The 144,179-nt window shown below is 49.8% G+C and overlaps 1 protein-coding gene and 1 long non-coding RNA gene across 2 annotated transcripts; both read left to right on the forward strand.

Annotated features, from left to right (window-relative positions):
* Positions 1-20,673: 20,673 nt before the first annotated feature.
* On the forward strand, positions 20,674-21,199 carry LOC309562074. Its single transcript, XR_014225620.1, has 3 exons — positions 20,674-20,768; positions 20,809-20,980; positions 21,166-21,199. It is a non-coding gene; the product is annotated as an uncharacterized lncRNA (long non-coding RNA).
* Positions 21,200-22,212: 1,013 nt separating this feature from the next.
* On the forward strand, positions 22,213-109,739 carry LOC309561993 (uncharacterized protein). Its single transcript, XM_082266088.1, has 10 exons — positions 22,213-22,638; positions 66,002-66,123; positions 73,542-73,590; positions 73,715-73,861; positions 75,873-75,955; positions 84,217-84,298; positions 84,968-85,051; positions 87,106-87,195; positions 95,992-96,124; positions 107,942-109,739. The coding sequence occupies exons 1-10, from the start codon at positions 22,456-22,458 to the stop codon at positions 109,546-109,548; spliced, it is 2,580 nt and encodes an 859-aa protein (XP_082122214.1). The 5' UTR covers positions 22,213-22,455; the 3' UTR covers positions 109,549-109,739.
* Positions 109,740-144,179: the final 34,440 nt, after the last annotated feature.

The raw sequence follows: 144,179 nt of genomic DNA on the forward strand, positions 1-144,179 counted from the left end.
TATTATATTATGTTATATTATATTACCTTACATTGTGTTATGTAATACCGTAATGATATTACATTGTATCACATTGTATTTATTATATTATATTATATTATATTATATTACATTGTATTGTGTAATACCATAATATATTATATTACATGGTATCACATTTGTATTGTATTATATTATATTACATTATATTATGTTATGTTATATAATATTATATTTTATACTTTATTTTATCTACAGCAGGGATCTGCTTCATTCTTGGAGACATGTTCAGTCACACTCTACATCCTCAATGTACTTCCTTTTTGGGATGTTTAAAGGAGTTGTGAAGTCAGAAGGTGCATTCTATGCATTGAGATAAAAAGCTTTCTGTGTGCAGCAGCCCCCCCCTAATACTTACTTGGGCCCCATCTACATCCAGGGATGTCCAGGAGTGCCTTGGCCACCCAGGACTCTTTCTCCTGATTGGCTGAGACACAGCAGTGCCGCCATTGGCTCCTTCTGCTGTCAGTCAAAGTTGGTTAGCCAATCAGGAGAGAGAGGGGGGCTGAGCCGAACGGCAGTTCCGTGTCTGGAGGGACACACAGTGCTGCGGCTCGGCTCAGGTGCCCCCCTAGAAAACTGCTCGCTGTGGGGGCACTAAACAGGATCTCCAGCCAGGGACCCAAGAGGAGAAGGATGGGGCTGCTCTGTGCAAAACCATTACACAGAGCGGGTAAGTGTAACATGTTTGTTATTTTAATTGGGAAAAAAAAAAAATAAGACTTTACAATCACTTTAAGAGCCCATTCACACTAGCGCGACTTGTCAGGCGACTTGTCAGCCTGACAAGTCGCGGTCGGTCGCGGTCCATTGAATAGTACAGGACCTGTTCTAATAGGAGCGACACAAGTCACTCCAACTTAGAAAAAGGGTCCTGTACTACTTTGGGGCGACCTCGGAGCGACTTGCATAGACTTCCATTATGTGAAGTCCCTGCAAGTCGCGCCGAAGTCGCGGTGCACAGCGGTGCACGCGACTTCACAGGTCGCCCCCCCGAAGTCGGATCGCCTCAATGTGAACCGGCTCTAAAGGAGCAAAAAGGAAGCAAATAAGAGGAGTTCCTTGTCGGGGTTTACAGAGACTCCCGGAAGCTGTGCCTGGAGGTGTTCTGAAGGCTACACGGGTCCCTCCTGGTTGTCTGTTCTGCTCTGTCACTTTAAATTCTGACTGGGGGGGTGGGGATGGGGGGGGGGGGTTCCAATACAATAAACAGATCCAGCAGAGCGGGGGGATCCCGGTCCCGTGATCAGGAAATTGCTAAACCCGGCTCAGAGAGCAGAACTTCTGTTTTTATTATTTATTAACAACAGAAATCAGCAAAATATAAAAATAATCAGCCGAGTTCTCTCCCAACATCCTCTTCTGTGGTTTCATCTTTTATTAAAAAGGAAATACAAAGAGGATGCAGAATGTGACTGAACATGTCTGCAAACTGACAAAGATCCCTGCCGTAGATAAAATAAAGTATAAAATATAATATTATACAACATAAATAATATAATGCAATATAATATAATATAATACAATGTGATCCCATGTAATATAATATAACATAACATAATATAATATAACACAATGTGATACAATGTAATATATAGTACAGTATAACACAAAACAATGTAATGTAAAGAATAAAACACAATATAACATAATATAATATAAACTTCTAGACTGTAAGCTCTATGGTGCAGGGCCCTCCAATTCCTCCTGTATTGAATTGTACTGTAACTGTATTGTCTTCCCTCACATTGTAAAGCACTGCGCAAACTGTTGGCGCTATATAAATCCTGTATAATACCGGTAATAATAATAATAATATAATATGTTACAATATAATGTGATACCATGTAATAAAATATATTACGGTATTACACTTACAATGTAAGGTAATATATTATAACATAACACAATATAATATAATATAATATAATACCATGTAATATTATATAGTACAGTATAACACAAAACAATGTAATGTATAGAGCAGGGGTGGGGAACCTTTTTTCTGCCAAGGGCCATTTGGATTTTTGTAACATCATTCGGGGGCCGTACAAAATGATCAACCCTAAAATGTGCCTGTTATATTTGACCACAGCGTGCCCCCTTCAATGCAGACTGACCACAGCGTGCCCCCTTACAATGCAGACTGACCACAGTGTGCCCCCATACAATGCAGACTGACCACAGCGTGCCCCCTTCAATGCAGACTGACCACAGCGTGCCCCCTTACAATGCAGACTGACCACAGTGTGCCCCCATACAATGCAGACTGACCACAGCGTGCCCCCTTCAATGCAGACTGACCACAATGCAGAGATCATCGTGCCCCCTTCAATGCAGACTGACCACAGCGTGCCCCCTTTCAATGCAGACTGACCACAGTGTGCCCCCTTCAATGCAGACTGACCACAGCGTGCCCCCTTTCAATGCAGACTGACCACAATGCAGAGATCATCGTGCCCCCTTCAATGCAGACTGACCACAATGCAGAGATCATCGTGCCCCCTTCAATGCAGACTGACCACAATGCAGAGATCATCGTGCCCCCTTCAATGCAGACTGACCACAATGCAGAGATCATCGTGCCCCCTTCAATGCAGACTGACCACAGCGTGCCCCCTTTCAATGCAAACTGACCACAGCGTGCCCCCTTTCAATGCAGACTGACCACAGCGTGCCCCCTTTCAATGCAGACTGACCACAGCGTGCCCTCTTCAATGCAGACTGACCACAATGCAGAGATCATCGTGCCCCCTTCAATGCAGACTGACCACAGCGTGCCCCCTTTCAATGCAGACTGATCACAGCGTGCCCTCTTACAATGCAGACTGACCACAGCGTGCCCCCTTTCAATGCAGACTGACCACAGCGTGCCCCCTTACAATGCAGACTGACCACAGCGTGCCCCCTTACAATGCAGACTAACCACAGCGTGCCCCCTTACAATGCAGACTGACCACAGCGTGCCCCCTTACAATGCAGACTAACCACAGCGTGCCCCCTTACAATGCAGACTAACCACAGCGTGCCCCCTTACAATGCAGACTGACCACAGCGTGCCCCCTTACAATGCAGACTAACCACAGTGTGCCCCCCTACAATGCAGACTGACCACTGCGTGCCCCCTTTCAATGCAGAGTGACCACAGCGTGCCCCCTTTCAATGCAGACTGACCACAGTGTGCCCCCTTACAATGCAGACTGACCACAGTGTGCCCCCATACAATGCAGACTGACCACAGTGTGCCCCCTTACAATGCAGACTGACCACAGCGTGCCCCCTTTCAATGCAGACTGACCACAGCGTGCCCTCTTACAATGCAGAGTGACCACAGCGTGCCCCCTTACAATGCAGACTGACCACAGCGTGCCCCCTTACAATGCAGACTGACCACAGCGTGCCCCCTTACAATGCAGACTGACCACAATGCAGAGATCATCGTGCCCCCTTACAGAGTGAACAGCGTGCCAAGCCCCCCAGACCAGTGCACTTGACTTACCTGTTGTAGCGGTGGCTTACTCTCTTCAGTCCCCGCATCTCTTCGAGTCCTCCGACGTCCCGCCTCCTCCTCGGCCAATGGCATTGGCCAAGGAGGAGGAGGATCCGTGAGACAATAGCGAATTTTCATTCACACAAATGGGCGGGCAGAGCAGTGCACCCCGGGTCCACCCTTTTCGGAGACTCACAGTTTCAGGACGGAGCCATCAGCTCCTTCTGACACAGCGGCACGGGGGGGGGTTTGGCGGTCGCAATGATAGTGTGCGGGCCGGACGTAACGGCCGCAGGTTCCCCACCCCTGGTATAGAATAAAACACAATATAATATAATATAACATAATATAATAACATGTAACATAATACAATACAATGTGATACAATGTAATATAATATATTACAGCCCAGGTCCTCAATTAGATCTGGACCGCCGCGATTCACTGCCTATTCCTTTTATCACTGGTTGCTAGATCACCGGCTGCCCGGCGGCTAGCAACCAGTGACGTCACACGCCCGCCCAGAGCCAATCCTGGGCGGCTGCAGTGAGAGAACGGAGCCGCTACATCCTTTATAGTTCCGGCTCACAGGCGGAGTGATATCAAATGCACTCCGCCTGTGAGAGGAGGAGCCGTAAAGAGGAAGCAGCGGCTTTGCTCTCTACTGAAGCCGCATGCTTTCTCTGTACGGCTCCTCCTCTCACAGGCGGAGTGCATTTGATATCACTCCGCCTGTGTGTCGGGACTATGGAGGAATTAGAGGCGCCGTTTTCAGTGACAGCCACAGCCCTTGGGATATCGCACAGGAGCCCAGCACCACAGAGCCAACACCAGCCAGCACCACAGAGCCAGCACCAGCCAGCACCAGCCAGCACCACAGAGCCAACACCAGACAGCACCACAGAGCCAACACCAGACAGCACCACAGAGCCAGCACCACAGAGCCAACACCAGCCAGCACCACAGAGCCAACACCAGACAGCACCACAGAGCCAACACCAGCCAGCACCACAGAGCCAGCACCATAGAGCCAACACCAGCCAGCGCCACAGAGCCAACACCAGCCAGCGCCATAGAGCCAACACCAGCCAGCACCACAGAGCCAGCACCATAGAGCCAACACCAGCCAGCGCCACAGAGCCAACACCAGACAGCACCACAGAGCCAACACCAGACAGCACCACAGAGCCAGCACCACAGAGCCAACACCAGCCAGCACCACAGAGCCAACACCAGCCAGCACCACAGAGCCAACACCAGCCAGCACCACAGAGCCAGCACCACAGAGCCAACACCAGCCAGCACCACAGAGCCAACACCAGCCAGCGCCACAGAGCCAACACCAGCCAGCACCACAGAGCCAGCACCATAGAGCCAACACCAGCCAGCGCCACAGAGCCAACACCAGCCAGCGCCATAGAGCCAACACCAGCCAGCACCACAGAGCCAACACCAGCCAGCACCACAGAGCCAGCACCAGCCAGCACCAACCAGCACCACAGAGCCAGCACCACATCACAGAGCCCAGCACCACAGAGCCAGCACCACCGGCACCACAGAGCCAACACCAGCCAGCACCACAGAGCCAGCACCAGCCAGCACCAGCCAGCACCACAGAGCCAACACCAGTCAGCACCACAGAGCCAACACCAGTTAGCACCACAGAGCCAACACCAGCCAGCATCACAGAGCCAGCACCAGCCAGCACCACAGAGCCAGCACCACAGAGCCAGCACCAGCCACCACCACAGAGCCAGCACCACAGAGCCAACACCAGCCAGCACCACAGAGCCATCACCAGCCAGTACCAAAGAGCCATCACCAGCCAGCACCACAGAGCCAGCACCAGCCAGCACCAGCCAGCACCACAGAGCCAACACCAGCCAGCACCACAGAGCCAGCACCAGCCAGCACCACAGAGCAAGCACCAGCCAGTACCACAGAGCCAGCACCACAGAACCAACACCAGCCAGCACCACAGAGCCAACACCAGCCAGCGCCACAGAGCCAACACCAGCCAGCACCACAGAGCCAACACCAGCCAGCACCACAGAGCAAGCACCATAGAGCCAACACCAGCCAGCGCCACAGAGCCAACACCAGCCAGCGCCACAGAGCCAACACCAGCCAGCACCACAGAGCCAGCACCACAGAGCAAGCACCAGCCAGTACCACAGAGCCAGCACCACAGAACCAACACCAGCCAGAACCACAGAGCCAGCACCACAGAGCCAACACCAGCCAGCGCCACAGAGCCAACACCAGCCAGCACCACAGAGCAAGCACCATAGAGCCAAAACCAGCCAGCGCCACAGAGCCAACACCAGCCAGCGCCACAGAGCCAACACCAGCCAGCACCACAGAGCCAGCACCAGCCAGCACCACAGAGCCAGCACCAACCAGCACCACAGAGCCAGCAGCACAGAGCCCAGCACCACAGAGCCAGCACCACCGGCACCACAGAGCCAACACCAGCCAGCACCACAGAGCCAGCACCACAGAGCCAACACCAGTTAGCACCACAGAGCCAACACCAGCCAGCATCACAGAGCCAGCACCAGCCAGCACCACAGAGCCAGCACCAGACAGCACCAGCCAGGACCACAGAGCCAGCATCACAGAGCCAACACCAGCCAGCACCACAGAGCCATTACCAGCCAGTACCAAAGAGCCATCACCAGCCAGCACCACAGAGCCAGCACCAGCCAGCACCACAGAGCCAGCACCACAGAGCCAACACCAGCCAGCACCACAGAGCCAGCACCAGCCAGCACCACAGAGCCAACACCAGCCAGCACCACAGAGCCAACACCAGCCAGCACCACAGAGCCAAAACCAGCCAGCACCACAGAGCAAGCACCAGCCAGTACCACAGAGCCAGCACCACAGAACCAACACCAGCCAGAACCACAGAGCCAACACCAGACAGCACCACAGAGCCAGCACCACAGAGCCAACACCAGCCAGCACCACAGAGCCAACACCAGACAGCACCACAGAGCCAACACCAGCCAGCAACACAGAGCCAGCACCACAGAGCCAACACCAGCCAGCACCACAGAGCCAACACCAGCCAGCGCCACAGAGCCAACACCAGCCAGCACCACAGAGCCAGCACCATAGAGCCAACACCAGCCAGCGCCACAGAGCCAACACCAGCCAGCGCCATAGAGCCAACACCAGCCAGCACCACAGAGCCAACACCAGCCAGCACCACAGAGCCAGCACCAGCCAGCACCAACCAGCACCACAGAGCCAGCACCACAGCACAGAGCCCAGCACCACAGAGCCAGCACCACCGGCACCACAGAGCCAACACCAGCCAGCACCACAGAGCCAGCACCAGCCAGCACCAGCCAGCACCACAGAGCCAACACCAGTCAGCACCACAGAGCCAACACCAGTTAGCACCACAGAGCCAACACCGCCAGCATCACAGAGCCAGCACCAGCCAGCACCACAGAGCCAGCACCACAGAGCCAGCACCAGCCACCACCACAGAGCCAGCACCACAGAGCCAACACCAGCCAGCACCACAGAGCCATCACCAGCCAGTACCAAAGAGCCATCACCAGCCAGCACCACAGAGCCAGCACCAGCCAGCACCAGCCAGCACCACAGAGCCAACACCAGCCAGCACCACAGAGCCAGCACCAGCCAGCACCACAGAGCAAGCACCAGCCAGTACCACAGAGCCAGCACCACAGAACCAACACCAGCCAGCACCACAGAGCCAGCACCACAGAGCCAACACCAGCCAGCGCCACAGAGCCAACACCAGCCAGCACCACAGAGCCAACACCAGCCAGCACCTCAGAGCAAGCACCATAGAGCCAACACCAGCCAGCGCCACAGAGCCAACACCAGCCAGCGCCACAGAGCCAACACCAGCCAGCACCACAGAGCCAGCACCAGCCAGCACCACAGAGCAAGCACCAGCCAGTACCACAGAGCCAGCACCACAGAACCAACACCAGCCAGAACCACAGAGCCAGCACCACAGAGCCAACACCAGCCAGCGCCACAGAGCCAACACCAGCCAGCACCACAGAGCCAACACCAGCCAGCACCACAGAGCCAGCACCATAGAGCCAACACCAGCCAGCGCCACAGAGCCAACACCAGCCAGCACCACAGAGCCAACACCAGCCAGCACCACAGAGCAAGCACCATAGAGCCAAAACCAGCCAGCGCCACAGAGCCAACACCAGCCAGCGCCACAGAGCCAACACCAGCCAGCACCACAGAGCCAGCACCAGCCAGCACCACAGAGCCAGCACCAGCCAGCACCAACCAGCACCACAGAGCCAGCAGCACAGAGCCCAGCACCACAGAGCCAGCACCACCGGCACCACAGAGCCAACACCAGCCAGCACCACAGAGCCAGCACCACAGAGCCAACACCAGTTAGCACCACAGAGCCAACACCAGCCAGCATCACAGAGCCAGCACCAGCCAGCACCACAGAGCCAGCACCAGACAGCACCAGCCAGCACCACAGAGCCAGCATCACAGAGCCAACACCAGCCAGCACCACAGAGCCATTACCAGCCAGTACCAAAGAGCCATCACCAGCCAGCACCACAGAGCCAGCACCAGCCAGCACCACAGAGCCAGCACCACAGAGCCAACACCAGCCAGCACCACAGAGCCAGCACCAGCCAGCACCACAGAGCCAACACCAGCCAGCACCACAGAGCCAACACCAGCCAGCACCACAGAGCCAAAACCAGCCAGCACCACAGAGCAAGCACCAGCCAGTACCACAGAGCCAGCACCACAGAACCAACACCAGCCAGAACCACAGAGCCAACACCAGACAGCACCACAGAGCCAGCACCACAGAGCCAACACCAGCCAGCACCACAGAGCCAACACCAGACAGCACCACAGAGCCAACACCAGCCAGCACCACAGAGCCAGCACCACAGAGCCAACACCAGCCAGCACCACAGAGCCAACACCAGCCAGCGCCACAGAGCCAACACCAGCCAGCACCACAGAGCCAGCACCATAGAGCCAACACCAGCCAGCGCCACAGAGCCAACACCAGCCAGCGCCATAGAGCCAACACCAGCCAGCACCACAGAGCCAACACCAGCCAGCACCACAGAGCCAGCACCAGCCAGCACCACCTGCATTAAAAGGGGGCACACTGGTCACTGTGCATTGAAAGGGGGCACGCTGGTCACTGTGCATTGAAAGGGGGGCACGCTGGTCACTGTGCATTGAAAGGGGGGCAGGCTGGTCACTGTGCATTGAAAGTGGGGCATGCTGGTCACTGTGCATTGAAAGGGGTCACGCTGGTCACTGTGCAATCGAAAGTGGGGCACACTGGTCACTGTGCATTGGAAGGGGGGCACGCTGGTCACTGTACATTGAAAGGGGGCACGCTGGTCTCTCTGGATTGAAAGGGGGCACGCTGGTCATTCTGCATTGAAAGGGGGCACGCTGGTCACTGTGCATTGAAAGGGGGCACGCTGGTCATTCTGCATTAAAAGGGGGCACACTGGTCACTGTGCATTGAAAGGGGGCACGCTGGTCACTGTGCATTGAAAGGGGGCACGCTGGTCACTGTGCATTGAAAGGGGGGCACGCTGGTCACTGTGCATTGAAAGGGGGGCAGGCTGGTCACTGTGCATTGAAAGTGGGGCATGCTGGTCACTGTGCATTGAAAGGGGTCACGCTGGTCACTGTGCATTGAAAGTGGGGCACGCTGGTCACTGTGCATTGGAAGGGGGGCACGCTGGTCACTGTACATTGAAAGGGGGCACGCTGGTCTCTCTGCATTGAAAGGGGGCATGCTGGTCATTCTGCATTGAAAGGGGGCACGGTGGTCACTGTGCATTGAAAGGGGGGCACGCTGGTCTCTCTGCATTGAAAGGGGGCACGCTGGTCATTCTGCATTGAAAGGGGGCACGCTGGTCACTGTGCATTGAAAGGGGGGCACGCTGGTCTCTCTGCATTGAAAGGGGGCACGCTGGTCATTCTGCATTGAAAGGGGGCACGCTGGTCACTGTGCATTGAAAGGGGGCACGCTGGTCATTCTGCATTGAAAGGGGGCACGCTGGTCACTGTGCATTGAAAGGGGGCATGCTGGTCATTCTGCATTGAAAGGGGGCACGCTGGTCACTGTGCATTGAAAGGGGGGCACGCTGGTCTCTCTGCATTGAAAGGGGGCACGCTGGTCATTCTGCATTGAAAGGGGGCACGCTGGTCACTGTGCATTGAAAGGGGGCACGCTGGTCATTCTGCATTAAAAGGGGGCACACTGGTCACTGTGCATTGAAAGGGGGCACGCTGGTCACTGTGCATTGAAAGGGGGCACGCTGGTCACTGTGCATTGAAAGGGGGGCACGCTGGTCACTGTGCATTGAAAGGGGGGCAGGCTGGTCACTGTGCATTGAAAGTGGGGCATGCTGGTCACTGTGCATTGAAAGTGGGGCACGCTGGTCACTGTGCATTGGAAGGGGGGCACGCTGGTCACTGTACATTGAAAGGGGGCACGCTGGTCTCTCTGCATTGAAAGGGGGCACGCTGGTCACTGTGCATTGAAAGGGGGGCACGCTGGTCTCTCTGCATTGAAAGGGGGCACGCTGGTCATTCTGCATTGAAAGGGGGCACACTGGTCACTGTGCATTGAAAGGGGGCACGCTGGTCATTCTGCTGGGAAAGTCAGAACTGGTTACTAACATTTTTGAATCCCACCACTGCCCCCATCCCTCCATAATTCCTCTCCTTCCCAATTCTCTCCCCCAATTCCCCCCTTATTACTCCCCCCAGCACAAATCCACCTTGCCTTAACTATACCTCCCCTCCCAGCACAAATCCACCTTGCCTTAACCATACCTCCCCTCCCAGCACAAATCCACCTTGCCTTAACCATACCTCCCCTCCCAGCACAAATCCTCCCCCTATTCCTCCTCCCAGCAAAACATCTCTGCCCCCCTTCTAGCACAAATTCCTTCCCAAATTCCCCTTTCTAGCAAGAAATCCCCCCAAAAACCCTCCTCACCCCATCCCAGCACAATTCCCCGCCCCACCCCCCTCCAAATCCCACTCCCAGCACAAATCTTCTTTTCCCCCCAATCCAATACCAGCAGCCAGACGGTAACCTTGGACTGAATGGAAAATTGGTAAGTGGACCTTTCAATTTTATATTTGAGTACCCCTGTATTACAGTATAACACCATGCGATGTAAGGTAATATAACATAACACAATATCATCTAATGTAATACAATGTGATACCATGTAATGTCATATAGTACAGTATAACACAAAACAATGTAATGTATAGAATAAAACACAATATAACATAATGTATAGCATAATATAATAGCATGCAATATAATAGAATACAATGTGATATAATGCAATACAGTAGAACACAATGCGATGTAAGGTAATATAATACATAATAACACAATAAAATATAATACAATACAATGTGATACAATGTAATACAGTATAATGCAGTATAACACAATACAATGTCATGTAATATAATAAAGAAAAATAAAAAATACCCAATCACTTGAAGTCCTGGATAGAGGTGGCCATCATCCCTTAAGGAAATAGTACAGAAGATACCCCCTTGGTGAATGGGACTATAAAGGCGACCGCTAGCCGAGTGCTGCCGAGTATATTCTAACCACATAGCGAGACATCTATCGATCTCTACATCTATCCTGACCTCCATCTCCCCAGGAATACTTCTATGTTCTATATATGGGACTCACAGGCACTACAGATAATTTATATGTTTAACAACCTTTGGGGCACCATCTATGTTTGAGGACCGTTGTTAGACCCCATGGGACTGTTGGGTAGCTGAGATGTCTCCACCATAAACCACCACATCGTACTGCCATCTTACCTTGCCATTTTCATCGTACAATCTCTTTTTGGTTTTTAACCACTTGCTGACCGCCCCACGCAGATTTTTTGCGGCAGGGCGGCTCGGCTATGTATAATCACGTAGATGTACAAGATTATGCGCATGCGGTTTCGGCAATGTGCGCGCACCGCCGGAGCCGTGCTCCCACTGTGATTAGACACAGCAGGAGTCAGACAGCGGGAGGAGGGGGCTCGATCGCAGCCGGCCTCCCGCGATCTTCGGAGAAACTGACAGGAGAGCCATCTGCCTATGTAAACAAAACAAAGCAGACGGCTCTCCTGTCAGACAGTCACGGTGAGATTGCGTGTCTCAGCTAAGCTCACCGATCTCTGTGTGCCTGTCACAGAGCCCTTCCCCCCCCCCAACAGTTAGTAAGCACAATTTAGGAGCACACTTAACCCCTTGATCACCCCCAGTATTAACCCCTTCCCTGTCAGGGTTATTTATACAGTAACAGTGCATATTATTTAGCACTAATCACTGTATTGGTGTCACTGGTCCCCAAAAAGTGTCACGGGGTGTCATATTTGTCCACCGCAATGACTAGATCAAATCCCCCCCAATCCCCCTCTCAGCAAAAATGTTCCCCCCACTTCTAGCTCAAATCCACCCTCCCCCCAACCCCCCCCCCCTCCTAGCATAAATCCTCTCCCCACTTCTAGCTGAAATCACCCTCAGGTACCCCCTTCCCAGCACAAATCCTCTTTTCCCTCAATCCACCCTCCCAACACAAATCTTCTCCCCACTTCTAGCTCAAATCCTCCCTCCTCCCAGCACAAATTCTCTTTTAATCACCAAATTCCCCCTCCCAGCACAACAACTCCCCCATCCCTCCATAATTCCTCTCCTTCCCAATTCTCTCCCCCAATTCCCCCCTCATTACTCCCCCCAGCACAAATCCACCTTGCCTTAACCATACCTCCCCTCCCAGGACAAATCCACCTTGCCCTAAGCCTACCTCCCCTCCCAGCACAAATCCTCCCCCTATTCCTCCTCCCAGCAAAACATCTCTGCCCCCCTTCTAGCAAAAATTCCTTCCCAAATTCCCCTTCTAGCACGAAATCCCCCCCAAAACCTTCCTCACCCCATCCCAGCACAATTCCCCTCCCCACCCCCCTCCAAATCCCACTCCCAGCACAAATCTTCTTTTCCCCCCAATCCAAACTTTCAGCACAAATCCCCCCCCCCCTCAGCACAAATCCCCCCCTCTCAGCACAAATCCTCTCCCCACTTCTAGCTCATACCCCCCAGCACAAAATCCTCTCCTTACGTCTAGCTCAAATCCCCCCAATCCTCCTCCCACTAAAAAATTCTTCTCCCCATTCTTGCTCAAATCTAACCTCCTGGCATAAATCCTCTCCCCACTTCTAGCTCAAACCACCCTCAAATACCCCCTCCCAGCACAAATCCTTTCCCCACTTCTAGCTCAGGTCCCCCCACACAGCACAAATCTTCTCCCCACTTCTAGCTCAAATCCCCCCTCCCCCAAATCTCCCTCCCAGCACAAATCCTCTCCCCCAACTCTAGCTCAAATCCCCCCTCCCAGCACAAATCCTCTCCCCACTTATAGCCTAAATCCCCCCTCCCAGCACAAATTCTTTCCCCACTTCTAGCTCAAATCCCCCCCCCCCCCTCCCAGTACAAAGCATCTTCCCACTTTTAGCTCAAATCCCCCCAAATCCCCCCTCCCAGCACAAATTCTCTTTTAACCCCCAAATCCCCCCTCCCAGCACAACAACCCCCCCCCCCCCCCATCCCTCCATAATTCCTCTCCTTCCCAATTCCAAACCACCAAATCCCCACCAGCACAAGTTATCCTTTTGCCAAATCCTCCCTCCCAAGACAAATCCTCTGGCCACTTCTAGCACAAATCCCCCCCAAATGCCCCCTCCCAGCACAAATCCTCTTCCACCTCCCAAATCCTCCCTCTCAGCACAACCATCCCAGAACAAATCCACTCTCCTCCTCATATCCCCCCAAACACAAATCCTTTTCCACCCTTCCCCCTGACCCCCCCCCCAATTTGTCCACCCAGCATAATCCCCCCCCCCCCAGGTTCCTCCCCTACAAACCACCGGCACAAATCCTCCTTTTCTCTTATCTCCCCTCTCAGCACAAATTATTTTCCACTTCCCCAGCACACCCATCCTATGCCAACACAAATCCTCACCACCTCCCCCCTCCAAATCCCTTACAGCATAAATCCCCCCCCCCCCCTCCAAACCACCCCTTCCAGCACAAATCCTCTTCCACCCCCATCCCCTCTCACAACATAAATCCCCTCCCCTCAAATCCCCCTCTTAGCACAAATACCCCCCCATCCCCTCTCCCAGCACAACCCCCCCCCCCATGCAGAAATCCTCCTTCCCCTCTATTCTCCCTCCACCCCAATTCCCCCCTCCATATCCTCCCAGGGGAAATCCTCCTTTCCCCGTACTCCCCTCCAATTACAAATCCCCCCACCCCCCATAATTTTTCCTTCCACCACAATCCCCCCCTCTCTTCCCCATCAATTCCCTTCCCAGCACAATCTCCCCATTCGAGAACAAATCCTCTTCCTCCACAGTCCATTTCACCCCTCCAAAAATCCCCCAATGTCCCCCACAGTCACACTATTATTATTATTATACATGTACTGTATATAGCTCTGACATACACCGCAGTGCTGTACAATCACACTATTATTATTATTATTATATTTATTATTATTATACATGTACTGTATATAGCTCTGACATACACCGCAGTGCTGTACAATCACACTATTATTATTATTATTATATTTATTATTATTATTATTATTATACATGTACTGTATATAGCTCTGACATATACCGCAGTGCTGTACAATCATACTATTATTATTATTATATTTATTATTATTATTATTATACATGTACTGTATATAGCTCTGACATATACCGCAGTGCTGTACAATCATACTATTATTATTATTATATTTATTATTATTATTATTATACATGTACTGTATATAGCTCTGACATACACCGCAGTGCTGTACAATCACACTATTATTATTATTATTATATTTATTATTATTATTATTATTATACATGTACTGTATATAGCTCTGACATAAACCGCAGTGCTGTACAATCATACTATTATTATTATTATTATATTTATTATTATTATTATTATTATTATACATGTACTGTATATAGCTCTGACATACACGCAGTGCTGTACAATCACACTATTATTATTATTATTATATTTATTATTATTATTATTATTATTATACATGTACTGTATATAGCTCTGACATAAACCGCAGTGCTGTACAATCACACTATTATTATTATTATATTTATTATTATTATTATTATACATGTACTGTATATAGCTCTGACATAAACCGCAGTGCTGTACAATCACACTATTATTATTATTATATTTATTATTATTATTATTATACATGTACTGTATATAGCTCTGACATAAACCGCAGTGCTGTACAATCATACTATTATTATTATTATATTTATTATTATTATTATTATACATGTACTGTATATAGCTCTGACATAAACCGCAGTGCTGTACAATCACACTATTATTATTATTATTATATTTATTATTATTATTATACATGTACTGTATATAGCTCTGACATATACCGCAGTGCTGTACAATCATACTATTATTATTATTATATTTATTATTATTATTATTATACATGTACTGTATATAGCTCTGACATATACCGCAGTGCTGTACAATCATACTATTATTATTATTATATTTATTATTATTATTATTATACATGTACTGTATATAGCTCTGACATACACTGCAGTGCTGTACAATCACACTATTATTATTATTATTATATTTATTATTATTATTATTATTATACATGTACTGTATATGGCTCTGACTATACAGAGCACCTGGAAAGTACTCACAGCGCTTCACTTTTTCCATATTTTGTTATGTTACAGCCTTATTCCAAAATGCAATAAATTCATTATTTTCCTCAAAATTCTACAAACAATCCCCCATAATGACAATGTGAGAGAAGTTTGTTTGAAATCTTTGCAAATTTATTAAAAATAAAAAACAAAAAAAAAAACCCATGTACAGAAGTATTCACACCCTTTGCTCAATACTTTGGTGAAGCTCCTTTAGCACCAATTACAGCCTCCAGTATTTCTGAGTATGATGCTACAAGCTTGGCACTCCTATTTTTGGGCAGTTTCTCCCATTCTTCTTTGCAGGACCTCTCAAGCTCCATCAGGTTGGATGGGGGAGGGTCGGTGCTCAGCCATTTTCAGATCTCTCCAGAGATGTTCAATCGGGTTCAAGTCTGGGCTCTGGCTGGGCCACTCAAAGACATTCACAGAGTTGTCCCATAGTCACTCCTTTGTTATCTTGGCTGTGTGCTTAGGGTCGTTGTCCTGTTGGAAGATGAACCTTCACCCCAGTCTGAGGTCCAGAGCGCTCTGGAGCAGGTTTTCATAAAGGATGTCTCTGTACATTGCTGCATTCATCTTTCCCTCCATCCTGACTAGTCTCCCAGTCGCTGAAAAACATCCCCACAGCATGAGGCTGCCACCACCATGCTTCACAGTAGGGATGGTATTAGCCAGGTGATGAGCGGTGCCTGGTTTCCTCCAGACATGACGCTTCCCATTCAGGCCAAAGAGTTCAATCTTTGTTTCATCAGAGCAGAGAATTTTGAGAGTCCTTCAGGTGCCTTTTGGGTGACTCCAGGCGGGCTGTCATGTGCCTTTTACTGAGGAGTGGCTTCCGTCTGGCCACTCCCATACAGGCCTGATTGGTGGAGTGCTGCAGAGATGGTTGTTCTTCTGGAAGGTTCTCCTCTCTCCACAGAGAAATGCTGGAACTCGGTCAGAGTGACCATCGGGTTCTTGGTCACCTCCCCGACTAAGGCCCTTCTCCCCGATCACTCAGTTTGTCTGGGCGGCCCGCTCTAGGAAGAGTCCTGGTGGTTCCAAACTTCTTCCATTTACAGATGATGGAGGCCACTGTGCTCAATGGGACCTTCAATGCTGCAGACATTTTCTGTACCCTTCCCCCGATCTGTGCCTCCATACAATCCTGTCTTGGAGGTCTACAGACAATTCATTGGACTTCATGGCTTGGTTTGTGCTCTGACATGCACTGTTACCTGTGGGACCTTATATAGACAGGTGTGCGCCTTTCCAAATCATGTCCAATCAACTGAATTTACCACAGGTGGACTCCAATCAAGTTGTAGAAACATCTCAAAGATATTATTATATTTGTACTCTATATAGCTCTGACATATACCGCAGTGCTGTACAATCACACAATTATTACACTGTATATGTATAGAGCTCTGACATATGATGTGGCGTTGTAGTCTCACAAGCTATTATTATGAGGCTGGGTTCAGCCTGTGACGGTCTTTCTCACCCTTTTATCAGTCAAGGCGCCCTCTAAAATTATGGGTGATCCCCCCAACCCCAATTTTAAAATGTAAATGAAACATCCACACACATAGGACGCCAACATTAGTGGGGATTTATTTTTACAAAGCAAATACACCTTTACACACCGGTACTGACTAGTATTCCAGCATTTCTTCTTCTTCATTTTCTAACCCCCCCCCCCCCATGCAGCTAATGTGACCCCCAGTGCTGACAGAGGGATGTCCTCCCTATCAAGCAATGATGTCAATATTTGTTGGGGTGCTGGCAGCTGGCCTGCACAGTGACTTCCTGGAGAACCCATAAGGCACCCCAGGATGCCTGGGCACCCTAGAAGAACCCAGAAGGCACCTCTGAAGAACCCATAAGGCACCCCAGGACGCCTGGGCACCCCTGAAGAACCCATAAGGCACCCCAGCATGCCTAGGTAACCCTGAAGAACCCATAGAGCACCACAGGATGCCTGGGCACTCCTGGAGAACCCATAAGGCACCCCAGGATGCCTTGACACCCCTAAAAATCCCATAAGGCACCCCAGGATGCCTGGGCACCCTAGATGAAACCCAGAAGGCACCTCTGAAGAACCCATAAGGCATCCCAGGATGCCTGGGTACCCCTGAAGAACCCATAAGGCACCCCAGCATGCCTAGGTACACCTGAAGAACCCAGACAGCGCCACATGATGCCTGGGCACTCCTGGAGAACCCATAAGGCACCCCAGGATGCCTTGGCACCCCTAAAAAAACAATAGGGCATCCCAGGATGCCTGGGAACCCCCGAAGAACCCATAAGGCACCCCAGGATGCCTGGGCACCCCTATAGAATCTGTAAGGCACCCCATAATGCCCATGGCACTCCTGAAGAACCCATAAGGCACCCCTAAAGAACCCATAAGGAACCTCAGGATGCCTTGCCACCCCTAAAAAACCCATAAGGCACCCCAGGATGCTTGGGAACCCCTAAAGAACCAGTAGGGCAACCCAGGATGCCCCTGGCACCCCTGAAGAACCAATAAGACACCCCAGGATGTCTGGGCACCCCTGAAGAACCCATAAGGCACCCCAGGATGGCACCCCTGGAGAACCCATAAGGTACCCCAGGATACTGGGCACCCCCTTAAGAACCCATAAGGCACTCTAGGATGCCTGGGCACCCTGGTTGAAAAAAGCTGGTCTTAAAGTGCAACAGTCAGCGGACAGGGGTGATTACATGCCGCAGCTGTGATGCTTTGCTTCTCACCCATCATGTAGTGATTGGGGGATGGCAAGCCCACCAAGTGCTGCACAGTCAAGCAAATGGTAAAGCACTGCAAACACCCTGCAATTGCGTGCAATGCACAAACATTTGTCTTAAAAAAAAGGGCTAAATCTACCCTAATAATGATAAAAATAATAATAATGACCATGATAATAATAACAATAGTTATAAAAATAACAATAACAGTAAAAATGATAATAATAATAATAAATATATTCATAAGAGCCGGTTCACACTGGGGCGACTTGTCAGGCGACTTGTTCGCCTGACAAGTCGCCGTGGGTCGCCTGCCATAGATTAGCACAGGACCCGTTCCAATAGGAGCGACACAAGTCGCTCCGACTTAGAAAAAGGGTCCTGAGCTACTTTGGGGTGACCTGGAGCGACCTGCATTGACTTCAATGATATGAAGTCCGTGCATGTCGCTGCGAGGTCGCGGTGCGAGCTGTGCACCGCGACTTTACAGGTCGCCCCGGCAAGTCGGGTCGCCCCTATGTGAACCGGCTCTAATAGTAATATTTCATATGTTTTGTTTGATGTATTATTATAAGGATGTGAATAGCTGTCCCTGGAACTGGTTAGATTTAGAGTTTTAAATAATAGTAATGATGACAGTGATAATAATAATCATGATAAAATATTAATAAGAATAATAATGAAAATAATAATAATAATGATAATAAATATAATAACAGTAATAATGATAAATATAATAATGACAATGATAATAATAATAATAATGATGATGATAAAAATAATAATAATAATGATGGAAATAATAATAATAATATTAATTAAATAATAACAGTAATATTGATAATAATAATAATGACAATGATAGTAATAATCATGAAAACAATAATAATAATAATAATAATAATATTAATAAATTAATAATATTAATAAAATAATAATGATAATAAATATAATGACAGTAATAATAATAAATATAATAATAATATTAATAATGATATTAATAACAATAGTTATAATGATTCTATTATTAATAATAATAATTATGATAATAGTAAAAAAAATATAAGAGTAATACTGATAATAATAATGATAAATATAATATTACCAGTAATAATGATAATAATAATGACAATGATAATAATAATCATGATACAAATAACAATAGTTTATTATTAATAATAATAATAATAACTATAATAATAACAGTAATAATGATAGTAACAATGATAAATATAATGACGATAATAATAATAATGAAATAATAATAATCATAATAAAGTTTATAATAACAGTAATAATGAAAAATATAATAATAATAAAAATAACAATAATCATGATAAAAATAATAACAATATAATTATTAATAATGATGATGATGACGATAAAAATTTTTTAAATAATAATAAAAATATAATAATAATAAAAAAATAATGATGATAATAATAATAAAAACAGTAATAATAATGACAATTATAATAAGGATGATTATAATAACAATAATATAATAAAAAGAAAGAAAGCTAATAATAATAATAATGATGATAATAATCTCATTGACTATATCATAAATCAGTGTTGTACGGACAATGCACAATAATAAAGTAGATGACACGGTGTAACGTTAAAAAACCATACCCCGTGGAGAAACCATACCCTCGTCACTTCCGGGCTGAAACAGCTGAGCAGCGCAGCAGTGCGCATGCTCAAAGCCCCGGATACGTGATTGAACATTAAAGAATTAGACAAGTGCGCATGCTCGGTGGGCATGAAATTCTCACGGCACTGTGTCTAATGTTATACTTGCGGCGCTTACATTAAAACAGCTCCTCTGAAACGTAAATCATCTCCGCTCTTCGCCCTGTCACTGCCCTCATCTCCGGTAATAAATATAAAAGCGGTGGCGGGTGTATGTGATGTAAATGTGACGGCGATCGCGGCTCCGTGATCCGCTTTTATATTTATTACCGGAGATGAGGGCAGTGACAGGGCGAAGAGCGGAGATGATTTATGTTGCAGAGGAGCTGTTTTAATGTAAGCGCCGCAAGTTTAACTACCGTGAGAAATCCATACCCTCCGTAGCGGAACCGGAAGTGATGAGGGTATGGTTTTCTCACGGGTATGGATTTTTCACGGAACAGCGGAACGCCCACACATCACTATCCGTACAATATACAGAGAAGTCTCCTCCAATGAGAACACTGATCCTCCGTCACATGACCCACCCTTGGAGCCCTCGGTACAGAGGGGTGGATAGAAAGGGGCGGAGTTGCAGTTTTGTATAGTAGGCGGGAAGGGAGAGGCGTGGTTTTCATAGGCTGTTTTGTACGGGAAGGGCGGGGTTTGGTGTCAGTGATATGTGAAGGGGCAGTATAGGGGAGGATTCTCTCGCTCTGTATTCCGCACATGCGCAGTGTAGTTGTGTAGGTGTGTGGACGGGGATAGAAATCTCCTCCTCTTGTCCCTCCCCAGCCTCCACCCCCCAGTCTCGGCCTCGGTCGGGGTGTCGGAGGCCGTAGCTGTCAGTGCGGAGAGATCGGAGGAGATCGGCCAGTCGGTGTGCAGGGAGGAGGAGATCGGCCAGTCGGTGTACAGGGAGGAGGAGATCGGCTCTCGGTAGAGGAGGTCCTCTCAGTGTCTCCATAGTTTAGATGTAGGAGGAGGATTTGGGGGTACAGATTCATCCAGTGGTCAGTATAGGGCCCCCTGGAGGTCAGTATTGGGTGAAGAGGACAGTCCGGGTCCCCATTAGGTTTTAGGGGTTCTCTGGGGATCAGTATAAGGTGTTGGGGTCGGTTAGGCCCTGTTTTGGGGGTCCCTGGAGGTCATTATTGGGTGCAGGGTCCAGTTGGGGTCAGGTTTAAGTCTTGGGGGCCTTCAGAAGGTCCATATTGGGTGCTTGGGCCCTTGGAAGGTCCATAGTGGGTGTTAGGAGCCCTCGGAAGGTCCATAGTGGGTGTTAGGAGACCACGGCAGGTCCATAGTGGGTGTTAGGAGACCACGGAAGGTCCATAGTGGGTGTTGGAGACCCTCGTAAGGTCCATATTGGTTGTTCGGAACTCTCGGAAGGTCCATATTGGGTGTTGGGGGCCCTTGGAAGGTCAGTTTTCGGTGGGGGCACTTGTAACGTACATAGAGGGTGTTGGAAGCCCTTGGAAGGTCCATAGTGGGTGTTAGGAGCTCTCGGAAGGTTCATAGTGGGTGTTAGGAGACCACGGAAGGTCCATAGTGGGTGTTAGGAGACCACGGAAGGTCCATAGTGGGTGTTAGGAGACCACGGAAGGTCCATAGTGGGTGTTAGGAGACCACGGAAGGTCCATATTGGGTGTTAGGAGACCACGGAAGGTCCATATTGGGTGTTAGGAGACCACGGAAGGTCCATAGTGGGTGTTAGGAGACCACGGAAGGTCCATAGTGGGTGTTAGGAGACCACGGAAGGTCCATATTGGGTGTTAGGAGACCACGGAAGGTCCATATTGGGTGTTAGGAGCCCTCGGAAGGTCCATAGTGGGTGTTAGGAGACCTCGGAAGGTCCATAGTGGGTGTTAGGAGACCTCGGAAGGTCCATATTGGGTGTTAGGAGCCCTCGGAAGGTCCATAGTGGGTGTTAGGAGACCTCGGAAGGTCCATATAGAGTGTTGGGGGCCCTTGGAAGGTCAGTTTTCGGTGGGGGCACTTGTAACGTCCATATTGGGTGTTAGGAGCCCTTGGAAGGTCCATATTGGGTGTTAGGAGCCCTCGGAAGGTCCATAGTAGGTGTTAGGAGCTCTCGGAACGTCCTTAGTGGGTGTTGGAGGCCCTTGGGAGGTCCATAGTGGGTGTTGGCCCTTGGGAGGTCCATAGTGGGTGTTGGAGGCCCTTGGGAGGTCCATATTGGGTGTGTGGGCTCCTTGGAAGGTCAGTTTTCGGTGGGGGTACTTGTAACGTACATAGTGGGTGTTAGGAGCTCTCACAAGGTCCATATTGGTTGTTGGGGGGGCCCTTGGAAGGCCCATAGTGGGTGTGTGGGGCCCTTGGAAGGTCCATATCAAGTGTTTGGAGTCCTTGGAAAGTCTTTATTGGGTGTTGCGGGGTTCTTGAAGACCCACATCGGGGTCAGTCGGGCTCCGTTTTGGGGGTCAGTTGGACTTTGTATCAGACTTACACAGGACAGACTGTGAAGTGCTAGGGGCCCCCATGTCTGGCGGGGCCCAGTCCCTTAGGCCCCCCTTTGTACATACAGAGCAGATGTGGTGCAGTCCCTGGACAGATCCCTCCCCTGAGGAATGTTGTGGAGTGGCTCCTCCCCCCATGTGAGGACCATGTGACCAGCCTATCACTCTCTCCTTCCTCTCTGGAGAATGTCCACACGTCTCTGATATGGAATTGGATGGAGATCCGGAGTCCGGGGCCCCCCATGGATGTACTCTGACCAGTCAGGGCTCCTGTCGCCTGCGGCCCTCCTCCTATCGGGCCCTCCGAAGTGCCGTGTCCAACCTGGCCCGCATTGACGACTTCTACTGCGAGAGGATCGGGACCGGCTTCTTCTCTGAGGTCTACAAGGTAGGACAATGATTGGACCGTTCTGTGTGCAGTACTGACAGATGGCCGGGAGCGCCGGAGCCTCCCGGGACTCCTGCAGTGCATTGGGGCCTCTAAGAACCTCTTACAATAAATATGGGGCCTCCCACAAAGCACTGGTGTCCCTAGAGCCTTTGAAAGTGTAGTGCCCCCCATGGCCATGTACAATGCTCTGAGAAGACCCACAGAGCCTCCTGCAGTGCACTGGGCCCCCCTTCCAAGCCTCGCCCATGGTCCTGGGCATTGTGCCCATGGTCCTGGGGTGCCCCTGAGCCTTGCCCATGGTCCTTGGCCCCCCCCCGAGCCTTGCCCATGGTCCTTGGCCCCCCCCCCGAGCCTTGCCCATGGTCCTTGGCCCCCCCCCGAGCCTTGCCCATGGTCCTTGGCCCCCCCCCCCGAGCCTTGCCCATGGTCCTTGGCCCCCCCCCGAGCCTTGCCCATGGTCCTTGGCCCCCCCCCGAGCCTTGCCCATGGTCCTTGGCCCCCCCCCCCGAGCCTTGCCCATGGTCCTTGGCCCCCCCCCCCCGAGCCTTGCCCATGGTCCTTGGCCCCCCCCCCGAGCCTTGCCCATGGGCCTTGGGGCCCCCCCCCCCGAGCCTTGCCCATTGGCCTTGGGGCCCCCCCCCCCGAGCCTTGCCCATGGTCCTTGGCCCCCCCCCCCGAGCCTTGCCTATGGTCCTTGGGGCGCCCCCCCCCCCCGAGCCTTGCCCATGGTCCTTGGCCCCCCCCCCCCGAGCCTTGCCCATGGTCCTTGGCCCCCCCCCCGAGCCTTGCCCATGGTCCTTGGCCCCCCCCCCGAGCCTTGCCCATGGTCCTTGGCCCCCCCCCCGAGCCTTGCCCATGGTCCTTGGCCCCCCCCCGAGCCTTGCCCATGGTCCTTGGCCCCCCCCGAGCCTAGCCCATGGTCCTTTGCCTACCCCCCCGAGCCTTGTCTATTGTCCTGAGGGCCCCCCGAGCCTTGCTCATGGTCCTGGGCCCCCCCCCCTGATCCTTGCCCATTGTCCTGGGGGCCCCCCCTGATCCTTGCCCATTGTCCTGGGGGCCCCCCCTCGGAACCTTACCCAACGTTCTGGGGCCCACAGTGTCCTGCAGTGCATGGAGTCCCCCAGAGCCTTGCCCAATGCCCTAGGGCCTTCAGCACCATCTGCAATGCTATGGGTCCCCCCAGAGCCTTACACAATACCAAGGGGTATACCAACGATTTCTGCATTGTACCCGGGCCCCTAGAGTCTTGCTTAATGCCCTGGGGCCCACAGAGTGTCGTGCAGTGGGGCCCTAGAGAACCTTGCATGATGTGATGGGGCCCCCAGAGTCTCCTTCATTGACTTGTATGAGATGGTGGGGTCACAGGGGTTGTAGTGATACATTTTCTGTACATTGTATCTGATGGATCCTCTGTGTATCTTTATGGGGGGGGGGGGGTGTAACGGGGAGGAATAAACCCTTCAGAATGAAGGCCCACCCATCCGTTTTCCGTTTTTACAGTTTAGCGCCACCAGTGGGTGGGGCCACATACAGACTGCCGCTATGGAACGCTCAAATTTTGTACACAAAATGCTCACTGGACGCCGGAGGAGCCAAAAGTTTGATAGGATGGTTGTGTGAGGGGCGGGGACATTGGGAGGTTTGATAGGATGGCTGTGTGGGGAGCGGGGACAGTGTGCGGTTTGATAGGATGGCCGTGTGAGGGGCGGGGACAGTGTGAGGTTTGATAGGAGGGCTGTGTGGGGAGTCACCGATATTACTGGGGTCACTACTTGGGAGGGGGTCTACTGTTTTACTACTGGGGTCACCAGCTAAGAGAGGTCATCTGTACTACTAGGGTCATCACCTGGGAAGGGATAACATGTACTACTGGGGTCATCACCTGGGAGGGGATAACCTGTACTACTGGGGTTATCACCTGGGAGGGGATAACCTGTACTACTGGGGTCATCACCTGGGAGGGGATAACCTGTACTACTGGGGTCATCACCTAGGAGGGGATAACCTGTACTACTGGGGTCATCACCTGGGAGGGGATAACCTGTACTACTGGGGTCACCACCTGGGAGGGGACGACCTGTACTACTGGAGTCATCACCTGGGAGGGGATAACCTGTACTACTGGGGTTATCACCTGGGAGGGGATAACCTGTACTACTGGGGTCATCACCTGGGAGGGGATAACCTGTACTACTGGGGTCATCACCTGGGAGGGGATAACCTGTACTACTGGGGTCACCACCTGGGAGGGGATAACCTGTACTACTGGGGTCATCACCTGGGAGGGGATAACCTGTACTACTGGGGTCATCACCTAGGAGGGGATAACCTGTACTACTGGGGTCACCACCTGGGAGGGGATAACCTGTACTACTGGGGTCATCACCTGGGAGGGGATAACCTGTACTACTGGGGTCATCACCTGGGAGGGGATAACCTGTACTACTGGGGTCATCACCTAGGAGGGGATAACCTGTACTACTGGGGTCACCACCTGGGAGGGGATAACCTGTACTACTGGGGTCACCACCTGGGAGGGGATAACCTGTACTACTGGGGTCACCACCTGGGAGGGGACGACCTGTACTACTGGGGTCATCACCTGGGAGGGGACGACCTGTACTACTGGGGTCATCACCTGGGAGGGGACGACCTGTACTACTGGGGTCATCACCTGGGAGGGGATGACCTGTACTACTGGGGTCATCACCTGGGAGGGGATGACCTGTACTACTGGGGTCACCACCTGGGAGGGGATAACCTGTACTACTGGGGTCACCACCTGGGAGGGGATAACCTGTACTACTGGGGTCACCACCTGGGAGGGGATAACCTGTACTACTGGGGTCATCACCTGGGAGGGGACGACCTGTACTACTGGGGTCACCACCTGGGAGGGGACGACCTGTACTACTGGGGTCATCACCTGGGAGGGGATCACCTGTACTACTGGGGTCATCACCAGGGAGGGGATCACCTGTACTACTGGGGTCATCACCAGGGAGGGGATAACCTGTACTACTGGGGTCATCACCGGGAGGGGATAACCTGTACTACTGGGGTCATCACCGGGAGGGGATAACCTGTACTACTGGGGTCACCACCTGGGAGGAGATAACCTGTACTACTGGGGTCATCACCTGGGAGGGGATAACCTGTACTACTGGGGTCACCACCTGGGAGGGGATTACCTGTACTACTGGGGTCATCACCTGGGAGGGGATAACCTGTACTACTGGGGTTATCACCGGGAGGGGATAACCTGTACTACTGGGGTCACCACCTGGGAGGGGATTACCTGTACTACTGGGGTCATCACCTGGGAGGGGATAACCTGTACTACTGGGGTCATCACCTGGGAGGAGATAACCTGTACTACTGGGGTCACCACCTGGGAGGGGATTACCTGTACTACTGGGGTCATCACCTGGGAGGGGATAACCTGTACTACTGGGGTTATCACCGGGAGGGGATAACCTGTACTACTGGGGTCACCACCTGGGAGGAGATAACCTGTACTACTGGGGTCATCACCTGGGAGGGGATAACCTGTACTACTGGGGTCACCACCTGGGAGGGGATTACCTGTACTACTGGGGTCATCACCTGGGAGGGGATCACCTGTACTACTGGGGTCATCACCTGGGAGGGGATCACCTGTACTACTCTGGGGTCACCACCTGCGAGGGGATAAACTGTACCACTGAGGTCACCACCTGGGAGGGGATCACCTGTACTACTGGGGTCACCACCTGGGAGGGGATCACCTGTACTACGGAGGGTTACGTGTACTATGGGGGGTCACTGCCTGGTACGAAGTCACGTAAACTATGGGGTCAATGTTGGTTATGAGGTCATGTGTACTATGGGGGTCACTGCTTTGTACAAGGTCATGCGTACTTTGGGGTCACTGCCTGGTACGAAGTCACGTGTACTATGGAGGTCACTGCCTGGTACGAAGTCACGTGTACTATGGAGGTCACTGCCTGGTATGAGGTCACGTGTACTGTGGGGGGTCAGTGTGAGAAGGTCTCCTGTACTATTGGGGTTACTTCCTGGAAGAAGGTCTCCTTTACTATGGGGGGGGGGTCACTTCCTGGGAGAGCATCTCCTGTACCATAGGGGGGTCCCTGTCTAGGAGAAGGCTAGAGTCTGACAGGAGGTTACCTGTACTATGGGGGTCACTGTCTGACAGGTGATCACTTGTACTATGGGGTCAGTGTCTGGGAAAGGGTCACTTGTACTGTGGGGGTCCTTGTCTAGGAGCAGGTCATCTGCACTGAGGAGGCCAGTGTCTGACAGGTGGTCACCTGTACTATGTACTGTGGGGGGGGGCAGTGTCTGACAGGTGGTCACCTGTACTATGGGGGGGCAGTGTCTGGTATGAGGTCTCCTGTACTATGGGGGGGGCAGTGTCTGATATGAGGTCTCCTGTACTATGGGGGGCAGTGTCTGATATGAGGTCTCCTGTACTATGGGGGGCAGTGTCTGATATGAGGTCTCCTGTACTATGGGGGGCAGTGTCTGGTATGAGGTCTCCTGTACTATGGGGGGGGCAGTGTCTGATATGAGGTCTCCTGTACTATGGGGGGGGGCAGTGTCTGGTATGAGGTCTCCTGTACTATGGGGGGCAGTGTCTGGTATGAGGTCTCCTGTACTATGGGGGCAGTGTCTGGTATGAGGTCTCCTGTACTATGGGGGGGGGGGGCAGTGTCTGGTATGAGGTCTCCTGTACTATGGGGGCAGTGTCTGGTATGAGGTCTCCTGTACTATGGGGGCAGTGTCTGGTATGAGGTCTCCTGTACTATGGGGGGCAGTGTCTGGTATGAGGTCTCCTGTACTATGGGGGGGGGGCAGTGTCTGGTATGAGGTCACCTGTACTATGGGGGGGGCAGTGTCTGGTATGAGGTCTCCTGTACTATGGGGGGGGCAGTGTCTGGTATGAGGTCTCCTGTACTATGGGGGGGGGGGGCAGTGTCTGGTATGAGGTCACCTGTACTATGGGGGCAGTGTCTGGTATGAGGTCTCCTGTACTATGGGGGGCAGTGTCTGGTATGAGGTCTCCTGTACTATGGGGGGCAGTGTCTGGTATGAGGTCACCTGTACTATGGGGGGGGGCAGTGTCTGGTATGAGGTCTCCTGTACTATGGGGGGCAGTGTCTGGTATGAGGTCTCCTGTACTATGGGGGGCAGTGTCTGGTATGAGGTCTCCTGTACTATGGGGGGGGCAGTGTCTGATATGAGGTCTCCTGTGCTATGGGGGGCAGTGTCTGGTATGAGGTCTCCTGTACTATGGGGGGCAGTGTCTGGTATGAGGTCTCCTGTACTATGGGGGCAGTGTCTGGTATCAGGTCTCCTGTGCTATGGGGGGCAGTGTCTGGTATGAGGTCACCTGTACTATGGGGGGCAGTGTCTGATATGAGGTCTCCTGTACTATGGGGGGCAGTGTCTGGTATGAGGTCTCCTGTACTATGGGGGGCAGTGTCTGGTATGAGGTCTCCTGTACTATGGGGGGCAGTGTCTGGTATGAGGTCACCTGTACTATGGGGGGGGGCAGTGTCTGGTATGAGGTCTCCTGTACTATGGGGGGCAGTGTCTGGTATGAGGTCTCCTGTACTATGGGGGGCAGTGTCTGGTATGAGGTCTCCTGTACTATGGGGGGGGCAGTGTCTGATATGAGGTCTCCTGTGCTATGGGGGGCAGTGTCTGGTATGAGGTCTCCTGTACTATGGGGGGCAGTGTCTGGTATGAGGTCTCCTGTACTATGGGGGCAGTGTCTGGTATCAGGTCTCCTGTGCTATGGGGGGCAGTGTCTGGTATGAGGTCACCTGTACTATGGGGGGCAGTGTCTGATATGAGGTCTCCTGTACTATGGGGGGGGGGCAGTGTCTGATATGAGGTCTCCTGTACTATGGGGGGCAGTGTCTGATATGAGGTCTCCTGTACTATGGGGGCAGTGTCTGGTATGAGGTCTCCTGTACTATGGGGGGGGGCAGTGTCTGGTATGAGGTCTCCTGTACTATGGGGGCAGTGTCTGGTATCAGGTCTCCTGTGCTATGGGGGGCAGTGTCTGGTATGAGGTCTCCTGTACTATGGGGGGCAGTGTCTGGTAAGAGGTCTCCTGTACTATGGGGGGCAGTGTCTGGTATGAGGTCTCCTGTACTATGGGGGGCAGTGTCTGATATGAGGTCTCCTGTACTATGGGGGGCAGTGTCTGGTATGAGGTCTCCTGTACTATGGGGGGGGGGGCAGTGTCTGATATGAGGTCTCCTGTACTATGGGGGGCAGTGTCTGGTATGAGGTCACCTGTACTATGGGGGGGGGCAGTGTCTGGTATGAGGTCTCCTGTACTATGGGGGGCAGTGTCTGGTATGAGGTCTCCTGTACTATGGGGGGGGCAGTGTCTGATATGAGGTCTCCTGTGCTATGGGGGGCAGTGTCTGGTATGAGGTCTCCTGTACTATGGGGGGCAGTGTCTGGTATGAGGTCTCCTGTACTATGGGGGGCAGTGTCTGGTATCAGGTCACCTGTACTATGGGGGGGGCAGTGTCTGGTATGAGGTCTCCTGTACTATGGGGGGCAGTGTCTGGTATGAGGTCTCCTGTGCTATGGGGGGCAGTGTCTGGTATGAGGTCTCCTGTACTATGGGGGCAGTGTCTGGTATGAGGTCTCCTGTGCTATGGGGGGCAGTGTCTGGTATGAGGTCACCTGTACTATGGGGGGCAGTGTCTGATATGAGGTCTCCTGTACTATGGGGGGCAGTGTCTGGTATGAGGTCTCCTGTACTATGGGGGGCAGTGTCTGATATGAGGTCTCCTGTACTATGGGGGGCAGTGTCTGATATGAGGTCTCCTGTACTATGGGGGCAGTGTCTGGTATGAGGTCTCCTGTACTATGGGGGGGGGCAGTGTCTGGTATGAGGTCTCCTGTACTATGGGGGCAGTGTCTGGTATCAGGTCTCCTGTGCTATGGGGGGCAGTGTCTGGTATGAGGTCACCTGTACTATGGGGGGCAGTGTCTGATATGAGGTCTCCTGTACTATGGGGGGCAGTGTCTGGTATGAGGTCTCCTGTACTATGGGGGGGGGGGCAGTGTCTGATATGAGGTCTCCTGTACTATGGGGGGCAGTGTCTGGTATGAGGTCTCCTGTGCTATGGGGGGCAGTGTCTGGTATGAGGTCTCCTGTACTATGGGGGGGGCAGTGTCTGGTATGAGGTCTCCTGTACTATGGGGGGCAGTGTCTGGTATGAGGTCACCTGTACTATGGGGGGCAGTGTCTGATATGAGGTCTCCTGTACTATGGGGGGGGCAGTGTCTGGTATGAGGTCTCCTGTACTATGGGGGGCAGTGTCTGGTATGAGGTCTCCTGTACTATGGGGGGCAGTGTCTGGTATGAGGTCTCCTGTACTATGGGGGGCAGTGTCTGGTATGAGGTCTCCTGTACTATGGGGGCAGTGTCTGGTATGAGGTCTCCTGTACTATGGGGGGCAGTGTCTGGTATCAGGTCTCCTGTGCTATGGGGGGCAGTGTCTGGTATCAGGTCACCTGTACTATGGGGGGGGCAGTGTCTGGTATGAGGTCTCCTGTACTATGGGGGGCAGTGTCTGGTATGAGGTCTCCTGTGCTATGGGGGGCAGTGTCTGGTATGAGGTCTCCTGTACTATGGGGGGGGGCAGTGTCTGGTATGAGGTCTCCTGTACTATGGGGGGCAGTGTCTGGTATGAGGTCACCTGTACTATGGGGGGCAGTGTCTGATATGAGGTCTCCTGTACTATGGGGGCAGTGTCTGGTATGAGGTCTCCTGTACTATGGGGGGGGGGGGGGCAGTGTCTGGTATGAGGTCTCCTGTACTATGGGGGGGGCAGTGTCTGATATGAGGTCTCCTGTACTATGGGGGCAGTGTCTGGTATGAGGTCTCCTGTACTATGGGGGGGGGGGGCAGTGTCTGATATGAGGTCTCCTGTACTATGGGGGCAGTGTCTGGTATGAGGTCTCCTGTGCTATGGGGGGCAGTGTCTGGTATGAGGTCTCCTGTGCTATGGGGGGCAGTGTCTGGTATGAGGTCTCCTGTACTATGGGGGGCAGTGTCTGGTATGAGGTCTCCTGTACTATGGGGGGCAGTGTCTGGTATGAGGTCTCCTGTACTATGGGGGGCAGTGTCTGGTATGAGGTCTCCTGTACTATGGGGGGCAGTGTCTGGTATCAGGTCACTGTACTATGGGGGGGGCAGTGTCTGGCGGGAGGCCATCTGTTTTAAGGGTGGGCAGTGTCTAGGAGGAGGTCACCTGTACTGTTGGGGTCATTGTCTTGTAGGAGGTCACTGTACTATGGGGGGGCAGTGTCTGGTAGGAGGTCACTGTACTATGGGGGGGCAGTGTCTGGCGTGAGACCACCTGTACTATGGGGGTCAGTTTCTGATAGGAGGTCAGTTGCTGGTTGGAGATCACCTGTACTGTTGGGGTCATTGTCTGGTAGGAGGTCACCTGTACTGTTGGGGTCATTGTCTGGTAGGAGGTCACCTGTACTGTTGGGGTCATTGTCTGGTAGGAGGTCACCTGTACTGTTGGGGTCATTGTCTGGTCTGAGGTCACCTGTACTATGGGGGGGGCACTGTCTAGGAGGAGGTCACTGTACTGTTGGGGTCATTGTCTCGTAGGAGGTCACCTGTACTATGGTTGTCAGTTTCTGATAGGAGGTCAGTTGCTGGTTGGTGATCACCTGTACCGTAGGGGGTTTAAATTTTGAAAAGGAGTCGCCTGTATGATAGGGGTCACCTGCATGATAGGGTCAGCACCTAGGAGGGGTCACCACTTACTGTCCCATAAAGCCGGGCTGTAACCTGTCATCTCATTTTACTAGACTCTCCGCCAGCCGGCACACACCCAGCAATCTCCTCTATAAATGTTCTTCTCATTTACATTTATGGCCTGGGATGTCACCCAACAAAACCTTTATTACTATGGAATGAGGTCACCCTGACTCTACATATACATTACACACATTGCTCACAACATCTCTATAGCTCTGATCTGATTGTAAGGACATTGATGAGAAGATCCCTCCATACGTTAGATCCCTCCATACGTTAGATCCCTCCATACGTTAGATCCCTCCATACGTTAGATCCCTCCATACATTAGATCCCTCCATACGTTAGATCCCTCCATACGTTAGATCCCTCCATACGTTAGGCATTGTCTAGGTCTGCACCCCTCATTACATTGAAGGGTGATCTTCCATCTCCCCAAGTGAGCTCATTGACTTGCCTAGTGACCGGTTCTCTTCACCTCCATTGAGGAGGTCAGTGGTGGTACGATACCCTTGGTGGGGGGGCGAGTCATATGATGTGGAGTGCGCGCTCTGCGGCTCAGTGCTGGAAATAACGGTTCCTCTAATCTGATAATCTTATTAAAGCTTCTGAGCGAGTCTCGTGATGGCTGCAGAGTTTCCTGTAAGGGGTGGGGGGGGGGGGGGGTTTGTGGTGATATTCGTCTTTTATTAACCAATATTTGCAGAGTCCCCCCCCCCCCCAGACATGGATGCACCCCTTCTTTATGTTTATTCTCCATCAGAACCTAAAGCAGAACTCTTCCTCTCATTCTGTCTCCAGCTGACCTCTCGGTGCCCCAACAGTATTTTCTGTTGAGACGTCTCGGCGATTGTCCTGCGGTGGAGTGGGATCGCAGATTACTGCAATGTGTGCTGACACACCAGCTTATGCAACGATTATCAGCCGACCGATCGGTCGACTTTTGTCCAGTGTTGTTGTGTTGGTTGGAATGTGCTCTAGACTGCAAACGAATTTTCTCGGCCAACAAAAAACCAACTTCAGAAGTGATGTCATGTGATGGTTTACTTTCCGTGTGTTCTTTCTTCTCTGAGCATGCCCAGTCTTGCTAATCGGATTTTTGTCTGCCGAAATCTGTACTGACTGACAGAAAATCGGCCATTCTGTTGACGGCCAACAAAAATTTTATAGCCTGCACACCAGATTTTGTTCGGCCGAAAAGTCGGAGTCGGTTGTCGAAAGCATCATACTAACAATCGGAAATCGGCCGATCGGACGTTGGCCGAAAATTCACGGCCAACTATCGATGCGTGTGTACGAGGCTTTAGACCGGCATCCCAGTGTGCGGCAGGACTTTAGATGGTGACACATCTGCAGCCACTAGAGGGCGATACTGGCACTCAGATGGTCAGAGGACATGAGCAACACTGTTGACGGTTGGAGGGCAACCTTGGCTCTTTGAGGGTCAGAGGGCGACAGAGGCTCAGAGAGAGAGACAGCGACACTTGGAGGGTGGGAGGTCGTCAGTAGGCAGTAACAAAAAAAGAGGGTCAAAGGGCAACAACAGCACTCTGGCGGCCAGAGGACGACAGTGACAGTCGGAGAACATCAGATGGTAGGAGGGTGATAGCAACACTGTTGATGGTTGGAGGGCAACCTTGGCTCTTTGAGGGTCAGAGGGCGACAGTCAGAGGCTCAGAGAGAGAAAGAGACAGCGACACTTGGAGGGTGGGAGGTCGTCAGTAGGCAGTAACAAAAAGAGGGTCAAAGGGCAACAATAGCACTCTGGTGGCCAGAGGATGACAGTGACAGTCAGAGAACATCAGATAGTAGAAGGGTGATGGCAACACTGTTGAAGGGTAACCTTGGCTCTTTTAGGGTCAGAGGGCGACAGTCGGAGGCTCAGAGAGAGAGAGAGCGACACTTGGAGGGTGGGAGGTCGTCAGTAGGCACTGGGCAGTAACAAAAAGAGGGTCAAAGGGTAACAACAGCACTCTAGCGGCCAGAGGACGACAGTGACAGTCAGAGAACATCAGATGGTAGGAGGGTGATATCAACACTGTTGACGGTTGGAGGGCAACCTTGGCTCTTTTAGGGTCAGAGGGCGACAGTCAGAGGCTCAGAGAGAGAGAGACAGCGACACTTGGAGGGTGGGAGGTCGTCAGTAGGCAGTAACAAAAAGAGGGTCAAAGGGCAACAACAGCACTCTGGTGGCCAGAGGATGACAGTGACAGTCAGAGAACATCAGATGGTAGGGGGGTGATAGCAACACTTGGACGGTCAAAGGGCGTCATATGGTTAGATTGCCGTGGGAGCGCCGTGGCGGCACTCTGATGGTGGGAAGGCTATGGCGTCCGACGTGGATCATGGCAGGTCCCAGACATGGACAGATCTTCTCAGACATTGTCCTCGGAGAGATATCTCGCTGTCTGTGACCAGCCAGTAATCCCAGACAGATGTACCAGTGGGAATAATGGGCTGAGGCCATGCTGTACAAATCTTTCCAAAATTTCAGAAGTGACAATGTGGCTTTGATCAGACCTTCAACCTGCCTGAATCAGGACTTGGATCTGCGTCACGTGACTGGAAATTGGTGACCCCCCCCAAGTCAACTGATGCAGGGGAGCTGGGTCCAGGAAGTGACCCATTGCAGCAGATGACCTGCCTGAGAAGATGGGAATAAAGTCAAAACGACCGAGGAAACTGAGATTTGTCCTGTCCTGCCACAGGCTGAGCTGCAAACTTACGGGGCCCTCTACAGTCTGTTATCTGATACCGGTGTTAGTGGTGCACGCAGACTGTATGTGTCCCTTTCCTCCATAGAACAGGGAGCGATTGGTCCCCCCCCCTCAGGACTCACACTGTGTGTGTGGCCCACACAGTAAAATACCTACCTTCAGCCATGTTGCTGAGATCTTCACCATGTGGTCCTGCCTGGTGTTGAACAGCCTTTAATGAGAAGAATATCTTTGCCTAGTCTTGTATGTACTGTGCAGACATGTCGTGACCTTATTCATTCCTATGGCTGCTCCATTCTCATGGGGGTCCTGAGCCATTCAGAGGAGTACAGACAGTCCATAGGAATGGTGTATGCTCATGGAGTATGGACTGTCTGAGAATAGTGTATGCTCATGGTGCCCCCCAGCCACCCAGTGGAGTATGGACTGTCCATATAAAAGGTGCATACTTATGGTAGCCCCCAGCCATCCAGAGGAGTATGGACCATTCATAATTATGAGGCTTACTCAGCCAACCAGAGGAATATGGACTGTCCATAGGAATGGTGAAAATTCATGGCATCCCCCAGCCACTCGGAGAAGTACAGGCTTGCCTTAGGAATATTGCGATTTAGACACAAGACTGTCCAAAGAAATGGTGCAGGCTGATGACAGCCACCCAGAGGAGTATAGAACATTCATAGGAGTGGTGCACACTAGGCACAGGGCTGTCCATAGGAATGGTGCATACTCATGGTGGTCCCTGGCCATCCAGAGGAGTATGGACCCTTCATAAGAATGAGGCTTACTCATGGCAGCCACCAGCCAACCAGAGGAGTATGAACCCTCCACAGGAAAGGTGCATGCTCATGGTGGCCCCAGCCAACCAGAGTAGTATAGACTGTCCATAGGAATGGTGCATACTCCTGGTGGCCTTCAGCCATCTAGCTGTGTATAGACTCTCTGTAAAAATGGTGCATACTGATGGCGGCCCCAAGCCATTGGAAAAAGTACATACCATTCATACACCTATTGCAATTTTAAGTACAGGACCATCCAAAGGAACGGTGCAGGCTGATCGCAGCCACCCAAAGGAGCACAGGACATCCATAGGAGTGGTGTACACTGGGCACAGGGCTGTCCATAGGAATGGTGGACACTCATGGTGTCCCCCAGCCATTGAGAGAAGTGTGAAATTTCTATAAGAATATTGCATGCTCATGGTGGTCTTCAGGCAACCAGAAAAGTACGATCCATCCATCCATAGGAATGGTGTATACTCATGGCAGTCCCCAGCCAATCAGAGCAATATGGACATTCCATAGGAATGGTGTATATTCAAGTTGTCCTTCAGCCATCCAGAGGAGTAGGGACTATCAATAGGAATGGTGACTATTCATGGTTGGTCCCCCAGTCATTCAGAGGAGTCTGGATTGTTCGTAGAAATGGTGCACACCAATGGAAGCCACCCAGAGGAGTACAGGACCATCCATAGGAATGGTGCATGCTCATGGTTACCCCCAGCCATCCAGAGGAGTATGGACCATCCACTGAAATGGTGCATACTCATGATGGGCCTTAGTTATTCAGTGGAGTCTGGACTATTTGTAGAAATAGTGCACACTGATGGCAGCCACCAAGAGGAGTACAGGACCATCCAAAGGGATGGTGCATGCATGCTCATGGTGGCCCCCAGCCAATTAGAGGAGTACAGAACCATCCATGGGAATGGTGCATACTCATGGTGACCCCCAGTCATTCAGAAGAGTCTGGACTGTTTGTAGAATGGTGCACACCGATGGGAGGGCAGCCACCCAGGGGAGTACAGGACCATCCATGGGAATGGTGCATGCTCATGGTGGCCTCCAGCCAATTAGGAGTACAGGACCATCCATGGGAATGGTTGCATACTCATGGTGGCACCCAGCAATTCAGAGAAGTACAGAACCATCCATGGGAATGGTGCATACTCATGGTGACCCCCAGTCATTCAGAGAAGTCTGGACTGTTTGTAGAAATGGTGCACACCGATGGCAGCCACCCAGGGGAGTACGGACCATCCACTGGAATGGTGCATGCTCATGATGCCCCCCAGTTATTCAGAGTAGTCTGGACTATTTGTAGAAATAGTGCACACTGATGGCAACCAGAAGCCACCTAGAGAAGTACAGACCATGTATACTAATGTGCACACTAAGCACAGGGCTGTCTATAGAAATGGGGCACATGGTGGCCTCCATTCATCCAGATGAGTATAGACCATCCTTAGGAATAATGCAGATTAGCCAAGGGCCCTGGCCAGGATTTTCTCCTTGTAAAGGCTGTGTGTCATCTGACATGGACACGCAGGGATGAAGGTGCGTATTTTCCTAGATGGCTGCCATTCGGAGGTGGAGGGGTTTATTGGACAATCACTAAAAGTGAAGTTGTCCTTTAAGGCCTTTTTAGCACCTTTAGGCAGTTGCAACCAGCAGATGTTGGGGAGAAAGTGGCAGGTCAGTGAACTGCACTGCGGGATATGCCTTGTACCCTGATGCCCCATACACACGTGCAGATTATCTGCAGACTTTTGTCTGCAGACTTACCTTTTCTATGTAGTGCAAGGGCCTGCCGGATTGCATACAAATTGAAAGTGTTTAGGTTTGACCTCATATTATATGGTTTTGGTAAGTCTGCAGACAAAAGTCTGCAGATAATCTGCACGTGTGTACGGGGCATGAGATAAAGAGGCAGCGCTCGTGTACCAGGCATTTCTGGTGATGTCCAATGCTGGAGGACGGTGCACACACACCAGTCCAGTCTGTGCGGTCTGTGAGGCTCTGGGGATAAGACTGAGATCCCGCTGTGCGTCCTGTAATCCAGCCTCGCTGACTCAGTGTGACAGCTGCCGAGCACAATCACCCCCTACCTAGGACTTGGGCCTTGACAGAACTCCTTCAGTACAGCACTACGGTCTAGGTTCCACATTGCCGTTGACGTGTGAACCCCCATTTGTCGGTTATAATCTCTCGGAATCAAACGTCTCGGGGAGAACCGAGAAGAGGAACGTTCCCGGAGGCCGTTGTGTGTAGTAGGAAGCTGAACTCTGGACCACATAAATGCATCAATAAATGTATTCTATATATACATGCCGTATATGTCCCTAAATGTGACCTGGTATCGGCCTCTGTACAGCAGAGCCCAGGCTGGAAAAGGGAGAAGCAGCACAAGGAGTCAGTCAGGTTTATGTGTTGACAAGAAGCATGCTGATAAGAGGAGAGAGCAGAGTCACCAAGAGATGTGCGTATCGCTGACCAGTCACCCGTTTAGTGACCTGGGCTCAGAGGAAGTGGGTTGAATGATGCTTGCCTTCAGTCTGTGGACATCTAGTGGGGGGAAATTTCTAGACTGAAGATGAATATTGCAGTCCAAACTGTTTGTTTATATCGTGGTTGGAGTTCTGTTTTATTATCAAACGCTGAAAGTGGGATTCCAGCCAGAAATGTTTTCCATTAGGTCTGGGCGGAGTAAAGAAGAGCTAGGACCCCTGAAATATTTATTACTGCCCATGTTCCCGGTGGGGGGATTGTCCTTCACTTGCTGTTCTGGTGACACCATTTCCCTTCTCTGGGGTATATTCCCACATTTAACTGGAAAGGGCTCCTGGGTGTCACCAGGACAAAAAGAGAGTAAATCTCCCCAGTGGAGATACAAAACTCGATAAACGTGGATGTGGGTACCAGTCAGTTTGGTACAATGCATGCCATCTCGCCGAGCTGTTGGTTGGGTCAGGAAGCTCAAACTGTGTGCCGGGTGGAATGGTACAATGTACACTCTTACCAGCTGTTGGTTGGGCCCATCGTTGGGTCAGAAAGCTGGTAAATGTGTGCCAGGTGGAATGGTACAATGTACACTCTCACTAGCTATTGGTGGGGCCCATGGTTGAGTCAGAAAGCTGGATAAACGTGTGACGGGTGGAATGGTACAATGTACACTCTCACTAGCTATTGGTGGGGCCCATGGTTGAGTCAGAAAGCTGGATAAACGTGTGACGGGTGGAATGGTACAATGTACACTCTCACTAGCTATTGGTGGGGCCCATGGTTGAGTCAGAAAGCTGGATAAACGTGTGACGGGTGGAATGGTACAATGTACACTGTTACTAGGTGTTGGTGAGGCCCATCGTTGGGTCAGAAAGCTGGTAAATGTGTGCCGGGTGGAATGGTACAATGTACACTGTCTCACTTGCTGTTGCCCATGGTTGGGTCAGAAAGCTGGATAAACGTGTGCCAAGTTGATTGGTACAATACTCACTGTCTCACTAGCTGTTGATGGGGCCCATCGTAAGGTCAGGAAGCTTGATAAACGTGCGCCGAGTGGATTGGTACAATATCCACTGTCTCCCTAGCTTTTGGGTCAGAAATGCCCGTTAGATGCCCCCTTTTTGAAGGTTGATTTGACCAATCCTTAACCTTAAGCCTTTGCTCACACTAGAGCGGCTGCATAATCATACATTTTTGTAGCGGGTTTTTGATTTGTTTTTCGTGCATTTTACATGCGCTCCCATTGAAGTCTTTGGGGCAAAACTTCATCGGACCAAAAAGAAGAACCTTCACTTTTTTAGAAAACGCGCTGCACTGCGTTGGTGTGAACAGGCTCCATAGAGAATGTGGTTTCCATTGTCATGCGGTATAGCAGAGGTAAAATGTAACGCACTCGTGTGAACGGGGGGTACATTTTGGCTGCAGGCTCAGGTGTCGGAAGAGCCCTTGAAGCTGGTGAAAATTTTAAGTCTCCCTATGCTTGTCTGCATCAGATCATTTCCACCATGAATATGAATTTTAAACATTACCATTCCATATTAAGAATTTCTGTTTGAATCTTCTGACCTTACAGGCCAATGATTGCCGTGTTTGCAGCTGACCAGCCAATGATTGTCTTGTTTGCAGCCGACCGACCGGCCAATGATTGCGCGGTTTGCAGCCGACCGACCGGCCAATGGTTGCGCTGTTTGCAGCCTCCCGACCGGCCAATGGTTGCCTTGTTTGCAGCCCCCCGACCGGCCAATGGTTGCCTTGTTTGCAGCCCCCCGACCGGCCAGTGGTTGCCTTGTTTGCAGCCCCCCGACCGGCCAGTGGTTGCCTTGTTTGCAGCCCCCCGACCGGCCAGTGGTTGCCTTGTTTGCAGCCTCCCGACCGGCCAGTGGTTGCGCTGTTTGCAGCCCCCCGACCGGCCAGTGGTTGCGCTGTTTGCAGCCCCCCGACCGGCCAGTGGTTGCGCTGTTTGCAGCCCCCCGACCGGCCAGTGGTTGCGCTGTTTGCAGCCCCCCGACCGGCCAGTGGTTGCGCTGTTTGCAGCCCCTGACCAGCCAGTGGTTGCGCTGTTTGCAGCCCCCCGACCGGCCAGTGGTTGCCTTGTTTGCAGCCTCCCGACCGGCCAATGGTTGCGCTGTTTGCAGCCATTGTAAGGTATATGACTAGAGTGCAGTTTCTTGTATGCACCCAGTCAGTACTTTTGAAATGATAATTCTAGGACGATGAGATTTCCCTATTAATCATTCATGAAGACAAAGCAGACGTGTGGTGGTACTATAGAGAAACCCAAGAAATTGTGTCTGAGAATAGCGAGCAGTAAATGTGTCAGTACGTGTGTGTGGTCACCGCTCCCCATCCCCACAGTGATCTCTCTGGTTTTCGTCTCCCTTCAGCTGACATTCGGAGGAACTGAAAGTGTTTAATGCAGCAGCTGAGAGCCGCAGATGACTTTCAGGTCCTGGAGGGGGAGGAATCAGACGTATCCATGGTGGGTGTTCAGAAGAATCGACCTGGCCTTGTGTTTCTGAGCATTGTCATTTTGGAAAGTCCAAGTGCGTCACGTGCACATCTTCAGGGCTGATGAATGCAAATTTCCCCCAATATTTCCTGATAATGAGCTGAATTCATCTTTTCATTAAAATTTTTACAAATTTTCCTGTGTCTGTGTAGTTTGCACACCCCTCAACAGCAAAGATCCACCTCTATTGTTCATGTTAGGTATGGGGTACCTCCATAGGCTTTACTGACTGACCTAGAATTTATGGTTGTGACCAGTTTTCATTTTTGGTCTCATCACTCCAAATGTTTTCTTTTTTTTTTTTTCCAGTTTTGGGGCTTCTCCAGGTCACGTGGGCTCTTTGGTTGTCTACTAGGACCTTGGTGTCTCTGAAGAGGCTCAATGATGTGGAGGTCAGGAGATTTTGATGGCCACTCCAGAACCCTGGCCACCGAAAAGTTGACTTGACTTTATGGTTCAGATTGTTGTAATGTTGGAAAGTCCCAAGTGTGACCCCCTGATGATTCCCATGTTTGGGGTCTTCCCATTGTGGCTCAATGATGTGGAGGTCAGGAGATTTTGATGGCCACTCCAGAACCCTGGCCATCGAAGAGTTGACTTGACCTTATGGTTCAGATTGTTGTAATGTTGGAAAGTCCCCGGTTTGACCCCTGATGATCCCCCATGTTTGGGGTCTTCCCATTGTGGCTGAATGATGTGGGGGTCAGGAGATTTTGAGGGCCACTCCAGAACCCTGGCCACCGAAGAGTTGACTTGACCTTATGGTTCAGATTGTTGTAATGTTGGCAAGTCCCAAGTGTGACCCACCATGATCCCCATGTTTTGGGTCTTCCCATTGTGACTCAATGATGTGGAGGTCAGGAGATTTTGATGGCCACTCCAGAACCCTGGAAACTGAAGTGTTGACTTGACCTTATGTTCTCAGATCATTGTCATGTTGGAAAGCCCAAGTGTGCCCCATTTGCAGCTTCTGTGCTGACGAAAGCCAAATGTTTTCCATTAATATGCTATATTCACCTAGAGTTTTGAATAAATTCCCTCTGCCATTTGTAGCTTGCACCCCCCAGGGCAGCGATCTCCACTTCATTCTTCACTATAGGAATAGTGTGCTTCTCTTCACCTTGTTGACTCCTCTCCACACATAGTGTTAGGATTGTGACCATAAAGTTCAATTTTGGTCTCGTCACTCCTCCAAATGATTTTTCTTTCAGAAGTTTTGGGGCCTCTCCAGATCTTGTAAATTCTTTGGTTTTCTAGTATGAACTCCATGTTTGGGGTCTCCCCAAAGTGTCTCAATGATGTTAAGGTCAGGAGATTTTGATGGCCACTGCAGAATCTTATGCCTCGTACACACGCAACGATTATCAGCCGACTGATCGGCCGTCTTTTGTCCAGTGTTGTTGTGTTGGTTGAAATGTGCTCTAGACTGCACACAAATTTTCTCGGCCAACAAAAACCAACTTCAGAAGTGATGCCATGTGCTGGTTTACTTTCCGTGTGTTTTTTCTTCTCTGAGCATGCCCAGTCTTGCTCATCAGATTTTTGTCTGCCGAAATCTGTACTGACTGACGAACAATCGGCCGTTCTGTTGACGGCCAACAAAAATTTTATAGCCTGCATACCAGATTTTGTTCGGCCGAAAAGTCGCAGTCGGTTGTCGGAAGCATCATACTAACAAGCCGAAAATCGGCCGATCGGACGTTGGCTGAAAATTCACTGCCAACTATCGATGCGTGTGTACGAAGCATTAGCCACCAAAGAGTTGACTTGGCCTTATAGTTCAGATCATTGTCATATAAGTTCAAAGTTTGCCCCCACCATGAACTTCATGTTTGGGAACTCCCCATAGTTACTCAATGTTGTTGAGGTCAGTCTATTGTGATGGTTACTTCAGAACCTTCACTTATTTCTGCTGCAGTCACTGAAGAATTAACTTTGCTTTCTGTTTCAGATCCTAGTCATATTGGAAAGTACAGCTTCTAGGCTGACAGATGCAAATATTCCCTCAGTATTTACTGATACTATGCTACATTGACCTTGCCATCAATTTTTACTAAATATCCTTTTTGCTGTTGTTGTACTTCACACATCCCAAAACAGTAGAGATTCACCTCCATGCTTCACAGTAGGGCTCCTCTACAAACACAACATTTATGGCTATGACCAGAAAGAATTTTGATGTCATCACTCCAAACCATATGGTTACTTCCATTTTTGTGGCTTCTTTAACCACTTAAGCCCCGGAAGATTTTACCCCCTTCCTGACCAGGGGGTATTTTGCGATTCGGCACTGCGTGACTTTAACGGACAATTGCGCGGTCGTGCGACGCTGTACCTAAACGAATTTGACGTCCTTTTTTTCCCACAAACAGAGCTTTCTTTTGGTGGTATTTGATCACCTGTGCGATTTGTTTTGTTTTGATCATGCGCTATAAACAAAAAAAGAGCGTCAATTTTGCAAAAATAACAATATTTTTCAAATTTTTTTTTTATATGAAATTCCCCCCCCAAAAAAATTTAAAAATCTAAATTTTTTAACATTTTCGGCCAATTTGTTTTATGCTACCTATGTTTGGTAAAAAAAATCGCAAAAAGCGTATTTTGATTGGTTTGCGCAAAAGTTATCGCGTTTTCTAACTAAGGGAAAGATTTCTGTCATTTTTTTGTTGTTGTTTTTTTTTTTTTTTTTAACGAGTAATGGCGGCGATCTGCACTTTTGGTGTTACCAGTGACATTACTGCAGTAATCAGTGCTATACATATGCACTGTTACTGTAAAAATTACACTGGCAGGGAAGGGGTTAACTGTATTGGAGAGGGAGGGGTTAAGTGTGTCCTAGGGGCGTGTTTCTAACTGTGATTGGACATGGCTGCTAGTGTAAAAATAGAGATCAACAGTCCTACATAGTAGAACCGTCTAATCTCCATTTTTACACAGGGGAGAATGACAGGCGGCTTGTTTACATTAGCCGCCTGCCTTTCTCCCTTCCCGGCGAACGATCGGGAGTGACCGGCGGACATCGGGTCCGCCAGTCACACGCACTGACTTGTTAGGGAACGAGCCGGGGCGGGCGCGCGCCTCAGCGGGCGCGCGCTCGCCCGCTATTGGCTCACAAGCTGGTGACAGGCTAGTGACGTACCGGTACGTCACTTTGCCTGGCCAGGGCTGACCGCTGCAGTATATGTACTTGCGGCGGTCGGCTAGTGGTTAAGTGTTTAGTGTATTTGTAAGCAGGTGCTTTTGTGGCATTAATTCAGCAAGAATGGACAACGTTTGTATAAATTCTGCCTGAGGTATGTAAACCTATGCATGAAAATGTATTCCATGTGATTGGAGGTGGGTCACCAAGATATGCCAACCTTGCTACTACCTTTTTTCATCGTAGGGATGATGTACTTCCCTTTTATAGGCCTCATTGACTCCTTTCCAAACATCATGTTTATTGTTGTGACTTTTGTACCAACTCTACCCGAAGTATTGTATGTAAACTAGTGATTGACCGATATCGGTTTTTCGTTGCCGATACCGATATTTTGGCTAATGCATATCGGTATCGGCCGATATGCGCCGATATTTGTTTCTTGACAGGTACTGTTGTGGAGGGATCTAAAAGACCCCAAACCCCTCCTCTGCACTTAAAAGCATTCAAAACGCCAAGTTTGGCTGTTTTTAAATGCTGTTATTTTTTTTTTAATTTGGCGCCAGTACCCGGAAGTGATGTCATATGATGACATCACTTTCGGGTTTTTGCATGGAGACCCAATCAGAGCCAAATGCGGCTTTGATCGGGTCTTTCGCGGCCATGCAGGCTGGTTGCCCAGGTCACCCGGTGGGACGCGAGCCGTGGAAGGCGGCGGGAGGGGACGTCCATAGCCGAGGGCTGGCTGTCTTGTGATGACAACTGATGCGAGTGAGAAGCCGCTCGGCTGTCATTACAAGGAGCGAGAGGGGACGTTACCCCCCCCCTCCCACCGCTTTCCACGGCTCGTGTCCCACCGGGAGACCTGGACAACCAGCCTGCATGGCCGCGGAAGACCCGATCAAAGCCGCATTTGGCTCTGATCGGGTCTCCATGCAAAAACCCAAAAGTGATGTCATAAACATGACATCACTTCCGGGTACTGGCGCCAGATTTAAAAAAATAACAGCATTCAAAACAGCCAAACTTAGCGTTTTGAATGCATTTAAGTGCAGAGGAGGGGTTTGGGGTCTTTTAGATCCCTCCAACACAGTACCTGTCAAGATCGGGTCTTCCGCGGCCATGCAGGCAGGTTGCCCAGGTCACCCGGTGGGACGTGAGCCGTGGAAGGCGGCGGGAGGGGGGGGGGTAACGTCCCCTCCCGCTCCTTGTAATGACAGCCGAGCTGCTTCTCACCTGCATCAGTTGTCATCACAAGATAGCCGGCCATCGGCTATGGATGCCGATACTGGGGTGATGCCTCTAGCTGCAGGCATTACTCCGGTACAAGCACTTTCCCGAAATATCGGCAGTATCGGTGACCTCCGGGGCCGATTCCGATATATATCGGGGAAAGTGCATATCGAGCATATCGTCCCTCGATATATCAGCTTTGCCGATAATCAGTCGATCTATAATGTAAACCTGTAACTGCAAATGTATTCCATCTAACTGGAGGTGTCAAAAAGTGCCTTAGATTGGTGCCACCTGCACAACTTCATACTGACCTCCAGAGGTACACCCCCATGCTCCATGGTAGGGATGGTGTATTTCTCTTCATAGTCCTTTCCAAACATTGTGTTTCATTGTTGTGACCATAAAGTTCTACTTTGGTTTACTCTCTTTAAATGGCTTGGTTCCTGATGTTTTCAGGCCTCTCTCTCGGAGGCCGTTTGTTGTGTTGCTGCAGAACAAATAGCTAACATTGTGCAAACACTGCTTTGGGGGGGTTAAACTTCTGACCACAGGTGTATTTCATGTGGTTGGAGGTGTCAAGAAGTGCCAAATACCTGCATCCATGTTCTTTAGATTAGTGACCACCTGCACGATACCATACTGACCTCCAGAGATCCACCACCATGCTTCACGATAGGGATGGTGTCCTTTGTTTCCTAGGCTTTGTTGACTGCTATCCAATCATTACTTTTATATTGTTATGACTATAAAGCTCAGCTTTGGTTTAATCACTCAGAATGAGGTGGGTCTGGATGTTCTCAGGCTTCTCTAGGAGGCAGTTTTGGTGGTGTTGGTGTAGCCCAAGTGGCTCACATTGCACCAACCAGAGGTATGTCCACTTCCCAGCACAACTGTGTGTTACTGACTGGTGGGGGGTTTAGAGGAATCTGGTTCAGGTTTTGTCTGGGACCAGTGAGGTGCTCAGGTTTGCTTGGGGGAGCCCATGGGAGTCCCTCCTTGTATGTAGAAGAGCCCATCCGAGTCCTGGACAATACTACCAAAAACTCAGCAAGTCTTGTATTAGGAGTTAGATTGTTGGGTCTGATCGGTTATGCCTCGTACACATGCAACGATTATCGGTCGACCGATCGGTCGACTTTTGTCCAATGTTGTTGTGTTGGTTGAAATGTGCTCTAGACTGTGCACAAATTTTCTCGGCCAACAAAAACCAACTTCAGAAATGTCATGTGCTGGTTTACTTTCCGCGTGTTTTTTCTTCTCTGAGCATGCCCAGTCTTGCTCATCAGATTTTTGTCTGCCGAAATCTGTACTGACTGACGGAAAATCGGCCGTTTTGTTGACGGCCAACAAAAATTTTATAGCCTGCACACCAGATTTTGTTCGGCTGAAAAGTCTGAGTCGGTTGTCGGAATCATCATACTAAGCCGAAAATCGGCAGATCGGTCGTTGGCTGAAAATTCACGGCCAACAATCGTTGCGTGTGTACGAGGCATTATTCCCATACATGGTGCAATCTGATTGTGAGGTCTCCCAGTTAATGGACATCCATAATGGGGTGATGGTCCTTCCTAATGGCTCTGAATGACCATCATTGGAATAAGACGGGTATGTTCTCAGAATGGAGGGTGTGTGGTGGGTCTTTCATGGTTTGTTGGGGTCGGTAATCCTGTTTATTCTATAGCCATTGTCTTCAGTGATGTGAAACCAGCCTGGTGTGTCCCCAGCGGGCGGCTCGGTGTCCCCAGTGGGAGGCTCGGTGTCACCGTCTGCTGTTATATAAATGTCTGTGAATGTGATCTGACTGTCAGTACGATCCCCCCAGCTCTGTGGTGACGGTGGTGGGGTGTTCCTGGGCGTCACATGTCTCTCGCTGACAGACTGAGGTCATCTGTGAATAATGTTTGGGATTCCGGGCTCTCCGCCAGACTGACACACAGGGAACCCCCCCCCCCATTCCCCCCCCCTCACTCCCCCCCTCACTCCCCCCTCCCCCGCTGTAAGGACAACATGTTCTGTCACCAGACTCCAGTCCCTACCAATCCTAGTATATATAGAGAGCTGGAGATATACTGTACACTGCTACTATATATATATATATATATATATATATATATATATATATATATATATATATATATATATATATATATATATATATATATATATATACACACACAGTGTGTGTGTGTGTATGTAATATATACACATACACACTGCTCAAAAAAATTATATGAACACTTTGAAAACCCATCAGATCTCAATGGGGAAAAAGCTCATGCTGGATATCTATACTGGTATAAACTTTGTAATGTGTTAGAGTCTATACTGGTATGGACTGGGTAATGTGTTAGGATCTATACTGGTATGGATTGGATAATGTGTTAGGATCTATACTGGTATGGACTGGGTAATGTGTTAGGATATACACTGGTATGGATTGGATAATGTGTTAGGATCTATACTGGTATGGACTCGGTAATATGTTAGGATCTATACTGGTATGTACTGGGTAATGTGTTAGGATCTATACTGGTATGGACTTGGTAATGTGTTAGGATCTATACTGGTATGGACTGGGTAATATGTTAGGATCTATACTGGTATGGACTGGGTAACGTGTTAGGATCTATACTGGTATGGACTGGGTAATGTGTTAGGAAGGAAAGGATGGCACATCATTTGATGGAAATGAAAATTATCACCCTACAGAGGGCTGAATTTAAAGACACCCCGAAAATAAAAGTGAAAAAATGATGCAGCAGGGTCCATTTTGCTGAAATTTCATTGCAGCAACTCAGAATGATCCTCAGTAGTTTGTATGACCCCCCCACATGCTTGTATGCATGTCTCACAACATCGGGGAATGCTCCTAATGAGACATTGGATGGTGTCCTGGGGTATTTCCTCCCAGATCTGGACCAGGGCATCACTGAGCTCCTGAACAGACGGAGGTGCCACCCGGCGGCGTCGAATGGATCGAAAGATAATGTCCCAGAGGTTTTCTATTGGATTTAGATCAGGCGAGCGTGGGGGCATTCAATGATATCAATTCCTTCATCATCCAGGAACTGGCTGCATACTCTCACCACAAGATGCCGGGCATTGTCGTTCACCAGGAAGAACCCAGGACCCACTGCACCAGCGTAGGGTTTGACAATGGGTCCAAGGATTTCATCCCCATACCTAATTGCAGTCAGGGTGCCATTGTCTAGGCTGTAGAGGTCTGTGCCTCCCTCCATGGATATACCTCTCCAAACCATCACTGACCCACCACCAAACCATTTAGGCTGAACAATGTTACAGGCAGCATAATGTTCTCCATGGCTTCTCCAGACCCTTTCATGTCTGTCACATGTGCTCAGGGTGAACTCTGCTCTCATCTGTGAAAAGCACAGGGTGCCAGTGGCGGATCTGGCAATTCTGGTGTTCAGTGGCAATCAAGCTCTATGGTGCTGGGCAGTGAGCACAGGGCCCACTAGAGGACGCCGGGCCCTCAGGCCACCCTCATGAAGTCTGTTTCTGATTGTTTGGTCAGAGACATTCCCACCAGTGTCCTGCTGGAGGTCATTTTGTAGGGCTCTGGCAGCGCTCATCCTGTTCCTCCTTGCATAAAGGAGCAGATACCGGTCCTGCTGATGGGTTAGGGACCTTCTACGGCCCTGTCCAGCTCTCCTAGAGTAACTGCCTGTCTCCTGGAATCTCCTCCATGCTCCTGAGACTGTGCTGGGAGACACAGAAAACCTTCTGGCAATGACATGTATTGATGTGCCTTCCTGGAGGGGTTGGACTGCCTGTGCACAGACGTGAAATGGTCTGGAGAAGCCGTGGAGAACGTTATGCTGTTTGTATCATCGCTCAACATGACCGGTTGGGTGGTTGGTCAGTGATGGTCTGGGGAGGTATATCCATGGAGGGACACACAGACTTCTACAGGCTAGACATTATCACCCTGACTGCCATTAGGAATCGGGATGAAATCCTTGGACCCATTGTCAGACCCTACGCTGGTGCAGTGGGTCCTGGGTTCCTCCTGGTGCACCACAATGCCCGGCCTCATGTGGCGAGAGTATGCAACCAGTTCCTGGAGGATGAAGGAATTGATACCATTGAATGGCCCCCACGCTCGCCTGACCCAAATCCAAAAGAACACCTCTGGGACATTATGTTTCGGTCCATCCAACGCCGCCAGGTGGCACCTCAGTCTGTTCAGGAGCTCAGTGATGTCCTGGTCCAGATATGGGAGGAAATACCCCAGGACACCATCCGTCATCTCATTAGGAGCATGCCCCAGCGCTGGCATTGAAGAGGTTAATTTCCAGGCTGACAGTTACTATTGTTTGGGCGTCTTAATGCCGTAATAGGGGATGATGTCATCTCCCAGGACTGAGATCTACCGCTCCCCTCCCATCATCACCGGGTGTGTACCACGGAGCGCACCGGGGAGAGAGCGAGCAAAATATCACTGGACGAATATTATCATCCTAGGGAATGATGGGGCCGCAACCAGAGAAGCTTACACTCTGTCACCCCCACAGTTACACACTATCGTTATTATACATTTATATAGCTCTGACATACAGTATCTCACATTTTTGTGAATATTTTATTCTACCTTTTCATGTGACAACACTGAAGAAATGACACTTTGCTACAATGTAAAGTAGTGAGTGTACAGCTTGTATAACAGTGTAAATTTGCTGTCCCCTCAAAATAACTCAACACACAGCCATTAATGTCTAAACCGCTGGCAACAAAAGTGAGTACACCCCTAAGTGACAATGTCCAAATTGGGCCCAAATTGTGAATATTTTGTGTGGCCGCCATTATTTTCCAGCACTGCCTTAACCCTCTTGGGCATGGAGTTCACCAGAGCTTCACAGGTTGCCACTGGAATCCTCTTCCACTCCTCCATGATGACATCACGGAGCTGGTGGATGTTAGAGACCTTGCACTCCTCCACCTTCCATTTGAGGATGCCCCACAGATGCTCAATAGGGTTTAGGTCTGCAGACATGCTTGGCCAGTCCACCACCTTTACCCTCAGCTTCTTTAGCAAGGCAGTGGTCGTCTTGGAGGTGTGTTTGGGGTCCTTATCCTGTTGGAATACTGCCCTGTGGCCCAGTCTCTGAAGTGAGGGGATCATGCACTGCTTCAGTATGTCACAGTACATGTTGGCATTCATGGTTCCCTCAATGAACTGTAGCTCCCCAGTGCCGGCAGCATTCATGCAGCCCCAGACCATGACACTCCCATCACCATGCTTGACTGTAGGCAAGACACACTTGTCTTTGTACTCCTCACCTGGTTGCCGCCACCCACGCTTGACACCATCTGAACCAAATAAGTTTATCTTGGTCTCATCAGACCACAGGAGATGGTTCCAGTAATCCATGTCCTTAGCCTGCTTGTCTTCAGCAAACTTTTTTCGGGATTTCTTGTCCATCATCTTTACAAGAGACTTCCTTCTGGGACGACAGCCATGCAGACCAATTTGATGCAGTGTGCGGCGTATGGTCTGAGCACTGACAGGCTGACCCCCCACCCCTTTAACCTCTGCAGCAACGTTGGCAGCATTCATACATCTATTTCCCAAAGGCAACCTCTGGATATAACGCTGAGCACGTGCACTCAATTTCTTTGGTCGACCATGGCGAGTGGAACCTGTCCTATTAAACTGTATGGTCTTGGCCACCGTGCTGCTGCTCAGTTTCAGGGTCTTGGCAATCTTCTTGTAGCCTAGGCCATCTTTATGTAGAGCTACAATTCTTTCTTTTTTTTTTTTCAGATCCTCAGAGAGTTCTGTGCCATGTTGAACTTCCAGTGACCAGTATGAGAGAGTGAGAGTGATAACACCAAATTTACCACACCTGCTCTCCATTCACACCTGAGACCTTGTAACACTAACGAGTCACATGACACCGGGGAGGGAAAATGGCTAATTGGTCCCAATTTGGACATTGTCACTTAGGGGTGTACTCACTTTTGTTGCCAGTGGTTTAGACAATAATGGCTGAGTGTTGAGTTATTTTGAGGGGACAGCAAATTTACACTGTTATACAAGCTGTACACTCACTACTTTACATTGTAGCAAAGTGTCATTTCTTCAGTGTTGTCACATGAAAAGATAGAATAAAATATTTACAAAAATGTGAGGGGGTGTACTTACTTTTGTGAGGTGCTGTATACCGCAGTGCTGTACAGAGAACACTGAGCCAGTCACATCAGTCTCTGTACCAGGGGAGGCACTGGTCAGGGTAGATGGGTTATGGGAAGGGATGTGGGCACTGGTCAGGGTAGATGGGGTATGGGAAGGGATGTGGGCACTGGTCAGGGTAGATGGGGTACAGGAGGTGATGTGGGCACTGGTCAGGTTAGATGGGGTATAGGAGGTGATGTGGAGCACTTGCTGCTGTAGAGGGGCTATAGGAGTCATGTTGACCCTGCTCAGGGTAGAAGGGATATGAGGGTGATGGGAGCACTGGTTGGTGTAGAAGAGCTATAGGAATCATGTAGGCCTTGATCATGGTAGTGGGTGGGGGGTATAGGAGGTGATGTGGGAACTTTGTTGGGGAAGAGGGGGTATGGAGGGTTGGTCTCAGTTAAGGTAGAGGGGAGTATAGGTGATGTGGGCACTAGTCAGGTTAGATGGGGTACAGGAGGTGATATGGGCACTGGTCTGGGGTGATGTGGGCACTGGTCAGGTTAGATGGGGTACAGGAGGTGATGTGGGCACTGGTCAGGTTAGATGGGGTACAGGAGGTGATGTGGGCACTGATCAGGTTAGATGGGGTATAGAAGGTGATGTGGGCACTGGTCAGGTTAGATGGGGTATAGAAGGTGATGTAGGCACTGGTCAGGTTAGATGGGGTACAGGAGGTGATGTGGGCACTGGTCAGGTTAGATGGGGTATAGAAGGTGATGTGGGCACTGGTCAGGTTAGATGGGGTACAGGAGGTGATGTGGGCACTGGTCAGGTTAGATGGGGTATAGAAGGTGATGTGGGCACTGGTCAGGTTAGATGGGGTATAGAAGGTGATGTGGGCACTGGTCAGGTTAGATGGGGTATAGAAGGTGATGTGGGCACTGGTCAGGTTAGATGGGGTATAGGAGGTGATGTGGGAACTGGTCAGGTTAGATGGGGTACAGGAGGTGATGTGGGCACTGATCAGGTTAGATGGGGTATAGAAGGTGATGTGGGCACTGGTCAGGTTAGATGGGGTATAGAAGGTGATGTAGGCACTGGTCAGATTAGATGGGGTACAGGAGGTGATGTGGGCACTGGTCAGGTTAGATGGGGTATAGGAGGTGATGTGGGCACTGGTCAGGTTAGATGGGGTATAGGAGGTGATGTGGGAACTGGTCAGGTTAGATGGGGTACAGGAGGTGATGTGGGCACTGATCAGGTTAGATGGGGTATAGAAGGTGATGTGGGCACTGGTCAGGTTAGATGGGGTATAGGAGGTGATGTGGGAACTGGTCAGGTTAGATGGGGTACAGGAGGTGATGTGGGCACTGGTTGGGGAGGAGGAGGTAAAGGTGTGATGTGGGCACATTACTTTTTTTGTCGAAAGATGGCAGACTATGATTGCAGCCATGTATCATTATTATTAATATTTTTATTAATATTGTTCTCAGACATTTTAGTGCTGCCTGTCCAGAACTTCTCTGTGGGCAGAGGGATGGGGGAGGAAATATACTCGGTGTGCTTTGTATATACTGTGTATACTGTCTGTACTGTGTATATACTGTGTATACTGTCTGTACTGTGTATATACTGTGTATACTGTCTGTGCTTTGTGTATACTGTGTATACTGTCTGGGGAAGTTCTCGTATGCCGAGTCTTGTTGCTTCCACCTTGTATGGATGAGGGAAGTTGTGGAGATGCCTCCAGGCCCATATTGGGTCATATTTACAGAGCGATCCCTCGGTGTGTCTGGTTACAAATATTAAAGAGGATCGTAGAGTGGAATTTATTAATAAAGTGTCAGCTTTGTTTTGTGTCAAAGTCTGTATTTCAGTGGAGGACCCCTCGGTGTCTCGTAGTCTTTATTCCAGCAGTGACCCCACTGCTCCTCCTGTCAGGAACCCTCCTCGTCTTATTTGTTTATGTCAGTACATTTCCGCCCCTCGCTCGCTCGCTATGTTATTTCAGCCCTGGCTTTCTTCCACACTCCAAGGTTACTACAGGCCACATTGTCCTCCCTTCTCCACATCTGATAGGCTGAGCATCTTCCTAGGACAGAGCTGCTGCTATGGTGAATGACCGGTCCTCTTCATAACACACCATGGAGTCTCCGGGAGCTCCAAATTGCCCTTTTGCCTATATTACATAAACTATAAAGGCCATCTCTTCCGATTCACCTTCACTAATGGCACTTTTCCACTGCAAGTACCGGCTCGGCACCACTCGGCCCTACTTGGCTCTGTTTGGTTTTCCACTGCAAGTACCAGCTCGTTACCACTCGGCCCTGCTTGGCCCTACTTGGCTCTGTTTGGTTTTCCACTGCTGGTACCGCATGGTACGGTGTTGGAACGGTTCGGTACAGTTTGGTATGGTTTGCTTTTCCACTAAAGTAAAGTGGGTGGGATAACAATGATTCTCTGACCAATCAGTGGCTAGTAGTGACAAACAGTCAAGGCTGCATGCAAAGGATTGTGGGATATGGTACCGGTACGGCCCTCTTGGAACCACAACTGAGGTGGTACTGTTTTTAAGCAAGCCGTACCGTTCGGTTCCATGTAGTGGAAAAGCGTCGCTGTACCGTACCGAACCGTTCCAACACCGTACCATGCAGTGGAAAAGCACAAAAGTGAGCCAAACCGTTCGGTTCCATGCAGTGGAAAAGCACCATAAAAGGCAGGTCTGCAGGCCCCTGGTCACCCCCCCCCCTACGTAACCACCAGCACCACCCAGGTCCCTGAACACCAAGGGGCTTTTGTCATAAACCCCCCCCCCCCCACCATCCAGAACCCGGGCTGCTTTAGGGGGGTGTCATTACACACCTGCAGTCCTCTGGCCAGATTTCATACTCCATTCACAGCATAAAGGGCATGATCACGTGACCCCTGACCACACGGTTCAACGCCACCCAGACCCCAACACTTGTGCAGGTACTTGGACATTTGGACCCACTTCACCCACACCCAGACTGTGCTTAATGGCCTATGAGATGTTATCGCACGTCTACAGTATGCTGTCCAGTTCTGGGCACCGGTCCTCAGGAAGGATGTGCTGGAACTGGAGAGAGTCCAGAGAAGGGCAACAAAAATAATTAGGGGAATGGAGGACATCAGCTATGAGGAAAGACTACAAGCATTGAACTTATCTGGAGAAGAGACGCTTGAGGGGGGGATATGATATCAATGTACAAATATTGTACTGGTGACCCGAGCATATGGAAAAACCTATTCAGAGAAAGGGAATACAATAAGACACGTGGTCACTCACTAAAACTAGAGGAAAGGCGGTTTAACCTTAAAATACGTAAGGGGTTCTTCACTGTAAGAGCAGTAAGGATGTGGAATTCTCTTCCACAAGCAGTGTTATCAGCAGGGAGCATCGATAGTTCCAAAACAATTAGATGGGCACCCTAAAGACCACAACATACAGGGGTATATAATGTACGACATACAGGGGTATATAATGTACGACATACAGGGGTATATAATGTACGACATACAGGGGTATATAATGTACGACATACAGGGGTATATAATGTACGACATACAGGGGTATACAATGTATGACATACAGGGGTATACAATGTACAACATATAGGGGTATACAATGTACGGTTAACAGCAAACCCACACACACATAGGTTGAACTGGATGGACTGATGTCTTTTTTCGACCCCACAAACTATGTTACTATGTACAGACCTCTGACCACCTGGGCTACCACCACCCAGATTTCAAACTCTATACAGAACATAAAGAAGCACCATCAGGTCTGCAGAATCCTGACCACCTGAGACACCACCATCCAAATATCATGCTTCATATACAGAATTAAGGGGCAGATTCCGGACCACCTGGGCCCTCTTAATCACCAAGATCCCAGGCTACTTGCAGAGCATTTAAGGGCACTATCATGTCTGCAGACCCCTGACCATCTGGGTCACCAACGCCTACATTTCATAGCAGATACAAAGATTTAGGGGCATCGTCACATCTGCAGACCCCTGACCACCTGGGTTTCCACCACCCAGATATCTTACTTCATATAGAGCATTAAGGGGCTCCATCATGTCTGCAGACTCCCAACCTCCTAGGCACACATCACTCAGATCTCGAACTATACACAGAGAATTAAGGGACTTAATTATGTCTGCAGACCCCTGAACACCTGAGCCACCGCCACTCATATTTCATACTGCATACAGAGCGTTTGGAGGCACCATCACATCACCGCCCAGTCTTTTTACCCCATACAGAACTCATGTCTGCAGACTTCTGACCACCTGAGCGACCACCACCAGGATTTCATACCCTTTACAGAATATCAAGGGGCACCATCATATCTCCAGCCTAGGGCTGAATGATAGTCGATGTGAACATCGATATCGTGCTGCGAGCGTGGGCGATAGTCACATCGCCGAAACATGCGATGGGGAAGGCAGAGAAGTCGGGACTCACTGTGGTGGTAGGACACAGCCCGACATCCGTCCCACATGTTCAGTCTGCCCTGCAGCTAGATCTCCTGACTGAGCGGTGAGCAGCGCGCCGTGAGTAGTGGCACAGCAAACCAATCACGCGTGCCTGCACACCTGATTGGTTCGCTGTGCCGCTACTCACAACGTGATTGGTTCGCTGTGCTCACGGCGCTCTCCGCTCGGTCAGAACTAGCTGCAGGGCAGACTGAACATGTGGGACGGATGTCAGGCTGTGTTCTTCTACCTTGGGTAAGTCTCTCTGCATTGAAGGGGACACGGCACGCTGGTCACTGCATTGATGGGGGGGGCACGCTGGTCACTGCATTGATGGGGGGGGGGGCACGCTGGTCACTGCATTGATGGGGGGGGGGCACGCTGGTCACTGCATTGATGGGGGGGGGGGGGGCACGCTGGTCACTGCATTGATGGGGGGGGGGGGCACGCTGGTCACTGCATTGATGGGGGGGGGGGCACGCTGGTCACTGCATTGATGGGGGGGCATGCTGGTCACTGCATTGATGGAGGGGGCACGCTGGTCACTGCATTGATGGGGGGGGCACGCTGGTCACTGCATTGATGGGGGGGCACGCTGGTCACTGCATTGATGGGGGGGCACGCTGGTCACTGCATTGATAGGGGGCACGCTGTGGTAACTGCATTGAATGGGGGCACGCTGTGGTAACTCTGCATTGAATGGGGGCACGCTGTGGTAACTCTGCATTGAATGGGGGCACGCTGTGGTAACTCTGCATTGAATGGGGGCACTCTGCACTACTAAAAATGCGCGACGAAGAGGATCTGCCGCAAATATCGCAATATATATCGTATCGCAATGTGATTTTTTTTTTTTTTTTCAATATCGTGCAGCCCTACTTCAGACCCTTGTCCACTTGGGCCACCACCCATATTTTATACTTCATACAGAATATCAGGGGGCACCATCAAGTCTGCAAACCCCTGACCACTTGGGCCCCCATCACCCAGAGTTTATACTCCCATGCATAGCATTAACGGGCCACTGTCACACCTGCAGACTCCTGATGACCTGGGGCCACCATGATCCATATTTCATAGAGGGCATTAGGGGACATCGTCAAGTCTGCAGACCTCTGACCTCGTAGGCCCACATCCCCTAGATTTTACAGTTTATACAAAACATTAAGGTGCACTTTTATGTCTGCAGACCCCTGACCACCTAGATTTCAGTTCTGCATATGGAGAATTAGGGGGCATCATCGCATCTGCAGACTTCTGGCCACCTTCACCAAGAATTCATACTATATACAGAACATTAAGGGGCATCATCACTCCTGCAGACCTTTGTCCACCTAAACCATCACCACCCAGATTTCATTATCCATGCAGAGCATTCAGAGCCATTGTCATGTCTGCAGACTCCTGATGACCACCTTGGCCCACCATGACCCAGATTTGATACTTTTTAGAGAGCATTACGGGCACCATCCTGTTTGCAGACCCCTGACTTCTTAGGCCCACATCACCTAGATTTCATCCCTGATACAGAGCATTAAGAGGCACTTTCATATTTGCAGACTCCTGACCACCTGGACCACCACCCAGATTTCATACTCTATACAGGGTATTAAGGGGCACCATCAGGTCTGCACACCACTGTTCACTTGGGCCACCACTACCCCGCTTTCATTAAGAGCATTATTGCCACTCTTGATGACCACCTTGGCCTTCCAGATTTCATGCTTCCCACAGAACATTTTAGGACATTTAGGGCATCATCAGGTCTGCAGACCACTTACCTCTTAGGCCCACATCGCCTAGATTTCACAATACATACAAGGGACACTTTCATGTCTGTCAACCCCTGTCCAGGTGGACCACCATCCAGGTTTCATTCTCCATACAGAACATTAAGGGGCATCATTATGTCTGCAGAACCTTCACCACCTGGACCACCACCACCCAAATTTCATACTCCATACAGAGAATTAAGGGGCACCATCACATCTACAGACCTCAGACTAGTTTGGTTACCACCACCCAAATTTCATACTCCATACATAACATTATGGCCCACAATCACGTCTGCAGACCCCAGACCTCCTAAATAAGGACCACCTGGACTTCATACACCATAATATGTCCCGCCATCACATCTGCAGACCCCTGACCACCTGGGTCCTCTGTCACCCAGATCCTAGACTGTAGACCTCAGAGCACTGATAATTTTATGTTTGCAGGCTCCTGTCCACCCTGGGCCCCCACCCTACCCATGTATCTGCTACGGCGGTCACCTCACCCTCTATACACACAGGGGCCACGCTGGGCTTTTATCAGCTCTGGCAATGTAGCTGCACCGAAGGCCGGCTCCACCTGTGTTTTGTATAGATAGCATTGATCTCCGGCCACCTTAAGAATGTTATTAAAGGGCCAGTACACACAAATGACACATGGGGTAGTAGGACACAAACGAGGGGAGATCCTCGAATGGCGCCTCAGACTGGTAGTAATGGGCACCCAAAGATATATATATATAGTGGGCAGGGGGGAACGTCTTTGGTGGTAGAATTAGTTGTGTCAAGGTGATAACAGGTAACCTCTCCGGGGAGGCACCACGTCAGGGGGCTGAGTGCAGGTTACTAAGCCACAAAAAGCGTCATAATAACAACCTAGGAAATAACTGCTCTTCACAGTTTTATATATCCTGGGAGGACACGGAGAGCAGCCTGCTATTAATGCTAAACCAATGCCAAGTCCTGGGCATGGAGGGGGGAGGGGCACTCTCCAATCTGACATTCAGTCTCTCTTGTACTCAGATGGCTTTCTCTGATTTCACCTCACACTGTGAGCTTCTCATAACGTGCATTCGAAGCTGCAGCAAGTCAGGGCCCCGTCATTTCCTTGCTGTATAATAGGAAGACAGTTGGCGTGCCAACCAAATGGGAAACCAACATCTTGTTTCCATTCAGTCTGGATATGCTGGTAGATGGTGCTTTACCTTACCTTTCCTCCTAAGATGCACTGTGCAATCTGACCATACAAACCTGCACAATCCAGATCTAAAGGAGATTGTACAATCTGATTGTATAGTGTATGGCCAGCTTTGCATGGTGCAAGTATAAGCAAGAAGTACAACCTGCATATGTAATGGGACCCATCCATGGTGGTTTTGGTTCCTGGACCCTGTGGCATGTGACCTTTGGTGGATTTGGTTCCAGGACCCTCTATTATGTGACCTTTGGTGGGTTCGGTTCCTGCACCCTTTTCCGTTTGACCCATGGTGGAGTTGGTTCCTGGACCCTGTGCCATGTGACCTTTGGCATTGGTTCCTGAACCCTGTGCCATGTAACCTTTGGTGGAGTTGGTTCCTGGACCCTGTGCCATGTGACCTTTGGTGGCTTTGGTTCCTGAACCCTGTGCCATGTGACCCTTAGTGAATTTTGGTTCCAGGACCCTGTGACATGTGACCCATGCTGGATTTGGTTCCTGGATCTTATGCCATGTGACCCATGGTGGTTTGGTTCCTGGACCCTGTGACATATAACCGTTAGTAGATTTGGTTCTTGGACCCTGTGTCTTGTGACCCTTGGTGGATTTGGTTCCTGGGCCCTGTGACATTTGACCCATGGTGGAGTTGGTTCCTGAACCCTGTGACATGTGGCCTATGATGGATTTGGTTCCTGGACCCTGTTTTATGTGTCCAATAGTGGTTTTTAGTTTCTAGACCCTGTAACATTTGACCCATGGTGGATTTGGTTCCTGTGCCATGTGGCCTATGGTGGATTTGGCTGCTGGACTTTGTGCCATGTGACCCATGGTAGTTGAGTTTTCTTATTGGACTTCAGGCTTGTGTCACATGATTCTGTGCACCTGACCCCAGTATCTGGGAGTCTGTGATGAGTGTAGTTCAGAATAGCTGCATGTTCATTTAGCTCCGCCATCGGTGTTCCCATAGTATCAGTAACTGCTTTTCCGTATTGTGGTAGACAGGTGCAGTGCAGCAAAGGGCATGATGAAAAACCAAAGCCTGACCAGCCCTTCTCTCGTGCAATTCGAGGCTTAGTTTTAATTTCTCAATGTACTGTATTGTATGAACTGTGTGGAGTGTGGATGTAATTAATGGTTGTAGGACTGCTCCTGCCTTCTATAAACTTGTTCATTGGCTTCTGACCCGCGGTAGACTGGTCCCCTGGCCGCCTTTAGGGGGGTTTTGGAATTCCTGTAGACTGGTATGTGTATGCCAAATCTACTTAAAGTTAAAAAAAAAATAAAAAATAAAATCCATTGACACCGGCCCCTACCGTATGTTCCTCAGACAAGGATTATTGAATGATCTGTAATTAGGGACTCCCCTGGGGTGAAGTCTCTGCGGAGTCATCTCAGAGTTATAAATATGGCTGCCTGAGTCACCCAGGCTGCAAATGTCAACGTATACACCATTCGTAGAAAGAGGAGGACCTGTATGTATAGTAATAATCGAAAGAGACCTCGGGGACATGGAAACCTGGAGACCGTACTACTCCTCTCCTCCAATTTCTAGCAATACTTGGAGTGAGTGAATGGAAGAGGAAGGGGGGCGCAGAAGGGGAGGGGACTTTCTAGAGGGGTACCGTCCTTAGACCAATATATAAGTAAAAAAAATGCATAAAAAGAGTATTTTATTGAAACAACATATATATTAAAAAATATACCGTATTTCTTGGCACATAGAGAACAATATTACAAAATCAATAAAAGCATGTAAATACAAGCTGGATCGTAGCAAAGCATATATACATCAATCTGTATCTTACACAAGGGTTAATAGAGAGTTTCTACAGACCCTAAAACCAACCAGATCAAAAGATGTACTGGTTAGTATAGATGTAAAAGACGAAGATGCCCAAAACTATAGCCCGACATGTTTCGCGGCGGGAGCCGCTTCCTCAGGGGCAGTTGAGGGATTATATAAGCATCAACAGAGCTACTCAATAGCATGCAGATCGCAGGACTGGCAGATGGGCCACAGACCAAAAGGTAGGTATTTCCTTAAAGGTGAAATCTCCCCAAGGTGCTGTTGACGTCAGGAGATTGTGAAGGCCAATTTAGAACTTTCACTGTTTCTTCTGAAGCCTCCGAAGAGTAGACTGGACCTTCTGTTTGAGATCTTTGTCGTGTTTGGAAAGTCGAAGTGTGCCCCATGCTCAGCTTCTGGACTTTAGGAATGCAAATATTCCTCCTGCACCCTTCCCGATTATATGCTACATCCATCTTGCCATCAATTTTCCACGTAATTTTCTTTACCGTTATAGCTCACTCACCTCCAAAAAGGCATCCTCCACCACTCTCTAAAGTGTAAAGGTTCAAATTTAAAAATAACAAACATGTTATACTTATCTGCACTGTAATGGTTTTACGAAGAGCAGCCCCAATCCTCCTCTTCTCAGGTCCCCTGCTGACGTTTCGGGCCCCTCCCCCTGCTGAGTGCTCCCAGAGCAAGCTGATTGCTCTGGGGGCCCTCGTGCATGCTTACTCCTGAACCACCTCTGTGTGTCTGAGACAATAGGGCGTGGCTCTGCCCAGTCCCTCGGCCCTCCTCACTGGCTGTGATTGACAGCAGCGGGAGCCAATGAGGAGGCAGATACCTGAGACAGCTTCTGCTCTCATGCATATCACTGGTATAAAAAGTATTAAGGGGGCTCAACAGCCATCATGTCGGCTGCACAGCCATGATGCCAATCTCCTGTTCCATCACAACCCCAAAGGTGCTCCATTGGATTGAGATCTGGTGAAATTATATCACCAAGGGTTGGTGATGATATACTTGGGAGACAAGGGGATTAGTAGTATGGTGTGTAGGGTGGGGATGATGGTGGATACAGATGAATGAGATGGAAATTATATGACAGTTGGTTGGTGTTGGTGTTAATATACTCGGGAGTCGAGGGGAGTAGTGGTATGGTGTGTAGGGTTGGGATGGTGGTGGATACAGATGAATGAGATGGAAATGATATCACAGTTGGTTGGTGATGAGATACTCGGGAGATGAGGGGAGTAGTGGTATGGTGTGTAGGGTTGGGATGGTGGTGGATACAGATGAATGAGATGGAAATGATATCACAGTTGGTTGGTGATGGTGATGAGATACTCGGGAGACGAGGGGACTGGCGTAGTGTGCAGAAATGACGTCTGCTCAGCTGTCAGGTCTCGCACACATGGTTATGAATTGTGAGTCACACACAGACCCTGCTGTGGACTAATAAGGAAAGAGCGAAGCAATGACGGCTGCGAGATTAGAAACCCTTTGGTACCGGGACAAACTGCTTCATTGCTGGATCCCAGACCTGCAGCATTATGATCAGAGGTCATTCCATACTATTTATGTGCAGATCTCCTCTGATGATGAGATCCCCCACGATTTCATACTATATACTGCATGTATAGATCTCACCCATGTCAGTTAGCCAAACGTACCGATCAGATTCTTTGCTGTGCTTGGGAGATGCCACCTAATTGGTTGCTGCCTGCAAAAAGATGGCGACTGTACTCCATTTTTTGTAGTTGTGTTGCAGTACACACCTTGGTAGGCTGAAGACCTCTGGGATCGGGTCTGGTTCTAATGACCTCTGGGATCGGGTCTAGTTCTAATGACCTCCTGGGATCGAGTCTGGTTCTAATGACCTCTGGGATCGGGGTCTGGTTCTAATGACCTCTGGGATCGGGGTCTGGTTCTAATGACCTCTGGGATCGGGGTCTGGTTCTAATGACCTCTGGGATCGGGGTCTGGTTCTAATGACCTCTGGGATCGGGGTCTGGTTCTAATGACCTCTGGGATCGGGGTCTGGTTCTAATGACCTCTGGGATCGGGGGTCTGGTTCTAATGACCTCTGGGATCGGGGTCTGGTTCTAATGACCTCTGGGATCGGGTCTGGTTCTAATGACCTCTGGGATCGGGTCTCGTTCTAATGACCTCTGGGATTGGGTCTGGTTCTAATGACCTCTGGGATTGGGTCTGGTTCTAATGACCTCTGGGATCGGGTCTGGTTCTAATGGACATCGTTGACTTCTAGAAGGTCTTCTGGCCTTACTCTGATGAAGCCGCAGGGTGGTCTTCCTCCAACCATTTTCCAGATGGCCGTATTTTTTCACAGGGACCACTACAGGTTCTATTTAGGAGGATGAATGTGAATCAGATCTTGGTTGACACAAAGAAACCTTTGTATGTTCCAAGCCTTTCCTTGGCTCAGAGTCTTATGTAAGTCGGGAGCCCAAAAACCCAGCAAGCTCTGACCCCCAGGACTGGCCCACCTCTTCTTCTTCAACTCCCTATTGGTTGTTCGGATGATAGATTGCCTCTTTGCCCAGTGGGGAAAAAGTCAGAGTGGTCTGATCTCCTGGGGTTTGCCTGTGTGGCAGGAGTAGGTGGGGGTTAGAAAATAGAGTGTAAGCTCCTCTGGTACAGAGACTGATGTGACTGTGGGGGGAGGGGACATTAGAGTGTAAGCTCCTCTGGTACAGAGACTGATGTGACTGTGGGGGGGAGGGGACATTAGAGTGTAAGCTCCTCTGGTACAGAGACTGATGTGACTGTGGGGGGAGGGGACATTAGAGTGTAAGCTCCTCTGGTACAGAGACTGATGTGACTGTGGGGGAGGGGACATTAGAGTGTAAGCTCCTCTGGTACAGAGACTGATGTGACTGTGGGGGGAGGGGACATTAGAGTGTAAGCTCCTCTGGTACAGAGACGGATGTGACTGTGTGGGAGGGGACATTAGAGTGTAAGCTTCTCTGGTATAGAGACTGAGGTGACTGTGGGGGAGGGGACGTTAGAGTGTAAGCTCCTCTGGTATAGAGACTGAGGTGACTGTGGGGGAGGGGACATTAGAGTGTAAGCTCCTCTGGTACAGAGACTGATAGGACTGTGGGGGAGGGGACATTAGAGTGTAAGCTCCTCTGTACAGAGACTGATGTGACTGTGGGGGGAGGGGACATTAGAGTGTAAGCTCCTCTGGTACAGAGACTGATAGGACTGTGGGGGAGGGGACATTAGAGTGTAAGCTCCTCTGGTACAGAGACTGATATGACTGTGGGGGAGGGGACATTGGAGTGTAAGCTCCTCTGGTACAGAGACTGATGTGATTGGCTCAGTGATCTCTGTACAACACTGCGGTATATGTCAGTGATATATAAATGGAGGCACATGGTGTTGGATGGTAGTATTGGGTCAGTGCTGTGCTGGGGTTGGACACGTGTTGGTGTTTTGCACATTGGAATGGTGAAGAGCTGCACCCCTGACATTCCTGTCTTATCAGCAGTGCCACCACCCGACTGTCACCTGGGGGCAAAGTGCAGCTGCATTCCTCACGCAGGGACTTCTGACATCGGCACGGTATAGGGACATTCCACCGTACAGAGAATAGAAGAATGATCGCTATTCCTGTTATTGCAGTTCACATTACGCTGTCACCATATTCCTGACATTTGTGTTGTAAATAGAGAAAATAGCAGCAAACATATTGGGGGCAATCTTACACTCCACCCCCCGATTGTAAGGCCTGTTAAGTGACCCCCCCCCCCCGATTCTGAGTTCTGTTGCAGGACAACCCCCCTCACGATTCTGAGGTCTGTTACATGCGCCCCCCCCCCATTGTGTGGTCTGTTACATGGGGCCCCCCCATTGTGTGGTCTGTTACATGGGGCCCCCCCATTGTGTGGTCTGTTACATGGGGCCCCCCCCCCATTGTGTGGTCTGTTGCATGGGGCCCCCCCCCATTGTGTGGTCTGTTACATGGGGCCCCCCCCATTGTGTGGTCTGTTACATGGGGCCCCCCCCATTGTGTGGTCTGTTACATGGGCCCCCCCCATTGTGTGGTCTGTTACATGGGCCCCCCCCATTGTGTGGTCTGTTACATGGGGCCCCCCCATTGTGTGGTCTGTTACATGGGGCCCCCCCATTGTGGGATCTGTTACATGGGCCCCCCACCCATTGTGAGGTTTGTTACATGGGGCCCCCCTACCCATTGTGAGGTTTGTTACATGGGGGCCCCCCCCTGATTGTGAGGTCTGTTACATGGCCCCCCCCCCCGATTGTGAGGTCTGTTACATGGGGCCCTCCCGATTGTGAGGTCTGTTACATGGGGCCCCCCCCCCCGCTATTGTAAGGTCTGTTACTTGGCCCCTCCTCCCCCGATTGTGAGATCTGTTACATGTGGCCCCCCCCCGATTTGTGAGGTCTGTTTCATGGGCCCCCCCCCCCCCCCGATTTGTGAGGTATGTTACATGGTCCCCCCCTCCCTGATTGTGAGGTCTGTTACATGGGGGCCCCCCCGATTGTGAGATCTGTTACATGGGGCCCCCCCGATTGTGAGGTCTGTTACATTCCCCCCCCCCCCCCCCGATTTGTGAGATCTGTTAAAACATGAGATTTCTCATGTGCTTCACCCCCCTTGCTTCTTCACCCCCTCTTCCCAGGTCTTATATGAACCCCCCATGTTGAGGTCACCTACGTGTCCCCCCAATTGGGAGGTCCCTGACATGATCCCCCCCCTTCGCTTCCTTTGGGAGGTCTCTTACATGAATTATTACTGGGTGGATCCCCAGGTGAAGAGAAGCCTGAAAAGAGAAAACGAATGCAGCCCCTTTATCTAGGCTTCAATAAATGACATCTTTGTTCCTGGGTTTGGATAAGACTTTAAGCTGCCAAATTCTCCCCCGCAATGCAGTAGTGGAATGTGAAACTCTGGCTGATCGTCTTCTATCCGCCATTCACAGTTCTAGTTATTAAAGGAGAAGGTGGCGAGATTTCTTCCAGGAACTTTTCTCCGCACCCAGCGCTGCATAGGGTGGCCTAGGGTTTGCCTTGTTGGTTTTGGCTGGGGGTAGATTGTGATGTGTTCGGGGTGTGTAATTATGTTTAACGGGCCACATAGCAAGTAACAAAGGGCCATATGTGGCCCTTGGGCTGTAGGTTGGACACCAGGGGAGTAGTGTGTGTGGGGGACTGAGCTGCTGGATGAGGTGACTGGACAGGGGGACTGAGCTGCTGGATGAGGGGACTGGACAGGGGGACTGAGCTGCTGGATGAGGGGACTGGACAGGGGGACTGAGCTGCTGGATGAGGGGACTGGACAGGGGGACTGAGCTGCTGGATGAGGTGACTGGACAGGGGGACTGGGCTGCTGGATGAGGGGACTGGACAGGGGGACTGAGCTGCTGGATGAGGGGACTGGACAGGGGGACTGAGCTGCTGGATGAGGGGACTGGACAGGGGGACTGAGCTGCTGGATGAGGTGACTGGACAGGGGGACTGGGCTGCTGGGTGAGGTGACTGGACAGGGGGACTGGGCTGCTGGGTGAGGTGACTGGACAGGGGGACTGAGCTGCTGGGTGAGGTGACTGGACAGGGGGACTGAGCTGCTGGAGGAGGTGACTGGACAGGGGGACTGAGCTGCTGGGTGAGGTGACTGGACAGGGGGACTGAGCTGCTGGAGGAGGTGACTGGACAGGGGGATTGAGCTGCTGGGTGAGGTGACTGGACAGGGGGACTGAACTGCTGGATGAGGTATCTGGACAGGGGGACTGAGCTGCTGGGTGAGGTGACTGGACAGGGGGACTGAGCTGCTGGATGAGGTGACTGGACAGGGGGACTGAGCTGCTGGATGAGGTGACTGGACAGGGGGACTGAGCTGCTGGATGAGGTGACTGGACAGGGGGACTGAGCTGCTGGGTGAGGGGACTGGACAGGGGGACTGGGCTGCTGGGTGAGGTGACTGGACAGGGGGACTGAGCTGCTGGATGAGGTGACTGGACAGGGGGACTGAGCTGCTGGGTGAGGGGACTGGACAGGGGGACTGGGCTGCTGGGTGAGGTGACTGGACAGGGGGACTGAGCTGCTGGATGAGGTGACTGGACGGGGGGACTGGGCTGCTGGGTGAGGGGACTGGACAGGAGGACACCAGTCAGTGACATCATCAGGTATAGAATGGTGGAGGACACAGATTGGTTGAAGAATGAAGTAATCAGTTGAGCATTGCGCTGATTTTGTCGCTTTTCCCGCAGGTGCGCCATCGCCAGTCCGGACAGATCATGGTGCTGAAGATGAACAAGATGATGAGCAACCGTGCCAATATGCTGCGAGAGGTCCAGCTGATGAACCGACTCTGTCACCCCAATATCCTTGGGTATGTATATCCCCCATATACTGTCACACCCATGTAATAAATTAGGTTTACCTCTACAGTATATCCTCTCGCATCAGCGCTTTAGGATTGGTGTACCCCAATATTCTGTAACTCGTACATCATAAGTCAGCCATACCTCTAACTTTTAAAACCATGAGGTAGGTCAGCTCCAATCTTCTGCCCCCCTTGAGGTAGGTGTACCCCCATATCCTCTCCCCATGAGGAAGTTGTAACCCCATATCCTCTCCCCCATGAGCAAGTTGTAACCCCATAGCCTCTCCCCCATGAGGTAGTTGTAACCCCATACCCTCTCCCCCATGAGGTAGGTGTACCCCCATATCCTCTGCCCCATGAGGTAGGTGTACCCCCATATCTTCTCCCCCATGAGGTAGGTGTACCCCCATATCCTCTCCCCCATGAGGTAGGTGTACCCCCATATCTTCTCCCCCATGAGGTAGGTGTACCCCAAATCCTCTACCCCATGAGGTAGGTGTACCCCCATATCCTCTCCCCCATGAGGTAGGTGTACCCCCATATCTTCTCCCCCATGAGGTAGGTGTACCCCAAATCCTCTACCCCATGAGGTAGGTGTAACCCCATATCCTCTCCCCCATGAGGTAGGTGTACCCCCATTTCTCTTACGTCCTCCGACAGTCGCCGCCTCTTCATATTCGTCACAATGGGGTATTAGACTTTGCTCCGAAGGAGTAGCTAGGCAACAGAATATGTTAACATTAAAGCTTTTAACATATCCCACCCTCAAGGGGTGGTCCCCTCAGTCAATACCCTCCTACTTCCTGCAACCATATCTCAGTTTTAATGTCTAGCTTGTCAGGAGTGGCTGGCTCTTTCTGTGCTGGGGCTTTGTGCCCCAGACTCTTTCTTCTTTTTTGATATTTTATTTGAGTTTTCTCTCTACCTTTACTTAGCTGTTCTTTTTGTCAGCGTTAGTTAGTTCTTCGGATGAAGAGGATCATGCGGGCTGGGTCTCGGGCTGATCCCCCTGGTCGCAGGTCGTGGGTCAGTGGCTTCCCAGCCTGCCATCGAGCGTTCAGCCAGGTAACGCTCCTGGCACAGTGAACGACCCATCCCTGTTCGGTGCAGGGATGATTGGTGAGGTGGCTACCTCACTGGATGCTGTGCGGTTTCTTAACCCCCATTCTGTGCGTCTTGTATGCGACTCTCCCTGCCTCATGTGCAGCGGCTTGTTCGCCTGTGCGGGTCCCCCACACCACTATGAGGTAAGTGTATTTATGTGGGGACCTGTCTGTCTGGAGGGGTGTCAGTCTGGGACTGTGTAACCTGTCTCTATTCACACTGTTTGTCTCCCTATCTCTCGGCTGCATGCTGTGGGCTGCAAGGGGGGGGGGGGGGGGAGCTGTGTGACACTGTGTGTGTCAGCCTGGTCAGTGTGAAAAGCTGTGTGCTGTGGGGCATGTTTTTTTGGGCATGTTTTTTTGGGCATGTTTGGGCATATACAGCGATCGCTGCGGCGATCTGACATGTATTCTTATACAGGGATGTCATGTGTGCTTTACTGCACTGTGGAGCGGCGGTTTCGGCGCCAAACGGCGCCATTTTGCCTACACTCGCTCCGGCCGCATGTTTTACATGCATGGCGGCCATTTTCTTGTAGCCTCCATAGGCTTTCATAGAGCGCCCTGGCAGCATCACTTCCTCTTTCCAGGAACACCGATCGAGGCAGCGGCGAGGGTCTCCTCAGGTTTTATCATTCTGTTCTTGCTATCCATTGCCTGTGTTCAGTTTGCATATTCCCTGTGGGGGTCTCATTGTGCTTGCGTGTGGTGCGGTGGGCTGCGCTTGCCGCGCTTGCTTAAAGGGGCAGTTAACCCTTTATTGTACAGCATTACAGGGGCAATGGATTCTCAGGAGGGCAAATTTCCTACCGCCTTGGTGGAAAGCCAGGGGACCGCTGTTTCCCCCCCAGGGGGGGATTTAGCCACTATTGTGGCTGGCCTTGCTGCTCAAGTACAGATGCTGGTGGCTGCTCAATCTACTAAAAGGCCCAGAGTTGCTCTTTCCTCTGATTCTGAGGGTGAAGGTGATGGGGCTGTTATGGCGGGGGCCTCCTTATCGGGGTCCCGCTCCTCCCTAGATCTAGTGGGGTCCGAGGTGGAGGCTGAGGTTGAGGGGGTTGATAATTCTCCCCCTGGCTCGCCTGAAGAGATGGCAATCATGGATGAGTTGATTGCTTCCATAAAGCAAACGCTGCGTTTGCAGGATGAAGTGTGTCCCCCCGCTGCCTTGGCGGCTTATGGGACGCAGAGAAAACGCAGGACGCCGCAGGTTTTTCCCTGCAATGATGATTTTCAGCGCGCTGTTAAGGAACAATGGCGCAATCTGCGCAAACCTTTTGCTGTACCAAGTAGATTTAAGCTGCGTTATCCTTTCTCCCCTTCCACTGATGAAAGGTGGTGTGTGCCTCCCCCAGTGGATCACGCAATTGCGGTTTTAAACAAAGCCACTGCGATTCCTGCAGAGGATTCCCCTGTGTTCCGTGATGCCACGGATAGGAGATTGGAGTCTCTTGCCCGTCATACTTATTCTGTTACGGGTTCTATGCTTAAAGCTCTGTTTGCTTCTCTCATGGCGGCCCAGGCGATCGCAAGTTGGACGCAGATGCTTAGGCGCGTCCTAGTGGCCGATTCGGCCTCGCCGGCGACCCTGGATATGGTGGATCAAATCCACCAGGGTGTCATGTATCTGTGTGATGCGGACCTGGACCTGGTTCCGTTGGCTGCACGCGTGCACAGCGTGGCGGTGTTGTCTCGCCGCCTGGTTTGGTTAAAATGTTGGTCGGTGGACCAGTCCTCACGTAAGACCTTAGCCAATCTACCTTATGATGGGTCTCGCCTTTTTGGGGAGTCCTTGGATGTGTTGATTAAGGGGATCACCGGGGGTAAGAGCACTCTCTTGCCCCATTTCCCCAAGGCTAAGGGGGCTTCTGGGAAGAAGCATGCTAATTTTCGGCCCCCTCAGGGGTCCTTTCGTGCCTTCCGGCCGCACTACAAGGGCAAGCCGTTCAAAGGTCAAGGCTCTCAGAAGAAGCCCTGGTCTGGGAAACAGAAGTCCGGTCAATCCGGATCTGCGGCCCATAACAGTTCGGCCTGAAGGGTCGCCCTCACCCAGTTTTGGGGTGGGGGGACGCTTGCTCGGTTTTCTTCAGCCCTGGTTGGCCCGTGTGCGGGACAGATGGGTTCAGGAGATCGTTCGATCTGGTTACAAGATCGAGTTTCTCTCTCGGCCGGAGAGCAGATTTTTTCCCTCAAATCTTCAACTGTCTCCAGAGCGCTTGCAGGACCTGCACCTGTCGGTGCGGGACCTGAGGGCTCAGGGAGTGGTGGTTCCGGTGCCTCATCGGGACAGATTTCGGGGGTTTTATTCCAATCTGTTCACCGTGCCCAGAAAGGAGGGCAAGGTTCGTCCAATTCTGGACTTGAAGGCTCTGAACCGCTCTGTGCGGGTTCGCAAGTTCCGCATGGAATCCCTGCGGTCGGTGGTGGCTGCCCTGGTTCCGGGGGAATTCATGGCCTCCATCGATTTGAAGGATGCGTATCTTCACATCCCCATTTTCGAGGGTCACCAGAGGTTCCTTCGATTTTCCATTGCGGAGGATCACTACCAGTTCGTGGCGTTGCCTTTTGGTCTCGTCTCGGCTCCGCGGGTCTTCACCAAGGTGCTTGCACCGGTTCTGGCAGTATTGAGGGCCCAGGGCATTTCTGTCCTGGGGTATCTGGACGACATTCTGGTTCGGTCTGCGACCAGCCAGGGTCTGGAGAAGGACCTGTCTGTCACGATGCAAACTCTACAGGAGTTTGGTTGGACGATAAATTTTCCAAAGTCGACACTGAGTCCGTCGGTTCGTCTTCCCTACCTGGGAATGATTCTGGACTCAGTGCAGGCGAAGGTTTTCCTGCCGGAAGACAAACTCAGAACTCTTCAGGAGGAAGTCAGGTCCCTCAGGGACGTTCCGCACTCGTCTCTGCGGACGTGCATGAGATGTCTGGGATTGATGGTCTCGGCCTTCGAGGCGATTCCCTTCGCCCAGTTTCACACGCGGGGTCTCCAGGCGGAGATCCTGTCCAGGTGGGACGGGCGGCCTCAATCTCTGGATCTTCAAATCTCGTTGAGTCATCGCACCAGAAGAAACCTTCTGTGGTGGCTCCAGTCCCCGTTGGTGTCCGGGGGCAAGTCGTTTCGTCCTGTCTCGTGGACGGTGATCACCACGGATGCCAGCCTGTCGGGCTGGGGTGGTGTTCTGGGCGTTCTGTCCGCCCAGGGAACTTGGTCGGAGGGGGAGTCTTCCCTTCCGATCAACATTCTGGAATTGCGTGCAATAAGTCTCTGTCTTCATCGCTGGACGGACCGGCTGCAGGGCTGCCCGGTTCGGGTGCAGACGGACAATGCCACGGCGGTGGCCTACATCAACCACCAAGGGGGCACCAAGAGTGCCCGAGCGGCCCGAGAAGTGGCCGACATTCTGTCTTGGGCCGAGACTCATGTCCCGGCGATAACGGCGGTTCACATTCCGGGAGTGGAGAACTGGCAGGCGGACTATCTGAGTCGCCAGACCCTGGATCAGGGGGAGTGGTCTCTCCACCCGGCTGTCTTCCAGATGTTGTGCGCGAAGTGGGGTCTTCCAGATGTGGACCTGTTCGCGTCTCGTCTCAACAACAAGGTGAAAAGGTTCGTGGCAAGGACGCGCGACCCTCGGGCAGACGCGTCGGACGCGTTAGTGGCCCCGTGGCATCAGTACAGGCTGATGTACGCGTTTCCACCGATTCAGTTGCTGTCCAGGTTCCTTCGCAGGTTACACTCGGAACGCAGCACGGTGATTCTGGTGGCACCGGACTGGCCTCGCCGGTCCTGGTACGCAGACCTCGTGAATCTGGCGGTCGACGCCCCGTGGCGTCTGCCTCTTCGAGACGATCTACTGTCTCAAGGACCGATATACCATCCTGCTTTACAGTCTCTGGCTTTGACGGCCTGGCTGTTGAGACCGAGGTCCTAAAGGAGAGGGGTCTCTCCCCAGAGGTCGTTCATACTTTGATCAACGCGAGGAAATCTTCCTCGGGGAAGGTTTATTACCGTACTTGGAAGGCCTATTTTGCCTGGTGTGAGTCCAGGGGGTTTTCACCCCGCACGTACTCGGTTTCCTGAGTGCTGTCCTTCCTTCAAACGGGTGTCGATCAGCGTTTGGCGCTGGCTACGATCAAGGGTCAGGTATCTGCGCTGGCCGTTCTGTTTCAACGTCCCGTGGCCTCCAACTCCTTGGTTGGCACTTTTATTCAGGGTGTGCGGCATCTGGTTCCTCCTAGGAGGGATCCTTTGCCCCCTTGGGACTTGAATCTCGTTCTGTCTGTGTTGCAACGTGCTCCTTTTGAACAGATCAGGGAGATCTCGTTGTCTATGTTGTCCAAAAAGTCGCCTTTTTGGTGGCGATCACTTCGGCTCGCAGAGTGTCGGAGCTAGCAGCTTTGTCCTGCAAGTCTCCGTATCTGGTTGTTCATTTGGATAAGGTGGTCTTGCGACCTAATCCTTCTTTTCTGCCGAAACGAGTTTCGGATTTCCATCTTAATGAGGATATTGTCTTGCCTTCGCTGTGCGCGAAGCCTAAACATCCTAGGGAGGTGAGATTACATTCTCTGGATGTGGTTCGGGCGATAAGGGTTTACCTTAAATCGACTGAGTCTTTTCGAAAGACGGACTCCTTGTTTGTTCTTCCTGAGGGTTCTCGGAAGGGCATGGCTGCGTCGGCCTCTACCATTGCAAAATGGATCAGGCAGACCATTGAACAGGCGTATGCCTTGCAGGGGAAGGTTCCCCCTGTGCCTGTGAAGGCGCACTCTACTAGATCTCTGAGTACGTCCTGGGCCTGTCGTCATGGGGCTTCTGTAGCCCAGGTGTGTAAGGCGGCGACCTGGTCGACCGTACACACTTTCACTAAGTTCTACAAAGTAGATGTTCAGGCATCGGCGGATGCTTCCTTTGGCCGCGAGGCTCTTAGTGCGGCAATTCCCTAGGTTCCCTTGTTGGGGACCTCTGGCTGTTGGGATAAAGTTTTATCCCCTGGTTATTTGTCTTTTCCTGGGTTGTTGCTCCTGTTGAGCAATTATTTTTTACTATAGCCCAGCTGGTTTCCTTCCTTTGGTAAGGTTCCTTTCTTTGATGCGGAGACTGCGTTGCCTTTCGGCGCGGATGTGTTTCCCTCCCCTCATGTTTGCACTGCTTTGGGACGTCCCCATATGTGACGAATATGAAGAGGCGGCGACTGTCGGAGGACGTAAGAGAAAACGGAATTTTTGTAAAATCTTACCTGTAAAATTCCTTTCTCTGAGTCCTCCGACAGTCGCCGCCCCCGCCCCTCTTTTGGGGTTTGGTTGTATACTCTACTGCTATTCCACTAAAACTGAGATATGGTTGCAGGAAGTAGGAGGGTATTGACTGAGGGGACCACCCCTTGAGGGTGGGATATGTTAAAAGCTTTAATGTTAACATATTCTGTTGCCTAGCTACTCCTTCGGAGCAAAGTCTAATACCCCCATATGTGTCGAATATGAAGAGGCGGCGACTGTCGGAGGACTCAGAGAAAGGAATTTTACAGGTAAGATTTTACAAAAATTCCGTTATCCTCTCCCCCATGAGGTAGGTGTAACCCCATATCCTCTCCCCCATGAGGTAGGTGTAACCCCATATCCTCTCCCCCATGAGGTAGGTGTACCCCATATATTTTCCCCCATGAGGTAGTTGTAACCCCATATCCTCTCCCCCATGAGGTAGGTGTAACCCCATACCCTCTCCCCCATGAGGTAGGTGTAACCCCATACCCTCTCCCCCATGAGGTAGGTGTAACCCCATATCCTCTCCCCCATGAGGTAGGTGTAACCCCATACCCTCCCCCCCATGAGGTAGGTGTAACCCCACATCCTCTCCCCCCATGAGGTAGGTGTAACCCCACATCCTCTCCCCCATGAGGTAGGTGTGACCCCACATCCTATCCCCCATGAGGTAGGTGTAACCCCACATCCTCTCCCCCATGAGGTAGGTGTAACCCCATATCCTATCCCCCATGAGGTAGGTGTAACCCCATATCCTCTCTCCCCCATGAGGTAGGTGTAACCCCATACCCTCTCCCCCCCATGAGGTAGGTGTACCCCCATATCCTCTCTCCCCCATGAGGTAGTTGTAACCCCATACCCTCTCCCCCATGAGGTAGGTGTACCCCCATATCCTGTCCCTCTTGAGGTAGGTGTACCCCCATATCCTCTCCCCCATGAGGTAGGTGTACCCCCATATCCTGTCCCTCTTGAGGTAGGTGTACCCCCCATATCCTGTAAGTTTAGTATAAGATGTACCTCCATTGTCGCTGACTCTCATTCTCTCCATCTGTTTCTCAGGTTCATGGGGGTGTGTGTGCATCAGGGGCAGCTTCATGCCCTGACGGAGGTGAGTACTTCACCCTCATTGCTGGAGACATTCTTACCTGTGTGTGGTCACGTTGTATGGAGATCTGAACCTGTGTGGTCACATTGTATGGAGATCTGTCCTGACTGATGGTGTGTGTTTGCAGTACATCAATGGCGGGAACCTGGAGCAGTTACTGCAGAGTTCGGAGCCCCTTTCCTGGTCTGTACGGGTGAAGCTGAGTCTGGACATCGCTCGGGGTCTGCGCTATCTGCACTCTAAGGGGGTCTTTCATCGTGATCTCACCTCCAAGGTAAATCCCCAGGATGTGTTTGTGGAAGTTTCGTCATCGTTTGTCTAAAGGAATGTGGGACCAACCATACCATCTGCATCTTCCTGATCACCCAATCACAGCTCTGGATGACCTCATCTCATTTTCTTCTATTCGTTAGTCTTCTGGGGGCCCAAACATAAAGATCTCTGTGTAGTCCAATTGTATCATGTGTGGCACAATCAGTGGCACTCTATGTAATTCAGCTCAGCATCTACCCAATGTATGCCTTGCTCAATGGTACCCCGGGTGGATGCTGAGCTTGATTATGTAATGTAGTGCCTGCTCAGTGGTACGCTGGGTAAAGGGTGGGCTTGCTTATAAAATGTGTGGCCCACTCAATGGTAACCTTGGTGGATGCCGGGCTTAATTATATAATGTGTGGCCTACACGGTGGTATGCTGAGCAGGTGCTGGGCTTGATTGCATAATGTGAAGCCTGCACATTGGTTCACTGGGTGGATGCTGGACTTGATTATAAAATATGTGATACACTGGTTAGATTCTGAGAATGATTGCCTAATGTGTGGCCTGCTTGGTGGTACACTGGGTAGATGCTGGGCTTCATTACATAATCTGTGGTACCCTGTGTAGCTGCTGGGCTTGATTGTATAATGTGTGGTACACTGTGTAGATGCTAGGCTTGATTATTTGTGTGGCCTGCTTAGTGGTACACTGGGTAGATGCTGGGCCTGATTATATAATGTGTGGTACACTGGGCAGCTGCTGGGCTTTATTATATAAAATGTGTGGTACCCTATGTAGATGCTGGGCTTGATTATATAATGTGTGGTACCCTGTGTAGCTGCTGGTCTTGGTTATATAATGTGTGGTACCCTGTGTAGCTGCTGGGCTTAATAAATAATGTGTGGTACCCTATATAGATGCTGGGCTTGATTATATAATGTGTGGCCTATTTAGTGGTACACTGGGCAGATTCTGGGCTTGATTATATAATGTGTGGCCTGCTAGTTTTACACTGCATAGATGCTGGGCTTGAATATATAATGTGTGGTACCCTAGGTGGATGCTGGGCTTGAATATATGTGTGGTACCCTGGGTAGATGCTGGGCTTCATTATATAATGTGTGGCCTGCCTAGTCATACACTGGGTAGATGCTGGGCTTAATTATATAAAGTGTGGTACCCTGGGTAGGTACTGGGCTTGATTACATAACATGTGGCCTGCACAGTGGTACACTGGGGAGATGCTGGGCTTGATTATATAATGTGTGGCCTGCTTAGTGGTACACTGGGTAGATGCTGGGCTTGATTATAAAATGTGTGGTACACTGGGTAGATGCTGGGCTTGGTTATATAATGATTGCTACACTGGGTGGATGCTGGGCTTGGTTATATAATGTGTGGTAACCTGGGTGGATGCTGGGCTTGGTTATATAATGTGTGCTACATTGGGTAGATGTTGGGCTTGGTTATATAATGTGTGGTACCCTGGGTGGATGCTGGGCTTGGTTATATATTGTGTGGTACCCTATGTCGATGCTGGGCTTGATTATATAATATGTGGCCTATTTAGTGGTACACTGGGCAGATTCTGGGCTTGATTATATAATGTGTGGCCTGCTAGTTTTACACTGCGTAGGTGCTGGGCTTGAATATTTAATGTGTGGTACACTGGGTAGATGCTGGGCTTGGTTGTATAATGTGTGGTACACTGGGTAGATGCTGGGCTTGGTTATATAATGTGTGATGCACTGGGTAGATGCTGGGCTTGGTTGTATAATGTGTGGTACACTGGGTAGATATTATTAGACCTGCGGGCTTTTCAGCCTCCGTGTCTCCTCTGATAACTTGCAGTGGTATTGAAGTGGACCTCTGAGCTGGAAAAAACCTTTGACATTGGTCCCGGGACCCCAATAGAACGGGGGGCGCACACCTATTTGAAATTGGGCATACTAGACCAATGTTCTGTGTGTTCCGTACATGAGAGGTAATATTCACATTGTATATTAATGCCTCCCTGTCTTTTCTAGAACTGCCTGGTGAAATACGATGACAGCGGATACACCGCCGTGGTGGGAGATTTTGGATTGGCTGAGAAGATACCAGACCGCAGGTGAGACTCTGGGGCCATGTGACCACAAGCTGCTTATCCCGGGGAGCTGCTTATCTTTTAGGAATCTGATGGGACGGCCTCTGCTTTCTATGTGCACATGTTATTGATTTATGTTTTTTTTTTTTTTTTTTTTGTGTATTGCCGTTATATCTATATTTTCTGTATTTTTTTTTTTCTTTTTCTTTTTAATTTGTTTCATATTTAAATTTTTAAGGTTTTTTTTTATTGACGGACACAGCGGTTGATTTTCTTAACCATTGGGTTATACTGCCCCCTACAGAAGTAGGACACTAGGCAGAAAAAAAGTCTGGCTACGTCTATGGGCAGTCCCAGGGGGTATACTACCTCTCTCTGCTATAGGTACCGTATAAGCTGACTTTTTCAGCACGTTTTTTATGCTGTAAAAGCCTCCCTCGGCTTATACTTGAGTAAGGGTCCCACTTACCTGTTCTCTGGTGCAGTGAACGTACACGTTCGGCTATTCCCAGGGCAGATGGCGCATGCGCCGTGACGTGTTGGCGCCGGGCAGCACCATTTTTAAATGTAAGGTGCCTCACCAAAAGGTAAGCAAGGCTCTTCAGGAGATGCAGTGCTGCGGGCATGGTACAGGAGATTCTCCTGTACTATGCCTGCAGCCCTGCATCTCCTGTACCATGCCCACAGCCCTGCATCTCCTGTATCATGCCCACAGCCCTGCATCTCCTGTACCATGCCCACAGCCCTGCATCTCCTGTACCATGCCCACAGCCCTGCATCTCCTGTACCATGCCCACAGCCCTGCATCTCCTGTACCATGCCCACAGCCCTGCATCTCCTGTACCATGCCCACAGCCCTGCATCTCCTGTACCATGCCCACAGCCCTGCATCTCCTGTACCATGCCCACAGCCCTGCATCTCCTGTACCATGCCCACAGCCCTAAATCTCCTGTACCATGCCCACAGCCACTGTTTTGGGTCTCGTGGTGGTCCAGCTGGGTCTAGTAGCTGCTGCATATCCCACCCTAGGCTTACACTCGAGTCAATACGTTTTCCCAGCGTTTTGTGGTAAAATTGGGTGCCTCGGCTTATACTCGAGCATATACGGTACTTCGTTTTTTTTCTGCCTAGTCAGGTCAGGAGTAAGGACCTAGTTCCTTGCTGGGATCTCTGGTCCTGGCAATGTTTTCTTTTCAGATAGAATTTTTTCATCTGTCTTTTTTTCTTATGAGATCTACAATGAATTGCCAAACTGGGCGATGGGCTTGATAATCTAGATCCAGTGGTCACCCCAGTCTGGGCAGCGAGCACGCACAGATCTCAGCTCTGCGCTAGGTCGGCCGTTACATAGCCCCACCAGACTGGTGCCGGCCTGCAAGTTAAACACCTCGTGAGGTCGCATACGACCGGGTCTCAGCCCGAGTGGCAACCTCCCTCTTGGCCGACAGCCCCCCATTCCGATGGAGAGGAGGTTCTGTCTGGAGCGGTGCCCACCTGGTTCTTGGTATGGTAAGTGACTGTCCCCTGCCCCCCCTCTCCCCCTGGAGGGTTTTGGGGTGGACGTGGGCCCCTCCATGGGACGGTTGGACCCCTGGGTTCCCCTCCTTCCCATTAGACACCCTCCTCATTGGTCTGGTGGTCCCTATGGGCCATATCGCCCCCCCCCCCTTCTTTAATGATGCTGGAGTGGCCTGGTCCACCACCTGGAGTGGGGGCAGGGTGCTGTACTAGCGATGGGGGCAGGGGGTGTGCCACCGACGACCGGGCGATCAGCTGTGGGGGGGGGCTTTACCTGCTAGTGGGGCTTTTGCCAGGGGCCCCCCTTTCTGCCTGTCCTGTTTTATGAGGCCTAGGGATCCCTCCTAGGTCCCTTGGAGTCTCGTGGTGCCGCCATTTTGCTGTAGCCTGTTTGCTCAATGCACAGCGGCCATCTTTGTGTAGTCCGGCAGCCATTTTGTGGTGGTTTGCCATTGAAAATAGCAGCAGCCATGACAGTGGGGCTCTGTGCGTGGCGATTTTGGCGGTGGGAACCCCTCCCCATCCCCTGGTGCTGACCCCTGGATCTTTTTTTACTTTCAGATTGCTGCACGGGGAGTGCTGATTATCCGGGTGGTGCAGGTGCCTGTTTCTGAGTGGTGAGTCTGGTGGGGTCCTCTCCCTCTCAGCTTAGAATCGATTAGGTGCTTTTACTGGCGACCCAGTGGTGCCGCCAGAGAGGTGGGGATGTCCCTTAGCAGTGTTTTTACACTTTTTCTTGTGGGGTCCCTCTTTTGACTCATGGAGTCTTTGGAGCACATTTCCCCATCTGATCCCCTCTCAGAAGCTGCGGGCCCTCTGGGTACCAACCATCCATCGATGCACTTACGGCAGTCCTGGAGTCCTTTGTGTCCCGGGTGGAGGTGGTTGTAGGGTGACGGGAAAGCAAAAAGCGTCTCCTGCCTTCCCCTGCCTCATCTGTGATTCCTCCACCTCTGCAACCACGCACAAAAAGGCGCTGGTGGATGCACTGATTGTATCTGTGCGTCAGACCTTAATAAGAGGACGCAGCTGAAGCTGCAACGGAGGCGTCGGTTCCCTTTTGCACTTGCAAGCCATCCAGAGCGGCAAAGGTGTTTTCCTTTCTACGCCTATTTTGACAGAATTGTCGCTAAAGAGTGGGAACGGCCAAAACGTCCCCTTGTGGTCCCTAAGCGATTTGCTATGCGGTTTCCCTATGAGGAGTCCCTTCCTAAGAAGTGGACTGTTCCACCGGTGGTGGACCCTCCGATCTCCAGATTGAACAATGCAATTATGATTGCGGTTGAAGAGTCCCTGGCCTTTAAGGACCCAGCTGAAGGGAAGGCTGTGGCACACTATATGTAGACCCTGACTGGTTTGTCACTGAGACTGGTATTTACCATTGCACTGGTGTCGCAAACTCTGGCCGAGTGGGCTAAGCTTTTACGCCGTGACCTGGAGGGGGAGCAGCTCCCCCCTGCCTTTGCTGAGCTGGCGGCCAAATATGTCCAGGGGCTGCAGTTTATCTGTGATGCCTCTTTGGATGCGGTTCCTCTAGTCGCTAGGCTCTCTGTTTCAGCAGTGGTCCTTTGGCGTATTTTATGGCTCAAAAGGTGGTCTGCGGACCAGACTTCTAAGAAGGCCTTGACTGATCTTCCTTTTTTAAGGAGATCGCCTGTTTGGAGCTACCCTGGATGACATCACAGGGTCTCAGAGAGGGGGGGGGGGAAAAGAGTACCTTTTTTTTTTTTCCACAGGCTACTAGGGGCAAAGACCCTCATCATAGACGTGGGCCATCCTTCTTGGCCCATAAGAAGCTTTTTTGTCCCTTAGGGGCGACTGACAAGGGATCAAAGCCTATCAGGGCCTCCTCTGGTGGATCCAAGCAAGCTTGGTCTGGCAAGTCGAGAGGTGAAGACTCCTTCAGCATGAAGGTGCGCCCTCACCCATATTGGGGTGGGGGCGTCTTCGCTGGTTTCTGGACCCGTGGACTTCCCTAGTACAAGACAAGTGGGTCCACAAAGCCATACAGTCCTGCCACAAGATCGGGTTTCGCTCTTACCCCCCCCCAGCAAGGTTCTTTCCTTCCAACTTGCGCCTGTCTCCGGACCGCTTACAGGGTCTGTTTGGGGCGGTATAAGACCTCTTACTTTCAAGGGGTGATTGTCTGGTTCCGACTTCAGAATATTTTCAGGGTTATTTCTCATACCTGTTTACAGTTCCCAGGAAGGAAGCAACGTGCGTCCAATCCTAGACCTCAAGGCACTGAACTGCTTTGTACATGTGCGGAGGTTCAGAATGGAGTCCATTCACACGGTGGTGGCATCCCTGGATCAGCGTGATTTTCTTACCTCTATCGACATCAAGGATGCTTACCTTCACATTCCATTATGTGCTGGTCACCAGTGCTTCCTCTGCTTTGTGAGGAGCATTATCAGTTTGTGGCGTTACCCTTTGGTCTTGCTTCTGCTCCTCCGCTCTGCTCCTCGGGTCTTCACAAAAGTGGCAGCCCCTGTACTATTAGCCACCACTAGCTACGCCAATGGGGGATCGTGGTACTGGGCTACTTGGATGACCTCCTTCTGTGAACGGTGTTTCCTACTGCTCTGGTGGAAAACCTGGAAATTTCGATATGAACTCTTAGGGAGTTTGGCTGGATTCTGAATTTTCAGACTTCTGCTCTGGTTCCGTCCACAAAGCTGGACTATCTGGGTCTGACTCAGAATGAACCTAGAACCTAGCCAGAATGCTCCTTCCTCTGGACAAACTCCAGAAACTGCAAGCTGCGATTCATCTGCTGCTGTCCAGCAGATGGTTATCCCCCCCTGGACTTGCATGTGGGTGCTGGGCCTGATGGTGTCTACCTTCGAGGCTGTTCCGTTTTTGCATGGTTTCATACGAAGTCCCTGCAAAGGGAGATTCTGGCCAAATGGAACAAGACTCCGCAGTCTCTGGACAATCCAATCCGGCTGAGCCGGGGAACGAGGGTCAGGCTCCACCTTTCTCTGTCAAGGCGCATTCTACTCGGGTGCTCCGTGCCTCCTTGACCTTCCGTCATTAGGCGTCAGTGACACAGGTTTGCAAGGTGGCCACCTGGTCGTCGGTGCACACTTTCACAAAATTCTATAAAGCGGATATGTTGGCATCTGCGGATGCTTCCTTTTGGCCGCAAAGATTTTGCAGGCTGCTGTTTAGAGGACCTGTTCCTCTTTGAGGGTGTATTGTTCTTTCAAGGAGGGCTCCAGTTGTTTTGGTTGAACTCCTGTTTACCTGGTTGACTAAAGTTTTTAGCCTTGGGAATTTCTTTTTCGCTGTTCCCACCTCTCATGTTCAACACTGCTTTGGGACATCCCAATGGTTAAGAAGATCAGGAGCTGTGTCCTTCAATGATCGAAAGAGAAAAGACACAACTGATGAACCACCTCTGGCTGAAGGGACCACTCTCCTTGGTCCAACACCTGCCGACTGAGGTAATCTGTCTGCCAGTTTCCACCCCAGGAATGTGTAAGAACAGGGGGCTGGAACGAACCGTTCTGCCCACCGTAGAATGTTGGCTACCTCCAGAGCAGCCAGGACACTTCCTGTGCCCCCCCCCCCCCCGGTCCAATTGAATGAACACTGGACATCCCTGAAAATGATCCATCCAAAGTTCCAGGCACAGTCTTCCAGTCTGATCGCTCGGAGTTCTGAGACATTGATCAGTAGTCTGGACTCTTCTTTTGTCCAGATGCCCTGAGCAGAATTTTTGCCGAGGACGCCTCCCCAGCCGGACAGGCTGGCAACTATGGTGACCACTGTCCAATACAAGGGAAGGAAGGATATTCCCAGCTGAAGCACCAGAGAACGAAGCCACCATATCAGGGACTCTTCCGCTCCCCGGCTCAGCCAGATTGGATTGTCCAGAGACTGCGGAGTCTTGTCCCATTTGGCCAGAATCTCCCTTTGCAGGGACCTCATATGGAACCATGCAAACGGAACAGCCTCGAAGAACGGTGGACTGGAACAAACCCACCATAGAATGTTGGCTGGAACGAACCGTTCTGCCCACCATAGAATGTTGGCTACCTCCAGAGCAGCCAGGACACTTCTTGTGCCCCCCCCCCCCCCCCCCGGTCCGATTGAATGAACACTGGACATCCCTGAAAATTATCCATCCAAAGTTCCAGGCACAGTCTTCCAGCCTGATCGCTCGGAGTTCCGAGACATTGATCAGTAGTCTGGACTCTTCTTTTGTCCAGATCCCCTGAGCAGAATCTTTGCCGAGGACGCCTCCCCAGCGGGACAGGCTGGCATCTATGGTGACCACTGTCCAGTACAAGGGAAGGAAGGATATTCCCAGCCGAAGCACCAGAGAACGAAGCCACCATATCAGGGACTCTTTCGTTCCCCGGCTCAGCCGGATTGGATTGTCCAGAGACTGCGGAGTCTTGTCCCATTTGGCCAGAATCTCCATTTCTCTGATGTTCATTGACGGACACAGCACCCACCCCTCTGTGGAGTTGTATTCTTCTATAGCAGAAAGTGGGAGTATCCCCCCTGGGACTGCCCATAGGCGTAGCCAGACTTTTTCTTCTGCCTAGTGTCTTACTCCTGTAGGGGGCAGTATAACCTAATTAAGAAGATCAAGAGCTGTGTCCGTCAATGAACATCAGAGAAATGGATTTTACGGTAAGGCCCCTTTCACACTTGTGCGACTTCAAAGTCGTGTGATTTTGCCGCGACTTTTTGCCACGATTTTGACTGGGCTTGAATGTCTTTGGCCTCAAAATCGTGCCAAAGTAGTGCAGGGACTACTTTGAAGTCGGTGCGACTTCAAGTCGCACTGATATGAATGGTACTCATTGGAAATAATGGAGAACGACTTGTCATGCGATTTTTGCAGTCCCGAATTGCATGACAAGTCGCACAAGTGTGAAAGGGGCCTTAGTCAAAAATCCCATTTCTAATTATTTTTTTTTATTTGTATTTTATTTTGTATTGTACTTCATGTATGTAATATTTTGTTGATTTTAAATAATTTACAGTTTAATTACAAGTGCTGGCATGGATCATAAAAAAGACTGGCAGCGCCCCGGGCCATGGCAGCACAGATGGTCCCCATAGACATGGAAATGATTCAGTAACCTAAGTGAGAAATGTTTGTGCCGATGCTGCATCTTTTACTCCCTCTAGTTTGCTCTTTGTCCCCTTGTACTGTGTCACCATTTTTATTCATTCTGGCCACATCCGTTTCTTGTTGCAGATTTTTCTTTGGATTTAAAATCTTGCCGTCCTCCCTCTGCCAGTCTGCGTTCTGCTGTACGGGAAATGCAGAAGTCTGATACCAAGTCAAATTTACATATAATAAAAAAATATAAATACATGCAATAAAGTATTAATGAATACAGAGCTGAATTAATTGTGTGTTTTATATCTGGAGTTGTTCTTTAAATCCTGTGCTGGGGGCGTCACCGTGATCCGGTGTCATCCTCCGGTCTGCAGATCAGATATCTCTGACTGATTAATAATTACTGAGTTTAATAACACGAGTCACTGACCTCTGCACCGCCGTCACAGGCCATATACCCGGGGAGATCCGAGGTAACATTAGAAGGGTGGAGTGTACGGGGAGTAGTAGAAGCATGGAGCCAATCACAGGGGAAACTTCCCTTCCCATAACAATGTATACAGAAGGCGTGTTCCTTATGTTATTTCTTTTATGTTTTTATTATTTCCTTATTTTAGCTCAGTAATATCAGCTGTGCTGGTCATATCAGCATCTCTGTAGTGAGATTTGTACTTTGTGCCCCTTCCACAATGGGGAGATTTCCTGCGGTAGTTTGTGTCTCTGCCCCTCCCACAATAGTGAGATTTCCTGTAGTTTGTGTCTTTGCCCCTCCCATAATGATGAGATTTCCCTGCAGTAGTTTGTGTCTCTGCCCCTCCCACAATGCTGAGATTTTCTGCAGTAGTTTGTGTCTCTTTCCCTCCCACATTGGGGAGCTTTCCCCCCAATAGTGTGTCTCTTTCCCTCCCACATTGGGGAGCTTTCCCCCCAATAGTGTGTGTCTCTTTCCCTCCCACATTGGGGAGCTTCCCCCCAATAGTGTGTGTCTCTTTCCCTCCCACATTGGGGAGCTTTCCCCCCAATAGTTTGTGTCTCTTTCCCTCCCACATTGGGGAGCTTTCCCCCCAATAGTTTGTGTGTCTCTTTCCCTCCCACATTGGGGAGCTTTCCCCCCAATAGTGTGTGTGTCTCTTTCCCTCCCACATTGGGGAGCTTTCCCCCCAATAGTGTGTGTGTCTCTTTCCCTCCCACATTGGGGAGCTTTCCCCCCAATAGTGTGTGTGTCTCTTTCCCTCCCACATTGGGGAGCTTTCCCCCCAATAGTGTGTGTGTCTCTTTCCCTCCCACATTGGGGAGCTTTCCCCCCAATAGTGTGTGTGTCTCTTTCCCTCCCACATTGGGGAGCTTTCCCCCCAATAGTGTGTGTGTCTCTGCCCCTTCCACATTGGGGAGCTTTCCCCCCAATAGTTTATGTCTCTGCCCCTCCCACAATGCTGAGATTTTCTGCAGTAGTTTGTGTCTTTTTATGGATATGTTGGTGAGAGAACCCTGATATTGGGGTCCCAGAAAAACACATGATGCCAGTAATGGGGTCCATCTGTCAGCCACCAGACAAACCCAAAGTCTTGGTTTGGGGGGGGGGGTGTTTCCCTTTTTTTGAGCCTTGTAGGCCTTTGTGTGGTGTGAATGTTCTGTGATTCTGTGTGGCCTCCCCTCATCTTCCCGGCCTCTCTCTTCCAGTCAGACAGAGCCGCTCACAGTGGTTGGGTCCCCGTATTGGATGGCCCCCGAGGTGCTGCGAGGAGACCTGTACAACGAGAAGGTAATCTTTCTGTATTTATCACATCGGTGACCAGAACCCGAGTATGACCTCTACTCACCCAGAACCCGAGTATGACCTCCACTCACCCAGAACCCGAATGTGACCTCCACTCACCCAGAACCCGAGTGTGACCTCCACTCACCCAGAACCCGAGTGTGACCTCCACTCACCCAGAACCCGAGTGTGACCTCCACTCACCCAGAACCCGAGTGTGACCTCCACTCTCCCAGAACCCGAGTGTGACCTCCCCTCTCCCAGAACCCGAGTGTGACCTCCCCTCTCCCAGAACCCGAGTGTGACCTCCCCTCTCCCAGAACCCGAGTGTGACCTCCCCTCTCCCAGAACCCGAGTGTGACCTCCCCTCTCCCAGAACCCGAGTGTGACCTCCCCTCTCCCAGAACCCGAGTGTGACCTCCCCTCTCCCAGAACCCGAGTGTGACCTCCCCTCACCCAGAACCCGAGTGTGACCTCCCCTCACCCAGAACCCGAGTGTGACCTCCGCTCACCCAGAACCCGAGTGTGACCTCCGCTCACCCAGAACCCGAGTGTGACCTCCGCTCACCCAGAACCCGAGTGTGACCTCCGCTCACCCAGAACCCGAGTGTGACCTCCGCTCACCCAGAACCCGAGTGTGACCTCCACTCACCCGCTCTCCCTCTCCTCCTCCAGGCTGATGTCTTCTCTTTTGGGATCGTATTGTGTGAGATAATTGCCCGGATTCCAGCTGATCCTGACTATCTTCCCCGCACTGAGGTGAGTCACACGTCACTTCTGAGCGAAATCTCTGTAGATATCAAAACTCTTCTGTGACTATAATTGGCTGAAAGGCAACACCCAATGAATGTTTACTGTCTGTTATGTCCGGTCTTTGACAGAGCAAAGAAGCCAAAACCTATCCATACCCAACACTAGACTCCTGTCCCACCATCCATACTGAGATTACAAGGCTCCTGTCCTACCGACCATACATAGATCACCAGGCTCCTGTCCCACCATCCATACTGAGATCACCAGGCTCCTATCCTACTGACCGTACATAGATCACCAGGCTCCTGTCCCACCATCCATACCAAGATCACCAGGCTCCTATCCTACCGACCATACATAGATCACCAGACTCCTGTCCTACCGACCATACATAGATCACCAGGCTCCTGTCCCACCATCCATACCGAGATCACCAGGCTCCTGTCTCACCATCCATACCGAGATCACCAGGCTCCTGTCTCACCATCCATACCGAGATCACCAGGCTCCTGTCCCACCGTCCATACATAGATCACCAGGCTCCTGTCCCACCATCCATACATAGATCACCAGGCTCCTGTCCTACCGTCTATACCTAGATCACCAGGCTCCTGTCCTACTGACCATACATAGATCACCAGGCTCCTGTCCTACCGTCCATACCTAGATCACCAGGCTCCTGTCCTACTGACCATACATAGATCACCAGGCTCCTGTCCTACTGTCCATACTGAGATCACCAGGCTCCTGTCCTACTGACCATACATAGATCACCAGGCTCCTGTCTCACCATCCATACATAGATCACCAGGCTCCTGTCCCACCATCCATACATAGATCACCAGGCTCCTGTCCTACCGTTCATACATAGATCACCAGGCTCCTGTCCCACCATCCATATCGAGATCACCAGGCTCCTGTCCCACCATCCATACATAGATCACCAGGCTCCTGTCCTACCGTCCATACATAGATCACCAGGCTCCTGTCCCACCATCCATACATAGATCACCAGGCTCCTGTCCTACCGTCTATACCTAGATCACCAGGCTCCTGTCCTACTGACCATACATAGATCACCAGGCTCCTGTCCTACCGTCCATACCTAGATCACCAGGCTCCTGTCCTACTGACCATACATAGATCACCAGGCTCCTGTCCCACCATCCATACATAGATCACCAGGCTCCTGTCCTACCGTCTATACCTAGATCACCAGGCTCCTGTCCTACTGACCATACATAGATCACCAGGCTCCTGTCCTACCGTCCATACTGAGATCACCAGGCTCCTGTCCTACTGACCATACATAGATCACCAGGCTCCTGTCTCACCATCCATACATAGATCACCAGGCTCCTGTCCTACCGTTCATACATAGATCACCAGGCTCCTGTCCCACCATCCATACCAAGATCACCAGGCTCCTGTCCTACCGTCTATACCTAGATTACCAGGCTCCTGTCCTACCATCTATACCTAGATCACCAGGCTCCTGTCCTACCGACTATACATAGATCACCAGGCTCCTGTCCCACCATCCATACATAGATCACCAGGCTCCTGTCCTACTGACCATACATAGATCACCAGGCTCCTGTCCTACTGACCATACATAGATCACCAGGCTCCTGTCCTACCGTCCATACATAGATCCCCAGATTCCTGTCCTACCATCCAAACCTAGATCCCCAGACTCCTGTTCTACTGTCCATACCAAGATCACCAGACTCAGGAGAGGTAGAGGAAGAAGCACAGGTTTACGGGTTGAATGAGGCAGGGAGATCCTTGCACTGCAGGTCCTCAGATACAACTTCCTATCCAGCAAGGATAACAATGAGCAGCACAGTAGTCATAATCACCAAATCTCATTACATATATAGTGAGGTTGGCCGTCAGAGGCAACCAGTGAAGCAATTAAACAACCCTCAGAGAATTCTCCTCTCCGGCTTCATTCCCTGTAAATGATGGTTAGGGCCGGATTAAAGATTGGTGTAAGTTCTGGGCCCATGGCCCGTGTGTTGTACTGTTCTCTCATCTCACTATGTCTCTCCCGGCAGGATTTTGGTCTGGACATCAAGTCGTTTCGGGAAATGGTGCAGCCGGACTGTCCCCCTGCCTTCCTCCAGCTGGCCTTCCACTGTTGTTGGGTAAAAACACCTCCATGTCTATAAAGATAAAGTATGATGCTATGAGGGGAGCTGTACCTGGATATGTCATTGGAGCATCTTACGTGTCTTTAAAGGAAACCTGTACTGTAATTTAGTGCTCTTAAAGGGAACCTGTCACCAGATTGCTCATTCAACAATCTTTCCCAAAAAATCATAAGATTAGATTTGCATTTTACACATTTTCTGTGTTATTTACCTTTAAATCCTCCCTTGTGATGACATCTAAAAGCTTTGAGACTACTCCCGGGTGCCACCATCTTCGATGTGATGTCAGCAGCACCAGCAGACACATAATTGAGTCTATGGCCTTCTCCTTTATTCCTCTGTGGGGGATCTCTTTTTAGAGGGCGATTGACAGGCGGCTAGGAAGCAGCATGTCACCCCCCCCCCCCCCCCCCTCACTGTCTGCTTTAACACTGGAAAGGCCAAACCACTGTGCTGCAACTGTATGCACTGCAGGGCGGTTGTGGTGCGGCCCCATTCATTTGAAGGGGGTTTATTTTTTTGCCATGGTTTTCATACAGCCCTGAGTAACTGCATGTCCTTCCTTAGGTGGGTGGTTGTGGGGGGTAGTGGTATTGGGCAGTAAGACTGCAGCTCAACCGCCTGTTTTGGTCACTGCACTAGCTGGACTAGAAGTCCTACCATGACAATCCCCAACGCCACAAAGCAGCACAGTACCATGTTCTCTCCAACATGCTCCATGGTTATGACACATTTTTAGATATTTCTCCTGCTTCACAGTCAGCTAGTCCACCCCCCCATCCACATAACCTAGTCCCAGAAGAACTGGGTTCCCTCCCCCACATACCCCAGAAGTATTGGGTACCCTCCCCCAAAAAATATTGTCCCAGAAAAATTTGGTCCCTTTCCCCACAGAACATTGTTCCTGAAGAATTGGTTCCCCTCCCTCCGAGAACATTGTTTCAGAAGAATTTGGTCCTCTTCCCCACCGAACAGACAAATTGGGTCCCAACCATCCACAAATCATTGTCCCAGAAGAATGGGGTCCCATATCCTACAGAACATTGTTCAAGAAAATTGGGTCCCCTGTCCCAGTGAACAATGTCCCAAAAGAATTGGGTCCCCCTCCCCAAAAAACATTGTCGCAGAAGAATTGAGTCCCCTCCCTCCATAGATCATTGCCTCGGAATTGGGTCCCCTCCCTCCATAAGTCATTGCCTCGGAATTGGGTCCCCTTCCACAGAGCATTGTCCTAGAAGGAATTGGGTCCCATCCCTCAGCAGATCATTGTCCCAGAAGAATTTGGGTCCCCTCCCTTCACAGATCATTGTCCCAGAAGAATTGGGTCCCCTCCCTTCACAGATCATTGTCCCAGAAGAATTGGGTCCCATCCATTCACAGATCATTGTCCCAGAAGAATTGGGTCCCCTCCCTCCACAGATCATTGTCCCAGAAGAATTGGGTCCCCTCCCTCCATAGATCATTGTCCCAGAAGAATTGGGTCCCCTTCCTCCACAGATCATTGTCCCAGAAGAATTGGGTCCCCTCCCTCCATATATCATTGTCCCAGAAGAATTGGGTCCCCTCCCTTCACAGATCATTGCCTCGTAATTGGGTCCCCTTCCTCCACAGATCATTGTCCCAGAAGAATTGGGTCCCCTTCCTCCACAGATCATTGTCCCAGAAGAATTGGGTCCCCTCCCTCCACAGATCATTGTCCCAGAAGAATTGGGTCCCCTCCCTCCACAGATCATTGTCCCAGAAGAATTGGGTCCCTTTCCTCCACAGATCATTGTCCCAGAAGAATTGGGTCCCCTCCCTCCACAGATCATTGTCCCAGAAGAATTGGGTCCCCTCCCTCCACAGATCATTGTCCCAGAAGAATTGGGTCCCCTCCCTCCACAGATCATTGTCCCAGAAGAATTGGGTTCCCTCCCTTCACAGATCATTGTCTCAGAAGAATTGGGTCCCCTCCCTTCACAGATCATTGTCCCAGAAGAATTGGGTCCCCTCCCTTCACAGATCATTGTCCCAGAAGAATTGGGTCCCGATTCCTCCACAGATCATTGTCCCAGAAGAATTGGGTCCCCTCCCTCCACAGATCATTGTCCCAGAAGAATTTGGTCCTATTCCTGCACAGATTATTGTTCCAGAAGAATTGGGTCCCCTCCACCCACAGATCATTGTCCCCGAAGAATTGGGTCCCCCTCCCTCCACAGATCATTGTCCCAGAAGAATTGGGTCCCCTCCCTTTACAAATCATTGTTCCAGAAGAATTGGGTCCCCTCCCTTCACAGATCATTGCCTCGTAATTGGGTCCCCTTCCTCCACAGATCATTGTCCCAGAAGAATTGGGTCCCCTTCCTCCACAGATCATTGTCCCAGAAGAATTGGGTCCCCTCCCTCCACAGATCATTGTCCCAGAAGAATTGGGTCCCCTCCCTCCACAGATCATTGTCCCAGAAGAATTGGGTCCCCTCCCTCCACAGATCATTGTCCCAGAAGAATTGGGTCCCCTCCCTCCACAGATCATTGTCCCAGAAGAATTGGGTCCCCTCCTTCCACAGATCATTGTCCCAGAAGAATTTGGTCCTATTCCTGCACAGATTATTGTTCCAGAAGAATTGGGTCCCATCCATTCACAGATCATTGTCCCAGAAGAATTGGGTCCCCTCCCTCCACAGATCATTGTCCCAGAAGAATTGGGTCCCCTCCCTTCACAGATCATTGTCCCAGAAGAATTGGGTCCCGATTCCTCCACAGATCATTGTCCCAGAAGAATTGGGTCCCGATTCCTCCACAGATCATTGTCCCAGAAGAATTAGGTCCCCCTCCCTCCACAGACCATTGTCCCAGAAGAATTGGGTCCCCTCCACCCACAGATCATTGTCCCCGAAGAATTGGGTCCCCCTCCCTCCACAGATCATTGTCCCAGAAGAATTGGGTCCCATTCCTGCACAGATCATTGTCCCAGAATAATTGGGTCCCCTCCCTCCACAGATCATTGTCCCAGAAGAATTTGGTCCCCTTCCTCCACAGATCATTGTCCCAGAAGAATTGGGTCCCCTCCCTCCACAGATCATTGTCCCAGAAGAATTGGGTCCCCTCCCTTCACAGATCATTGTCCCAGAAGAATTGGGTCCCGATTCCTCCACAGATCATTGTCCCAGAAGAATTGGGTCCCGATTCCTCCACAGATCATTGTCCCAGAAGAATTGGGTCCCGATTCCTCCACAGATCATTGTCCCAGAAGAATTAGGTCCCCCTCCCTCCACAGACCATTGTCCCAGAAGAATTGGGTCCCCTCCACCCACAGATCATTGTCCCCGAAGAATTGGGTCCCCCTCCCTCCACAGATCATTGTCCCAGAAGAATTGGGTCCCATTCCTGCACAGATCATTGTCCCAGAATAATTGGGTCCCCTCCCTCCACAGATCATTGTCCCAGAAGAATTTGGTCCCCTTCCTCCACAGATCATTGTCCCAGAAGAATTGGGTCCCCTTCCTCCACAGATCATTGTCCCAGAAGAATTGGGTCCCCTCCCTCCACAGATCATTGTCCCAGAAGAATTGGGTCCCCTCCCTCCACAGATCATTGTCCCAGAAGAATTGGGTCCCCTCCCTCCACAGATCATTGTCCCAGAAGAATTGGGTCCCCTCCCTCCACAGATCATTGTCCCAGAAGAATTGGGTCCCCTCCCTCCACAGATGATTGTCCCAGAAGAATTGGGTCCCCTCCCTTCACAGATCATTGCCTCGTAATTGGGTCCCCTTCCTCCACAGATCATTGTCCCAGAAGAATTGGGTCCCCTTCCTCCACAGATCATTGTCCCAGAAGAATTGGGTCCCCTCCCTCCACAGATCATTGTCCCAGAAGAATTGGGTCCCCTCCCTCCACAGATCATTGTCCCCGAAGAATTGGGTCCCCCTCCCTCCACAGATCATTGTCCCAGAAGAATTGGGTCCCCTCCCTTTACAAATCATTGTTCCAGAAGAATTGGGTCCCCTCCCTTCACAGATCATTGCCTCGTAATTGGGTCCCCTTCCTCCACAGATCATTGTCCCAGAAGAATTGGGTCCCCTTCCTCCACAGATCATTGTCCCAGAAGAATTGGGTCCCCTCCCTCCACAGATCATTGTCCCAGAAGAATTGGGTCCCCTCCCTCCACAGATCATTGTCCCAGAAGAATTGGGTCCCCTCCCTCCACAGATCATTGTCCCAGAAGAATTGGGTCCCCTCCCTCCACAGATCATTGTCCCAGAAGAATTGGGTCCCCTCCTTCCACAGATCATTGTCCCAGAAGAATTTGGTCCTATTCCTGCACAGATTATTGTTCCAGAAGAATTGGGTCCCATCCATTCACAGATCATTGTCCCAGAAGAATTGGGTCCCCTCCCTCCACAGATCATTGTCCCAGAAGAATTGGGTCCCCTCCCTTCACAGATCATTGTCCCAGAAGAATTGGGTCCCGATTCCTCCACAGATCATTGTCCCAGAAGAATTGGGTCCCGATTCCTCCACAGATCATTGTCCCAGAAGAATTAGGTCCCCCTCCCTCCACAGACCATTGTCCCAGAAGAATTGGGTCCCCTCCACCCACAGATCATTGTCCCCGAAGAATTGGGTCCCCCTCCCTCCACAGATCATTGTCCCAGAAGAATTGGGTCCCATTCCTGCACAGATCATTGTCCCAGAATAATTGGGTCCCCTCCCTCCACAGATCATTGTCCCAGAAGAATTTGGTCCCCTTCCTCCACAGATCATTGTCCCAGAAGAATTGGGTCCCCTCCCTCCACAGATCATTGTCCCAGAAGAATTGGGTCCCCTCCCTTCACAGATCATTGTCCCAGAAGAATTGGGTCCCGATTCCTCCACAGATCATTGTCCCAGAAGAATTGGGTCCCGATTCCTCCACAGATCATTGTCCCAGAAGAATTGGGTCCCGATTCCTCCACAGATCATTGTCCCAGAAGAATTAGGTCCCCCTCCCTCCACAGACCATTGTCCCAGAAGAATTGGGTCCCCTCCACCCACAGATCATTGTCCCCGAAGAATTGGGTCCCCCTCCCTCCACAGATCATTGTCCCAGAAGAATTGGGTCCCATTCCTGCACAGATCATTGTCCCAGAATAATTGGGTCCCCTCCCTCCACAGATCATTGTCCCAGAAGAATTTGGTCCCCTTCCTCCACAGATCATTGTCCCAGAAGAATTGGGTCCCCTTCCTCCACAGATCATTGTCCCAGAAGAATTGGGTCCCCTCCCTCCACAGATCATTGTCCCAGAAGAATTGGGTCCCCTCCCTCCACAGATCATTGTCCCAGAAGAATTGGGTCCCCTCCCTCCACAGATCATTGTCCCAGAAGAATTGGGTCCCCTCCCTCCACAGATCATTGTCCCAGAAGAATTGGGTCCCCTCCCTCCACAGATGATTGTCCCAGAAGAATTGGGTCCCCTCCCTTCACAGATCATTGCCTCGTAATTGGGTCCCCTTCCTCCACAGATCATTGTCCCAGAAGAATTGGGTCCCCTTCCTCCACAGATCATTGTCCCAGAAGAATTGGGTCCCCTCCCTCCACAGATCATTGTCCCAGAAGAATTGGGTCCCCTCCCTCCACAGATCATTGTCCCAGAAGAATTGGGTCCCCTCCCTCCACAGATCATTGTCCCAGAAGAATTGGGTTCCCTCCCTTCACAGATCATTGTCCCAGAAGAATTGGGTCCCCTCCCTCCACAGATCATTGTCCCAGAAGAATTGGGTCCCGATTCCTCCACAGATCATTGTCCCAGAAGAATTGGGTCCCCTCCCTTCACAGATCATTGTCCCAGAAGAATTGGGTCCCGATTCCTCCACAGATCATTGTCCCAGAAGAATTGGGTCCCGATTCCTCCACAGATCATTGTCCCAGAAGAATTGGGTCCCGATTCCTCCACAGATCATTGTCCCAGAAGAATTAGGTCCCCCTCCCTCCACAGACCATTGTCCCAGAAGAATTGGGTCCCCTCCACCCACAGATCATTGTCCCCGAAGAATTGGGTCCCCCTCCCTCCACAGATCATTGTCCCAGAAGAATTGGGTCCCATTCCTGCACAGATCATTGTCCCAGAATAATTGGGTCCCCTCCCTCCACAGATCATTGTCCCAGAAGAATTGGGTCCCCTCCCTTCACAGATCATTGTCCCAGAAGAATTTGGTCCTATTCCTGCACAGATTATTGTTCCAGAAGAATTGGGTCCCATCCATTCACAGATCATTGTCCCAGAAGAATTGGGCCCCCCTCCCTCCACAGACCATTGTCCCAGAAGAATTGGGTCCCCTCCACCCACAGATCATTGTCCCCGAAGAATTGGTTCCCCCTCCCTCCACAGATCATTGTCCCAGAAGAATTGGGTCCCCTCCCTCCACAGATCATTGTCCCCGAAGAATTGGGTCCCATCCCCCCACAGATCATTTGTCCCTGAAGAATTGGGTCCCCTCCCTCCACAGATCATTGTCCCCGAAGAATTGGGTCCCATCCCCCCACAGATCATTGTCCCTGAAGAATTGGGTCCCCTCCCTTTACAAATCATTGTCCCAGAAGAATTGGGTCCCCTCCCTCCACAGATGATTGTCCCAGAAGAATTGGGTCCCCTCCCTTCACAGATCATTGCCTCGTAATTGGGTCCCCTTCCTCCACAGATCATTGTCCCAGAAGAATTGGGTCCCCTTCCTCCACAGATCATTGTCCCAGAAGAATTGGGTCCCCTCCCTCCACAGATCATTGTCCCAGAAGAATTGGGTCCCCTCCCTCCACAGATCATTGTCCCAGAAGAATTGGGTCCCCTCCCTCCACAGATCATTGTCCCAGAAGAATTGGGTCCCCTCCCTCCACAGATCATTGTCCCAGAAGAATTGGGTTCCCTCCCTTCACAGATCATTGTCCCAGAAGAATTGGGTCCCCTCCCTTCACAGATCATTGTCCCAGAAGAATTGGGTCCCGATTCCTCCACAGATCATTGTCCCAGAAGAATTGGGTCCCGATTCCTCCACAGATCATTGTCCCAGAAGAATTGGGTCCCGATTCCTCCACAGATCATTGTCCCAGAAGAATTGGGTCCCCTCCTTCCACAGATCATTGTCCCAGAAGAATTTGGTCCTATTCCTGCACAGATTATTGTTCCAGAAGAATTGGGTCCCATCCATTCACAGATCATTGTCCCAGAAGAATTGGGTCCCGATTCCTCCACAGATCATTGTCCCAGAAGAATTGGGTCCCCTCCCTTCACAGATCATTGTCCCAGAAGAATTGGGTCCCGATTCCTCCACAGATCATTGTCCCAGAAGAATTGGGTCCCGATTCCTCCACAGATCATTGTCCCAGAAGAATTGGGTCCCGATTCCTCCACAGATCATTGTCCCAGAAGAATTGGGTCCCGATTCCTCCACAGATCATTGTCCCAGAAGAATTAGGTCCCCCTCCCTCCACAGACCATTGTCCCAGAAGAATTGGGTCCCTTCCACCCACAGATCATTGTCCCCGAAGAATTGGGTCCCCCTCCCTCCACAGATCATTGTCCCAGAAGAATTGGGTCCCATTCCTGCACAGATCATTGTCCCAGAATAATTGGGTCCCCTCCCTCCACAGATCATTGTCCCAGAAGAATTTGGTCCCATCCCTCCACAGATCATTGTCCCAGAATAATTGGGTCCCCTCCCTTCACAGATCATTGTCCCAGAAGAATTTGGTCCTATTCCTGCACAGATTATTGTTCCAGAAGAATTGGGTCCCATCCATTCACAGATCATTGTCCCAGAAGAATTGGGCCCCCCTCCCTCCACAGACCATTGTCCCAGAAGAATTGGGTCCCCTCCACCCACAGATCATTGTCCCCGAAGAATTGGTTCCCCCTCCCTCCACAGATCATTGTCCCAGAAGAATTTGGTCTTCTCCCTCCACAGATCATTGTCCCAGAAGAATTGGGTCCCCTCCCTCCACAGATCATTGTCCCCGAAGAATTGGGTCCCATCCCCCCACAGATCATTTGTCCCTGAATAATTGGGTCCCCTCCCTTCACAGATCATTGTCCCAGAAGAATTTGGTCCTATTCCTGCACAGATTATTGTTCCAGAAGAATTGGGTCCCATCCATTCACAGATCATTGTCCCAGAAGAATTGGGCCCCCCTCCCTCCACAGACCATTGTCCCAGAAGAATTGGGTCCCCTCCACCCACAGATCATTGTCCCCGAAGAATTGGTTCCCCCTCCCTCCACAGATCATTGTCCCCGAAGAATTGGGTCCCATCCCCCCACAGATCATTGTCCCTGAAGAATTGGGTCCCCTCCCTTTACAAATCATTGTCCCAGAAGAATTGGGTCCCCTCCCTCCACAGATGATTGTCCCAGAAGAATTGGGTCCCCTCCCTTCACAGATCATTGCCTCGTAATTGGGTCCCATCCCCCCACAGATCATTGTCCCAGAAGAATTGGGTCCCATCCCTCCACAGATCACAGTCTCAGAAAAATAAGGTCCCCTATCCTTCAGAACATTGTCCCCGAAGAATTGGGTCCCTCACCGCTCCCAGCTCACTGACTGAGCTGTTAGATGACATCTCTCACAGCTTCTGATTGGGTGCCAGTGAGACCGGCTCCTGATCATATGACCTCTGTGAGAACCAATCATAGAAGTCACATGATATATGAGCCATGTCACCTTCTGGCATTAAAGCCCGCCAGGTGGTGTAAAGGGGTTAAATCTGGTTTTGTGTAATCAGTCATGAGCGGTTCTCTTTAAATGTTCTATCAAAGGTGACACTTTTCCTGTTCACCCGTAGATGGCGCCCGACTCCAGGCCGTCCTTCTGTGATGTGAGTCTGCGACTTGAAGACGTCCTGGACAGTATGGATGTGATGAAGACTCCGCACAGAAGCCAGAAGGAGGCGTCGGAGTTGATAACCCCAGGCAGTGGTGAGTGTGAAGATTTGGGTGGATAACGCCTCCTGATTGGTCTCTTGTCGATATGCCATGTCAGTTAAGGGAACTTATTTTTAAATTTTATAAAGTTGTTCCCTCAGATGAACAGCTCTTACAATGAAGAACCCTTTCTGTAAATATGCAAAAATTGTTTCATTCTCATTCGTTGAGGGACACACTTTCAGAAACTGTTGGGTTATACTGCCACCTACAGGGGAATGTGGAACTGGCAAACAAAAAATCTCTAGAGCATCCCATGATAAGCCCTCCTACTCCCAGCATACTTCAGTTTTTTGCTAGCGTCTGGGGAAGACCGAAGTCTTTCCTTCAGCTCTGCTGGGAAACCGGTAACCTACCTTTTTGGCTTTTTTTCTTTTTCTTCAGTTTCATTTATGAGCTCTTCTGCTATCGAGTCCTCATTAATCCACTGCTTGAGCTGGTCTCTACACGGGTAGCTATCTAAATCGGCCTTCCCAAGCCTGGCTTTGGGGTGCCGTATCAGGACCCTATTGGACTTACTGTCAGGTCTAGTCCAGAAGTGGCCTTTGGGCACTGGGTATTACTTGTGGGCTTTCCAAAGTCCAATAACTGGTAAAATTTAGCTGAGAAGCACTTTCAAGGTCCAGAGCTGTGGCATTTCCTCAGCGCTTGCCCTACCTCTGAAGGCTGAATGCTGGAAGCTGACGCTTTAGTTGCATTGCTGGGCGCCTTTTCAAATTCCATGCTACTGGTATTTATTACACTGCTCAAAAAAATGAAAGGAACACTTTGAAGACCCATCAGATCTCAACTGGAAACAATCTCATGCTGGATATCTATACTGGTATGGACTGGGTAATGTGTTAGGATCTGTAACGGAACCTCAGACCCACACTGTACTTGTGGTCTTCCGTCAGTATACGGCTTCCTCCCAGTCATGAACATAGATATCAAATCCCAGCCGCTGTCATACAAAACTAGCCTGACAGTTTATATACTGGAAACAACTAACTCCTTTATTAAAAAAAGAAACACTTTTATACACTTTAGAAGTAGGTCGGTCACTACATGAATATTTACACAAAACATCACACAATGAATAGCTAACAAGGTACAGCTGACTCATGGCTAATCCCAATTAACATGCTAATTAACTCATTACACTTAAGCCAGCCTGGAAGAACAGACTGCCGACACCAAAGCTAAAACAAGATACAATACACATATCAGTGTAAATACTGAGAACCCGTCGTAAACAATAGGTGAGCAAATCCGCATCATTTACAATGCGTGGAAGACAGGTGTTTTGAGCTGATGACATGCATCTGTTACAAGTCTGACCAACTGAAGCAGTCCAAACCATTAATTTATCTGTCACATAGTTTTTTCACTGTCAGTGACGGTGGGTACCGTCACAGGATCTATACTGGTATGGACTGGGTAATGTGTTAGGATCTATACTGGTATGGACTGGGTAATGTGTTAGGATCTATACTGGTATAGACTGGGTAATGTGTTAGGATCTATACTGGTATGGACTGGGTAATGTGTTAGGATCTATACTGGTATGGACTGGGTAATGTTTTAGGATCTATACTGGTATAGACTGGGTAATGTGTTAGGATCTATACTGGTATGGACTGGGTAATGTGTTAGGATCTATACTGGTATAGACTGGGTAATGTGTTAGGATCTATACTGGTATGGACTGGGTAATGTGTTAGGATCTATACTGGTATGGACTGGGTAATGTGTTAGGATCTATACTGGTATGGACTGGGTAATGTGTTAGGATCTAAACTGGTATGGACTGGGTAATGTGTTAGGATCTAAACTGGTATGGACTGGGTAATGTGTTAGGATCCATATTGGTATGGACTGGGTAATGTGTTAGGATCTATACTGGTATGGACTGGGTAATGTGTTGGAAGGAAAGGATGCCACATCATTTGATGGAAATGAAAATTATCACCCTACAGAGGGCTGAATTCAAAAACACCCCAAAAATCAAAGTGAAAAAATGTTGCAGGTGAGTCCATTTTGCTTAAATTTCATTGCTGCAACTCAGAATGATCCTCAGTAGTTTGTATGGCCCCCACGTGCTTGTATGCATACCTGACAATGTCGGGACATGCTCCTAATGAGATGACGGATGGTGTCCTGGGGTATTTCCTCCCAGATCTGGACCAGGGCATCACTGAGCTCCTGAACAGACTGAGGTGCAACCTGGCGGCTTCGGATCGACTGAAACAGAATGTCCCAGAGGTGTTCTATTGAATTTAGGTCAGGGGAGTGTGGGGGTCATTCAATGGTATCAATTCCTTCATCCTCTGGCTGCATAATATCACCACATGAGGCCGGGCATTGTCGTGCACCAGGAGGAACCCAGGGCCCACTGCACCAGCGTGTGGTCTGACAATGGGTCCAAGGAGTTCATCCCGATACCTAATGGCATTCAGAGTGCCATTGTCTAGCCTGTAGAGGTCTGTGCGTCCCTCCATGGATATGCCTCCCCAGACCATTACTGACTCGCCACCAAACGGGTCATGCTGAACGAAGTTAAAGGCTGCATAATGTTCTCCGTGGCTTCTCCAGACTCTTTGACGTCTGTCACATGTGCTCAGGGTGAACCTGCTCTAATCTGTGAAAAGCACAGGGTGCCAGTGGTGGACCTGCCAATTTTGGTGTGGAGAATGCAATTCAAACTCCATGGTGCCGGGCAGTGAGCACAGGGCCCACTAGAGGATGTCAGGCCCTCTGGCCACCCTCTTGTTTCTGATGGTTTGGTCAGAGACATTTACACCAGTGGCCTGCTGGAGCTCTGGCAGTGCTCATCCTGTTCCTCCTTGCACAAAGGAGCATATACCAGTCCTGCTAATGGGTTAAGGACCTTCTACGGTCTGGATTTCACAGACAGGTTTGGATCGGATAGCAGCAGGTGTCAGTGGACATGTCACCGCTGACATCCCCTGCTCCATAGGGGTGCATGGAGCATCCAATCAGGTCCGTCTGAAAAACTGACAGACCTGATCAGAAAGCCCGTGTGAAAGGGCCTGAAGTGCTCCTGTGCCTCTGTTTATAGAAAATATATGCAGATCGGTAACTAAATTTGAGCGTCTACCGGTGCTCAGCTGACTCCTCAGGTCTCTCCTCTGCCCGGCTGACAGCTCCAGCCGGGGAGAAGGAGGAAGAGAGGAGAGAGAGAGAGTGCGGAGCGGTCACTTGATCACCGGGAACCACTCTGATTTAGGTACAGATTGCATATTTTTCTATAATACAGCCACAGTGACAGTTGGTGTTCTAATACAGAGGGAATTTGATCATTTTAAAATAAATATGAGAGCAGCAGGAGGGGAGGGGGGAGAGAAGAGGACTGACAGGACAGTGCAGGGCTGTGGATGAAGGAGACACATACGCTGACCACGGTGTCAGGGCTCAGCAGCCATGATGCACTGTGGTCAGTGTACAGGGAGGAGGACAGAAACTGTCAGGATCAGCCAGGTTTTTTAGGTGCTGCTGGAGGCCAAATGATACAGCACAAGCACTGTAAAAAACATGTTTTAAGGTAACAGGATCGATTTTATTTATTTTTTTATTTTTAGGGTAACAAAGGCTTTAAGGCATGCAAAGTTCAGCTGGATCTAGCTTCATCGGGTTTCTGGTTTGGAAATAATCATCGTTAGGCAAAGGCAACCAACATGATTTCTTGCGGCTAAGATGCACAGCATGTTTACCTTCAGTGCCCATTGTCTTCTGACAAGGAGTTACCCCTTTATCCTTCATTGCAGGAGCGTTTGGCACTGGGGGGACCATACTCTCAAAGACCTATCCCTTTCGCCAATCTCTTCTCATTTTGCTTCATCCCCCTTCCCCTCTGTTGTGGGTCTAATTCCTGAACAGTCTTATGTACTCATTCAGCCTTTCCCATCAGGTGGGTAGTTAGGGTTGTGTCTCATTGGTGAATAATTCTGTGGGGCTTTTTTTCTGGTACACCAGAATAGATGGTCCCTACTGCATTGTAGGGCAGGTCTCCTGGTTTGGACTTGATTGGACACTGTCCAGGTCAGAGGTCTCCAAACTTTGTAAGCAAAGGGGCCAGATTGTGGCTAGTCTGTGTAGAAAATGCACTGACGAAGGTGGGAGTAAACGATGCTCCACCATTGGTTTTAATGGAAGGAATAGTGCCTCGTGGGTTCTGATTAGGAGGAATTATGCCCTATTATTGGGGTTAGTTGGAGGAATAGTGGGGCCAAATAAAGGCAAGCAAAGAGCCACAGTTTGGAGACCACTGGTCTAGGTGCTCCTGTGCCATCACCACTGAGAAGGAATAGGAGTCCTTCTTGGGTCAGAAGAGGTTCATGTACCTAGATGTGCCTTAGATCCTGTGTGACAGTTGAAGATCATCGGCTCTTCTTGAAGAGGAATAGGGAATGTCTTTGACTTCAGGGACTGATCCACATGGAGCCAGGTCTTCTTTCTTTTGACTTATTCACAGTCTCACAAGAATGGTCCTTCAGACCCTTTTCCTGGTTTTGCCTGAAGCTAGGAAAATATGCTTTGCTCTACTGCTAAGATTTCTGTTCCTTAATCCATAGATCATGATGCATCCTGGATAAGGGGCTATGGGAAAATTCATAGAAGTATGGCTTGAGGGTCAGGGATTGGCAGGTTTGTGCTTCAGCAGTATTCCTTTGGAGTTGTCCAGAGGCATCTGTTACATTCCAGAGAGAGGATGTGTTGGCTTCATTCTCTGTTTTATCTGGCTGTTTCCATCTAACTGGTCTGGGGCTAAGGACTCATACACACGCAATTTTCGGCCAACGTCCGATCGGCCGATTTTCGGCTTGTTAGTATGATGCTTCCGACAACCGACTCCGACTTTTCGGCCGAACAAAATGGTGTGCATGCTATAAAAATTTTTTTGGCCGTCAACAGAACGGCAGATTTTCCATCAGTCAGTACAGATTTCGGCAGACAAAAATCTGATTAGCAAGACTGGGCATGCTCAGAGAAGAAAAAACACACGGAAAGTTAACCAGAACATGACATCACTTCTGAAGTTGGTTTTTGTTGGCCGAGAAAATTTGTGTGCAGTCTAGAGCACATTTCAACCAATACAACAACACTGGACAAAAGACGGCCGATCGGTCGGCCGATAATCGTTGCGTGTGTACGAGGCATTACTTCCATCTCCTGCCTACTTTTGTGGGTGTTGTTCTTTTACATCCTACCACCTTCAATTATGTTGAGTTTTATGGCAGACTATATCTTATTCAGCGTTTTTCCTGATAAGTCTTGCTTAGTGAGGTTGGTTGTCTGGCTATAAAAGCACTTTAGACAGAGAGGGTTCCTTTCCTTTGATTCTAGGGGTAAGAGTGTAAAGGCTTAGGGCCTTCCTGCTTATACTAGCTGGACTTCTTGCCAGGACCTGTCTTAGGCTACTATGCAGGGCCTGTTCTCCTTGGAGCTTTACCTCATTTCTTGTTGACCACATCAGTTTGAGTCTTTCCTTTTCTACATGGGAATTTGTTTTTGTTCCACTTGTTTTTTGGTTTGGTGAGTTATGGTTCATTAGCTTCTTGTTTGCTTCAGGTTTTGATGTTCCCTTCTGTGCAGAGTCATTCCTTTCTGGTGGTGATCTTTTCTGTCTGGTCTTGAGCAGCAGGTTGATTTTCCATGTCCTCCTGGTATTGTCAGCAGGTTCCCATATCTAGTATCATCTGCTATCAATTTTGAACAATGTCAACTCTTTGGCAGAAGGCAGTCCCTAGTTCTGTAGGGCCTGTTAGCTTGTTGCCCATCACTCAATTGGACTACGTTTAGATGTCCTGACAATATCCAAATTCCTGTGTCTCTAAATGGACGAGAAGGAAAATAGGGTTTCTCTTTTGTTAATTGACGGATGCAGCTCCAGTCATTCTTGCCCATTGGGTTATGTTGTCCCCTACAGGAGTAGGACACTAGGCAGAAAAAACGTCAGGCTACACCCATGGGTAGTCCCAGGGGGTATACGTCCTCTTCCTGCTAGTCACTCAGTTTTATTTTCTGCCTAGTCTGAAGTAAGGACCTAGTTCCTTGCTGGGAGCTTTGGTCCTGGCAAAATGTTTTAGATAGAATATTTTCTCCGCAGAGGTCTACTATCAACTGCCGGACTGGGCGACAGGCTTGATAATCTAGATTCCCCTTGTATTGGACAGTGGTCACCACGGATGCCAGCCTGTCCGGCTGGGGAGGCGCCCTCTGCAAGCATTCTGTTCAGGGGATCTGGACGCTGGAAGAGTCCAGACTACCGATCAATGTCTTGGAACTCCGATCGATCAGACTGTGTCCTGGATCATTGAACGAATCCTCTTCAGGGATGCCCAGTGCGCATTCAATTGGACAATTCCACGGCCGTTGCTTTTGTCAATCACCAAGGGGGCACAAGAGGGGCTCTGGAGGTAGCCAACATTCTGAGGTGGGCAGAACAATTCGTTCCAGCCCTCTCGGCTGTGCAGATTCCATAGATGGAAAATTGGCAGGCGGATTACCTCAGTCAGCAGGCGTTGGACCAAGGGGAGTGGTCCCTTCATCCGGAGGTGTTTCATCCGCTGTGTCTCCGATGGGGCACCCCAGAGGTGGATCTTTGGCGTCTCCGCTCAACGGAAAGGTGCAGAAGTTTGTGGCTCGGTCGAAGGATCCACTGGCGGGTGCCACAGACGCGCTGGTGGCTTAACGGGGTCAGTATCGTCTGATCTACGCCTTCCCTCCTCAAGCTTTTGCCCAGACTCTTACGTAGGATCAAGGCAGAAGGGATTCCGGTCATCTTAGTAGCTCCAGACTGGCCTCGCTGGGCTTGATGCGCTGATCCAGTGCAGCTGCTCGCCGATGTTCCTTGGAGGCTTCCTCCCAGGGGGAATCTGCTGTCCCAAGGACCGATTTTCCATCCTGCTTTACAGTCCCTGGCTATGACGGCTTGGCTGTTGAACGCCGTGTGCTAAAGGATAGAGGTTTGTCTAAGTCGGTGATTCCTACGTTGTTAACAGCTAGGAAATCTACTTCTAGGAAGATCTACCATCGTACGTGAAAGACCTAGATTGCGCGGTGTTAATCTCTTGGGGTTCATCCTAGCTCCTTCTCGTTTGATCGGATCTTAACCTTCCTTCAACAGGGGGTTGAACAGAAATTGGCCTTGAGTACCATCAAGGGCCAGGTTTCGGCCTTTGCGGTCTTTCCAACGACCTTTGCCCACACACTCCCTGGTGCGTACTTTTCTTCAGGGTGTCCGACATTTGGTTCCTCCACTGTGGGCTTCGTTGCCGCCTTGGGATCTTATTTGGTGCTTTCAGCGCTACAGAAGCCTCCCTATGAAAATTTTCGGGAGATTCCCCTGCTTACACTGTCCCAGAAGGTGGCCTTTTTGGTGGCTTTCACCTCTGTGTGCAGCAAGTGTCGGAACTGGCAGCGTTATCTTGTCCACCTTATCTTGTGATTCACAAGGATAAGGGTGTGCTTCACCCGTATCCATCATTCCTTCCTAAGGTGGTCTCTGACTTTTTCATTTGAATGAAGACATTGTGTTGCCTTCCCTGTGTCCCAGGCTTAAACATCCTAAGGAAATTGCCTTGGATGTGGTCGGGGCAATTAGTATGTACCTGGCAGCTATGGAGTCTTTCAGGAAGTCAGACTCTCTCTCTTTGTGCTCACGGATGGACCTCGCAAAGGGTTGTCAGCTTCCTCTGCGACCATTTCCAAATGGATCAGACACTGTGGTTCAGGCCTATTCCAAGGGTCCGGTTCCTCCTTTCCCTGTAAATGCGCACTCTACTAGGCGCTTAGTGCCTCCTGGGCCTTCCGTCAGTGACCCAGGTTTGCAAGGCGGCCACCTTGTCATCAGTGCACACTTTTACAAAGTTTTATAAAGTCGATGTGTTGGCATCTGCGGATGCTTCCTTTGGCCACAAGGTTTTGCAGACTGCTGTTTAAGACGACCTGATCCTCTTTGATGGTGAATTGTTTTTTTCGGGTGGGCTCCAGTTGTTTGGTTGAGCCCCTGTTGCCCGGTTGGCTACTGTTTAGCCTTGGAAAGGGTTTGGCTGTTTCCCTCCCCTCATGTTTAACACTGCTTTGGGACGTCACAATGGTCAAGAATGACTGGCGCTATGTCCGTCAATGAATGAAAGAGAAAATGGCATTTTTGACTTACCGTAAAATCCATTTTTCTGATGTTCATTGACGGACACAGCGCCCACCACTCTGTGGAGATATATATCTCCTGACACTGCTTGTAACAAAACTGAGTGATTTATAGAAGCAAGAGGGAGTATACCCCCTGGACCCTGGGTACAAATACGCCCCAAATTAATTTTTGCCACAATTTTTTTGATTCTTTTTTTTTTTTTTTTTTATACATACGGTCACTTATATACGGTGTACTGTCACCAGTGTAGTAGTGTCATCAAATAACTGGTGTGGTAGTGATCAGGGACACTGACTGTGACCGTATGCAAAAGGGGAAAAAAGTTAAAAAACTTTTTTTTTTTCCGATTATTTAACCACTTTACCGCTATGTACCGTAGTACTACTGCGGCAAAGTGGCTCGTTCCCGTCTGACGACGTAGACCTACGTCGCCAGACTCCTCCCCCTGTAGGCGCGCTCCCGTTGTTTTCATTCACAGCGGGAGTCGGGCCAGGGGAGGAGCAGCGGTGATCGCCGCTGCTCTGCCCCGATCGTCGGGGAATCTAGTTTGGAGATCCGCCCGCCTGTGTAAACAGAGCGGGCGGATCTCCTCAGTGACAGGGAGTGACAGATTGCAGGGTTCAGCATAGCTGGATATCCGATCTGTCCCTGTGTCACACAGTCACCTCCCCCCCACACGTCAGTAAGCACCAGGCATACATTAACCCCTCCCTCTCCAATAAAATTAACCCCTTCCCTGCCAGTGTCATTTTTACAGTAACAGTGCATATACAGTGGGTACGGAAAGTATTCAGACCCCCTTAAATTTTTCACTCTTTGTTATATTGCAGCCATTTGCTAAAATCATTTAAGTTCATTCTTCTTCCTCATGAATGTACACATAGCACCCCATACTGACAGAAAAACACAGAATTGTTGACATTGTTGCAGATTTATTAAAAAAGAAAAACTGAAATATCACATGGTCCTAAGTATTCAGACCCTTTGCTGTGACACTCATATATTTAACTCAGGTGCTTTCCATTTCTTCTGATCATCCTTGAGATGGTTCTACACCTTCATTTGAGTCCAGCTGTGTTTGATTATACTGATTGGACTTGATTAGGAAAGCCACACACCTGTCTATATAAGACCTTCCAGATCACAATGCATGTCAGAGCAAATGAGAATCATGAGGTCAAAGGAACTGCCTGAAGAGCTCAGAGACAGAATTGTGGCAAGGCACAGATCTGGCCAAGGTTACAAAAAGATTTCTGCTGCACTTAAGGTTCCTAAGAGCACAGTGGCCTCCATAATCCTCAAATGGAAGACGTTTGGGACGACCAGAACCCTTCCTAGAGCTGGCCGTCCGGCCAAACTGAACTATCGGGGGAGAAGAGCCTTGGTGAGAGAGGTAAAGAAGAACCCAAAGATCACTGTGGCTGAGCTCCAGAGATGCAGTCAGGAGATGGGAGAAAGTTGTAGAAAGTCAACCATCACTGCAGCCCTCCACCAGTCGGGGCCTTATGGCAGAGTGGCCCGACGGAAGCCTCTCCTCAGTGTAAGACACATGAAAGCCCGCATGGAGTTTGCTAAAAAACACCTGAAGGACTCCAAGATGGTGAGAAATAAGATTCTCTGGTCTGATGAGACCAAAATAGAACTTTTTGGCCTTAATTCTAAGCGGTATGTGTGGAGAAAACCAGGCACTGCTCATCACCTGTCCAATACAGTCCCAACAGTGAAGCATGGTGGTGACAGCATCATGCTGTGGGGGTGTTTTTCAGCTGCAGGGACAGGACGACTGGTTGCAATCGAGGGAAAGATGAATGCGGCCAAGTACAGGGATATCCTGGACAAAAACCTTCTCCAGAGTGCTCTGGACCTCAGACTGGGCCGAAGGTTTACCTTCCAACAAGACAATGACCCTAAGCACACAGCTAAAATAACGAAGGAGTGGCTTCACAACAACTCCGTGACTGTTCTTGAATGGCCCAGCCAGAGCCCTGACTTAAACCCAATTGAGAATCTCTGGAGAGACCTAAAAATGGCTGTCCACCAACGTTTACCATCCAACCTGACAGAACTGGAGAGGATCTGTAAGGAGGAATGGCAGAGGATCCCCAAATCCAAGTGTGAAAGACTTGTTGCATCTTTCCCAAAAAGACTCCTGGCTGTATTAGATCAAAAGGGGGCTTCTACTAAATACTGAGCAAAGGGTCTGAATACTTAGGACCATGTGATATTTCAGTTTTTCTTTTTTAATAAATCTGCAACAATGTCAACAATTCTGTGTTTTTCTGTCAGTATGGGGTGCTATGTGTACATTCATGAGGAAGAAGAATGAACTTAAATGATTTTAGGAAATGGCTGCAATATAACAAAGAGTGAAAAATTTAAGGGGGTCTGAATACTTTCCGTACCCACTGTATATAGCACTGATTACTGCAGTAATGTCACTGGTACCCCCAAAAGTGTCAAAAATGTCAGTCAAGGGTCCAATCTGTCCGCCGCAATGTCGCAGTCCCGCAAAAAAAATCGCAGTTCGCCGCCATTACTCGTTAAAAAAAAAACACCAAAAATGACAGAAATCTTTCCCTTTGTTAGTAAACGCAATAACTTTTGCGCAAACCAATCAAAATACGCTTATTGCGATTTGCGATTTTTTTTTTTTTTTTTACCAAACATGGGTAGCGCAAAACAAATTGGCCAAAAAATTTAAAAAAAATCGGTTTTTACATCTTTTTTGGGGGGAATTTCATTTAAAAAAATGTTAAAAATAGTTCAAAATAAACGCTCTTTTTTTGTATATAGCGCAAAAAGTAAAAATCGCACAGGTGATCAAATACCACCAAAAGAAAGCTCTGTTTGTGGGAAAAAAAAGGACATAAATTTCGTTTGGGTACAGCGTCGCATGACCGCGCAATTGTCAGTTAAAATCGCACAGCGCCAAATCGCAAAAAGTGGCCCAGACGTAAGACAGCAAAATGCTCTAGTGGTAAAGTGGTTAATACTGTGACTAGAACAATACAGTGTTACCATAGTAACACTGTAGTACACTGAGGAAGTGATCAGGATTTTTTTTTTTTTTTTTTTTTTATTATTATTATTGCTTATGCCAGTGAATTTTATTGGTTTGAACGACCATTTTTACTGATTTAGATTGAAATTGAATCATTCTGTGAGTAGTATTGTGATTAGCTGTGATTGCCCACCTGCTAATCACATGGTACAGATGGACTGTGATTAGCCCTATCTGTACCATGTGATCACTGTGACCAATCGCAGCTAGCAACACCATTGTATACAATGGATGGCATGAAAGGAAGCCATCCATTGTTTACAATTTGTCATGTGATCTGCTTTGATTAGTCACAGCGATCACATGGTACCAGCAGCAGGCCGGTACAATGATCGGTCATCGGCAGTGTCCGGTTGACAGATCGCGCCCCGGGTTGGACGTCCTATGATGTCCACCCGGTACAACAAAAGTCCCACCTGGCCGTCAGGCTATAGGCCGGCAGGAAGTGGTTAAGGATTTTTTTTTTTTTTTTATTATACACAACTGATGTTTTCTTCTTGTACTGTTTATTAAAATTACTACTTTAATAAATCTTTTTTTCAACAATAAAGTTTGAAGCAATGACTCTTTTCCATTTTTTTCTGTTTTTAAGGTGAAAGGAGACCTTCGTTGCTCTCGGATAATCAGGAACGGTCCTGGGATCTTCCAACACCCCCTGATCAGCGCTTGTCCCGCAGCCAGTCGGACATGTTCTCCCCCCAGCCGCCTCTTCTACAGCGCTCTCAGGATCTCTACAATGACCTCATGCATGACACTCCTGCCCGCATTAACCCTTTCTCGCAGAGAGAAGACCTGAAGGGTGGAAGAATTAAGCTTTACGACACCCCAAGTAAATCAGTCATTTCATTGACATTTGACCTTCCGCCCCCACTGACCTACCAAACCAGCAGTCCGGTCACCCCGGAGCCCATAGTGGATGCCCAGTGTGACTTTTCAGAGATGATAGGCAGACCAAGACGCTGCCGCTCTCTTCCATCCTCTCCTGAGATATCGCGGAGAGGAAGCCTGTGCCCCGTCACCACCCCGGTACAGAGAGGTCTCCACTATAAAGGGGAAAGTTGTGACATTGATGTAAGTTCTGTACAAACAGATGGAAGCAATAGGACAGTCAATGGGTTCTTACAGAATGATTTTCAGAATTCTGTGGAGATTTCCCCCAATAATCTGCTGCAAAGTCTAAATTCTCCAAGAAATCTGCAATCTGGTGGGCTCACGGAATCTCTACTCGATAAAGACTGGACATTGAACACGGGCACTGATGAGTGTGGCCAGGAAGGGAGACAGTTTGGTGGGGCTCTCATAGATTACATGAAAGAGGAGTCCACAGAAAAAGTCCTACATCCGGACAGTGAACAGTTAGAAAAAAACACTAGTCCCCCAAGTACTGATGACCCGAAGGAAAAAGACTCTGCAGAGAGCTCTATTGGTGTTTCAGGTTGGGAGGTCAAAGCTTTATCCCCTGATCTTCACCTTCATGGAACGAAAGGTCAACCTGGGGGTCCAGGGATCCCAAAGTCTCACGAGAGTTCTAAGGACTGGAACCGACGGTGGAAACCTAATGGGACAATGTCAGAAGACAATGCGGAAGTTGAGCGGCCTGAGATTGGAGAGCCCATGGATTGTTCAAGCAGTCCGGAGAGCACAGAAGAGAACACTTTTTGTAGGAGGCTGCCACAGATGCGGGCCAATGGTTTGCTTCCTGCTCACCTGACCCCTCCTCACTCTTCATTGTCTTCTACACCTTCGTCTTCCCGTTCCCCCTCTCCCCCTGTAAGCACATGGCAGCAGGAGCCACCTGGTGTCCCCAACAGGATTAGTCTTTCGGACAATAACAATGTAGTCTGCAGCAAACCCATCGGATGGGTTGGCTTGCTGCATCCTCATCCTCTGGGTTCAATGGAGGGCAACCTATGGGAAGGTAGCTTGCCAGGCCTGGGGTGTGAAGGAGCCGAGAGCGGAAGCATGGCTCCTCTGCATGCTTCCTCCAGTTCAGTCCTGGACCATGAAGAGACAGTGTCTTGTCCTGCCTGCTGCCTGGGAAGTTTCAGCTTCATATCAGTGTGTCACCGTTCACCTCCAGACACCTCCCGATATCAAAACCTGAACTGTGAGTCGAGTCGCGGCCTCATCCACACAGCACCGCGGCTTGGCACTCCCAGACCAGGTCCAAGCAGGAAGCTGCCAGAAGCGCAGACTTAGCAATATCCAAGTTCTGTAGCTTTTCGGAAAGTCTTCTGATGCACGGGACACTTTTGTGGGGGCTTTGTTTACAAACATGGAGCCGCTGTGATGGTTATGTCCAAGTCCATGCGTTCTTTTTGCTCCGAGTTTGCACTTAGCTTTGGCCGACTACTGGTGCAAGCTACATAATACTAATTAATGTTTTTTTTTTTTTTAAAGAAAAAAATTCTTACGCATTGATGCACAAGCATGGCTACAATTTAGGGGCCCCTTATTTATTTATCAAAGAGAAGATGACTCAGTTGATGAGTTTAACTACCAGCAAGGCACAAGCAGCTCCGCTCTCCTTCCTTCCCTGTGTATAATGTTTCACGTCTGTCCTGCCACAGGAGACTCAAAGTTCTGATTTAAGGAACCCTTTAAATGGACGTATCCAACGCTGCCCTTCTGTGTAATGCTGTTTTATGACTCCTGCTTGGTGAGCAGTAAATGATCACTCTTAGAGGTTTTGTGGTCACGCCTGAGCCAGGTCACATCTTGCCAGGACGGAATTGTTCAAATTCAACTTCCGTCACTCCGATGCTCCTGCCACTGCTTCCTATATAATGATCACCTTGAAGGCAGAGTGAATTTTATGGATTATTGAAGTGTTTGCCAAATGGAAATTTCTTTTTTTTTTGCAAGGTATGAATTGAGTGGGGAAAGATTAGAATCCCTGTCTGTACTGCTATCTAGAGCTTCATTAGAAAGATCTCCTGTCCTGAAAGCCATTAAAAGAAAATCTGCAACGGGGAAAAATTAACGAGTACAAAGCCTGAGATTGCCAAACAAAAGGTCTAATTGTCCAAGGTGTTCTAATATTAACATTTATATTGGTTTACAAGATGAGAAACACCAGGATGTTTCGGCAAAAATAGCTCCTCCTTTCTTCTAACAAATAGACCTATGAATACCTATGTTGGCTTAGTTCATATTGGCGTATAGACTGAGAGCACCAGACGAAAGGTCTAAGAGTCCACAGTCATCTAATAATGATATTGGTTCATAACCAGGAAGGCCAACGAATTCCCGCACTCATAACTCCACCCTTCTTCTGTAAAATAGACCTATTAATACTCATGTCAGCTTAAATCATTTTTGGTGTATAGTCAGAGAGCACCAGTCGAAAGTTCATAATCTTCTAATATTCTTCTAATATTGATATTGGTTCACAACAAGATTAAAAAATATCACCAATGCGTTTCGGCACTCATAGCTCCTCCTTTTTTTTTTTTTTATATAAAAAAGACATAGGACTACCTATGTCAGCTTAATTCATATTGTTGTATAGTCTGAGCACCAGACGAGTGACCAGGTCTAAGAGTCCAAAGTCTTCTATAAAATGGACATATGAATACCTGTGTTGGCTTAAGTCCTATTGGTGTATATCAACTCAGTTCTTAGGGTATATCACTCTGATATAAATTAAACTTTGATGGTATATTCTTATGTCAATGTTTAGCTCCCGTAGATTGGGGAGATCTTTGAGACCCCAAAAAAGGCATTGGTTGTTTTGTGTTCTCTTGTGAGCCAATATCAATATTTAAAGACTAGGTATTTGTGTTTATTTTATAGTCCCGGAGAAGGGGACAATCTTTGAGCCACCCAAAAGCATTGGTTGCTTTGCTTTAACTTGTTGTGAACCAATATCAATATTAAAAGACTAATATGTCTATTTTATAGCCCCGAAGAAGATCTCTGAGATCCTGAAACGCGATGCCCGTTTCAGGTTGTCTTGTGGGCCAAGGTCAATATTAAAAGACTTTAGACTCTTCGACAAAGCTAGTAGAGTTCTCTCTATTCTGGGTTCCCTCTGTTTTTATTGAGAGATCCCCACCAGAGCTCCTTTACTAATCAGTTTGACGTGTTGATAACGTGTATCCACCACCTCATTTCTGTTCTCAGAATAAATATCTGACATGGATTCTAGTCTTCTATTCCACTAAAGAAAAGCCTTTTTAATTTCGATCTGTGTTTGTTTCAGAGTTCCCCTCGCTTTCCGTCTGATTAAAATGTCATTGGGACAGGAAGTGAGGTTAAAGTTCTCTAAAGAAACCCTGGATAGCAATTAATTAAAAACTGCTTGGGGGGGGGGGGGGGGGGGTAGTTCTAACCCTTCCCTACTTAATCCAAATAGAAGGTTTTGGCCAAACACCCTTTAGCGCCTCATGGACATGGGCACTTGTGGCCGTAGAATGTAGAATTAAAGTATATATATCTCTGCTCGGGAGCTGCATAGCCACTCATGGAAATCAATGGCTGTACGTGGGTATACGCCGCTATTTGCGTAAACGCGCATGCATATGGAAGTCCCGCCCTAGATGCAGACTGGTGCCCGTGTGCATGAGGCATGTGCATAGAATCTCCTTTGTGACCGGTTATAGCATCCCAGGCTACATGTAGGACAGGGTCTGATTTTTCGCTACTAATGGAAAAATTTACGACCAAGAAGAAAAACAACCAAAAACAGAATTCACATTGGTGGCCAGCGTGGTGGAAAATCTCTAAGACTGATCATGCAGCTTATTCCCTTCTAATAAACATGGCGCATACCTTGCGCAGATGTCAGTGTTGAGATTGTTGGGATGCATTTTGCATACGAATAGAAATGAAAGCACTTATACCAGATGTTGCCGCAATTACTATATACATTTTCACAAGGATGAACAGACAATGGATGTGGATGCACGTGTGAATAGCTGGCCTTGTTAACGGTTTTCTTCAGCCCGTACGCCCATGATGTGTATTTGGTATACAGGTGGGTGGGGCCATGCTGTTTGTCTGCTTCCCTGTATCGTAAGAGCACATCATGGGCGGATGTGCTTGAAGTGGAGCAGTTGTATGTGCTCCAGGTCAGCCAGTTTTGTGGCATTTCTGCAGGCACTGCCTTAAGTTGGTTCTTCTGCCTATTCATTTGCCTCAACTTAAGTACATTTTTCCTTCAGCTGCATAGGGAAACACTGCTCTTTGCATTCATTGGCACCATTCCCAGCACTGTGCTGAGGTGTGAGATTTGCAGTTTGCACTGTAGACTTCCTCTGGACACTGCGGAGACTTTGAATCTAAGCACTCCAATGTGAGCAAAGCCTTAAAGCAAGAATCCACTTTTGTTGACCATAAACCTCTCCCTCCAGGCCAGGTACATACATTACAAGAAATGCTAGAAATTTTGTTTACAGATCCATACCTGCCTCTGTTCTGTAGATAGCGAGCTAGACCATTCCAGTGCATTTGCTGAAAGGGAGCGCTAAGTGGGTGGGACCACCTTGCCATAGCAATGTAATCAGTCCTAGTATTGGGAAAAAAAAGAGAGCCACCTTGCATTTTTTTTTTTTTTTTTAAGACCTTCTTTACGCCTTGAAAGTATCTCACTACATAATAAAACTGCTAGTGGAGTAAAGACCACTAACGTCTTACTGGCACTCGCCTTCTATAATGCCTTGTGCTGCAAATCAGCTGTTTAAATTGTATTAAATCAGTAGCATGAGATTCAATTACATGTGTAGTTTACCTGAACATTTACAAATTGGGTGGTACAGAAATTATATGGTATCCACTATTAACTAAACTAGTGTTACCCTTTTAAGAGGACAAGACAATCCCTGGACCTTTCAACATCTTCCCCTGTCTGTAGTGGCTCTCGTAAGGAACCCTGACCAGTCTGTGGCGGCTCTTGTGAGTAGCCCTAACCCATCTATGGTGGCTGTGCCAAAGAACCCTCACCAATCTATGGTGGCTCTCGTAAGGAACCCTTACTTGTCTGTGGTGGCTCCTTTTGGGAACCCTGACCCGTCTGTGTTGGCTCTTGTGAGTAACCCTGACCCATCTCTGGTGGCTCTAGTAAGGAAACCTTACTCATTTGTGGTGGCTCCTGTGAGTAGCCCTAAGCCATCTATGGTGGCTTTTGTTGGGAAACCCTGACCTATCTATGGTGGCTCTTGTGAGTAACCCTAAGCCATCTATAGTTGGCTCTTATTGGGAAACCCTGACCTATCTATAGTGGCTCTTGTGAATAACCCTGACCCATCTATGGTTGGCTCTTGTTGGGAAACCCTGACCTATCTATAGTGGCTCCTGTGAGTAGCCCTAAGCCATCTATGGTGGCTTTTGTTGGGAAACCCTGACCTATCTATGGTGGCTCTTGTGATTAACCCTAACCTATCTATAGTTGCTCTGTGAGTAACCCTGACCCATTTATGGTGGATCTTGTAAGGAACTCTAATGCTTCCAGTAATGTAATTCACACCTGACCTGTACAGAGCATGACTCCCTACTCTGCTGATGGATTTTGACCTATGGTGAGACCTGAACCGATTCGCTGGAGGATGCCATACGTTCTCAGCAATAATCAATAGTGAATTAATTGGCTGCTTCTTGACTCGGTTCAGTGTGAGGAAATGGTTTTATACTGCAAAAGTTCATAAATTTAAACAAAATTAATGAAAAAAGTTGAGTAAAAAAATGCACAATTTTTGTAAAGGAAATTTTACCATAATGGCGTTAAAACCTCAAAGGGGTACTAGGGCTAAAAGTGTATTACATGATATGTGATATTTCATCATTCTTGGAGATAATTTGGTTTTGTTGATAAAGCGGGAAGGAAATGGTGAACTGTTTGAACTGATATGCTGACAGTTCTTTGGGGTTTTATCGCCTAATCTTTGCACAGTATTTTTGTTGATTTTAAAGGATAGGTTGTTGGTCCATCATTTTGCTCTCCATTTTGAACCCTTGGAGAATACCATGCAAATGTTGGTTTTGTATTCTGCCTTTTACATGATGTTTGTCCCATTGTTCTCAACTTGGCACCATAGATTTGATCACCTGTTTCTGTGTCTTGATTTCTTTAGGTTGGTCTTCCTGATCCCCCTCTGATCCATCATATTCATTCATGATGTTGCTGAACCCCATCTGTTCCATCACAATTTCATATGGTGTTCCTGAACCCCCTTTGATCTAGTTATTTATTGTGTTCCTGAACTTCATCTGATCCATCACAATCGTTCATTGTGGTCCTCAATCTCCTCCATAACCCAAAATAACATTTATTATGTTCCTGAACCCCCTCTGTTCCATAACATTTATGGAGTATTTGAGCTCCCCTCTGATCCAAAAAAATCATTGTGTTCCTGAACACCCTCTGATTAATTACAGCTATTGTGTTCCCAAGCCCCTATGATCCATTGCAATCATAATGGTGTTCCTCAACCCTCTTTGATTAATCCCAATTAGTCATTAATTTCCTAAACCCACTCCGGTCCATAACAATCATTGTATTCCTGAACCTGGTCTGATCCATCACAATCATTTTATTGTGGTCCTGAACCACCTCTGATCCATAGCAAATGTGTTCCTGAACCTCCTGTGTTCCATGACAATCCTTCATTGTGGTCCTGAACCTCCTGTGTTCCATGACAATCCTTCATTGTGGTCCTGAACCTCCTCTGTTCCATGACAATCCTTCATTGTGGTCCTGAACCTCCTGTGTTCCATGACAATCCTTCATTGTGGTCCTGAACCTCCTGTGTTCCATGACAATCCTTCATTGTGGTCCTGAACCACCTCTGATCCATAGTAAATATGTTCCTGAACCTCCTCTGTTCCATGGAAAATATTTGTGTTCCCCAACCCCCTCTGTTCCATCTTATTCATTGAGTTTCAGAACCCCTTTTGATCCATACAATTCATTGTGTTCCTAAACCCCATCTAAACCATCACAATTATGGCGCTTTTCCACTGCATGGATCCGAACGGTTCGGCTCGCTTTTGTGCTTTTCCACTGCATGGTACGGTGTAGGAACGGTTCGGTACGGCACGGCAGCACTTTTCCGCTACATGGAACCAAACGGTACGGCTCGCTTAAACAGTACCACCTCGGTTGTGGTTCCAAGAGGGCCCTACTGGTACCATATCACACAATCCTTTGCATGCAGCCTTGACTGTTTGTCACTACTAGCCACTGATTGGTCAGAGAATCGTTATCCCACCCACTTACTTTAGTACTACTTTAGTGGAAAAGCAAACCATACCAAACCGTTCCAACACCGTACCATGCAGTGGAAAACCAAGCAGGGCCGAGTAGAGCCGAGCCGGTACTTGCAGTGGAAAAGTGCCATTAGTTATTAAGGTCCATAACCCCCTCTGTTCCATCACATTTGTGCTCCTGGAGCCCCCTCTGATCCATCACAATTATGCTTCCAAACCCACGGCTGGTCCATCACCGTCATTCATTGTATTTCCGAACCCCCGTCTGGTCCATCACCCTCATTCGTTGGGTTTCTGAACTCCCATCTGATCCATCACAATCATTGCTCCAAGCACAGAACAGATCATCCCTGAGACATCAGAGCTTATACTCTAGCTGGGACCTGAGTCTGCTCCTCTGAGTAAAACCTCTGGCACAGGGCACTTGTTTTGTAAACCCGTAGTGGAGCCGGTACTTATGGGGAGCAGTCCGGAGCTCAGTAGAGTATCAACAGCAGCTGGTTATTCATAGAAAACAAAAATTTACACACTATATCCCAGAACAATTTCTACAGGATCTCTGGGATGTTTTTTTGAAAAAATATAGAAGATCCTGAACAAGTTTTTAGATTTTCTTGCTGTGTTTTTCTTGTTAATGTGTATATATAATGCTCCACAAGAAATTTTTACAAAGATGGTGACAATCTGAACCCAATCAAAATTGAGACAAATGCATTTCAGTTGGGAGTACAATTTTCTGTATAAAGTGAATGATTGCCCAATACTCGGCTAGTGTCTGCCCCCCCAATGTTGACTTCCCTTTTCCTGACAATCCTTGTTCATGCTTCTGTTGGATATGAGGCGCTTCTTTTGTAAAGTGTCTCCAACAAGCACTTTATGCTGTGCATATGCTTTGGCCTGGTTGCGCTGCCCCCCCCCCCCCACCCCCATGGTTTTCTACAAAGCACTTTATGTCCCGTCACTGAAGTCCCCCTGACATTTCCCTGTGATGATCTGCACTTTGTCTTGACTGTCTTTGAGGCTACTGACACTACATGTGAACTTGAGCACTTAACCTTTTTGTGACACACCCGGCGTGAGCACTACCTCTCTCACGTCTCCTCTTTTAGCAATTTTTGCTGGGCCTATATATTTTCCGCCTTTACCCAAGCTCCTCTGACTGCACTCCGGGGATGGAGCCGTCTCTGTACATTGCTCTACACTACCTCAGTGCACATAATGCTAACAGTTATCCTGACCCAAATTAATTCTAACATACTCTGTACTTTGTTTTTGAGAGTCCCGTCCAGCTTTCTACTTATAGTCGGTGAAATGCAAAATCTGCAGAATGCAATGCAGTGACTGTACCTGAATTTTAACATTTCTGTATTTTTGGTGTTTTTTTCTTCTTCTGGTTGTCTTTTCACTTGGAAAATGCTTTATTGTTCACTCAAGCCTAATTTTCATGTACAGAAGGACCTTTTCAGAGAGCAATATATGAATGTGGCACACATGGAGGTCCCTTTTTTCTTATTCAACAAACCAATCACCAGACATGTTGTTGAGCTGAGATTGTCCTAGTCGCAGGCACTGGCCTTTACAGCCTTCCTTCTACAGACCAATCACCAGACATGTTGTTGAGCTGAGATTGTCCTAGTCGCAGGCACTGGCCTTTACAGGCTTCCTTCTACAGACCAATCACCAGGCCTGTTATGCTGATATTGTCTTAGTTGCAAGCCTGGGCCTTTTACAGACTTCCTTCTACTGACCAACCATCAGGCCTGTTATTGTGCGGAGATTGTCCTAGTCACAGACTTCGGCCTTTGGTCTGTAGAAGGAAGTCTATAAAGGCTGAAGCCTGTGACTAGGACAATCTCAGCACAATAATAGGCCTGATGGTTGGTCAGTAGAAGGAAGTCTGTAAAAGGCCCGGGCTTGCAATGAAGACAATTTCAGCACAACAGGCGTGATGATTGGTCTGTAGAAGGAAGTCTATAATCGCCACGCCTGTTGTTGTGCTGAGATTGTCCTAGTCACAGGTCCCAGCCTTTAAAAACTTCCTTCTGCAGACCAATCACCAGAAATGTTGAGCTGAGATTGTCCTAGTCGCAGGCCCCGGTCTTTACAGGCTTCCTTCTACTGACCTATCATAAGGCCTGTTGTGCTTATTGTCCTAGTTGCAGGCCCGGCCTTTACAGACTTCCTTCTACAGACCAATCACCAGGCCTGTTGTTGAGCGGAGATTGTCCTAGTACAGGCCCCAGCTTTTATAGACTTCCTTCTACAGACCAATCACCAGGCCTGTTGTTGAGCGGAGATTGTCCTAGTACAGGCCTCAGCTTTTATAGACTTCCTTCTACAGACCAATCACCAGGCCTGTTGTTCTGACATTGTCCTAGTCACAGGCCCTGGCCTTTATAGACCTCTTTCTATTGATGATGACACATAGGATTCTAATACAATCAACAGCCAGACATGGACAAATTCCCATAGAAAGAAGGAGCCAGCTAGAGAAAGCCAGGGGCCAGGAGGCACTTTAGCTAGTCGGGGAAACGTCTATTGAAAGCTCAGAAAAGCTTGCCAATAACTGAGTGCTGGAAAGCCACTACTAGTTAGCTTATAAGGAGCCATTATCAGCAGTCCCACCAGCTGTTCCTTATTCCCATGAGCTTGGCTCTCCCACAGGGATTATCCCGATTTATAGCACTCTGTAGCTTACAGCTCACGCAATGTTTTAGAGCTGTCTGCCTTTATCAGATGAACCTCTGAGAGGATGTACGCTGCTGTGCAGACATTTTTAAAGAGCCCATTCGCACTTCATTACAATGCACCGCAGCGAGCGCACCCCACCGCAGTGCCTTTCTCTTTGAATGGCACCCTAATTCACTAATACAGTAGTAGGAAGCACACCTTCACTTTCACGGGCCACAATACATGCTGTGCATTGAAAAAAATGGGTGGTGTCAATTTTTGGCCTTTTTTCATGGTAGGCATTGGCAGCCTATGAAAGGGAATATGTAGTGTAAATTGCCCCCTTAAAGTATTTTGGTGATGCCACACAATATGGGTGGAACCCCGGCTCATCAGTGGTTTGAACTGCCCTCGAGTTTACTGCAAGGAATGGCATGTTTGTTGATGTGGGGCAGCCCAGTTTTGGAAGCCTGTAACTTTTCTTTAGTGTCCTCAGGAAAGTCGATTAGTGGAAGCCTTAGAGCTAATTGGTGGTGGTCTTCAAACAGGTTATCGCTTGGGGTCCCACATAGTCTAGGGAAAAGAATATTAAAATTAAAGTGACTGTTGCCCAAAAAAAAATTAAATGAACCTTTGACAGACGAGAGTTAGTACTTGGCCAAGCACCCAAAGACCCAGTCTTCGTTTTACTGCAGCTAGAAAATGTCCAACACACAACGCAATTCTGGAAGGGTTGAATGCCCGTCTTCTGCTGTGTTTATATCCAACGACCAATACCCTTCTGTAGGCCTGCTAGGGCACGGTAGTGTCACGGGGAGGGTGGAACCATGGTGTGAAGTGTGGAACCAGGCATCCAACACCCCCGTAGGTTTGTCCGATACTGAAGATTCTTGAAGCGTCAAGGAAGGGAGACTGAGACACTTCCCACCTGATTGATAAGTATTACTCTGAGGAGGGATTTTTAACTTTTGTTTTTGGTGACAGAGTTGCTTAACTTGTCAAATATGGCACCAAAGTGCCCATTTGATCTGACACGCCCACTGATAGGACAATCTCATTAGAAACGGGAGTCCATCTGATCTGACACACCCAATAATAGGACAATGTAGTTACCAACGGGAGCTCATCTGATCTGACATGCCCACTGATAGGACAATCTCATTAGAAACCTGGGGCCCATCTAATCTGTCAAGCCCACTGATAGGACAATCTCATTAGAAACGGGAGTCCATCTGATCTGACACGCCCACTGATAGGACAATCTCATTAGAAACGGGAGTCCATCTGATCTGACATGCCCACTGATAGGACAATGTAGTTACCAACGGGAGCTCATCTGATCTGACACGCCCACTGATAGGACAGTCTCATTAGAAACCTGGGGCCCATCTGATCTGACACGCCCACTGATAGGACAATCTCATTAGAAACCTGGGGCCCATCTGATCTGACACACCCAATGATAGGACAATGTAGTTACCAATGGGAGCTCATCTGATCTGACATGCCCACTGATAGGACAATCTCATTAGAAACGGGAGCTCATCTGATCTGACACACCCAATGATAGGACAATGTTGTTAACCAACGGGAGCTCATCTGATCTGACACGCCCACTGATAGGACAATCTCATTCGAAACCTGGGGCCCATCTGATCTGACACACCCACTGATAGGACAATCTCATTAGAAACAGGAACCCATCTCATCTGACTCACCCACTGATGGGACAATTGCATAAGAGGCTGAAGCCCAACTGATCTGAAATGTCCACTGGGGTCTATCCAATTTGATAGGCCCCAGTTTTTTACATGATTTCCTATCTGATTTCACACACCCCCCTAATGGGACATTCTCATAAGAGATGGGGGCCTGATTGAACAGATACGGCCACTGGCAGAACAATCTCATTAAACTGGGGCCCACTGATGGGAGAATTGCATAAGTGACAGACCGTCTGACCTGAAACACCCACTGGGACCCATCCAATTTGATACATCCACTAATAGGACAATCTCATAATAAATGGGGGGCCCATCTGATCCGACACACCCACTGATGGGACAATCTCATGAGTCTGAGGCCCATCTGATGGGACAATCTCATAAGATCCTGGGACCTGTCCAATTTGATATATTCACTGCTGGGGAAATCTCATTAAAGCCCGGGGTCTGTCTGATTTTGACACACTCACTGACTGGACAATCTCGTAGGTACTGGGACCCATCCAATGTGACACACCCATAATTTTTTGAGACTGGGGCCTATCTGATTTGACACACCCAACCGATAGGACAATCTCATGAGACTGGGGCTCCTGTGTCCATTCTATATAAAGCAAAAAGTTGGGCACCAGTTGTCCTAATATTTTTTATATGTTGGCTCCCCAGCATTCTTGACCCAAATGATAATCTGTCCTCTTTCGGGATGTTGCTCCTCCTATGTACCTTTTTTATATAATGAATTGAATGTGTTTCTGATGTCAAGGTGGTCAGCCCTAAGTGTGTTGGATGTTATGTGACCCCCCCCACCTCCCCCTTCCCCTCCAACACCACCACCAAACCTATAGTTCCAACTCCTGAAGGACTACAAATCCCAGCATGCATTGTTAAACACCAGCTATCCAGTTCTAACAAGGAGGTGGAGCCGGCCCTGTCTTCTGCTGTTCAGTGCTTTTGCCTTGGTTATGAAAGGGCTGTTTGGAATTTGTGCATTCCAAACATTTTTTTGACTAAATAATAACTTTTTTTTTTTTTTTATTTAAAATAATAATGTTTTGTCTCTAAATGATAACCCTGTATTTCCACCTGGAGACCCCGCTATCGGATGGCCGCGCTCTGCACCCCTTTGCAGTTCTGTAAATAATTTTTGTCTCTGCGGCTCCACGATCTTGTAACGGTGCACTGCCTATTTGTGTTTTATTTTTCTTGATTTTTATTTTATTATTTTGAAAATGGTACCCAAAAAGAATGCTAGTAATATATACAAAGCTTATTTAAAATGTTCAAATAAAATTATATATTACAACATAAAGATTTGTGTGTCTTCTGTGAATTAAAAGTAAAAGTGTATGGGGGCTAAACCCCCCGCCCCCAAAAAAAAAAAAAATTATAGCACACCCATAGAAATACCTTTTTACTTTTGACCTGAGCCCCCTAACTATTTCTATGTATGGGGTGCACAGGGACATGCGCCCTATGTCCCCAATTCAATCCATTCACCAGGCCTCTGTGCTGTGACATGGTCTGTAATGATGGTCTTCCTGAGCCATCTAAAGCCACCTGTAGGTGTCTGGAGTAGACCAGCAGTCACCAACCAGTGGTCTGTGGACTACTGATGGTCCACGAGACAATTTAGGAGGTCCCCAGGGGATCTGCTGCAAATCAACATTGTGGTGGATGTTAACTGCCAATGTTGTTTCCAGTGTTCTCAATGTGCACCAACGGGCAATACTGTCAGCACACATTGATATCTGATGCCTCCTCTGTAGTTCCGACTCCTGTGAACTCAGAGGGAGTTGCAGGGAGTAGTGCAGAGAGCAGGAGGTGAAAGTGCTGATTACAGACTGGGAGGGAGCATGGAGCTCAGGCACATTGCTGGATAAGGAGGTGAGAGCAATAATGATTGTGTAAGGCAGCAGTGTGATCCAAGGGGAGGGGGCAGAGAGCCAGAGTGTTTGTGTGTGTGTGTGTATAAGGCAGCAATGTGGTCCGGGGGGGGGGGGGGGAGAGAACTGGAGCATTGTGTCTAAAAGACTGCAGTGTGATCCAGGGGGAGGGGAGCAGAGAGCCAGAGCATTGTGTGTATAAGGCAGCAGTGTGATCTGGGGAGGGTGGGTTGGGTAGAGAGCTGGAGCATTGTGTGTATAAGGCAGAAGTGTGATCTAGGGATAGGGGCAGAGAACCGAAGCATTGTGTGTATACGGCAGCAGTGTGATCCGAGGAGGGTGGGTTGGGTAGAGAGACGGAGCATTGTGTATATAAGGCAGCAGTGTGATCTGGGGAGGGTGGGTTGGGTAGAGAGACGGAGCATTGTGTGTATACGGCAGCAGTGTGATCTGAGGAGGGTGGGTTGGGTAGAGAGACGGAGCATTGTGTGTATAAGGCAGCAGTGTGATCTGGGGAGGGTGGGTTGGGTAGAGAGACAGAAAAATTGTGTGTATAAGGCAGCAGTGTGATCTGGGGAGAGTGGGTTGGGTAGAGAGACTGAGCATTGTGTGTATACGGCAGCAGTGTGATCTGAGGAGGGTGGGTTGGGTAGAGAGACGGAGCATTGTGTGTATAAGGCAGCAGTGTGATCTGGGGAGGGTGGGTTGGGTAGAGAGATGGAGCATTGTGTGTATAAGGCAGCAGTGTGATCTGGGGAGGGTGGGTTGGGTAGAGAGACGGAAAAATTGTGTGTATAAGGCAGCAGTGTGATCTGGGAAGAGTGGGTTGGGTAGAGAGACGGAGCATTGTGTGTATAAGGCAGCAGTGTGATCTGGGGAGGGTGGGTTGGGTAGAGAGATGGAAAAATTGTGTGTATAAGGCAGCAGTGTGATCTGGGGAGAGTGGGTTGGGTAGAGAGACGGAGCATTGTGTGTATAAGGCAGCAGTGTGATCTGGGGAGGGTGGGTTGGGTAGAGAGACGGAGCATTGTGTGTATAAGGCAGCAGTGTGATCTGGGGAGGGTGGGTTGGGTAGAGAGACGGAGCATTGTGTGTATAAGGCAGCAGTGTGATCTGGGGAGAGTGGGTTGGGTAGAGAGAGACGGAGCATTGTGTGTATATGGCAGCAGTGTGATCTGAGGAGGGTGGGTTGGGTAGAGAGACGGAGCATTGTGTGTATAAGGCAGCAGTGTGATCTGGGGAGGGTGGGTTGGGTAGAGAGACGGAGCATTGTGTGTATAAGGCAGCAGTGTGATCTGGGGAGGGTGGGTTGGGTAGAGAGATGGAGGGTTGGGTAGAGAGATGGAGCATTGTGTGTATAAGGCAGCAGTGTGATCTGGGGAGGGTGGGTTGGGTAGAGAGATGGAGCATTGTGTGTATAAGGCAGCAGTGTGATCTGGGGAGAGTGGGTTGGGTAGAGAGAGACGGAGCATTGTGTGTACATGGCAGCAGTGTGATCTGAGGAGGGTGGGTTGGGTAGAGAGACGGAGCATTGTGTGTATAAGGCAGCAGTGTGATCTGGGGAGGGTGGGTTGGGTAGAGAGACGGAGCATTGTGTGTATAAGGCAGCAGTGTGATCTGGGGAGGGTGGGTTGGGTAGAGAGATGGAGGGTTGGGTAGAGAGATGGAGCATTGTGTGTATAAGGCAGCAGTGTGATCTGGGGAGGGTGGGTTGGGTAGAGAGATGGAGCATTGTGTCTATAAGGCAGCAGTGTGATCTGGGGAGGGTGGGTTGGGTAGAGAGATGGAGCATTGTGTGTATACGGCAGCAGTGTGATCTGAGGAGGGTGGGTTGGGTAGAGAGACGGAGCATTGTGTGTATAAGGCAGCAGTGTGATCTGGGGAGGGTGGGTTGGGTAGAGAGATGGAGGTTTAGGTAGAGAGATGGAGCATTGTGTCTATAAGGCAGCAGTGTGATCTGGGGAGGGTGGGTTGGGTAGAGAGATGGAGCATTGTGTGTATACGGCAGCAGTGTGATCTGAGGAGGGTGGGTTGGGTAGAGAGACGGAGCATTGTGTGTATAAGGCAGCAGTGTGATCTGGGGAGGGTGGGTTGGGTAGAGAGATGGAGGTTTAGGTAGAGAGATGGAGCATTGTGTCTATAAGGCAGCAGTGTGATCTGAGGAGGGTGGGTTGGGTAGAGAGACGGAGCATTGTGTGTATAAGGCAGCAGTGTGATCTGGGGAGGGTGGGTTGGGTAGAGAGATGGAGGGTTAGGTAGAGAGATGGAGCATTGTGTCTATAAGGCAGCAGTGTGATCTGGGGAGGGTGGGTTGGGTAGAGAGATGGAGCATTGTGTGTATAAGGCAGAAGTGTGATCTAGGGAAAGGGGCAGAGAGCTGGAGCATTGTGTGTGTATAAGGCATGTAAAGTTCATGTTAGTGGTTTGTGGGGGCTCAAAATAGTGAGTTTAGTGGTTCGTGAGGTCCCAAAAGCTGGTGACCATTGAGGTAGACCATCTACCAATACTATGATCATCCAGGTCCGAGCTTATGGTCTTGGATGATGGCCTGCCTGAGCCACCTAGAGATGGTGGAAAGAGAAGCTAGTGCATCCTTACATGGTTCTTCTGGGATGATAAAATGGGAATGTCTTCCTAAAATTAGCTTTGGCTTAGAGACTGTCACAGGCAAAACCACTTTAAGACAATAAAATGTATTTTTAGGGAACTGGAACCAAACAGCAGAGTAATAATGTCCTGCATGGGTTCCTTGCAGGATAAAACCATTGGTTCAGACACTCACTTTGCAGAGGTGATGGCTACAAGGAACACCACCTTATGGGTGAAACTAGAGTTTAAATGATGGTTTCCGAAGTGCAGAAAGTCCCAAATTGAGTCCACAGAGGATACTTTATGGTTCTAGGTTAGAATGGGACCTTTTTATGATTGGGATTTGGCACTACTGGTCATACGGACCATAAATTCAGATCAGGATTTTTTGTGGTGTTTAAATTTGGTGTCCCTTGTAATATGGTTCTGGAATTCAGGGTGGGACCTCCCTGTGGGATTTTGATTTAGGCATTCCTAATATGATTTTGAATTTAAATTGGGAACTTTTGGGTGTTAAGATTTGGGCACCCCTGGTAAAAAGGGTAATGAATTCAGAGCAGTACCGCTGCAGTATCTAGATTTGGGCAACCTTGGTTATATGGTTCTAGAATTTGGGGTGGGATTTCAATTTGGGCACACCTAATCATATGGTTTTAGAATTTAGTGTGGGATTTATATATGGACCCCCCCCCCCTGGTAATATGGATCTAGAATTCTGGAAGGGACCTCTGTAGGATTTAGGTTTGAGTGGGATCTATGGCATTTCGATTTGAGCACCTTTGGTAATATAGATCTAGAACAGAGCCTCTGTGGGGTTTGGATTTGGGCATCCGGGGTAATTTATTTCTAGATTTTGAGGCGGGGTGTTGATTTGGGCATCCCTGATCACATGGTTTTGGAATTCTAGGAGAGCCCTTTATGGGATTTACATTTAGATAACCTTGGTCAAATGGTTGTAGTTTTTGGAGCAGGGCATCTGTGAGGTTTGCATTTGGGCACCTTGGGTAATATGGTTCTAGAATTTGGGGGGGGGGGGGGAATGTTGATTTGTGCATTCCTGAGCACATGGTTTTAGAATTACAGGAGAGCCCTTTTGTGGGATTTACATTTGGAGATTCTTGGTCAAATGGTTCTGGAATTTGGAGCAGGACCTCTGTGGAGTTTAGATTTGGGCACCCCTGGTAATGTGATTCTGGGGTGGGGCCACTGATATTTTGAGTTGTGCAGTCCTGATTGGTTTTACAATTCTGTAAGGGACCTTTTTGTGAGATTTAGATTTGGGCACCCCTGGTCATATGGATATATATTATGGGGGTGAGACCTCTGTGGTGTTTAGATTTGGGCACTGCAGTTATATGGTGTTAGAATTTGGGGAGGGACCTCTGTTGCATTTAGACTTTAATGCAAATCTGTAGCAACAAAGTCATGATCACATAACTGATGATCTAAAAGAGAGGAAATAATAGATAATACAGAATTTTCAATTACAAAGTTACTAAACACTTGTGGTTCATTGAACACCTTATTATTCAGAGAGCTGAGCAGACACTGCCACCTACTGTTCTCAACAGCGTATAGCAGAGGCTGTATTCAGAAGAAGACAAAGGATCCTATGAAAGCAAATGACATATTATCACTGACATCTAGTGTTCAACATGGGGCATTGCACAATCTTGCAGTCAACAAGATTTAGAAGAGAAAAAAAAAATAAAGGAATGATTCCATATCATACCTGTCAGATTTACATATCAGATCTCCCATCACAGGTAAAATATGCAGCAACAAGGTACCAATTACACGATATGAAGGAGAGGAATGTCTAATACAGAACTTATTACAATGCATGGTTGCCAGCCATACTTTTTTTTTTTTTTTTTTTACAGTTTGTAAGAAAAAAAAAAAAAAGTGATTCCTCCCATGCATAAAGTCTCTTTTCCCCTTTATCCCTGCCCCTTCCGCTCTCTTTATCTGTCCTTTCTCTTCTCCTTCTTTCTTCCTCTCCCTTCCTTTAATCCCTCTTTCCCCTTTCTGTCCTCTTCCACCCCTTACTTTCTCTCCCCTTTCACTCCCGTCCTCTTCCCCCCTCCCCCTGCCTCCTCTCAATCCCCCTCTCTCTGCCCCTCTCTATCCCCTCTCTCCCCCCCATTCTCTCTTTTCTCTCTCTCTCCTTTTCATTCCTCTTTGCCCATGTCCCAATTATCCCTCTCTCTTTCCCCATCCTTCTCACCTCTCTCTTTCCATCTCTTCTTCCCTTCCTCTCTCGCCCGTTCTCTTTCACTCCACCCCTTCACCTCTCTCTCCCTCCTTTTCCTTCATTCCCCCTCTCTCCCACCCTTCTCTCTTACCCTCCTCACCCCCCCCCCCTTTCTGCCTGCTCTCTCCCTGCCCTGATTGCTCTCCGCCTACCTCCTCTTCTTTGAATTCCTCTTTGCTCTTGTCCCTCTTATCCCTCTCTTTTCCCATCCTTCTCACCTCTCTCCCTTCTTTCCTTCCTCGCTCGCCCCTTTCACACCATCCCTTCACCTCTCTCTCCCTCCTTTCTATTCGTTACCCCTCTCTCCCCCCTTTCTCTCACTCTCCCTCCTTCCCACCTCTCTATCCCCCTCTGTCCCTCTCTCCCTCCTCTCTCCCCTCCCTCCTCACTCCCCCGCTCCTCCTCTCTATCCCTCTCTCTCTCCCCGTTTCTTCCTTAACTTTCTCTCCCTCCCTACTCCTTATCCCTCTCTATCCCCTCTCCCCCTTACTCTTTCTCCCCCCTTTCACTCCCGTCCTCTTCCCCCTCTCCCCCTCCTCCTGCCTCCCCTCTCCCCCTCTTTCTCACTCCCCATTCTTCCCAGTTCTCTCCCCCTCTTTATTCCTCTCTACGACCTCTTTCTCCATTCTCCCCCCCCCCCCGCTTATCTCAATCCCCCTCTCTCTATCCCTCTCTATTCCCCTTTCTCCCTTCTCTCGCTCTACCCCTATCACTGTCATTTTACCTCACTCTATCCTTTTCATTCCTCTTTGCCCACTTATCTCTCTCTCGTTCCCCATCTTGATCACCTCAATCTCTCCTTCCCTTCCTCTCTTGCCCATTTCTTGCGCTCCTTTTCCTTCACTCCACCCCTTCACCTCTCTCCCTCCGTTCCCCCTCTCTCCCCTCTTTCTCTTTCACTCCTCACCTCTCTCTCCCCCTCTATCCCTCACCCCAATATTTTTCTCCTTCCTCTCTCCCTCCTTTCTCTTCCCCTCCCCTTTCTCACTCCCCCTCTCTTTTCCCTTCTTTACCCCTCTCTCCCCCTTCCTGCCTTCTCTCTTCCCCTCCCCTATCGCTCTCCTCCTACCTCTCTCCTTTTAATTCCTCTTTGCCTTTGTCCCACCTCTCTCTCTTTCCCTTTCTTTCTCAACTCTCTCACCCCTCTCTACCTTTTTTCCCTTCATTCCCCCTCTCTCCCCTCTCTCTCCTACCTCTTTCTCCCTTCTTTCTCCCTCCTTTCTCTCCCCTCCCTTGTCTCTCTGCTCCCCTTTTCTCACTCCCCCTCTCTATCCCTCTCTCTTACCCTCCTCATCCCTCTACCCCCTTTCTGACTTCTTTCTCCCTGTCCTGATTGCTCTCCTCCTACCTCTCTCCTTTTTAATTCCTCTTTGCTCATGTCCCGCTTATCCCTCACTTTTCTCATCCTCACCTCACTCCTCTCCCACCTCCCACCTCTCTCACTCCTCCTCTCCCACCTCCCGCTCCCCCTCCCGCTTATCCCTCTCCCTCCTCTCGCTCCCCTTCTCCCTCCCGCTTATCCCTCTCCCTCCTCTCGCTCCCCTTCTCCCTCCCGCTTATCCCTCTCCCTCCTCTCGCTCCCCTTCTCCCTCCCGCTTATCCCTCTCCCTCCTCTCGCTCCCCTTCTCCCTCCCGCTTATCCCTCTCCCTCCTCTCGCTCCCCTTCTCCCTCCCGCTTATCCCTCTCCCTCCTCTCGCTCCCCTTCTCCCTCCCGCTTTTCCCTCTCCCTCCCCTTCTCCCTCCCGCTTATCCCTCTCCCTCCTCTCGCTCCCCTTCTCCCTCCCGCTTATCCCTCTCCCCTTCTCCCTCCTCTCGCTCCCCTTCTCCCTCCTGCTTATCCCTCTCCCCTTCTCCCTCCTCTCGCTCCCCTTCTCCCTCCTGCTTATCCCTCTTCCCTTCTTCCTCCTCTCGCTCCCCTTCTCCCTCCTGCTTATCCCTCTCCCACCTCTCGCTCCCCTTCTCCCTCACGCTTATCCCTCTCCCTCCTCTCCCTCCCCTTCTCCCTCCCGCTCATCCCTCTCCCTCCTCTCGCTCCCCTTCTCCCTCCCGCTTATCACTCTCCCCTTCTCCCTCCTGCTTATCCCTCTCCCCTTCTTTCTCCTCTCGCTCCCCTTCTCCCTCCTGCTTATCCCTCTCCCACCTCTCGCTCCCCTTCTCCCTCCCGCTTATCCCTCTCCCTCCTCTCCCTCCCCTTCTCCCTCCCGCTTATCCCTCTCCCTCCTCTCCCTCCCCTTCTCCCTCCCGCTTATCCCTCTCCCTCCTCTCCCTCCCCTTCTCCCTCCCGCTTATCCCTCTCCCTCCTCTCCCTCCCCTTCTCCCTCCCGCTTATCCCTCTCCCTCCTCTCGCTCCCCTTCTCCCTCCCGCTTATCCCTCTCCCCTTCTCCCTCCTCTCGCTCCCCTTCTCCCTCCTGCTTATCCCTCTCCCCTTCTTCCTCCTCTCGCTCCCCTTCTCCCTCCTGCTTATCCCTCTCCCACCTCTCGCTCCCCTTCTCCCTCCCGCTTATCCCTCTCCCTCCTCTCCCTCCCCTTCTCCCTCCCGCTTATCCCTCTCCCTCCTCTCGCTCCCCTTCTCCCTCCCGCTTATCCCTCTCCCTCCTCTCGCTCCCCTTCTCCCTCCCGCTTATCCCTCTCCCTCCTCTCGCTCCCCTTCTCCCTCCCGCTTATCCCTCTCCCCTTCTCCCTCCTCTCGCTCCCCTTCTCCCTCCTGCTTATCCCTCTTCCTCCTCTCGCTCCCCTTCTCCCTCCTGCTTATCCCTCTCCCACCTCTCGCTCCCCCTCCCACTTTTCTCCTCCTACCTCTCTCCTTTTTAATTCCTCTTTGCTCATGTCCCGCTTATCCCTCACTTTTCCCATCCTCACCTCACTCCTCTCCCACCTCTCTCACTCCTCCTCTCCCACCTCTCGCTCCCCCTCCCGCTTATCCCTCTCCCTCCTCTCGCTCCCCTTCTCCCTCCCGCTTATCCCTCTCCCTCCTCTCGCTCCCCTTCTCCCTCCCGCTTATCCCTCTCCCTCCTCTCGCTCCCCTTCTCCCTCCCGCTTATCCCTCTCCCTCCTCTCGCTCCCCTTCTCCCTCCCGCTTATCCCTCTCCCTCCTCTCGCTCCCCTTCTCCCTCCCGCTTATCCCTCTCCCTCCTCTCGCTCCCCTTCTCCCTCCCGCTTATCCCTCTACCTCCTCTCGCTCCCCTTCTCCCTCCCGCTTATCCCTCTCCCCTTCTCCCTCCTCTCGCTCCCCTTCTCCCTCCTGCTTATCCCTCTCCCCTTCTTCCTCCTCTCGCTCCCCTTCTCCCTCCTGCTTATCCCTCTCCCCTTCTTCCTCCTCTCGCTCCCCTTCTCCCTCCTGCTTATCCCTCTCCCTCCTCTCCCTCCCCTTCTCCCTCCCGCTTATCCCTCTCCCTCCTCTCCCTCCCGCTCATCCCTCTCCCTCCTCTCCCTCACCTTCTCCCTCCCGCTTATCCCTCTCCCTCCTCTCGCTCCCCTTCTCCCTCCCGCTTATCCCTCTCCCTCCTCTCGCTCCCCTTCTCCCTCCCGCTTATCACTCTCCCCTTCTCCCTCCTGCTTATCCCTCTCCCCTTCTTTCTCCTCTCGCTCCCCTTCTCCCTCCTGCTTATCCCTCTCCCACCTCTCGCTCCCCTTCTCCCTCCCGCTTATCCCTCTCCCTCCTCTCCCTCCCCTTCTCCCTCCCGCTTATCCCTCTCCCTCCTCTCCCTCCCCTTCTCCCTCCCGCTTATCCCTCTCCCTCCTCTCCCTCCCCTTCTCCCTCCCGCTTATCCCTCTCCCTCCTCTCGCTCCCCTTCTCCCTCCCGCTTATCCCTCTCCCCTTCTCCCTCCTCTCGCTCCCCTTCTCCCTCCTGCTTATCCCTCTCCCCTTCTTCCTCCTCTCGCTCCCCTTCTCCCTCCTGCTTATCCCTCTCCCACCTCCTCGCTCCCCTTCTCCCTCCCGCTTATCCCTCTCCCTCCTCTCCCTCCCCTTCTCCCTCCCGCTTATCCCTCTCCCTCCTCTCCCTCCCCTTCTCCCTCCCGCTTATCCCTCTCCCTCCTCTCGCTCCCCTTCTCCCTCCCGCTTATCCCTCTCCCTCCTCTCGCTCCCCTTCTCCCTCCCGCTTATCCCTCTCCCTCCTCTCGCTCCCCTTCTCCCTCCCGCTTATCCCTCTCCCCTTCTCCCTCCTCTCGCTCCCCTTCTCCCTCCTGCTTATCCCTCTTCCTCCTCTCGCTCCCCTTCTCCCTCCTGCTTATCCCTCTCCCACCTCTCGCTCCCCCTCCCACTTTTCCCTCTCTTTTTTCCCTTCTTTCCCACCTCTCTCGCTCCCCCTCTCCCTCTTCTTCCTTCTCTTTTCCTCTCTCTCTTCCCCCTTTTCTTCCTTCTCTTACTCCCTACTCCTTAGAGTCCCTCTTCCCTTGGCTAATCCTAGTCAGGGTTTTGTCTCTTTTGGCTTTTTCATTTTAAAGATGGTCAGATTACTGGTTATGGGCATTATTATGGTTTACATATTGATTATATTGTTTAAATATCAATTCCCTTAGTTTCCAATAGGTGTTTCTGTCGCGCTCTCTCAGTAAATGGTCAGTGACTCCTCAGTACAAAAAAAAAAAAAAAATTGAGGGGGAAAGGTTGTCACTATGTCGTCAATATGTCACAAAAAGTGGAAATAGTGTCTAATAAAGAACTTCATTCTAATGTGTTTCATTAAACAGAGAGCTGAGCAGACACTGCCATCTACTGTTCAGCAAAAGGTACAGCAGAAGCTGTGTTTCTGTGAAGACAAATCAGTGCTACACCACTGACATCTAGTGTTCAGAATAGGGCATAGCAAGAGTTGAAGTGCATTTTTATTATTATTATTATTATTATTATACAGGATTTTATAATAAAAGGACTGTTTGTGCAGCGCTTAAAAATGAAGGCAGACATCACAGTTACAAAACACTTGGTACAAAAGGAATCGGAGGGCCCTGCTCTTTAGAGCTTACAATCTAAGAGGGAGGGTCAATTGATACAAACGGTAATAGCTGTGGGGGAGGAGCTGAAACAGTGTATTAGCTGGAAGCCGGATAGGCTTCTTTAACCACTTCCAGACCGCCCACCGCATATATGCTGTGGCAGGGCAGCCCGGCTGCGAAAAATTACGTATAGGTACGTGATTTTGTGCAGGGGTCCTCGGGGGCGCGCGGCTCCCGCTGTGATTAGACACAGCGGGAGCCAATCAGCGAGTCTGGCAGCTGGCCACCCGCGATCGTGCAAGAGAATGACAGAACGGCAGTCTGTAAACAAGGCCGACTGTTGCGTTGTTCTGTCATCACAGAGGAAGAGATCTTGAAACACAGATCTCGCTTTCCCTCTAGTACATCCAACACCCACACAGTTGGAAAGAACTCCCTAGGAGCACATCTAAACCCTTTAATCATCCTGAGTGTTAACCACTTCCCTGCCAGTGTCATTAGTACAGTAACAGTGAATATTATTTAGCACTGATCACTGTATTGGTGTCACTGGTCCCCCAAAAAAGTGTCACTTAGTGTCTATCTTCCCCCAATCAGAGCAACCCCCCCCCCCCAGTTAGTAAGCACCCCCTAGTGACACACTTAACCCTTTGATCACCCCTGATGTTAACCCCTTCCCTGCCAGTGTCATTAGTACAGTAACAGTGTATATTTTTTTTTTGCAACAAACAAGGCAGATCACTGTTCTGTCAGGGAGTAAAAGAGAGATCTTGTGTTTCAGCTAAGGTGTGAAGTATGAAATGGATTATGTGCTACACCACTGACATCTAGTGTTCAAACTAGAACATTGCGCGATCATGCAAACAACGCTGATAGGAAAGAGAAAACAGTGTCCAATACAGAACTTATATACAAAGGTACCAAACATTTGTTTGTCATTGATCTCTGGGCTTTTCATAAATGTTTTCACACAACATTTATCCAGGATTCACACATTTCCAAGTGAATACCATTGATCAATAATAAAGAAACTTCTATCTATGCCACATCCCAATTGGTAATGTAGAAAAAGTGCAGAACCCCGTCCTGCAAAAGGCGGACTTTACTGGCATATACATGAGACCAACACACTCAGTAGTATAAAAGTATCAAAATATTTTATTTTTAACCACTTAAGCCCCAGCCCTATTTCGGACACTTTTTGTTTAGAAGTTAAAATCAGTATTTTTTCCTAGAAAACTACTTGGAACCCCCAAAAATATATTATTTTAGCAAAGACTCTGGAGAATCAAATGGCGGTCATTGCAATATTTTTTGTCACGCGGTATTTTTTGAAAAATCACATTTCACTGCATTTAAAAAATACTAAACAGTAAAGTTAGCCCATTTTTTTGTAGTTTGTGAAAGATGATGTCACGCCGAGTTAATAGATACCCAACATGTTACGGATTAAAATTGTGCCCCGCCCCCCCCCCCCCTGTGGGATGGCGACAAACTACGGTCAATAGAGATCTCAATAGGCGACGCTTTAAATTTTTTTTAACGGTTACCAGTTTAGAGTTAGAGTGTAGCTCTTTTTTTTTAATTATTGCCCACGCTCTGGCGATCGCGGCGATACCTCACATGTGTGGTTTGAACAGTGATTTAATTCGCGGCTCGACTTCCATATACGTTTTTTTTTTGTGCGCGAGCTAACGGTGACGGGGGCGGCTAAAATTTTTTTTCTCTTACGTCCTCCGACAGTCGCCGCCTCTTCATATTCGTCACATATGGGGTATTAGACTTTGCTCCGAAGGAGTAGCTAGGCAACAGAATATGTTAACATTAAAGCTTTTAACATATCCCACTCTCAAGGGGTGGTCCCCTCAGTCAATACCCTCCTATTTCCTGCAACCATATCTCAGTTTCAATGTCTAGCTTGTCAGGAGTGGCTGGCTCTCTCTGTGCTGGGGCTGATGAGATACACCCAAAATTATTAAAAGAGCTTAGTGGTGAGCTGGCAAAACCATTAACAGATTTATTTAACCAATCATTAGTAACAGGAGTCGTCCCGGAAGATTGGAAATTGGCAAATGTCGTGCCCATTCACAAGAAAGGTAGTAGGGAGGAATCAAGCAACTATAGACCAGTGAGTCTGACATCAATAGTAGGCAAATTAATGGAAACCCTATTAAAGGATAGAATTGTGGAACATCTTAAATCCCATGGATTGCAAGATGAAAAACAACATGGGTTTACTTCAGGGAGATCATGTCAAACAAATCTTATAGATTTTTTTGACTGGGTGACTAAAATAATAGACGGCGGAGGTGCAGTAGACATTGCATATCTAGATTTTAGTAAGGCTTTTGATACTGTACCACATAGAAGACTTATCAATAAACTACAGTCATTGAGCATGGACTCCCATATTGTTGAGTGGATTAGGCAGTGGCTGAGTGACAGACAACAGAGTGTTGTAGTCAATGGAGAACATTCAGAACAAGGTCATGTTACCAGTGGGGTACCTCAGGGATCTGTACTGGGACCAATTTTGTTTAATATCTTCATAAGTGATATTGCAAAAGGCCTCGATGGTAAGGTTTGTCTTTTTGCTGATGACACAAAGATATGTAACAGGGTTGATGTTCCTGGAGGGAAACGCCAAATGGAAAAGGATTTAGGAAAACTAGAAGAATGGTCAGAACTCTGGCAACTGAAATTTAATGTGGATAAGTGCAAGATAATGCACCTGGGGCGTAAAAACCCAAGGGCAGAATATAGAATATTTGACACAGTCCTGACCTCAGTATCTGAGGAAAGGGATTTAGGAGTAATTATTTCAGAAGACTTAAAGGTGGGAAGACAATGTAATAGAGCAGCACGAAATGCCAGCAGAATGCTTGGATGTATAGGGAGAGGTATAAGCAGTAGAAAGAGAGAAGTGCTTATGCCGCTGTACAGAACACTGGTGAGACCTCACTTGGAGTATTGTGCGCAGTACTGGAGGCCATATCTCCAGAAGGATATAGATACTCTAGAGAGAGTTCAGAGAAGAGCTACTAAACTAGTACATGGATTGCAGGAAAAAACTTACCAGGAAAGGTTAAAGGACCTTAACATGTATAGCTTGGAAGAAAGAAGAGACAGAGGGGATATGATAGAAACTTTTAAATACATAAAGGGAATCAACTCGGTAAAGGAGGAGAGCATATTTAAAAGAAGAAAAACTACCACAAGAGGACACAGTTTTAAATTAGAGGGGCAAAGGTTTAAAAGTAATATGAGGAAGTATTACTTTACTGAGAGAGTAGTGGATGCATGGAATAACCTTCCTGCAGAAGTGGTAGCTGCAAATACAGTGAAGGAGTTTAAGCATGCATGGGATAGGCATAAGGCTATCCTTCATATAAGATAGGGCCAGGGACTATTCATAGGATTCAGATATATTGGGCAGACTAGATGGGCCAAATGGTTCTTATCTGCCGACACATTCTATGTTTCTATGTTTCTATGTTTCTGCCCCAGACTCTTTTTCTTCTTTTTTGAATTTTTGTTTGAGTTTTCTCTCTACCTTTACTTAGCTGTTCTTTTTGTCAGCGTTAGTTAGTTCTTCGGATGAAGAGGATCATGCGGACTGGGTCTCGGGCTGATCCCCCTGGTCGCAGGTCATGGGTCAGTGGCTTCCCAGCCTGCCATCGAGCGTTCAGCCAGGTAACGCTCCTGGCACAGTGAACGACCCATCCCTGTTCGGTGCAGGGATGATTGGTGAGGTGGCTACCTCACTGGACGCTGTGCGGTTTCTTAACCCCCATTCTGTGCGTCTTGTATGCGACTCTCCCTGCCTCATGTGCAGCGGCTTGTTCGCCTGTGCGGGTCCCCCACGCCATTGTGAGCTAAGTGTATCTATGTGGGGACCTGTCTGTCTGGGGGGGTGTCAGTCTGGGACTGTGTAACCTGCCTCTATTCACACTGTTTGTCTCCCTATCACTCTGCTGCATGCTGTGGGCTGCAAGGGGGGGGGGGGAGCTGTGTGACACTGTGTGTGTCAGCCTTGTCAGTGTGAGAAGCTGTGTGCTGTGGGGCATGTTTTGTGGCATGTTTGGGCATTATACAGCGATCGCTGCGGCGATCTGACATGTGTTTTTTTATATACATGGATGACATGTGTGCATTAATGTACTGTGGAGCGGCGGTTTCGGCACCAAACGGCGCCATTTTGCCTACACTCGTTCCGGCCGCATGTTCTACATGCATGGCGGCCATTTTCTTGTAGCCTCCCATAGGCTTTCATAGAGCGCCCTGGCAGCATCACTTCCTCTTCTCCAGGAACACCGATCGAGGCAGCAGCAGCGGCGAGGGTCTCCTCAGGTTTTATCCTTCTGTTCTTGCTATCCATTGCCTGTGTTAAGTTTATTATTCCCTGTGGGGGTCTCATTGTGCTTGTGTGTGGTGCGGTGGGCTGCGCTCGCCGCGCTTGATTAAAGGGGCAGTTAACCCTTTATTATCCGGCATTGTTATAGGGGCAATGGATTCTCAGGAGGGCAAATTTCCTACCGCCTTGGTGGAAAGCCAGGGGACCGCTGTTTCCCCCCCAGGGGGGGGGATTTAGCCACTATTGTGGCTGGCCTTGCTGCTCAGGTGCAGATGCTGGTGGCTGCTCAATCTACTAAAAGACCCAGAGTTTCTCTTTCCTCTGATTCTGAGGGTGAAGGTGATGGGGCTGTTATGGCGGGGGCCTCCTTATCGGGGTCCCGCTCCTCCCTGGATCTTGTGGGGTCCGAGGTGGAGGCTGAAGTTGAAGGGGTTGATAATTCTCCCCCTGGCTCGCCTGAAGAGCTTGCAATCATGGATGAATTGATTGCTTCCATAAAGCAAACGCTGCGTTTGCAGGATGAAGTGTGTCCCCCCGCTGCCTTGGCGGCTTATGGGACGCAGAGAAAACGCAGGACGCCGCAGGTTTTTCCCTGAAATGATGATTTTCAGCGCGCTGTTAAGGAACAATGGCGCAATCTGCGCAAACCTTTTGCTGTACCAAGTAGGTTCAAGCTGCGTTATCCTTTCTCGCCTTCCACTGATGAACGGTGGTGTGTGCCACCCCCAGTGGATCACGCAATTGCGGTTTTAAACAAATCCACTGCGATTCCTGCAGAGGATTCCCCTGTGTTCCGTGATGCCACGGATAGGAGATTGGAGTCTCTTGCCCATCATACTTATTCTGTTACGGGTTCTATGCTTAAGGCTCTGTTTGCTTCTCTCATGGCGGCCCAGGCGATCGCAAGTTGGACGCAGATGCTTAGGCGCGTCCTAGTGGCCGATTCGGCCTCGCCGGCGACCCTGGATATGGTGGATCAAATCCACCAGGGTGTCATGTATCTGTGTGATGCGGACCTGGACCTGGTTCCGTTGGCTGCACGTGTGCACAGCGTGGCGGTGTTGTCTCGCCGCCTGGTTTGGTTGAAATGTTGGTCGGTAGACCAGTCTTCACGTAAGACCTTAGCCAATCTGCCTTATGATGGGTCTCGCCTTTTTGGGGAGTCCTTGGATGTGTTGATTAAGGGGATCACCGGTGGTAAGAGCACTCTCTTGCCCCATTTCCCCAAGGCTAAGGGGGCTTCTGGGAAGAAGCATGCTAATTTTCGGCCCCCTCAGGGGTCCTTTCGTGCCTTTCGGCCGCACTACAAGGGCAAGCCGTTCAAAGGTCAAGGCTCTCAGAAGAAGCCCTGGTCTGGTAAACAGAAGTCCGGTCAATCCGGATCCGCAGCCCATAACAGTGCGGCCTGAAGGGGCGCCCTCACCCAGTCTTGGGGTGGGGGGACGCTTGCTCGGTTTTCTTCAGCCCTGGTTGGCCCGTGTGCGGGACAGATGGGTTCAGGAGATCGTTCGATCTGGTTACAAGATCGAGTTTCTCTCTCGGCCGGAGAGCAGATTTTTTCCCTCAAATCTTCAACTGTCTCCAGAGCGTTTGCGGGACCTACACCTGGCGGTGCGGGACCTGAGGGCTCAGGGAGTGGTGGTTCCGGTGCCTCATCGGGACAGATTTCGGGGGTTTTATTCCAATCTGTTCACCGTGCCCAGAAAGGAGGGCAAGGTTCGTCCAATTCTGGACTTGAAGGCTCTGAACCGCTCTGTGCGGGTTCGCAAGTTCCGCATGGAATCCCTGCGGTCGGTGGTGGCTGCCCTGGTTCTGGGGGAATTCATGGCCTCCATCGATTTGAAGGATGCGTATCTTCACATCCCCATTTTCGAGGGTCACCAGAGGTACCTTCGATTTGCCATTGCGGAGGATCACTACCAGTTCGTGGCGTTGCCTTTTGGTCTCGCCTCGGCTCCGCGGGTCTTCACCAAGGTGCTTGCACCGGTTCTGGCATTGTTGAGGGCCCAGGGCATTTCTGTCCTGGGGTATCTGGACGACATTCTGATTCGGTCTGCGACCAGCCAGGGGCTGGAGGAGGACCTGTCTGTCACGATGCAAACTCTACAGGAGTTTGGTTGGACGATAAATCTTCCAAAGTCGACGCTGAGTCCGTCGGTTCGTCTTCCCTACCTGGGAATGATTCTGGACTCGGTACAGGCGAAGGTCTTCCTGCCGGAAGACAAACTCAGAACTCTTCAGGAGGAAGTCAGGTCCCTCAGGGACGTTCCGCACTCGTCTCTAAGGACGTGCATGAGATGTCTGGGATTGATGGTCTCGGCCTTCGAGGCGATTCCCTTCGCCCAGTTTCACACGCGGGGTCTCCAAGCGGAGATCCTGTCCAAGTGGGACGGGCGACCTCAGTCTCTGGATCTTCAAATCTCGTTGAGTCATCGCACCAGAAGAGACCTTCTGTGGTGGCTCCAGTCCCCAATGGTGTCCGGGGGCAAGTCGTTTCGTCCTATCTCATGGACGGTGATCACCACGGATGCCAGCCTGTCGGGCTGGGGTGGTGTTCTGGGCGTTCTGTCCGCCCAGGGGACTTGGTCGGAGGGGGAGTCCTCCCTTCCGATCAACATTCTGGAATTGCGTGCGATAAATCTCTGTCTTCATCGCTGGACGGACCGGCTGCGGGGCTGCCCGGTTCGGGTGCAGACGGACAATGCCACGGCGGTGGCCTACATCAACCACCAAGGGGGCACCAGGAGTGCCCGAGCGGCTCGAGAAGTGGCCGACATTCTGACTTGGGCCGAGACTCATGTCCCGGCGATAACGGCGGTTCACATTCCGGGGGTGGAGAACTGGCAGGCGGACTATCTGAGTCGCCAGACCCTGTCTTCCAGATGTTGTGCGCGAAGTGGGGTCTTCCAGATGTGGACCTGTTCGCGTCTCGTCTCAACAACAAGGTGAGAAGGTTCGTGGCAAGGACGCGCGACCCTCGGGCAGACGCGTCGGACGCGTTAGTGGCCCCGTGGCATCAGTACAGGCTGATGTACGCGTTTCCACCGATTCAGTTGCTGTCCAGGTTCCTTCGCAGGTTACACTCGGAACGCAGCACGGTGATTCTTGTGGCACCGGACTGGCCTCGCCGGTCCTGGTACGCAGACCTCGTGAATCTGGCGGTCGACGCCCCGTGGCGTCTGCCTCTTCGAGACGATCTCCTGTCTCAAGGTCCAATATACCATCCTGCTTTACAGTCGCTGGCTTTGACGGCCTGGCTGTTGAGACCGAGGTCCTGAGGGAGAAGGGTCTCTCCCCGGAGGTCGTTCATACCTTGATCAACGCGAGGAAGTCTTCCTCGGGGAAGGTTTATTACCGTACTTGGAAGGCCTATTTTGCTTGGTGTGAGTCCAGGGGATTTTCTCCCCGCACATACTCGGTTTCCCGGGTGCTGTCCTTCCTTCAAACGGGTGTCGATCAGCGTTTGGCGCTGGCTACGATAAAGGGTCAGGTGTCTGCGCTGGCCATTCTGTTTCAACGTCCCGTGGCTTCCAACTCCTTGGTTGGCACTTTTGTTCAGGGTGTGCGGCATCCGGTTCCTCCTAGGAGGGATCCTCTGCCCCCTTGGGACTTGAATCTCGTTCTATCTGTGTTGCAACGTGCTCCTTTTGAACAGATCAGGGAGATCTCGTTGTCTATGTTGTCCAAAAAGGTCGCCTTTTTGGTGGCGATCACTTCGGCTCGTAGAGTGTCGGAGCTGGCAGCTTTGTCCTGCAAGTCTCCGTATCTGGTTGTTCATTTGGATAAGGTGGTCTTGCGACCTAATCCTTCTTTTCTTCCGAAACGAGTTTCGGAATTCCATCTTAATGAGGATATTGTCTTGCCTTCGCTGTGCGCGAAGCCTAAACATCCAAAGGAGGTGAGATTGCATTCTTTGGATGTTGTTCGGGCGATGAGGGTTTACCTTAAATCGACTGAGTCTTTTCGAAAGACGGATTCCTTGTTTGTTCTTCCAGAGGGTCCTCGGAAGGGCATGGCGGCGTCGGCCTCTACCATCGCCAAATGGATCAGGCAGACCATTGAACAGGCCTATGCTTTGCAGGGGAAGGTTCCCCCTGTGCCTGTGAAGGCGCACTCTACTAGATCTCTGAGTACGTCTTGGGCCTGTCGTCATGGGGCTTCTGTAGCCCAGGTGTGTAAGGCGGCGACTTGGTCGACCGTGCACACTTTCACAAAATTCTACAAAGTAGATGTTCAGGCATCGGCGGATGCTTCTTTTGGCCGCAAGGTTCTTAGTGCGGCAATTCCCTAGGGTCCCTTGTGGGGACCACTGGCTGTTGGGATAAGTTTTTTATCCCCTGGTTATTTGTCTTTTCCTGGGTTGTTGCTCCTGTTGAGCACCTGTTTTTTCCTGTTGCCCAGCTGGGTTCCTTCCTTTGGTAAGGTTCCTTTCTTTGATGCGGAGACTGCGTTGCCTTTCGGCGCGGATGCGTTTCCCACCCCTCATGTTTGCACTGCTTTGGGACGTCCCCATATGTGACGAATATGAAGAGGCGGCGACTGTCGGAGGACGTAAGAGAAAACGGAATTTTTGTAAAATCTTACCTGTAAAATTCCTTTCTCTGAGTCCTCCGACAGTCGCCGCCCCCGCCCCTCTTTTGGGGTTTGGTTGTATACTCTACTGCTATTCCACTAAAACTGAGATATGGTTGCAGGAAGTAGGAGCGTATTGACTGAGGGGACCACCCCTTGAGGGTGGGATATGTTAAAAGCTTTAATGTTAACATATTCTGTTGCCTAGCTACTCCTTCGGAGCAAAGTCTAATACCCCATATGTGACGAATATGAAGAGGCGGCGACTGTCGGAGGACTCAGAGAAAGGTAAGATTTTACAAAAATTCCGTTTTTTTTTTCTATTTATTTTATTTTTTTTTAACTTTATTACAGGTTTTAAAAAAAAAAAAAAAATGTGATCACTTTTATTGCTGTCACAAGCAATGTAAACATCCCTTGTGACACCAATATGTAGTGACAGGTACACTTTATGGAGGGATCGAGGGTCTAAAAGACCCCAAACCCCTCCACTGCACTTCCATGTATGCAAAACGCCGAAAATGGCGTTTTTGCATACAGACGTTTTTTAAATCTTCCGCCTTTTGCAGCACAGCAACCCGAAAGTGACGTCATAGACGCCGCCTCCGGGTTACGTCATCGGAGACTCGATCGAAGCCGTTTCCGGCTTTGATCGGGACTCCATCCAGCCGGCGGACGTGCCGGCAGTGTGCTCGGGGCTCCCGGTGGGACAGGAGCCCCGGTAAAAGTGACGGAGGGAGGGGGGCGTCCCCTCCCGCTCACCCGGGTAACAAACGAGCGGCTCCCGAGCCACATCGGTCATTACCGACGGAAAGCCGACCGTTGGCACTAAACCACGCTACCGAGATGATGCCTCTAGCTAGAGGCATCATCCCGGTATACCCCCGCAAAGTTACCCGACGTATATATACGTCACTTTGTGGTAAGTGGTTAACATGCAACATAAAAAAAAAAGGATGTTAATGTGAGCATCCAACTAACAAGCACAAAGACACAATAAAATCAATAGAAAAACATATGGATATAGGATGGGGCCCCAGTACAGCACCTCTCTAGCTCACACATCTAGGGTGACGCATGCTGGAGGGGGGGTATCATGTATTGGGTCACCTCCATTGGTCGACGTGTTTCGCTTAACAGAGTAGCTTCCTCAAGACTTATTTGGGAGGAAATCCTTTTAGCAGCATCAACTGGCTCTGTAGCCGGTCATAATATGCATATCTCCTGGGCGGACACCGGGACCATGAAATACCCCTTCTATGGACACACCATTCTATACCGGGCAACAACAGATTCCAAAACCACTCTCACAAAAAATTGCCCTTCAGGTTTAGTACTGTATGAAGTATCTACCTTCACCTTTAGGCGGAAGGTGCAAAGCAAAGAGAGGCGTAATACGGCCACTGTTAGGGGGTCAGGGGAAACATATGCACCCTGTCTTGATAAAGCCTGTTGGCCAAAATCTCAGATAAGGGTCCCCCAGGCTGTATATTCCTGTCTTGTCACTGGGTCCCAGGGGCGTAACTACAGGGGTTGCAATTGCAACCGGGCCCCATGATCCAGGGGGCCTGTGTGGCTCCCCTGTACACCTGGATAGGAGAGGCGGTGGGGGCAGCATGTAGAGAAATCACTGTCCTCCTTTTTCCTGTAGCCACAGGAGGAAAATGGAGGAGATGGGTTCCTCTGTATGCTGCCCCCGCCACTCCTTCTATCCAGTTCACTTGTGTTCTGCTGTCTCTGGGCCCCTGTGTGCTCCCCTGGTTCCCCCCCCCCCCGACTGTGCTCCCTTCCCTCTCCTGCCGGCTGCTGCAGGGGATGTGTCACAATAGAGAACCAGGAAGGGGTCGGTAAATATGTAATTTACCAGCTCCTTCCTTTTCTGGATGGACAGAGTCATAGTCAGTCACATTGTAAAAAAATAAAATAAAATGATAAAAAAGAATACATTTAAAATACCAAAAAATAAAAATTACTGACACCAGTGGGGGAACTTCCAGGATCGCAAAGGTCACACTTGCGACCGGGCCCTGCCATTCCACCACCGTGGGGAGGCCCCAAGATGGCAGGAAGGGGGCCACTGCAGAACTTGTGAAAGGGTTGCGGGACCGTAATAGAGGGCCCCGCAATGAGAGTAAAGGGCCCCAGGATCTGTGGGAAGAGACCCAGGTTTGAAGGGAAGGGCCCCAGCCAGGGGTCCGGGGGGCCCTTCATGGTTTCTTGCACCGGGGCCCTGAAGGTTCTAGTTAAGCCTCTGCCGGGTCCTCCTCATCCGTACAGACAGTTTTACTAACACATGTCAAGTTTGCATTAACATTTGTTTTATCCTAAGGTGCAAAGGGGTTAAATCTATAAAAGGTGCGCAGTCATGTTGGAACAGGAAGGGGTCATCCCCAAACTCCTCCCACAAAGTTAGGAGCATGAAATTGCCCAAAATGTCTTGGTACGCTGACATCTTAAGAGATCCCTTCACTGGAACTAAGGGGGTCAAGTCCAACCCCTGAAAAAACCAGCCCACACCATAATCCCCCCTTCACCAAATGATTTGGACCAGTGCACAAAGCAAGGTTCATATGGACATGGATGAGTTTGGGGTGGAGGACCTCAACACCTTTGGGATGAATTAGAGGACAGACTGCGAGCCAGACCTTCTAGTCCAACATCAATGCCTGACCTCACAAATGCGTTTCTGGAAGAATGGTTAAACATCCCCATAGACACACTCCTAAACCTTGTGGACAGCCTTCCCGCCTTCCCAGAAGAGTTGAAGCTGTTATAGCTGCAAAGGGTGGGCCAACTCAATATTGAACCCTACGGACTAAGACTGGGATGCCATTAAAATTCATGTGCGTGTAAAGGCCGGCGTCCCAATACTTTTGACAATATAGTGTATATTAGTCCTAGTATGTGTATGAATGTGAGTTATAGGGACCTTAGACTGTTAGCTACATGAGGACCTTAGACTGTCTGCATGATTGCGCAATGTCCTAGTTTGAACACTAGATGTCAGTGGTGTAGCACAGAATCCTTTTCCATGTCCACGAGGACAAGGACTAATGAAATGTAAAATATGTACAGTATATATGTAAAGTGCTCCATACATTTTGATGGCACTGTATAAATTACCTGTAATAAATAATAAAATGAATCTATGACAGCTAATTACATACTACATTACTGACATCTAGTGTTCAACATGGGGCACTGCACACTCTAGCAGCCAATGCTGACATGAAAGAGAGGAAATGGTATGAAATACAGAAATTATAATAAAGAGAGGAAATGGTATTGAAATACAGAAATTAATATAAAGAGAGGAAATGGTGAGTAATACAGAAATTAATATAAAGAGAGGAAATGGTTTCTAACACAGGACTTATAATAAAAAGAGGAAATGGTGAGTAATACAGAAATTAATAGAAAGAGAGGAAAGTATTTATAATACAGGACTTATAAGAGAGTAAATGGTGAGTGTAGCACTGCCCCCTTGAGGGCTGCTGGATAATCCACTCTCAGGTCCCCCTGGGTTACCGTTAACAACTGCAGCATGCACAATTTAACTCTTTGCTCTCTGGCTCAGTCAATGAACAGTAGGGGATGTAGTTGTTTCTGTGGTTTTATTTAAATTAGGGATGGGAGAAG

This window comes from Pelophylax lessonae, assembly GCF_965119305.1.
Source record: "Pelophylax lessonae genome assembly, chromosome: 1".
In the NCBI taxonomy this organism is placed as follows: domain Eukaryota; kingdom Metazoa; phylum Chordata; class Amphibia; order Anura; family Ranidae; genus Pelophylax; species Pelophylax lessonae.

Excerpts from the sequence above, each read along its gene's own strand:
- LOC309561993 (XM_082266088.1), top strand. The coding sequence starts at position 22,456 with ATGGAATTGGATGGAGATCCGGAGTCCGGGGCCCCCCATGGATGTACT. Across the intron at positions 75,956-84,216 it reads GAGAAGATACCAGACCGCAG|TCAGACAGAGCCGCTCACAG; the intron begins GTGAGACTCTGG and ends TCTCTCTTCCAG. Across the intron at positions 85,052-87,105 it reads ACTATCTTCCCCGCACTGAG|GATTTTGGTCTGGACATCAA; the intron begins GTGAGTCACACG and ends CTCTCCCGGCAG.